Genomic DNA, 144,179 nt, shown 5'->3' with positions numbered 1-144,179 from the left:
ACGGACCGCGAGATCGTGACCTGGCTGAAGTCGGACGCTTAACCGACTGCGCCACCCAGGCGCCCCTCTAGTTTAGCAGTTTGTTTGTGCTTTGTGTTACCCTGCATTTATAGATTTTGCTCCCTGACCTGCATATAACAAATACTGAATGACCCAAACACATTCTCTCTTATTGATCAAGAGTGACATACTTAAAAAAAAAAAAAAAAAAAAAAAAGAACGAGTTACTCAGTACTGACTCCTAGAAGAATCCTGTTTTCTTTGAATGGGATAAAAAATATTTTTCTTCTTCTGGCCTCTGAAATGGTGAGGGCTCACATGAGAGAACCCTTCCCTTACAACCTTCCAAAGTCCTATAGTTCTTCGTGTCCAACTTGCTCATTCAGGTTTTCAGTCACATTTTGTATTTGTGCTTTGTTTTCCAAGATTAATCCAGTGTCAACCCTTCCTCCCAGGGAACACACTGATAATTCAAAAGAAGATAAAACCCACTTCTCAGGATCAGGCTAATAATCCTTCCAGCCTTGGGTTTATTTAGGATGGTAACACTAGGAGAATTTTGTTAGAAACCATGGTATCAATCTCAAAAAGATTGAGCAAAACACATGGATATTAGGGTTCATCTGGTCTAATGCCCTCATTTTACAAACAAGTGGCAAGGAGCACAGGAAAAGTATGGGACCTGCCTCCAGCCAGTCAGTAGACCCTGTAACCTAAATCTTCAGATGATGTTTTGTCCCCTGATTCTATTTGCAGTTCTCCTGATAACCTGTGTGTCTATCACCCAGGAATTTATCTAGACTCTTCTCAAATGCATTCATAGTTTTACATTTCGGCCATGCTGCATTATCAAGATGTATATTTACAACCACGGTAAAAAACTATCTTTAGCCAAAATGGCACCAATATAAATTCTGTTAGTTGCTTTGGCCTATGACCTGCATGAATTTTTTAAATTTTAAAATAGAAATAACCTTACATACTTATAATTATATGATAAAAAGTTGGTTACTATATGGTTATATTAAAAAATCATTCTTGGGATGCCCGGCTGACTCAGCCAGTAGAGCATGTGACTCTTTTTTTTTTTTTTTTAACTTTAAAAAAAGTTGTGTGTGTGGTTTTTTTTTAACGCTTATTTATTTCTGAGAGACAGAGTGTGAACAGGGGAGGGGCAGAGAGAGAGGGAGATACAGAATCTGAAGCAGGCCCCAGGCTTCAGGCTCTGAGCTATCAGCACAGAGCCCGAGGAGGACTCGAACTCACAAACTGTGAGATCATGACCTGAGCCGAAGTTGGCCGCTTAACCGACTGAGCCACCCAGGCGCCTCCCCCCACAAAAAAAAACCTTTTTAGGGGCGCCTGGCTGGCTCAGTTGGTTAAGCGGCCAACTTCTGCACAGGTCATGATCTCACAGTTGGTGGGTTCGAGCCCCTTGTGGGGCTCTATGCTGACAGCTAGGAGCCTGGAGCCTGGAGCCTGCTTCAGATTCTGTGTCTCCCTCTCTCTCTGCCCCTCCACAGCTTATGTTTGCTCTCTTTCTCTCTCAAAAATAAATAAACAGTACAAAAAAATTTTTTTTAAGCTTTTAATTTATTTTTGAGAGACAAAGCACGTGTGCGCAGGACAGAGGCAGGGGTGGGGTGGGGGGAAATTGGGGGTGAAGGATCAGAGGATCTGAAGCAGGCTCTGCACTGACAGCACAGAGCCTGATGTGAGGCTCAGACTCAGGAACCCATGAGATCATGACCTGAGCCAAAGTCAAATGCCTAACCAAATGAGCCACCCAGGTACCCCAAGCAGGTGACTCCTAATCTCAGGGTTGTGAGTTCAAGCCCCACGTTGGGAATAGAGCCCACTTTAAAAAATATGAAAATTTTTAAATACTAAAACTTTAGGGAGTGTCTGGCTGGCTCAGTCGGTGGAGCATGCAACTCCTGATCTCGGGGTTGTAAGTTTGACTCATGTTGGGTGTAGAGATTACTTAAAAATAAAGTCTTAAAAAAAGTCTTATTCCTACTAACCACTACTAAAATATGAGTATATCCTTCCAGACATTTTGAAGTACAAAAATTGACACATATTATGTCCTCCAAAATTCAAATATCACGAATATGTATGAAGCACAAAATGAAAATACTCCTCCTTTACCTCCACCCCTGAGGAGGGCAAGTCTTAGACAACCTCAAGATTTCCTGTCTCCTTGATATATATTCATGTTCTTGGTGTGCAGGGATACTGAATATGAAGGCTAGTCAATGTCAGCATAAATCATTTGAGTTTAACCTAATCACATGAGTCATTTAAAAGCAAGGTTTTCTCTGGCTGTGGCAGAAGAGGAAGTGGTAAGTTTGAAGTATGAGAAAGATTAGCAGACCTGAAGATAGAAAGGATCACCTGACGAAGAATGTGGACAGCTTCAGGGAGCTAAGAGCAAGCAGCCCTCTCTACTGGCAGCAAGGAAACGGAAACTCAGTTTTACAACTAAAGGAACAGAATTCTGCTAGTAATGATTTTGTTTGCCAATTCCCATGTGGGAGGGGGTGGGGTGTAGCTTCCCCACATCACCAAGCAATTCTCAGGCATGAGCTGGGGGATCTACAATTCAACTCCATTTTTTTTTTTTTAAGATTTTTGGTTTTTTTTTTTCTTTTTAAAGTAATCTATACACCCAATGTTGGGCTCTAACTCACAACCCAGAGATCAAGAGTTGCATGCTCCACAGACAGAGCCATCCAGGCATGCCACTCTCCTCCTTGTTTTTTGAGGTAAGCTCTATATATGCCCAATGTGGGGCTTGAACTCACCACCCTGAGATCAAGAGTCACATGCTGTACCAACCGAGCCAGCCAGGCATCCCTCAACTCGATTTTGACATAATATGCCCTGAAGTAGCATCAGATCCCACAGGTTAGGGGCTCATTCCTATAAGACTATACACCCCCTATCCCCTACTTACCCCCCAACTTGAGACACCAGTCCCAAGCCCAGGTTACCACCTCTGCTTCTGACCCAGTGGCTAAAAATTGGAGGTTCCAACAGCCCCCACTCGCTCCTTGTGTTCAACCAATTTGCTAGGGTGGCTCACAAAACTCAGAGAAACATTTTATTTAAACGATTACCAGTTTATTTTAAAAGGATATAACTCAATAACAGCTAGATGAAAGAGATACCCGGGGCAAGGTACAGGGAAAGGATGCAGAGCTTCTATACTCTCCCCAGGTGCGCCACTCTCCCCAAGTTTACACACCCTGGGAAACTCTGAAACTTGTCCTTCTAGGTCTTTCATGGAAGACTCACTGCACAGGTACGATTGATTAAATCTTTGGCCTTTGGTGGTCGATTCAACCTCCAGCCCCTCTCCCTTCCTGGAAGATTAGTGGGGGTGAGACTGAAAGTAACAACCTTCTAAACACAAGGTTGGTTCTCCTGGCAACCAGCCCCTATCCAGAGGTGGGGTCCAAAAGTCACCTTGTTAACATAACAAAAGATGCTCCTTATGTTCTCACTTAGGAAACTCCAAGGGTTTTAGGAGCTCTATGTTAGAAATACAATGGAGACCAAATATATACTTCTTGCTATAAATCATAGTATCACAGCCAGCAACTTGAATGACTTTGGAAGTGAAGGCCACATGAGAACTCCACCTGGCTAATAATTCTTTTTAATGTTTACTTATTTTTTGAGAGAAAGAGAGAGAGAAAGAAGAGAGAGAATGAGGGGGGGAAGGGCAGAGAGAGAGAGAGAGAGACAGAATCTGAAGCAGGTTGCAGGCTCCATGCTGGACATGAGCCTTGAACTCACAAACTGTGAGATCATGACCTGAGCCAAAGTCGGAGGCATAAATGACTGAGCCACCCAGGCCCCCCATCTGGCTAATAATTTGATTTCAGCCTTGTGATTCCCCACACAGAGAACCCAGACACACTGTGCCTGACTTCTAACTTTTTTTTTCTTTCCTTTTTTGAGGGAGAGACAGAGAGAGAGAAAGCACGAACAGGGGAGAGGGGAAGAGGGAGAGAGAATCCTAAGCAGGTTCCAAGCTCAGTGCAGAGCCCAACTCGTGGCTACATCTCACAGCATTGAAATCATGACCTGAGCTGAAATCAAGAGTTGAACGTTTAACCAACTGAGCCACCCAGGTGCCCCCTTGACTTCTAACCTATAGAAACCATAAGGTAATCCACTAGGTGTTACTTTAAGTCTCTGAGTTTGGTAATTTGTTATGCAGTAATAGAAAACTAATAAAACCCCAATCCTACTTCTTTTTTTTTAAAATTTTTTTTTTCAACGTTTATTTATTTTTGGGACAGAGAGAGACAGAGCATGAACGGGGGAGGGGCAGAGAGAGAGGGAGACACAGAATCAGAAACAGGCTCCAGGCTCTGAGCCATCAGCCCAGAGCCTGACGCGGGGCTCGAACTCACGGACCGCGAGATCGTGACCTGGTGAAGTCGGACGCTTAACCGACTGCGCCACCCAGGCGCCCCATCCCAATCCTACTTCTTAGGAGGTAATCACTTAACACACTGTGGAGAGTCCCCTTCTGGATATTTCAATTCTTAGACAAGTCTATATTTAAAGGGGATCACTGCTATTATTTGCAAATTGTTTTCTTCATTTAACATATTGTCAGCATCTTTCAATGTGGCACTTGTGTATTTTTTATAAGACAAATCTGTAGAAGCTTTGTCAAAGAATATGCTACTTAAAATTTTAGAAGTCTTTCAAATTACCTTCAAAAAAAGCGGGGGGGGGTGGGGCACCTGGGTGGCTCAGTCGGTTAAGCATCCAACTTCGGTTCAGGTCATGATCTTGTGGCTCGTGAGTTCAAGCCCCGTGTCGGACTCTGTGCTGACACTCAGACCCTGGAGCCTGCTTCAGATTCTCTGTCTCCCTCTCTCTGCCCCTGCTCATACTCTGTCTCCATCTCTCTCAAAAAAAATAAAACATTAAAAAAAAAAAAAAAAAAAAAAAGATTCCATTGATTCCCAGTCCCACCAAAAGTATATGAGTCCCTACCTCCCCATATTTCTCCTGGACCAGATATTCTTACTCTTTGAATAACTTTCCTTGTCCATTGGTATTTCTTTTATACGCAACAAATTTAGAGTCAAGTAACAACCTACCACTGTAGTCTCCTTTTGTTTATTAAGCATTATCAAAACAGCCTAGGAATGTCACTTAATACAGATATTTGTACTTAAACACACAAAAACTAAAGCAAAATTACTGAAATTTGGCTTACTTGTTGATTAAGCAAGTGTTGTTTCTAGATATAAATATCTATTTTGGAAGAGTCTCAAAATTCTCTTGAGTTTTGGCAGAATATCTTTTCAAATCCACTTGTATTAACTTTTATTTTTTACCCCAGAGACTCAAAATATTTTTTTTTAAATCTCCAATATTGCTTCCTTGAATTACTTATTTGTTAGTCCAAAAAAAGCATGGTCCGCCAAAACTTGGAAACAACCAAGATGTCCTTCGGACAGTGAATGGATAAACTGTAGTACATCCAGACAATGAAATATAATTTCCCTAAAAAGAAATGAGCTATCAAGCCTTGAAAGAACATGGAAGGGGGGCATCTGGGTGGCTCAGTCAGTTAAGCGTCCGACTTTGGCTCAGGTCATGATCTCACAGTTCATGGGTTGGAGCCCCACATGGGGCTCTGTGCTGACAGCTCAAAACCTGGAGCCTACCTCGGATTCTGTGTCTCCCTTTCTCTTACTGCCCCTCCTCCGCTTGCACACACACTCTGTCTCACTCTCTGTCTCACAAATAAATAAACATTAAAAAAAAATTTTTTTAAATAGATAGAATGTGGAAGAAACTTAAATTTATATTATGAAGGGAAAGAAGCCAATCTGAAAAGGCTACATACTGTATGATTTCAACTATATGACATTCTAGAAAAGGCAAAACTACGGAAATCATTAAAAACAAAACAAACAAGCAAACAAACAAAAACAGAGGTTGCCGGGGTTGAGAGGAAGGTGGAATGAATAGGCAAAGCAGAGAGGATTTTTAGGGCGGGGAAACTACTCTATATGATACCATCATGGCAGATATATGTCATTTACATTTGTCTAAACCCATGGAATGTGCAACACTAAGAGTCCTAAGTAAACTGTGGACTTTGCGTGATAATGTCAGTTCATCAGTTATAACAAATGTACCACTCTGGTGGGGGGTGTTCATATTGGGGGAAGCTGTGCATATGGGGGCAATGGGAGGCACATCTGGGAAATCTCCATACTTCGGCTCAATGTTACCATGACCCTTAAAAAAAAAAAAACCCACTTGAAAAAAAAGTCTTGAAAAAAAAAAAGCACGGTCACATCACTAATCAAAGATGACATACATGTCAAGGTGAACTATGTGGGAACCTTAATATAGTCCAGTAGGGGGTCCAAATTTGTAAACCCTATATTGTAGGACATAGGTCCTTCCTGGGCCTGTTGGCCAATGCTGGGTAAGAGAGCCAAGGACAGAAAGCATTCATAAAAAAGAAAATCCTTTTGTAACGGGAGAGCCCGGCTCTAAAAATAGCCACCCATAAGCTAATTATGGTACCTCTACAGTAAAAGAAACCCTGGGTCCATGAGGATGGTGTGAGCACTTTTCCATTCCCTGGAGGCCCCACTTCCTCCAGTCTCAGACGATCACCAGGTGTTGATTTGCTTCTAGCATTAAAGCAGCCTACTGTAATAAAAGTATTGTTTTTGATCTATGCAGTGTCAAGTGCTTTCATTTGCTCTCACCGAGATCTTAAACAGTACTCAGGGTCACTTACAAATCCCAAAAAGATAACATAGGAGTAACAGTAAGCCAGAATAAAGCAACCCATTTGTGTTGAGATCAGATATTCCATGCAGACATTTGCATTTCCGTAATCTGTGCTTTACATAGTATTGTGACAAAACCATGTTCTGATTCTCCACCAATCAGCTATGCATTCTACCTGATGGAAAAATTTCCCCTTAACTTCTAGTTGGGCATTATAGAAGAAAAACTCTGTGGCTTTAAGAGTTTAACCTTGGACTTCAAAAAAATTTTTTAACAAATTAAGGCAAAAAAACTGCCTTTAGGTAGAAATTAGTAACTATAATTTAGTAGTGTTTTACAATCTCTAATCCTGTCCTTTGGAACCTCTTAAATGATATAACCACAGTATGATACAGTGCTTTTGTACCCTGTTTGCAATTTTCAGCTCAACTTTGTGTACCTTTTCTACACTAATGTGTGTATATTTTGGTTGTTTTTCAACTCAGTAATTTATCCTTTTACTTCTAAAAGGAGCCCCCTGCACTTAACCTCAAAGGTCCAATTCCATGCTTACTTAGTTAACTGCAAAAGATAATTTAAGACCAGCTAAATGTGCAAGGACTTGTTTTTTTTAATAGACTATTTTTTAGAGCAGCAAAATTGAGCAGAAGGTACAGAGATTTTCTGTATATCCTTTGTCCCTACACATGTGCAGCCCTCCGCAATAGTAACATTCCCCACCAGAGCAGTACATTTGTTACAATTGATGAACCTATATTGACACATCATTATCACTCAAAGTCTGTAATTTACATTAGGGTTCACTCTTGGTGTTGTACATTGTGTGGGTTTGGACAAATGTATAATGACACATATCCACCAGTATGGTACCATACAGAGTAGTCTCCCTGCCCTAAAAATCCTCTCTGTTCTACCAATCGTTTCTCCCCCACACCAACTTATGGCAACCACTGATATTTTTATGGCCTCCATGGTTTTGCCTTTTCTAGAGCATCATATAGTTGGAATCATACAGTATGTAGCCTTTCCAGATTGGCTTCTTTCACTTAGTAATATGCATTTAAGTTTTCTCCATGTCTTTTCATGGCCACGTAGCTCATTTCTTTTCAGCGCTGAATAATATTCCATTGTCTGATTGTACCACAGTTTATCCACTCACTGTCTGAAGAACATTTTGGTTGCTTCTGAATTTTGGCTGTAGAGGCACCTGAGTGGCTCAGTCAGTTGAACGTCTGACTCTTGATTTCAGCTCAGGTCATGGTTCCAGGGTTGTGGAATCCAGCCCAAGTCGGGCTGGGGCTGAGCATGGAGCCTGCTTGGGATTCTCTCTCTCTTTCCCTCTTTCTGTCCCTCCTCTGTGCTCTCTTTCTCTCTCAAAATAAATAAATGTTTTAAAAAATGATTTTCAGTTTTCTCATTTATAAGCTGGGTATAGTAACAGTACAAACCCTTAGGGCAACTATATGGATTAAATTAACATGCATAAAACACTTAGAACAGTTCTGGTATAGGTTCTGGTATAAATACTATAATTACTGAATGAAGGGATGATTGATGAATGGATTGGGTGGGTAAATGAAGAAATAGGGACACATCTTTGTTCTCAATGAGCTCCCTCAGGCTTCATCACCCTCTACTTGTTTCTAAGCCAATCTCAGTTATGAGTATAATCAACTCCTTTTTTTTAAGTCATATGGAAATATCATTCTCTATTTGCTAAGCTGACATCAGGATAGTGATGTCTAGAAATGTCCCCTGCCCTCACCAGGCCTGGGGTGAACCTGTCACTCCTAGCAAACCTAAAAAAATCAAACAAGAAGGGGGTGCCTGGGTGGCTCAGTCGGTTGAGCGTCCGACTTCGGCTCAGGTCATGATCTCACGGTCCATGAGTTCGAGCCCTGCGTTGGGCTCTGTGCTGACGGCTCAGAGCCTGGAGCCTACTTCCGATTCTGTGTCTCCCTCTCTCTCTGCCCCCCCCCCCCACCCCCTGCTCATGCTCTGTCTTTCTCTGTCTCAAAAATAAATAAAACATTAAAAAAAAAATCAAACAAGAGGGGTACCTGCCTGGTTCAATGCCTGGTAGAGCATGTGACTCTTGATCTCAGGGTTGTGAGTTCAAGCTCCATCATGGGCATGGAGCTTACTTAAAAAGAAAAAAAAAAAATCAAACTAGAAATCATTGTACAAGTCCAAGCTCAAAAAAGAAAAAGACCAGGGCACGTTAGGAGGGCTACGAGAAAACAAAAATTTGGGAATGATTTGTAATACCAAAGAAAGGTTTTTATGATTGCTTGGTTGATTCTCAAACTGGAGATAGCATGCACGTGTCAAGGAAGAAGTTTACTTGAGGAGAAGCAGATTGCAGTTCCAAATTGCTTATTCATTCATTCATTCAACAAATGTTTATTGACCATCTACTATGTGTCAGGCAGCAGATACCAAGGTAAAAAAAAAAGTAAGAAAATATTTTTGTTTTCATGAAAATAGTAGCCAAATGAATAAGATAATTACATGTTGCAATAAGCTTTAAGAAGGAAACAATGAAGGGACAATAAAAGGGAACCTTTTTGGATGTGATAGGATCCCTCTGAGAATGCAAGGTATGAAATGAAACCTGAGAACGGAGGTGAGCCAACCATGCTTGTGTCCTCTCCTTTGCTCATTTTAGGAATTCTTGTAACCATTGTGCCGTAAAAAAAGTCATGTAAGCAAAATATTCCTGTACTATTGCTTCATTTTATGATGATTAAACAAGATAAAATGCATTTTTTTTTCAGTTTCATAGACTCCTGTCTTCTAATTCCAATTAAGCATTCTGACACTAAAGGTTCCCAGGTTCCATTCTGTAGCTGCATACTTTTTTATGTTCTCCCACACTCCTGTCACACAATGGACATGTGCACATCTGAAGAGGGTTTCTGCAGACAACTTTTGCTTCGGGTTAGGAATCTAATAATAGACTCCTTCTGCCGGCTGGCTCTCATTTGCTTCATTTGATTACTAAAGTTTGGTGTCAGAATAAAATGTTTTCAACCATAGGAAGACTTTGATAGAAGCCATTTAATTTAGTAGGAGACATTACTTTTTTTCTTTGTTGAATATTTACAGGCCTAAGGGATTGTCATAGAGTGAGGTATTTTTTGCTTGCTTTGCATTGTTGTGAAGATTTTTGCACTTTTCTTTTCATTAAAATACAGTGTTAGTTCCGGGCGCCTGGGTGGCTTGGTCGGTTAAGCGTCCGACTTTGGCTCAGGTCATGATCTCACGGTCCGTGAGTTCAAGCCCCGCGTTGGGCTCTGTGCTGACAGCTCAGAGCCTGGAGCCTGTTTCAGATTCTGTGTCTCCCTCTCTCTCTGCCCCTCCCCTGTTCATGCTCTGTCTCTCTCTGTCTCAAAAATAAATAAACGTTAAAAAAAATTTTAAAAAAATACAGTGTTAGTTATAAATCTATTGAAAGCAGCAACAGGAGTAAAAACTTCATAAAATCTTTTCTCATCAGTTGTGTTTTTTTTAATGTTTATTTATTTTTGACAGAGGGTAAGGGTGGGGGAGGGGCAGAGAGAGAAGGAGACAGAATCCCAAGCAGACTCTTCAAGGTTGGCATGGAGCCCAAGGTGCGCCTTGAACTCACAAACTGTGAGATCATGACCTTAGCTGAAATCAAGAGTTGGATGCCTGACTGAGACGCCCAGGCGACCCTCATCAGTTTTTTTATATAATGTTTTTTTTAATAATTTTTTTAAGTGTTTATTTGGGGGCGGGGGCGGGAGAGAGAAAGAGACAGAGCTCAAGTGGGAGAGGAGCAGAGAGAGAAGGAGACACAAAATCTGAAGCAAGCTCCAGACTCTGAGGTGTCAGCACAGAGCCTGACACGGGGTTCGAATTCACGGACCGTGAGACCATGATCCGAGCTGAAGTCAGATGCTTAACCAACTGAGCCACCCGGACACTCCATTTTTATATAATGTTTTTAAGAAGATATGTGAATTTACTCTTATCATCATTGATGTTGATGATGATGGTAACTACCATTTTGTATTCCATGAAGTATTATATTGATGAAGGAACTAAAGATGAAGGATGAAAGAACAAAGCTCAATAAATAAAGTTAAGAAATTTGCCTGAGGACACATAGTCAATGTCAAATCCTAGAGTAAGTCAGGGATATTTGACTCTAAAACCATGATTTCAATTATTCTATATAGTAAAAATATAGTGTAAAACAGGAGTAAAACAAATGTTTACATTAAACATTGATGAGCTTGTACAGAGTGAAACAATGGAAAGCTATAATAAAGTAAATATATATTATGTAATTATTATAAGCAAATGATAATGCCACCAAATAGTACATATTTCCCAAGTCCATTATAACCATTTAATAATTATTTTTAACCACTACAATTTTGGACAGTATAATTCTTTCCCATCTTATTATAAGATACCTTATAGAAATAATAGTGATTGAGATAGGCAAAGTTTAAAAGCCACTTCTAGGTACGCCTGGGTGGCTCAGTCAGTTAAGTGTTAAATTCTTGATTTCAGCTCAGCTTGTGAGTTTGCTGTGACTTCGAGCCCTGTGTCGGGCTCTGCTCTGGTAGTGTGGAGCCTGCTTAGGATTCTCTCCCTCTCTCTGTGCCCCCTCCCCTCTAAAATGAGTAAATAAATATTTGAAACATAAAAATAAATTAAAAAATAAATTCCATTTCCAATGTGTCCAAATAAGTAAAACCTATTCACACAATCATTTAACAGCTTTTTAAATATGTATTAAAAAAAAATTTTTTTTTTTTTTTTTGAGACAGAGAGAGATAGAGCATGAACAGGGGAGGGGCAGAGAGAGAGGGAGGCATGGAATCAGAAGCAGGCTCCAAGCTCTGAGCTGTCAGCACAGAGCCCGATGCGGGCTTGAACTCATGGACCGTGAGACCATGACCTGACCTGAAGTTGGACGCTTAACCAACTGAGCCACCCAGGCACCCCGTCTTTTTTAATATTTAATATGTGTCTCTTGTAGACAGCATATAGTTGGGTCTTGGTGATTTTTTTTAATCCATTTTGACAAATTCTGCTTATTAATTGGAGTGTCTACTCCATTAATATTTGTTGCAATTATAGAAATAGTTAGATTTAGGTCTATCATTTTACTGTTTGTGTAATTTGTCCCATCTGCTTTTGTTCCTTTCCTTCTTTGGATTGTTTAAAAATTCTTTTAGAATTTCACTTTATCAAATGACTTTTTAGCTCTGTCTCTTTGCATTATGTTTTTAGTATTTGCTTCAGGGGTTACAATAGTCATACTCAACTTTTCAGTTATTAGAGTTAATATTAGCTTTTTGTACAATGTAGAAGTCTTGTATACCATAGGCCCATTCACCCCCAAATCTGCCCTTTAAGATACAATTGTTATATGCATTCAATCCACATGTGTTATGAACCCTGCAAATGAATGTTAAAAAATTTTTGCTTTAAGTAGTTTTATATATTTTAAAGAAATTAGGAGAAAAGGTAGTCTTTAATATTAACCTAGATATGTATCATTTCCATTTTATTTTTTCCTGAAGATTTGAGCTTCCATTTGGTATTATTTCTCTTCAGCCTGAAGAATATCCCATAGTATTTCTTATAGTAAAAATCTGCTGACAACAAATTCTCTTAGTTTTTATATATATTAGGGTATATTTTATATATTGGATATAGATATATATATATATATCCAAAAACTTATTTTGCTTTCATTCCTTTTTGTTGTTTTTTTTTTCCCATTTTTCTTAATTTTATTGAGGTATTATTGTCATCTGATACATTTAGTATATTTAAAGTATACAATTTGATTTTTCATATATACCAAAAGCAGATGGTAGTAAATTGGTGCAGCTACCATGGAAAACAATATGAAGGTGGCTCAAAAAATTAAAAATAGAACTACCCTATGATTCAGTAATTGCACTACTGGTATTAACCGCCTCCCAAACCCAAAAACACTAATTTCAATAGATACACGCAGCCCTATGTTTATTGCAGCGTTATTTACAATAGCCAAACTATTGAAGCAGCCCAAGTGTCCATCAACTGATGCATGGATAAAGAAGATGTGGTATATATATATATTTATGTATGTGTGTGTGTGTTTGTGTGTGTGTGTGTGTGTGGAGTAGTACTCAGCCATAAAAAAGAATGACATCTTGCCATTTGCAACAACATGGATAGAGCTAGAGACTATAATGCTAAGTGAAATAAGTCAGTCAGAGAAAGACAAATACCACATAATTTCACTCGTATGTGGAATTTAAGAAAGAAAACAAAGGAGCAAAGGAAAAAGAGAGAGAGAGACAAACCAAGAAACAGACTCCCAACCATTGAGAACATACTGTTACCAGAGGGGAGATGGGTGATGGGATGGGAGAAATAAGGGAGAGGGGTTAAAAGGGTACACTTACCATGATAAAATAAAAATAAAATAAAATAATTAAAAAAAAATTAAAAAGCAACAACAACAACAAAAGCAGATGGTACTAAAAACAGATAACAGCAATAATTTAAAAGATACTATACTAATTTTTTTAATTAATTTATCTTTTAGAGAAAGAGACAGAGTGTGAGTGGGGAGGAGCAGAGAGAGAGGGAGACACAGACTCTGAAGCAGGCTTCAGGCTCTGAGTTGTCAGCATAGAGCCTGACACAGGGCTCTAACTCACAGACCATGAGATCATGACCTGAGCCGAAGTCAACCGCTTAACCGAGACACCCAGGCGCCCCTATACTAATTTTTTAAAAAGGATGCAGGACATTTAAATTTAGAAAGTACAAGAATGTGACAGGGCTTTAGAATTAGGGGTGATGCTTAATGCTGCCTTTAATTAAAAAAAAAATCCTAGTTAAAAAAAAAACTTTCCTTTAACATTTCTAACTTCATGATTATTCAAAACATGGCATCTTTAAGATTCTGAAAAAGGGGCTATGAGACAGGTGTCTTGGTCACTCGGTTGGTTAAGTGTCCAGCTCCTTTTTTTCTTTTTTAGTTTATTTACTTATTTTGAGAAAGAATGCAAGCCGGGGAACGGCAGAGAGAGAGAGAGTGCAGGGCTCAATGTGGGGCTCGAACCCATGAACCATAAGATCATGACCTGAGGTGAAATCAAGAGTCAGATGCTTAACTGACTGGGCCCATCCAGGTGCCCTGAGTGTCTGACTCTTGATTTCAGCTCAGGTCATGATCTCAGGGTTCAGATCGTGAGTTAGAGTCCCATGGTAGTCTCTGAGCTGACAGCAGGGAGCCTGCTTGGGATTCTCTCTCTCTTCCCCTCTCTCTTTGCCCCTCCCCAGCTCACATGCTCTCTCTCTCTCTCTCAAAATACACAAACTCTTTTTTAAGGGGGGGGGGCTATGAGAAAAATTAATAATTAGCTAAAATGCAGGGATGTTAAACACAGAGCATACATCAAGGTAGTTTTGCATTTGTTTTGGAAAAGAAACTTCATTCTGTGACAAGATTCCGGTTAATGAGGACCCTCCAATAAGAAAAAGGAAAATAATAAGCAACAATTCAGATTTACTGAAGGCTTCCCAGGTGCCAAGGCACTGGGTTAAGTACTTTACATCGACTTATTTAAGCTTTACCACAATCCCCTGGGGTAGATATTATTTATTATCGTTTGCACTTTATAGATATGAAATCTGAGGCTTAGAGAGGTTAGATCTCTTGCCAAACATCCCCTCCCTAGTGGTGGGAGAGCCAACAGGGATTTGAGTGAAGGCTTTCTGATTTCAGAGATGCCTCACTCTGAAAATGCTATACATTACAGACAGTGCGTAAGAAACAAACAAAAAGGAAAAAACAAACAGCTCCCTGACAATTACTGTTCTAACTTGGTGAAAAAAAATTTCTTATCTAATTTTCATAACAGTCTTATAGGTTAGGTATTATCATCTTCTTTTTTTTTTTTAATTTTTTTTTTAACGTTTTATTTATTCTTGAGACAGAGAGAGACAGAGCACGAACGGGGGAGGGGCAGAGAGAGAGGGAGACACAGAATCGGAAGCAGGCTCCAGGCTCCGAGCCATCAGCCCAGAGCCCGACGCGGGGCTCGAACTCACGGACCGCGAGATCATGACCTGGCTGAAGTCGGACGCTTAACCGACTGAGCCACCCAGGCGCCCCTATCATCTTCTTTTTACAGATGGGAGAGCTGAAGCTTAAAAAAACATATAATTTGCCCAGAGCCACACAGTCAGTAAGTGATGGATGCAAGACTCAAACCCGTATCTGTCTGTCTCTGAAGCCCCAGTGTTCTACATATGTTCCTCAGGGGCCTCAGTGAATGCCAAATAGTTTTATCTTTTTTTTTTAATGTTTATTTTCTGAGACCGAGAGAGAGAGAGAGAGAGCGTGCACGAGCAGGGGAGGTAGAAAGAGAGAGAGACAGAGAGGGAGACAGAATCCAAGGCAGGCTCCAGGCTCTGAGCTGTCAGCACAGAGCCCAGTGTGGGGCTCTAACTCAAAAGCTGTGAGATCATGACCTGAGCCGAAGTCAGGGGCTTAACCAACTGAGCCACCCAGGTGCCCCTATCTTCTTCTTCTTCTTTATTTTTTTTTATTTTAAATCCAAGTAGTTAACATATAGTGTAATAATGATTTCAGGAATAGGGTTTAATGATTCATCACTTACATATAACACCCAGTACTCATCCCAACAAGTGCCCCTCTTAATGCCTATGGTCCATTTAGTCCATCCCCCCACCCAACACCCCGCCAGCAACCCTCAGTTTTTTCTCTGTTTTCAAGAGTCTCTTATGGTTTGTCTCCCTCTCTGTTTTTCTTATTTTTCCTTCCATTCCCCTATGTTCATCCCAAACAGTTTCATCTTGTTCTCTGCTCCTCTCTGCAGAAGAGCAAACTCTTCCTCCCACCTAGTTTTCTAAGGCAGTCACCCCAAACCTACCCCCCTCCATGGCTTTCTTCCACTGGCTGACTCCAGCAGTTCCAGACCAACCAAGGTGAGACTCTCTCTACTTCCCCTGCTGCTGTCCTCTCCCCCCCGCCCAAGCCCCCCACAATCTGAGTCCCTCAAGAATGCTCAGAAACACGCTAGGTTTTCCTGGTTCCAGCATTCATGCTCCCCTAGAGTCACCTGTTTACTGTTAGTAACTGTTCCCTCTCCCTAAGTGTCTAGAACTCTGCCACACACACTATCCAACCATGATTGTTTATCTCCTCAGTGTCTAGCTAAGCTCCTGGCACACTGTTTATGTTCAGTGAATGTTTTATGGATGCATGAGTAAAAACTGACTTCTGAAGTCCTCTACCATTACCAACATATACTGAATGCCATAATTCAAAAGTCCTTGCCACTTACAGAACACACCCAGTGTGTGCCATATGTATTGGTGAATGTGTAGAGTTCTAATACTTAAATGAAATGGACAGACAGTACTCATTAGGATAAGTAATGACATGGGCAAATTTCTCTATATTTTGAACAGATTTTTCTTGTTTTTTGAAAGAGTTAATGGCTATTTTCTAATTATAATGAGCATTAGCATTTGTCAAAATAGTACGCATCTTTAGATACATTATCTCATTTAAGCCTTATGATCAGTTCTGTGAAATAGATGTTATTAGATACTGCATAGTGTTTTGCAGCAATATGGATGGAACTGGAGGGTATTGTGCTAAGTGAAATAAGTCAGGCAGAGAAAGACAGATACCAAATGTTTTCATTCTTATGTGGATCCTGAGAAACTTAACAGAAACCCATGGGGGAGGGAAGGGGGGGAGTTACAGACAGGGAGGGAGGCAAACCATAAGAGACTCTTGGATACTGAGAACAAACTGAGATTGATGGGGGGGTGGGGGAGAGGGAAAATGGGTCATGGGCATTGAGGAGGGCACCTGTTGGGATGAGCACTGGGTGTTGTATGGAAACCAATTTGACAATAAACTATATTTAATATAAAAAAAAGATATTGTATAGTGGCATAATGAGCTCAAGGGTGATGTATTCAAGGTCATATAACTAATCAATCAAATTGACAGGAATAGACTCCAGCTCTTTAGTTCAGTGTTCTTTCCACTATGTTACCTATGAAGACATAGAAATACTGAAAGTGAGGGATACCTGGGTGGCTCAGTCGGTTAAGCGTCTGACTTCAGCTCATATTCTCACAGTTCATGGTTCGAGCCCCATGTCAGGCTCTGTGCTGACAGCTCAGAGCCTGGAGCCTGCCTCCGATTCTGTGCCTCCCTCTCTCTCTGGCCCTCCCCTGCTCATGCTCTTTCTCTCTCTCTCAAAAATAAATAAACATTAAAAAAATTTTTTAAAGAAATACTGAAAGTGAATATTGCCTATAAAATGCAGATTCACAAAAACTAGTGAGTAAGGGAATATTATCCTCTCTTCCATACTAAATGAGAGAAAATTTATTCTAGTAGACACCGGTCTTAGAATCATGAGAGCAGTAGTAGAACTATCTTTAGTTAATTTTCCTGGCATAGTCTTCAGACTGTCTCTAAACAATAAAAAAAAGAGAGTAATATTTCACTGAATAACATCTGTACAATGTTTTACTATGTACATGTATTAGCTATTTCCAAATTTTTACAAATTAAGAGATTCTGATGAATTTATTTTCTTTGCCGAGTCAAGTTAGTGTCATCATGTATACCTGAGGGCAGATGTTCTCCAAAAAGCCTGTGGAAACACCATCTTTACTAGATAATTGAGTGCCCCATGTCTTTTCATGTTGTTTCATGGTAGAATTGTGAGGTAGGTACTAAATACGAAGAAAGAACAGACCCATGTTACAGATGCACTGAGAAACCAAGAATTGCTGGCCATCACACACCTGTAAGCAGCGGATCAAGGACTGAATCCCAGATTTTCTGACTCCAATGCCACTGCAATTTTCATTTTCCAGGCTGTCTAGTCCTGCAGATAAAAGTTATAGCTAGCACTCAGGTCAGATTACCTGGATTCCAATGTTGCTTTGCAGGGCCCTAAAGTACTTATAAGATCTGCAAGATGTATTAAGAAGCAATGTGATATATTGTATTTTACCATTTTGTGCAAAAAAGGGAAACTTTTTAAAGAGAATGTATGTCTGCATTTGCTTATTATGCATAAACTATCAGTCGCCTACAGGTTCTCCATCTGTAAAATGTGGGTGATGGGATTTCATTCAATAATGCAAATATTAGAACAGTGCATACTGAAGTACCATTTTATTTGGATTCTGAATCTAAATGATTCCTTGGCTTAATCATATTTTAAAACACCCCTTTAAAGATAATTTTCAATTGCATAGGCAAGATGAAAACGTGGAAAGCCACTGCAAAATGTAATTACTTAAAGCTGCTTTAAATTAGGCCCAAAGCAGAGTGATTAGCCAATACTGAAAGATGTGGATGAACCACATCTTTTCAGCCAATACTGAAAATTGTGGATGAACCACAATTATAGATCTCAAAGAACTATTGCTGTTCACCCTTTTACTAAACTTAATAACTAAAATCCTTTTTTTTCCTAAATGGGGTCATGTAGATGTTTACTACAATGTATCTTGACAGTTTGCTACTCTAAATGGTATGAACAAGTTTAAAGAAAAATCTTAAACAAAATATGACCTTAGATTACAACCTAAAAATATATTTACAAGTCTCAACGATGTTACTGTTGCCATTTTAACTTTAGTAGAAGACATACTTTAATCTGCCGTAAAATCCTGGAGAAAAAAACTACACTAGGATTATGTTCAAAACACAGGGTTTAGGGAAATGGGCTTAAAACATTTTTTTTAATGTTTATTATTTTTGAGAGAGAGAGAGAGAAAGAGAGAGAGAGAGAGAGAGAGAGAGAGAGAACCAGCGGGGGAGGGGCAGAGAGCGAGGGAGACCCAGAAACAGAAGCGGGCTCCAGGCTGTGAGCTGTCAGCTCAGAGCCTGACCTGGGGCTCGAACCCACAAACTGCAAGATCATGACCTGAGCTGAAGTGGCAGACTTAACTGACTGAGCCAGATGCCCCAAAAGGGCTTTTTAAAAAAATATTTGCTTCAGCCTTTTAGAGGCCAGACAAGGTGACAAAAATAGACCCCCACCCAGAGCCGTATGGGGTTTTCTGTCTCCTCCCGAGCATTTTCTTGCTTTCTTCCGCAGTCAGAGGACCAAAGAAAGTGACCTCCAGGTGGGGCGTCTCCAGGGGCGGGCCAGAGTGGCCTCTGTGCTTCGAAGACCCGAGTCCGCAGACCAGCCGCCGACAGGTGTCCCAGCGCACCCACTAGCGCGGGTCGCGCGGCCCCGGGAGCAGCCGCGGGGAAAAGGCAGCCAGGTGTCCGCCTTGCCGCCGGGGACCGCAGCATACCGTCGGCGCCGCCCCAGTCCCCCTTCCTCGGAACCTGGGTGCACCCCCGAGCCGCGCGTGACTTCCTCGGGACTCGCGTTCTCGTCGCGTTCCAGCCCCAACCGAGAGCAGAATGTGACCTCTGTCCTGAGAAAAGGCTGTGGCTAGTGTCTAACCCTGACTCACAGTATGGCTCGAGATACCTCCCACCCCTCAAAAGTCTGGGTCATTATTGCAACAGAAATAAGAGCACCTAGTCAGTGATGCCCAGTAGGTTACTTAGATATAAATCAAGGACTTAGGTGTAATTTTGCCTTTCCTTAGGTTCTATTTTTAAAATGGATTCTCTGTAAGGTATGTAAAAAGTATCCAGTCATCTGCAATCATAGGACCTTGGGAAAGACTTGCCTATAATCTGGGATGGCTTTGGAGTCATACTTCTTTAATTTTCCTTTCTTTCCTGGGCATAATAGTGAAAGTTTTGTGGTCTTTCTTTGCTCCTGGAACATTCTTGGACCATTCTGTTACTTTATTTGGAATGTTGGATTATTTTTTTCACCCTCCAAAAGAGCTGTAATGGTGAAATACTAGAAAAATGAAAAGGTGAGATTTGAATCAGGAGCTATAGTTTTATAAGCTTCTGTCGAAATGTTTGTGGGCATCTACCGAAGAATTCTAGTGTTCATTGTAGTGCTGAATACACATACATATCTATAAAAATTACTTTTTAAATTGTTGTGGGTCCATATTTTCAGACAGAATAATTCAATTGAAAGTACACATATTTCCAATCATTACAGTTTTAGGATTATATAAAAGTACTTAAGTGTGCAATGTCACATTTTAATGAACTGTGCAGATTTCACAGATGTCACTTTTCTCACTTTTATTTTACTAACTGGAAATTATCTTTAATACTTTTCCCTCTTACCAACATCCACTTTCATTTGACTTTTCGTAGATTAGATGTTAACTGCAATTTTGGATTCCATGTAAAACTTTCAAATACTCAACTTTTAGTCTTTAGTCTTTGCTTCCTTCCCTCATATCACTAACCATTTCTTTACATTTTCAAAAATTTGTCATTCCTGTTAAAATATTTATATGACCTAGTATTATCTCCAATAATGTTCAAACCTAAACCATTTGAAGTTTACTCAAGAAGGCATGGAAAATAAATCTAGGGTGGCACCCTAATCTTAATCTTACATAACACAGTGTGCAGTTAATATTACTATGATGTACAATTATGACTGATTGTGGGAATCATTCCAAAGAAAATTCTCATTAATTAATATTTCCAAGGAATTAAACAAGAGCAGAGCTATTTGCATTGTTCTATTGGTAGTGACTGCTTTCAATTGGTATTTCTTACATTTTAATCTCATTACAAACACTGATTAGCATATCAAGATAATTTTATACCACTTGTATATGATTGGGTAAGGGCACTAGGAAAATGCAGTGTGAAGAAAGAATTTATGAAAGGAAAGAAGCTAGAAATATCGACTTAGAAAAGGGTTTTGTTGCTAGAAAAGGATTAATGAGCCTCTAGGGAAACTTCATATGGCCTGGTTTCTTTCATGAAAATTCTCTCAAAAAGAGAAGGCTATGAACCTCCTAATGAAGAAATTAAAGACACACACACACCACATTTTTAGAAGTTTCTACCTACAAAGAGTGGTAAAACAAGAAGACACAGGGAGGCTATTCCAGAAGACTTCTTTCATTAAAAAAAAAAAAAAAAAAAAAAAAAAAAAAGGTATTTGGGTTGTGAGAAGTAACTGCAAGCTAGGACTAGAACTACAACTACATCCTACAGGGGCGCCTGGGTGGGGCAGTCGGTTAAGCGTCCGACTTCAGCCAGGCCACGATCTCGCGGTCCCTGAGTTCGAGCCCCGCGTCAGGCTCTGGGCTGATGGTTCAGAGCCTGGAGCCTGTTTCCGATTCTGTGTCTCCCTCTCTCTCTGCCCCTCCCCCGTTCGTGCTCTGTCTGTCTCTCTCTGTCCCCCCCCAAAAAAAAATAAATAAAAAAAAACGTAGAACTACATCCTACAATGAAATAGAAAGTAAGTAAGCCCCATACAAGTTTGCCTTTAACTGTTTCCCCATTGTTTTATATATTCCTTTTCCTCTTCCAATTTGATTGTGGGATCCTCTCCAAAAGGAAGTATTTTTTTTGCACAAGCCACAGAACTTCGTTTAGCACTGGACACACAGTAGGTTTCAAACATTTAATAGATGGGCTCTAGGAGTTGCAGTGATGTTCCACACGTGGAAGAGATATACTGATGTAGTAACTAGCTCATTAAAAATAAAAGTTCTTTCCTGAAAGGAGCATTTCTCGGAGCTGCCCTGATTGCCAACCAAAAAGGCCTCATCTGGGTTTGCCCTAGATTTATGCTAACATTTAGTTAAAATCAATAGGACAAAAAATTAATCCATTTATTTAAATGGGATAGGCCACTTGAGAAGCAGTGATTTCACAAGTATCAGGGATAGGAAATTGTGTGGATAAACTTGCTAATGCTGTTGATCAGTTTCTATACGAGATCAAGTGGAAAGACTGAATTTGAAAAGTTCTTCTTAGGTTTCTCATGCTAGCAATCAAATCTGTGTACACTGAAAAAAAAATGTACCACGAGAGCAGACACACACAGGTCTCTTTATAGCGTAATAGAATTAGAATTAAAAGGCAAACTGTGGGATTGAAATCTATTCTAAACTGAAAAACTAGACGTCTGGAGTGCCATATGGGGTGAACGTGTGATATGGGCTTCGATAAAAGCAGCTGGCTTTGAATGGAACAAGCCAAGAGGCCAGCCCCAAAAGCATATTCGTTCGGGTCCCGGCCACCGAGTTGAAACCCTCGCTGATTCACCGGCTGTGAAGGCAGCCCCTTGGGTCTTCCGCCCCTCGCTGCCCTGGGTGCCTGGGCCTTGTACTCATCTGCAGCGGGGCGGTGATCCGAAGGCAGGGGCGGGGGAGGAGCCAGCCCCGGGCGGACAGGCGACTAGCGGTGGAAGTGGCTCAAAGGGGTTGTCCCGGACCTTCGAGAGGACCAGGCTAAAGCCTGGAGGTTTACTGCCGAGGGAAGGCATACTCCAATGTCTACATCACCTTTACAATTTAAACCAGGAACGGCAGAAGGAATATTCCGCACATCCCGGCCCGGCCGCCTTCTGGCCGCCCCACCCCCCAGCTGGAGCCGAAAGTAATTCATACAAAGAAGGACTCGCCTCAGCCTTGGGGAATCCCAGGGACCGTCGTTAAACTCTCGATAACCTAGAACCGAAGGCTCGCTCGACCCCACCTCCCCACCCACTCTCTCTTGTCATCATTTGGGTCAAAAGGAGCATGCGCGAGGCGAAGTGTGCTCTTCAGTGGGATGAGCGCACATCGCCCACGGTCCCCGAGAAGTAGGGGGGAAGGGACGGCGATTGAACGGGTGCCTGGTAGAGTTGGCGCGGGGTAAACTGGGAAAGTGGTGTCGTGTGCTGGCTCCGCCCTCTTCCCCGAGGGTGGGGGAGGATCGTATATAAGTGCCGTAGCCGCCTTGAACGTTCTTTTTCGCAACGGGTTTGCCGCCAGAACACAGGTGAGTACCGGGTGTGGTTTCCGCGGGCCTGGCCTCTTGGAGCCGGCTGCGGCCCTCGCGTGCCTGTTACAACTGCCGCGCCATCCAGGCACTTTACGAGGTTCTTGACCCCGGATTTCGGGTTGTGAGTGGGTGGGAAGGTTCGCGGCCTTGCGTTTTTTCAGGATTCCCCCCCCCCCCCCACCTTCGCCTCGTGCTTGGGTTGAGGCCTGGCTTGGGCGCTGTGGCCGTCGCGTGCGAATTCCCCGCACCTTCTCGCCTGCCTTGTCACAATCTTTTTAAGTCTCGAGCAAATTAACCGGTCCAGAAAAAGCTGCTATGCTTGTCCGCGTCAAGATAGTTTAGCGGAGGTTGGTCAGGATCTCAGCAGGGTGGGCTTTTTCGCGGTCGTCGTGTTTTTGGGGTTGTGGGGCCGCCGCGAGGCGCGGAGGGCGGTGGCGAGGCCGGCTCGTCCCGGCGCACATGTCCGGCGAGGCGGGGCCCACAAGTGGTGGCCACCGAGTCGGGCGCGGGAGGGCACCGTGGAGTGGGACGGGCGGCTCTGGGGGCCAGCCTCGTGCCGTCCACCTCGGCCGGCCAGGCCGGCCCGCTCGGCACCAGTTGTGTGCGCGGAAAGATGGCCGCTCTCCGGCCCTGCTGCAGGGAGCTCAAAATGGAGGACGCGGCGGCCCGGGAGAGCGGGCGGGTGAGTCACCCACACAAAGGAAAAGGGCCTTTCCCTCTCCGGCCGCCGCTTCCTGTGACCCTACGGTGTACCCGGCGCCGTCTTGGCACCTCGATTTCTTCTCAACGACTTGGAAGCAGGCCTTCCTCGAGGGGGAGGGGATTTTGTGCGGTGGAGTTAACCCCACGCTTGGTGGGTGGAGACTAGAGTTGGGCCAGCCTGGCACTGGTTGTAATTCTCCTTGGAATTTGCCCTTTAAGAGTTTGGATCGTGGCTTATTCTCAAGTCTTTGGGACAGTAGTTTTAAGGGTATTTTTCTTCCAATTTAGGTGTCGTGAAAACCACCGCTAAACCTAAACCAAAATGGGAAAGGAAAAGACTCATATCAACATCGTCGTCATTGGACACGTAGATTCGGGCAAGTCTACCACTACTGGTCATCTGATCTACAAATGTGGTGGGATCGACAAAAGAACTATCGAAAAATTTGAGAAGGAGGCTGCTGAGGTAGGTGCAGCAACATAATGAGGAAGGTAGTTGGAAGTAAGTTGGTTAGCAGGTGTTAGGTGGTAACTCAAAACTAGTCAGTAGTGGGTCTGAATGTCCTACTTAAAGGTGGAATAAACTAGTGTTTGCTGTTAAACTTCTTACGTATGTTAATGTGAGTCATCTAACAGTTGTTGAACTGAAACTTCACGTTTCTGCTGAAGTGGGAGTAAGGGATTTCCAAGTTGAAGATGGATCATGTTTTAGTTCCCAAGTAACCCATTTTCAATTCTTACAGATGGGAAAGGGCTCCTTCAAGTATGCCTGGGTCTTGGATAAACTGAAAGCCGAACGTGAACGTGGTATCACCATTGATATCTCCCTGTGGAAATTCGAGACCAGCAAGTACTATGTGACCATCATTGATGCCCCAGGACACAGAGACTTTATCAAAAATATGATTACGGGCACATCTCAGGTTGGTATGATTAATAGTAACTTGAAAATAATGAGATTTGCCTTGTGCAATGGAAAAAGGGGGAGTTCATCCTTTTGAAGAAGCTGTAACCGGATATGGTCTTGTTTTCTTTTCAAAGGCTGACTGTGCTGTCCTGATCGTTGCTGCTGGTGTTGGCGAATTTGAAGCAGGTATCTCCAAGAATGGGCAGACCCGTGAGCATGCCCTTCTGGCTTACACACTGGGTGTAAAACAACTTATTGTCGGTGTTAACAAAATGGATTCCACTGAGCCACCCTACAGCCAGAAGAGATACGAGGAAATCGTTAAGGAAGTCAGCACCTACATTAAGAAAATTGGCTACAACCCCGACACCGTAGCATTTGTGCCAATTTCTGGTTGGAATGGTGACAACATGCTGGAGCCAAGTGCTAATGTAAGTGACTTTCAAGACTTGGAGGAAGTGATGGAAGGGGACAGATGTTGAGACTAATTGACAACCATTTGGGGGATGCTAATTGACAATCTTGTTTTAGATGCCTTGGTTCAAGGGATGGAAAGTCACCCGTAAAGATGGCAATGCCAGTGGAACCACACTGCTTGAAGCTCTGGATTGCATTCTGCCACCTACTCGTCCAACTGACAAGCCCTTGCGTCTGCCCCTCCAGGATGTCTACAAAATTGGTGGTAAGTTGAACATCACTATCAGGACATAACTTGTGCTGGTTGCTGCACTTTTTTCATGTAAGGTATTTGACACCATGCTGTAAATATTTCAGGTATTGGTACTGTCCCTGTGGGTCGAGTGGAGACCGGTGTTCTTAAGCCAGGCATGGTGGTCACTTTTGCTCCAGTCAATGTTACAACTGAAGTAAAGTCTGTTGAAATGCACCATGAAGCTTTGAGTGAGGCTCTACCTGGGGACAACGTGGGCTTCAATGTCAAGAACGTATCTGTCAAAGATGTTCGTCGTGGCAATGTGGCTGGTGATAGCAAAAATGACCCACCAATGGAAGCAGCTGGCTTCACAGCTCAGGTAACACTGGAAAGTGGCAATGTTCTCACTTAACTGCCAGACTTGGTGTTTTGAGGCTCATTAAGTGCAACTCTTTTTCAGGTGATTATCCTGAACCACCCAGGCCAAATCAGTGCCGGATATGCACCTGTGCTGGACTGTCACACAGCTCACATCGCCTGCAAGTTTGCTGAGCTGAAGGAGAAGATTGATCGTCGTTCTGGAAAAAAGCTGGAAGATGGTCCCAAGTTCTTAAAATCTGGTGATGCTGCCATCGTTGATATGGTTCCTGGCAAGCCCATGTGTGTTGAGAGCTTCTCTGACTATCCTCCTCTGGGTAAGGATAACTTGAGTGTAATTAGAAACTTTACTGAAGATGGGAAATAACCAGAACAAAGTTTCTGATGACAATCTAAAATTTGTTTTAATAGGCCGTTTTGCTGTTCGTGACATGAGACAGACGGTTGCTGTGGGTGTCATCAAAGCAGTGGACAAGAAGGCAGCTGGAGCTGGCAAGGTCACCAAGTCTGCCCAGAAAGCTCAGAAGGCTAAATGAATATTATCCCCAATACCTGCCACCCCAGTCTTAATCAGTGGTGGAAGAACGGTCTCAGAACTGTTGGTGTCAATTGGCCATTTAAGTTTAATAGTAAAAGACTGGTTAATGATAACAATGCATCGTAAAACCTTCAGAAGGAAAGGAGAATGTTTTGTGGACCATTTGTTTTTTTTGTGTGTGGCAGTTTTAAGTTATTAGTTTTTAAAATCAGTACTTTTTAATGGAAACAACTTTGACCAAAAATCTGTCACAGAATTTTGAGACCCATTAAAACAAAAGTTTAATGAGAAACCCGTGTCTTCTTTTGGTCAACACTATAAGCTTGTACTATTCAGGTAAAAAGATTAAGAGTTGCCCATAACCTATTCCTGGTGTTAACATCTGGTGAAACTGAGAATTGGGTTAAGGGTTTTTCCCCCCTGGGCTGGGAAACATTTTTACCACCTCAGTCAGGGAAAAGAAACAAGTACATAGAGGTATGGGAAAAGGGGATCTGCAACACAGTTTAGAACAGTAACACCATTAAGGTAGGTTATAAAAAGTTAAATTTTGTAAATCAAAGTCAACGTGTAAAATTTATATACTATCACTATTGAGTAGACTTGATACATTGTCACAATTGAGTTTCCCACTTATTGGAATGCTTTGTCACATTTATAAATTTTGTAGTTTAAAGTATCCTGAAAGGTGAGGCATTCAATAACGTTACTGTATTTAATGGTAGAGTTCATTGTGTCCAAACTGTAGGAGAACAAAGTATATACTGGAATTTTAATGTCACTTGAGAACTAGAAATCCACCTCCAGTAGGAATTTTCATCTAAGCCAAGCTTGAGTGAAGAAGGGACATTGCTGCACTGGAGATTTAAAACCCAAAGTGGCAGTACTCAGCCTAAATGAGGACCTGTTTTGGACTGTAGGGTAAGCTTTGTTTTTAGTTGAATATGTTTTGAGATTTTGCTAAAAGTGTCCTTCCAAAATTGTTACCTAACAAGAAGCAATAAAAGAATGACCATTTGAAGTTAATTTGATGGATGAGATGGAAAGTGAAGAGCTCGTTAAACCCCACTGTGGTAATTTTGTAATTTACATAAACTGTATGTAGACTGGTAAATTAACAGTACTTTGGTTGACAACAACGTGGTCTTTTAAGTTCTTGCCTTTGGATAGCTGGCAAATCTCTTAACACTGGTGCATTTGATAGAACATTCCATGGATCCTGGCTAATTTATTTGGACGTTAATTTCATAAGACCCTATTTGATCCGTAAATTTTAAGTTGCTTTGAAATAGGCAAAATCACAGGACACCTTGTATTTTATAATGCATTTACTAAGTAGAATGTATATAAGAACTTAGTGGCCATAATGAGAACTGCAATTAAAATACTTTTTTTTTTCTAAACTAGGTAAAATGCTTGGTCTCTGGGCAGTATTACCAGAGGCATTGTAAATTAAAAGTTAATAAGACTTTGTCTCCACAGCTCCAAAACACCCATTATTTTTTCCTCTTACTTGTAAAAATATGTTGATTGCTATTGGTTTAAGATAAGGAGTGGAGATAGGTAAGATTCTTAAACAGCATGTTGGTAAATGGTAGCCAGCATAAGAAATCTTGTGTACTAGGAGGGATTTATTGTTCACCCCTCCCACACCCCCACCCCCCAAAAAATCACTTAGCTTCAGAAAATGGCTACCACTAAATGGAGAAAGGGAAGTGGAAATAGTGTCCAGAAAAGCTGGGCCAGTTGGGATACTTAACTCCATAGAACCCAATGCAATATAACCTTGTGAAGGCAGTCATCTGTTTGGAGCACCATCTACTGGTAGTCCTGCAAATAATTTACAAACTGGTTTCAAAAATGAGTCTGTAAATTGAGAACATAGAAGTTTACTTTAGCTCTGTTGAACTTTATGTACTAATTGCATTGTTCGGATTGATTAAAATTAAGAGTGGTTTCATAAAACTAGAATGCCTCAAACTAGTGTTTGACCTTCAACCATGTTTAAAATTGGTCAGCTGTTGAATTACCCATGTTCGTGATCTTGAAATTTGTCCTGGGAATTCTGGTGTGATTTCAGAATATGGGGGAAATCATTCTCTCTTTTTTAATGTTTAGTTTTGACATGGAGCATGAGTGGGGGAGGGGCAGAGAGAGGGAGACAAGCTGGTTTCAGGCTCCTGACCTGTCAGCACAGAGCCCGACTTGGGGCTTGAACTCATAAACAGATCATGACCTGAGCCAAAGTCGCTCAACCAACTGAGCCACCCAGGTGCCCCTAGGAGGAAAGCATTCTGATTCAGGACTTAAAACATCCTCAGTAAGGCATATTTGATTTTTAAAAAATTATTCTGTTAGTGTCCTTACTGCCAGAATAGATAATCAAATCTGGTTTTGGCCAAATCAGCTCTAATTTATGTGTTTATCCCTTAATCTTCTAGCCTCTTAAGAGCATGAGAATTCATTTGGTTGCTAAAGTTTGGGTTCAGCCCGACATAAAGGCTACTGGCTGCACAAGTGGTGCAAGCCCCTTGATTTTAAGTAGTTTTCAGTATGGAGTGTAAGAATCCTGGTGAATGTTACTGGGCTTGCATTTCATGTCTCAATTGGTTTTCTGCTAAGTTAAGCCCCAAGCTCTCCACCTAAAACATTTCTTGGCCATAAGTGTTCACAAATTCTAAAATGGCCAACTCTCAAGGGTAACAGTTTGTTGGGTGTTAATGTGACTTTACATAGGCTTTAGATTGGTAGTAGAATATATTCATTTTGTTACCATGAAATGCAGGAATACTCAATTTAAGATTTCATTCTGGTACCTGGTGCCTTGGAGTGAACCACCTTCCAGGTCCTGCAAAAGAAGAGTGAGTTGAGTGCAAGCTGTTTCAGCTGAGAGGAACAAAACAGGTTTTCCCCTTTTGATTACCTTCTTGAAGTTTTCTTTATTCTATTTTATAATGTCTTTCACTTCCAAACCCATAGGTTTTCTCATCCAGTTGGTAAGTCTGTGGGAATTTCCATGACTTAAAATTGAAACTTAATGATGTCTAGGAGACTGCCACATGGTTCCTGAAAGGTAGTTGATCCCTGGAAATCATTGAGAAGGATCATGATTTTGTCCTTTTCCTAAATAGAGAAATAGGAACTAAGTGTCCTGTCCATCAATCACTGGCAGAAATGAGTGAAATAAGGAAAACAGTCATTCACCTTGGACTACCCTTAAGGGGCCCATAGGTCTCAAGAGTTTAGAGCTCTGGTTTTTGTGGGAGACTACATAACAAAGATAATGCTAAGTTAATGTTAACAATTACTTCCTGAGTAAGCAAAAAGTATTAACACTTGGGCAATTGAAAGTTTGTTAATGTTTTTGCATACATTGAAAAATCACCTTTTTAAGAAAAGTTTTACAAGTTTGTTTCATATCTAATTTTTTTCATGGACAGTTTGTCCATTTGGTGGTTTTCCAGTATGGGAAGTTTATGAATTGGACTGTTCACCTGTAGGTTTGTGACTATAGGTTGTCTGTGTAAATACTTAGTGGGATCACTGGATTGTATGGCAAGTGTACGTATACCTTTTGTAGGAAACTCCCAAACTAGTAATCGATTTTTAAGCTGCACTATTCCTAGGCATTGGAGATAGAATTGCATACAAAATGGACAGGTCTTGCCACTTGAGTTTATAGTCCAGTGGGGGAGTACCTTAAATGAGCAGGTAATTCTGAATTGTGATGATGCTATGAAGAAAAATGCCTTGTCAGGCATAACTTGAGATCTGAAGGACAAGTAGGAGTTGCTGGAGAATATGAAAACATTAGACATCCAAATATCTAGTGAAAAAAGTAACAAGGACACACAAATTGAAAGAATCTAAGTCTTTTGTAAATCTAACTTCAAATCAACTGAGTATATTCATTGAAGTCTGCTTGAATACCTCATCAATGTATATGTCACTCATTGGAGGGCAGAGACCTTAGGGCAAGTATTAATAACCTCATTACAGATGACAGACTGAGGTAGAGTAGCTCCTAAGTCATCTATTGCTGGATGAGCTTTTTGTCTCCATTCTATTTGCTTGCTAGTGACATAAAACTTAAGTTCTTTTGTAAGGTAATTGAACTATTTTACTTCATTTTACAAGAATAATTTACTTGATCCCAATTATATCTTTTTGAAAGAAAATCTTTGATCTCTCTACCCAAAGTGGGGCTTGAACTCATGACCCTGAGATCAAAAGTTGCATGTTCCCTCAACTGAACCAGCCAGGCACCCCCAATTAATACCCTTTGGTCACATCTACACTAAACCGTTCTTAAGCTGTTTCTGAACCTTAGGTCACAGGGTTTCTAGATTCTTCCTATGCTGTTCCCTTTCCAGTGTATAGCTTTTTAAACTTTTTATCAAAATTAAATCTGTGGATGTACAAGTGTGTAGTCTCTTCCATTGACCCAGGAGTCTGCCTGACTTGGACTTGAAAAGCTGTCCCTTTAATCTGTGCATAACTGTTCATCTCAAGATTGTTCTGAGGATGAAATGAGTTAGTTGGTGTGGACTCTAGCCCAGTACCTGGCCTGTTGTAAAAGGCCAGTAATAAAAGGTAGCTTTTATTGCAGTTGTTGGAAGATCCGTTGCTTCTTTAAAAGTTTTTTTTTTCTAACGTTTTTTTTTTTTTAAACGTTTATTTATTTTTGAGACAGAGATGAACCAGGGAAGGGTCAGAGAGAGGGAGACACAGAATCTGAAACAGGCTCCAGGCTGTCAGCACAGAACCCGATGCGGGGTTTGAATTCATGGACCGCGAGATCATGACCTGAGCTGAAGTCGGCCGCTCATCTGACTGAGCCACCCAGGCGCCCCTCTAATGTTTTATTTTTGAGACCAAGACAAAGCATGAACGGGGGAGGGTCAGAGAGAAAGGGAAAAGTTTTTTAAATGTTTATTCTAAGAGTGAGTGTAAGAGAAGCAGAAGGGTAGAGAGAAAATCCCAAGCAGGCTCCACACTCTGCAGACCCTGACATGGGGCTCAAACTCCTGAACCCTGCAGTCGACCTGAGCCAAAAGCAAGGGTCATTTGCTCAGTGGACTGAGCCACCCAGGTGCCCTAAGGAGGTTATAACACAGATTATGATCAAATATCATCTGACTTTTTAAATGCAAATTACATTTTAGGTCTTTAATTGCATTGTCAAGTTTTTTAAATTTTTTTTTTTTTCAACGTTTATTTATTTTTGGGACAGAGAGAGACAGAGCATGAACGGGGGAGGGGCAGAGAGAGAAGGAGACACAGAATCGGAAACAGGCTCCAGGCTCTGAGCCATCATCCCAGAGCCTGACGCGGGGCTCGAACTCACAGACCGCGAGATCGTGACCTGGCTGAAGTCGGACGCTTAACCGACTGCGCCACCCAGGCGCCCCTGTCAAGTTTTTTAAATAAAACTTTGCTAGTCACTAGGTTCATAGAAAAGTTGGGAAGATAGGATAAGAGTTTCAGTATACCCCTCACCTAGTTTGTTTCCCGTTAACGTCTTCCACTCCCATAGTATAGTACATTTGTCAAAACCAAGAAACCATTGTTACCTTACTATTTCCAGGCTTTATTCACATTTCAACAAGTATCCAATCTGACACTCATTTTATTTTTGAGAGTAAGGGACAGCATGAGTGGGGGAGGGGCAGGAAGCAAGGGAGACACAGAATCCGAAGAAGGCCCCAAAGCCCTGAGCTGTCTGGCACAGGAGCCCTATGGGGGCTCTAACTCAAACCAGAAACTGAGACCTGAGCGGAACTCAACTGAGACACCCAGGCACTCCTGTCTTGGTTACTTTTAAAAACTGAGACGTGCCTGGGTGGCTCAGTTAAGTGTCCTCACAATTCAGGAGTTCCGAGCCCCACATCGGGCTCTGCTGACAGCCTGGAGCCTGCTTCAGATCCTGTGTCTCCCTGTTTCTCTCCCTCCCTCCGTCTGTCTCAAAAATACTTTTTTTTAAAACCTCAAATATTGAAGCATCTGGGTGGCTCATTGGGTTAAGCATCTGACTTCAGCTCAGATCACCATCTCGACATCACAGTTCCAAGCCCCACATGAGGCTCTCTGCTGTAGGCACGAAGCTTACTTCAGGTCCACTGACCCTCTCTCTGTCCCTCCCCCACCCCTGTGCGCACCTGTGTGCTCTCTCAAAAATACTTTAACATCAAATGTTGGGAGTTTACATTTATCCCTGCTATATCTCATCTTGTTGGGGTAATATTGAATCTGGAACCTGCTATGTAAGCATGTTAAATAAAAATGTGGACTTTGTTTATATATCTAATACTTATATTTCTGTAGTTTTATTTAAATTATTACTAGGTACTAAATAAGGTCCAAAAACAGACCTGAGCTGTTGCGCTTGGAGAACTATTCTTTGATTATGATGGTCCAGCCACCTGCAAATTCACCTAATATTAAAATCTGGGTCCTATTTTGTTTGCCATTTTGATCACAATCATGAAAATTTTAGCAAATGAGTAAAAGTGAGGTGAAGTAGGTAATAGCTTTAAGTTTCCTGTTTTTGGCAGATAAAAATTATTTGCTGTGCCACTTAAGATGAAGATGTGAGTAAAATCTGTACTAGGATTTAAATATTCTGTCTTATTAACCAATCATTCACAACCTCAAAGAGTTTGAGTTATTTTAGCTTTTTTGTCAAAATTTACATCCAAAAGTGATCAAAGCAGCAACATATGCAGTCCGGGTATTCCCTTTAACATGATTTCTTCTAAGGCGTGATCTAAAATGTAGATTACTGCTTATGTAAAGCAGAATAGGTTTGAAAATAGACATAAGTCAAAGGTAGGTAGGATATCCTACTGAGAGTAACTGGCAGCAAAGACCGTGTGGTCTCCCTGCAAACGTGATTCCCAGAGATTAAGTGACTTGGTTAAATTTTCAGTAAAATCGTGATTAGGAGAATATTCTAGTTGGTGGTGTGACAAACAGTAGGGTTTCCACATAAGTCATTTGAGTTTGGAGTTCCAGGGCTATTTGGAGCCACCCAAACTAAGGAAGTGGTTCTCTCAGACTTCTGATGAGGGCATCTGCCAGGCCTCCTGGGCCTGGGTTGTAACCATTGAAGTAGAAGGGATGCTGCTGTATCAACAAAGGAAGGGCCTTACCCAGCCTTGACCTGCAGCCCCTCTCTTTAGCTGTTATCACACCTTGATTGATCATTTGGACATCTCTGCTGAGCCTCCTACAAGATTCTGTGTTGAGCTGCAAACTCAGTAAATGTCTACCAAGAGATAAGATGATTTTTACTCAGTTAGGGTTGGGTGGAGGGAACATTTTCTTGTAGCTAAATCTTTATATTGAGGTTAGGGAATACATCTCTTGGAACTCAGTTTCTCATATTTTATGTAACTTTATGAATGTTTTTCTTCAAAGCTCTGGTATCTGTCATTGAAGTTTGTTAAACTGTCCCCCCCCCCCCCCCCCGGCCCCGCTTTAGGTTGTTCTGTATGAATTGGAACTACAGAAAATTCAGTAAGTTTCCTTTTCATTGCTTGAAACATGTCATGTGTGCTGGTCTTCTGTGATACACAGTTTAGAATAATGTTTTTTTCTAAATTTAGGTAGTCTATTTTTTTATGTATCTTAACATGCAGACTTAAATTTTGATTGTCATGTTTTAAATAGTGTAGACCAAATCTGAAACAGAATTCAAAGAGCAACCAACATAAAGACTAAATTTGAATGAAGCACTGTTTGAAAAATAGTTGTTTAGCCTAGCAAACGCTAGAAAAGTACTACTGTCTTCCAAGTATATGACGAGTATTTTAAATCTGCAGAGAATGCTGCTCAAAGTGAAATTCACATTTTAAATTCCCCTACAGTCTCTAAACTCTGGAATAACCCTTAGATTGAGTGCTATAATGGTTCATTAAGCATGGCAACTCTGTAAATGCTTAACATGAAATAGGCTACAAAAGGTGGGAGTGGGAAATTGAAGGTTAAGCCAAGAGAAAGAGACATCGATTGCTTAGGACAGCCAGAGAAACTTTTCATACAATGGAGGACTTCTGGTCCTTAGGAGGAAACAAATCATTGAAAATGGCAGAAAAGGTATTGTGAAATCAGAATACCTGAGATCCATGCTCAACAGCAACTTGCAATTATACTTTAATCACATGACTTAACCAGGCTACAGCATAGAAAGAGTTCAATAAGTTTTTAAGTTTTTTTTAAAAAATTCTTTGAGAAATACACAGATGTTAAAGAATTGGGGGTTTTGCCCTAAGGAAGTAGTGCTATTTCTTCAAACAGATTAGTCTTATTTCTTACTGTGGATCCTAGTAAAGAAAAAAATTTTCTATTGCAACACAGTATAAACAGTATTTCATTGCATCAAGGATGATTACCTATGACTATGACACAGATTTCATGACTTGCTAATGAATTGCAGCCAGCAGTTTGAGAATGTTGATTTAGAAGTCTGTTGACAGGCACACCTGAGTGGCTCAGTTGGTTAAGTGACTTTGGCTCAAGCCATGATCTTATGGTTCATGGGTTCGAGCCCTGTGTTGGGCTCTGTGCTGACAGCTCAGAGCCTGGAGCCTGCTTCAGATTCTGTGTCTCTCTCTGCCCCTCCTCTGTACATTTTCTCTCTCTCTCTCTCAAAAATAAACATTAAAAAAAATTTTTTAGAAGTCAGTTGACAGTCAAAATGAGGTTCTAAATCAAAATAAATGCATCCTTTCTGTAGGGTATAAGAGCTGAGGTTGTCAACCTATACTTGTCCAGACAGGCATTCAAGTATGCCCAAAGCTTACATTTGAAAAAAATGTGGTCTTGCCCACAAATATAACCCACTACCCATTGGAAGGTGGAATGGCTTTCTTTTGGACTTGAATTTCTGTAACAGGGCATGAGTTTTCTGCACAACCAACTTCAATCAGCAGTACAGATTATTTGGATTATACATTCCTGAGGCAGTAAAATTAATTGCAATCTAGTTTCTGCCAAAAGCAGCTGAGACAATGGATATTTATGGAGGCAAGCTAGTGGTTCTCACAGTTGGCTGGGCATTGAAATAACCTATGGAGTTTGTTAAACATGGATATCCATACCTTTCCAGGCCAGCTGAATCAATTGCTTATGATAAGGCATTGCCCCCTACTTTTACAAGCTCTGTTAGGAATTCTGAGGTGAGGTTTAAGAATCCTTGGTCAAGGGCTTGCCAGTCATACATTTCTTTACAGGTTTTTGTTTTGTTTAAAAAACAGCTCTATTGACACAAGTCATACACTGTAAAATTTACCCTTAAAAAAAATTTTTTTTAATGTTTATTTATTTTTGAGACAGAGCATGAACGGGGGAGGGTCAGAGAGAGGGGGAGGCACAGAATCCGAAGCAGGCTTCAGGCTCTGAGGGGTCAGCACAGAGCCCGATGCGGGGCTCGAACTCACGGACTGTGAGATCATGACCTGAGCCGAAGTCAGACACTCAACCGACTGAGCCACCCAGGCGCCCCAAAATTTACCCTTTTAAAGTGTACAATTCAGTGGTCTTCAGTATCTTCATAGAGTTGTGCAACCATCGTCACAGTCTAATTTCAGAACATTTTCATCACCTTATAGAAGAGGTACGCTTTTTAAGGGCAAAGAAGCCACCCCAGGAGTCTCCTTTTACCATTTGTTGGGTCAGTTTGCACACAAGCCTCAGGCCTAGACCAAACACTGGGGGGGACTGCAATGACCGAGACGGGCTTAAATTAATGAAGATTTAGCTCCTGGAACTGTGAAGGAAAGAGCAAACCATGGTTTTTTCGAAAGGACAATGGGCAGATGTGATTATTAGGAAGACGGCCCAGCAGTGTTTATCATAGGCAAATTAATTATCTCCAAGTCTTGTTTCCCTTGTCTCCAGAACAAGGACAACTTTATCATGGGGTTAAGTGCAACAGTGCACTCCCTATCTGATACATAGGGAACATTATTAGGTAGTAGCTACTTTTATAAGATCACTAGCAAAGGCACTGTTTTCCCTAAGAGGTTATGTGATAAGTTTCTCTTAGATTTTCATAATAGGAAAAAGTTTTCTCTTGGTCCCCTTGATGACACAAAACCGTATCACTGACAGGAAGCTCAGCTAGAATTTTAACATTAAAGTGGGATCTGCCTTTTCCTCAGCTGATCCTTAATTTTCTTCTCTTTAAAATGTCTCAAGTATATTTTTAGAAATAAGCAGGGGATAAATTATCAGTAAGTAAATAGGTTTTAGAGCTGAGCTACATACACATTGAGGTTTTTTAAAAAATTGTAAGATATACACAACATAAAATTCACTTTCTTAACCATTTTTAAGTGTTTGGTGGCATTAGGTACATTCAAATTGTTGTGCAATCATCACCACCGTACTCCAGAACTCATCTTGCAAAAACAAACTCTGTACCCATTAAACAATAACTCCACATTCTTCTCTAGCCCCAACCACCATTCTGCTTTGTCTCTAGGCTAATCTGACTACTCTAGGTACCACATATAAGTGGAATCATAGAATATTGTTCTTTTTTGACTGTTTCTTTCACTTAGCATAATGTCCTCTAAACTCATCCATGTTGTAATGTGTGTCAGAATTTCCTTTCAAGGTTGGAAAGTATTTCACTGTTACTCATATACATTTTGTTTACCCCATTCATCTGTTGATGGACGCTTAGGTTGCGTCCACCTTTTAGCTGTTGTGAATAATGCTACTATGAACATGACCCTTGAACAGGGTCTTTTCAATTCTTCTGGGTATATACTCAGGAATGGAATTGCTGTGTCATACAGTAATTCTTTTAATTTTGGCAGGGGGAGCAGCTACACCAATTTACTTTTCCACCAACAGTGCATAAGGGTTTAAATTTCTCCACAGGCTTGCCAAGGCTTGTTTTCTGTTTATCTGGTAATAGCCAGCCTGTTAGGTGCAAGATGGCATCTCACTGTGAACTTCATTTGCATTTTCTTGATGACTAGTAATGCCGTGCAACATCTTTTCACATGGCTATTGGCCATTTATATATATTTTGGGGAGAAATATTCAAGCCCTTTGCCCATTTTTTAATTGGGTTATTTGGGGGTTTTGCTGTTGAGCTGTAGTTGTCTTTTAAATATTCTGAATATTAACCCGTTATTAGATATAGTATTCTTCCATTCTGTCGGTTGCCTTTTCACTCTGTTGTGTCCCTCGCCTCTTACATTAGGAAGTACTAAATATCTGCTTCATAAATAAAATGAGTATCATAAAAATAAATCTCACTTTCATATTAGGAGCAGGGAAACACAGTACAGGAAGGTAGGGAGGAAATGAAGCTGAAGAGAATGTGAAGACAGGAGTTACGGAGACAGGCAAACATAAAAGTATATAGTTCTTAATATTTATGTCATAAATATTTTTATCCCATTATTCACTTTAAGTTTTAGTTTTGTCACCCACTGCCTTTAGTAATATTCATTCATTCATTCATTCAAAAAAGCATGTATGTCCTGAGTGTCTACAACTATGGCATTGCAAGCATTCAAGAGGTTTATATTTTAAGAGGGTAAGCCAGATATTGCAAATTAAGGTGGAATTAAATAAATGCAATAATAAAAGTGTTGTGAAGAGGGAGCCTAAGAGGAACGGGTGATTTTCACTATGTGCCCTCCAGCATAAGCACCTCTGCCAGCTCAGGATGATCTAATCTCTGTCGGCTTAACCGACTGGGCCACCCAGGCACCCCAAGTGAGGTAATTTTGTAAAAGTTAACACATTTTAAATTACAGATTTAAAGAGGTTTCACATCCTAAACCAAATGGCAGAACCTAAAACAAATGTCAGGGGCACCTGGGTGGCTCAGTCACTTAACCATCCAACTTCAGCCTGGGTCATGATCTCATGGTTTGTGAGTTTGACCCCCACATTGAGCTCTGTGCTGACAGCTCAGAGCCTAGAGACTGCTTCAGATTCTGTGTCTCTCTCTCTCAAAAATAAACATTAAAAAAAAAAAAAAGGTTTTCTGCCAAACATTTTTTCAGTGAGAGTCACTATTGTGATGGATTTGCATTATAAAAAACTTGAATTTCCTAGTATGTGTAGTGTCACTAGGCCCAAATTACAGCTATCAAGAACCTTCCACAGCATTTAAGAACTATTTCCTCAAGATAAATTTTTGTTATATTCCATTCATTAGGCACCCCATTTACTGCTTTTACTCTTGTCTTTAACCAGAAAAAAGTTTTAAAACAGCATGTTCCCTTCTAGTGCTAAACAGGTAGTGTAAGATGCCTTCTTTTTCTTAATGTTTATTTTTTTTGAGAGAGGGAGAGAGACAGAGCATGAGCGGGGGAGGGGCAGAGAGAGGTAGACACAAAATCTGAAGGAGGCTCCAGGCTCTGAGCTGTCAGCACAAGGCCCAACACGGCTCAAACTTGTGAACCACGAGATCCTGACCTGAGGTGAAATCGGCCACTTAACTGCCTGAGCCACCCAGATGCCCCTACCTTCTTTTTAAAATATAATATTATGAACAGTGTTGCCTCTGTAAGAATTATGCCCAGGAATAACCATAACTAAAGTAAAAGTTAACCACTTTTTGAAATTACTAAATCAAATATCAAAAAGAATTTATCATTGCTAAATGATCATTACAAATACTTTTCACCTGCTACTGATATTGACTACTTTAATGGAAAAACTAAAATTAGATGAAACGGGCGCCTGGGTGGCTCAGTCGGTTGAGCATCCAATCTCGGCTTGGGTCATGATCTCGCGGTTTGTGAGTTCGAGCCCCACGTCGGTCTCTGTGCTGACCGCTCAGAGCCTGGAGCCTGCTTCAGATTCTGTGTCTCCTCTCTCTGCCCATCCCCCGCTTGTGCTGTCTCTGTCTCTCAAAAATAAATAAATACATGTAAAAAAAAATTAAAAAATAAAATTAGATGAAACAAATCCATGAAAACTGAGCTATATCTGAGCAGCTATATAGCATTATAGCAACAAAATATTTGGCTGCCTCACACTCAGGCTTAACAAATAGATCTGTTGTTAACAACTCAGGCAACAACAGATGTTGGCGAGGATGTGGAGAAAGAGGATCTCTTTTGCACTGCTGGTGGGAATGCAAACTGGTACAGCCCCTCTGGAAAATAGTGTGGAGGTTCCTCAAAAGGTTAAAAATAGAACTACCCTACGACCCAGCAACTGCACTACTAAGTATTTATCTGAGGGATGTAGGTATGCTGTTTCGAAGAGGTACATGCACCCCAATGTTTATAGCAGCACTATTGCCAATAGCCAAAGTATGGAAAGAGCCCAAATGTCCATCGATGGACGAATGGATAAAGAAGATGTGGTATATATATACAATGGAGTATTGCTCAGCAATCAAAAAGACTGAAATCTTGCCATTTGCAACTACATGGATGGAAGTGAAATTAGAGAAAGACAAATATATGACTTCACTCATATGAGGACTTTAAGACAGAACAAATGAACACAAGGGAAGGGAAGCAAAAATAATATAAAAACAGGGAGGGGGACAAAACATGAGACTCTTAAATACGGAGAACAAACAGGGTTACTGGAGAGGTTGTGGGGGGGGGGGGGGGGGCTAAATGGGTAAGGGGCATTACGGAATCTACTCCTGAAATCACTGTTGCACTATATGCTAACTTGGATGTAAATTAAAAAAAAAAAAATACATAAATAAATAAACACACACACACACACACACACACAAACCCCACAAAAAAACAAATAGATCTGTAGCCAGAGTGACTTCAGGGCCCTTGATACTGTCTTAAGTATCTTCTTTGGCCTGAAGCTGACATGGGAGCTTCTCTCTTGATTGATACCAGAGATGTGAGTTAGCATTTCCAGGGACAAGCAAGGCTCTCTGGCCCACTTGTCTGCATTCATCTTCTAGTCTACCTAGAAGGGTCGAGGTGTCTGAGTCAGCCAGCCAAAGGGCCCAGGTGGTCCTCCCACCCTAAACCCTATTACAACACAGAATTGAAGTACTGAAGAGGAAGAAGAGTGCCAGCACCATTCCAGTTTTTCTGTCAATTCTGACTTAAAAACAGGGAAACACTAGTCACGAGTTACTATGGATTATGTCTTCAGTGTTAAGAAATCATGCCATAACAGTTTCATAAGAAAATACTGTATGATATGAAGTAACTACCTTTATTTTCCCTTTAACCAGGTTGCCAAAAACTTTTCCATATTGTGGATCAAAGGAAACTATGATCATTTCTGATCTAGTTTACAGGATATTCATTGATGTTCAAAGATAATTACTGGTGAGGATTTCCTGGAGAAGTGTAGGAATCTTAGAAGTCAACTTTCACCCTACATACTACATTTTTAAATGTTGGAAATCAACTGGCTAATTCTAGATGATTTTGTATAGTTTCAAATTTGAAGCCCTAAGAATTTGAGGGCTTTGAAATCGCCTGCTTATCCAAGCAAAAGACTACTAACTTTCAAAACAGGTTGAAACATAAGACTTTTACTTTGGTAACATTTAATGGACAAAGTCTTTATGAGTAAGCAAATCTGCAAGCTGAAGTTTTTTTTTTTTCTGGCTTAGTTGTGGATCCACTGTGATCTCTGTTTGATGAATACTCCCGTTACATCAATATGCTCACTGTATTAGAGCACCTAAGATGAAGAGTATAAATGAAGACTTTATAACTTTCTCAGATAAAGAAGCACAGTTATTATAATCTTTGCCCTCTTCATAAATTAATCACAAATCCATAATAACCTAAGGTTATTTTAACAGGTGCTAAAACCAAAATACAGTACTTATCTCCTCTCTCTGCTCGTACTATTTAAAAGTCTTCTATGAATACAAAGCTATAACTGTCTTTCTTCCAGTTTGTCTGTCTCGCAGAAGTATTGGTCAGTGTTGGGCAATTCATCCATAGCCACCTGTCTCTGCTGAGTGGTCTTCACAAATCGGAGCAGATTGATGATGGCAGCAGGTGTCACTCCAGGTATACGACTAGCAGCCCCAATCTAAGAATTAAAACCATAAGAGATATATGTAAGTGCTGAATCACTAAATTCTACTCCTGAAACTACTACTACACTGCATGTTAACTAACTTAAATTTAAATAAAAACTTGGAAGAAAAAAAATAATAAAACCATAAGATAAATCTAAGTGAGCTATGTCAAAATCAAATTTGTTTTGCTCCTAATAATAATCTGTATATTATAGTTTATAAAATATTTTAAAAACTATTATCTTAATGTATCTTCAAAATAACTATAAAGTAGGTAAAGGGAATGTGATTATTATTAATACCTTCATTTTACAGATTAGGGAAAATGAGGCTCAGAGAAGTTCAAGTGACTTGTCTAAGAGCACATGAGTAATAGATGGTTAGACTACCTACATTTTATTTTCATTAAACTAATGTAACCTCCTCAGCCATGTGTTGGACAGCACCCTATAATCTCATCAATATTTCTGTGGTATATTTTTATAGTGAAATGTATGAATATTCACTTGAAGTGGTATAAAGACTAATCTCATGTCAGTTCAGGTCAAGTTTGATACCAGGTTTGTCTATAACAAACACTTGTCAGAGCTTTTTGTATCCTAGAATTGCGGATAAGGGATGTGAACTCCAATGACCTGTTCTGTCCAATTGAACTTTCTGTGATATGGAAATTTTCCATAACATTTGCACTGTAACAATGTACTGTCCAATACGGTAGCCACTAGCCATACGTGGCTACTGAGCACCTGAAACATGGTTAGTATGACTAAAGAGTTGAATTCTGAGTTTTATTTCATTTTAATTAATGTAAATGGTCACATTTAGCTAGTGGCTATCATATTGGGCAGTGCAGCCTATGACTACCCATAAAAACCCAAGATGAATAGGATATACAGAGTTATAAAATTTAAGGCCTATTTGCTTGGTTTCCATGATGACTATTGCTAAGAATACCATGTTTATATTGACAGAATCACTCCTCCCTTTAAAAATATTTCTTTTTAAAATTGTTTTACAGGTCATATTTTTCTTAAATGCCTTTTACTTTATGAATCACCACTAAAAAGAGCCACCGCCTATTAAACTACGATACACCATCCATTTTTAAGATACAACTCAGTTTCAGAAATGTTAAATGTGCATCTCAGAATCAATAAATATAGCACTGTCAGTGTAGACCCTGACGCGGGGCTCAAACTCACCAACTGTGAGATCATGACCTGCGCCAAAATCAAGAGTCAGACACTTAACAGACTGAGCCACCCAGGCACCTCCTAAATATTTGTCATTAGAAGTCTAATACTGTATAGTATACAATAAAGTTTTTAATTTGTTCACAGATGTTTACACACACACACACACACGCACACACACACACACTTAGGCTGAAGCATGGGGTGAGGGACCTCTTTGGCTTCCCTCTAACCTCCTAGTAAGCCAACACTATGGATCTCCTAGGGAGGATTCTGAGCGGTGATTTGAAAACCATTCACATGTATTATATTTTAACCTAATGTGGTTTCTTCTATGTCATGAGTTATGGGTTAGCACATGTTTGGGACTAGAGAATAATTTTAATCAACCTAATTCTTCTAGTTATTTATTTAAGACTGTTTTTTCATCTCTCAAAAACATACCAACATCTGTCATACAAAGAAATGTCCTAAGAGGTTAGATTTTTTAACGATGAAATAAAGTATTAATTATGTGTATTAATTATGTGATCACTGTAAATCCAGGTTTAAAAAAAATTAAAGCACTAGTTCTTTATCCTATCCACTGCCTGGTTTCTTACCGTCTCTGGGCGACTGAAATGTAGCTTCTCTCGAACTTCATAAGACAAAGACACATCTCTGAGAGTCAAATAATCTAAGTCTTTTGGCAGTTGGAGAGCTTCTTCTTGCTGAACTTCCTTTATTTGTTGTTGCTGATGGAACAACACTGATTCATAAATGGCTGGTAAACAGAATTAATTATGTTATGATTTATGATACTCCTATTAACAACTTAGGTTTTTAATGTTTATTTATTTATTTTTTTTTTAAATTTTTTTTTTTAACGTTTATTTATTTTTGAGACAGAGAGAGACAGAGCATGAACGGGGGAGGGTCAGAGAGAGGGAGACACAGATTCTGAAACAGGCTGCAGGCTCTGAGCTGTCAGCACTGAGCCCGACGCAGGGCTCGAACTCACAAACCGCGAGATCATGACCTGAGCCGAAGTCGGCCGCTTAACCGACTGAGCCACCCAGGCGCCCCTAATGTTTATTTATTTTTGAGAGAGAGAGAGAGTGTATGAGTGGGGAAAGGGTGGAGAGAGAGGGAGACACAGAATCCAAAGCAGGCTCCAGGCTCTGAGCTGTCAGCACAGAGCCCAATGTGGGGCTCAAACACAAGGACCACGAGATCATGACCTGAGCTGAAGTCGGATGCTTAACCGACTGGGCCACCCAGGAGCCCCGAAATAATTTTCTTGTTTTTAAAAAATTAATGTTTATTTATTTTTGAGAGAAAGGGAGAGACAGAGTGTGAGCTAGGAAGGGGCAGAGAGAGAGAGAGAGAGAGAGAGGGAAGGAGGCACAGAATCCAAAGCAGGCTCCAGGCTCTGAGCTGTCAGCAGAGCCTGACTTGGGGCTTGAACTCATGAACCGTGAGATCATGACCTGAGCTGAGGTCGGACGCTCAACTGACTGAGCCACCAAGGTGCCCCAACAACTGTGTTTTTATAGCTTTTTACAATTTACAAAAAAAACTTCTGAATCTCTCATTCAACACTTTTTCCAACACCACAAGGTAAGTGGGGTAAGCGTACCCTTTTCCAGATGAGGAAATTGAGGATAAATCAGAGGGAGTATCTTGCATAGCAACTACAACATTCTGTCTGGTAGTTTATTGCATGCCCTTTCATCTCAAAAATTTGGAAAATTAAGGGGCACCTACGTATCTCAGTCAGTAGAACATGTGACTCTTTTTTTTTTAGAGAGAGAGAGAGACTGGGAGAATCTTAAGCAGGCTCCACACCCAGCACAGAGTCCAACACAGGGCTCAATCTCACAACCTTGAAATCATGACCTGAGCCAAAATCAAGAGTCAGATGCTTAACTGAGCCACCCAGGTGTCCTGAGCATGTGACTCTTGATCTCAGGGTTGTGAGTTCAAGCCCCATGTTGGGTATAGAGATAACTTAAACATTAAAAGCAAAATCTGGAAAATTAAAAATAGAAGATACTGCTTTTCCACTCAGTGCAAATTTTCCCTCTCAGTGCAAATCCTCAATGGACTATGGCTTTGAATTTTGAGCCCTAAAGACAACCTGTTTCCCTAAGAAAATGGTTTTCAGAATTATGTCCATATCAAGCTGTAATTTTTAAAAGTGGGGTTTTTTACATGTAAAACAATTTAAGGTTTTTATTAAGAAATGAAGTTGGATAATTTAGCAATTATTTTGTGAAGCATTCTGTTCTTAGAAAAATAAACTCAAAACTTGTTTCAAAATCTAAATTGAGGTAGTCATTCTATCCTGTAAGAAAGCTGGCTTTCCCTAAGATGTTTTGATAATATCTGCTTCTATCACTTGATTAGCAGTCAGAAAAATCTCAGCTATGAGCCTGGCTCTATCAATGAACCTGACTATGGGTACATCATTATCCTTCTGGGCCTTAGCTTCTTTATCCACAAATTATAAGGGCTGACCCAGATGCTTTGCCACTCACCAACTGTGTGATCTTAGGCAGGTTACCACTTATTTGTAAAATTAAGACAATAATGCTAATACCTATCCTTCACAGGACAATTCTTTTTCTTTCTTTCTTTTTTTTAATGTTTATTTTTGAGAGAGAGAGAGAGAGAGAGAGCGAGCGAGCATGAGTGGGGGGAGGTGCAGAGAGGGAGGGAGACACAGAATCTGAAGCAGGCTCCAGGCTTTGAGCTGTAAGCACAGAGCCCGACATGGGCTTGCAACCACAAGCTATGAGATCATAGACCTGAGCCAAAGGTGGATGCTTAACCCACTGAGCCACCCAGGCGCCCCCACAGGACAATTCTAAATACCAAACAAAATACTGCATGTAAAGGGCTTAATACAACATCGTAATATGACAAATTAGCACAAAAAACTGTCATACAAATATATTACTCATAAATAGACCTTACAGAGGATCATGGGATATAAGTGAGGGAATGTATATGTTAAAGGTATATTTACTTAAACTTTCAAATCTATATATAATAAAACATGAGAAAGAATACAAAGAAGAATCTGAAACTGATTTCTGCCATTACGAAACTTGCTATCTGGTACAGAGGGTCCATGTAGTGATTTGAGAACCACTGATATATCTTATATTTTAACCTAATGTTTCTATTGAGCCATGGATATAGAGTCTTTATATGTGCCAGAGTCTTTAAGAAACAAGGCAAAACAGTAGCTACTTCATGGCTGAAGTCAGAGTTTTCTATGAACAAGTTAACGATAATTATTCTGGATTATTCTAACTCAAACCTGATGATTTATGGAACAAAGTAAAGTTGCAAACCAAGTTTAAAATACAGAATTTAATCACCTGTCCCCAGGTGATAACATCCTGAATGTTCAATTAAGTAATTTTTACTTCATAGAGAAATCATGAAGTTGAAATAAAAGTACATTATTTTCACACATCAGTGTACTACTAGTGTCTTGTCATTTGCAGTTTTGGTGAGTTTCCCACTGTTGCCAGACTTTGGTTAACTTGCATGGTGGGATGGTAGGTAGCACTTGGGTCATCCTATATGCACAGCCAAAACATAGCAAAGTGGTAGATCTCTCTGGAACTAAAAGAAAATGCCATCGATACAAGGAATGCAGCATTCTTACCACCTTGGCTGGTCCGCAAAGAATTTAAAGTGCTTTCCTATTTGAACAGTATGTCATTATCCACCTTTTCCTACCCTTCTCCCTATCTCTTTCACTTCCCTGCCTTTTTCTCCACATAATTTTCCACCCCAGGGAAAAACATCTATCAAAACGCAGAAGCTGATGTTCTCAGTATTTTTATGTTTGAAATTTTTCATAATGTAAAACTTAAAAAAATACAGTGCAACTACCAAGTTATCTGTAGCTTTGATGGTCAGTATGAGAGCACGATATGTGTCATAATGTACAGAGGCAGGCTCTGATTTCTTTGCCTGATACAAAATAAGTATTTGTTAATGGTAGAGTATTCCAGTATATTATCAAAGCCAAAGACACTATTATTTTTCTCATTATTAGAATATCAGAGGGGAAAAATGTAAAAAGGAAGTTTAAGGGACACTTGAAATGTACTCACAAACTACCTAGGGATACTGTTAAAATGCAGATGTGCTGGGCGCCTCCGTGGCTCAGTCAGTTAAGCGTCTGACTCGGTTTCACCTCAGGTCATGATCTCATGGTCATGAGTTTGAGCCCAGAGAATCCCTGCTTAGGATTCTCTCTTTCCCTCTCTCTCTGCCCCTCCCCTGCTCACTCTTTGTCTCTCTCTCAAAATAAATAAACTTAAAAAAAAATGCAAATGTGTTTACTCAATTAGGTCCTAGGTAGAGTGTGAGATTCTGTATTCCTAACAAGCTCCCCTGTGTTGCAATGCTGCTAGGCTGGGAACGCCACTTTGACTAGCAGAGAGCCTAAGACTATGCTGGTTCTATGGTAACAATGCCTCCTCTTAGAGCTGTTTCTTAATGGAGCTGATTTCCATAAGTTGCACAAATGGAAAAGAGAACACATAGGCATGTTAAGTAAAAAATTATTTTCTACCTTCTATTTTCAGTCTTTCAGCTAGTTCTCTACATGTAATGTACTTCTTCAAGGGCGCTGGAACAGCTGTGGCTAATAACTTCATGTCAACTTCCTCATACTTCAGAACATCTAGAGCTCTGCAAATACACAAAAGTTTCATTAAGATAGGAGTCCCCACCCCCCAAAAAATAGGGGTCCATATCATGTAAGCCAGATTAAGAACAAGATTCCTTGGAAATAATGCCAAATCTCTGAATTAATACTACTTTCAAAAGATACTCTGGGGTGCCTGGGTGGCTTAGTGGGTAAGCGTTGACTTTGGCTCAGGTCATGATCTCACAGCTTGTGGGTTTGAGCCCCACATCAGGCTCTGTGCTGACAGCTCAGAGCCTGAAGCCCACTTTCAATTCTGTGTCTCCCTCTTATATGCCCCTCCCTGCTCATGTTCTGTCTCTGTCTCTCAAAAATAAACATTAAAAAAAATTTAATAGTAAAAAAGAGATACTCCTAATTCTTTCCAAGTACAGTCACCAAATGCAGTGACATCTGCAACACAGTAGAACCTCAGTAAGACTAGTGTGCATTCTCCCGTTCTCTTCTTTATCATGAGAAATAAGTTGTTGGTAAAGATTGCAATCCTATCATCCATTTGTCCTCCCTTTCTTGTAAAGACAAAATATCCTCTGATAGCAAGGATTTGACTGAATTCTCTAAGAATTTGTGTCCTGTGAGTCATCATCTTGCATGCCCGAAATCAGCTGAAGACCTCTTTCTTGCTTTTGCAGAACTCTCCAAGTAAGAACAAAAGGCCCTGTGTGTATGTTTTAGTCTCTCCAAATAAACTGATGACAAAATGATGGTCAAGGGCTTTTCTAATAAATAAGGGTTCCTAAGTATTCTTCCAGTTGGGTATATTCTAATTTTGTATAATCTCCATTTCAATTTCTACTGATTAAGAACTTTAGGCAGCTAATTCTCAGTTCTACTTTCACTATGAGCTCTGGATAGACTAAGTCCTCCTGGGCCAAAGCAAGGGGAGAGGAGAGTGATATATGCAGCTAACAGAGATGACTACTAAAGTTCCCAGGCATCTTTCATAGCTCACCAAGAGAACATGCCTAAGGATAAATGCTGACAGGTACTTCAGGTGAGATTTGCAATAACTTCATTCATCAATACTTATTAAGATACAACTAGAGAGAGAAACTTCAGGTATGTTTCATCTCCAGAAGTTCTGGTGTTCCTTAGGCCAATTTAATCCCTTTTATACTGATCTCAGATTCCTTCTTGGTATCACCCACCCCCATCTCCTTGCCCTCCCTTAACGTGGTGTGAACTAGACCAATTGTTGCTCTGTTAATTATTACTAACTTCATTTACATGTGGCTTTTTGGTTATAATTCATTTAAATGGTTATTGCCAGGGCAACTAAAAGCAGTACATAATGAGTTCCATTGTTGCCAAGACCTTAGTTCTGCTTGGTTGAACTATGACACTGCCCTAGGCTCACCTCATTCCTGTGCTCCCAAGACTGCAAAATTTTCTGCAGTTTACTTCTCATTTTGTTTGGTTCTCACAAGATTCACCGATCTGTACAATTTCCCTACATTTACTGTCTTAACTCATTTTGCTTCTATTTACTAATTTTGATCTTCCCTCCAATAGATTGCGTCTTTGATAAATTCTGTCCATCTCAAACCAATTAAATTATCAAGTCAACAAAAAGTCAGATCTGTCCATCCAAGGGTCCCAAGTCTTCCGAGGCCTCCCAGCCAACCTTCTTTACTGTTTATTCTATTGCCACAGTCATGCATTATCACCCTTTGCGGATGGATGCTTGACTCATTTCTTCCTCAGATGGCCTGCTCTAGGAATGTCCAGAAATTCTGGGCAGCTCTGCTGTGCTCCCAGAGACAAATTAGGTCAATTAATTACAAAGGCTTCATCTCATAAGCTACCATGAAACCATAAAACCCTAAGCTCCCAAAGGAAAATGGCTGAATTGTCTTTTAAACTACAGAACATACTGGAACACACCTAATGACTAACCAAAAAAAGCATTATCTTGGAATCTAGCAGGATGGTGATCTCAAAGAATAGCCCTTGACTGTCCAACTTAATATTTTTTCAAAAAATAATTTATTTACAAGCCTTGGAGCTGTTCTCAGGTCCAACCTTTAAGACCTGCTTTGAATCAAACATAAGCCTCAAGAGTTCAGAGCTCTGACACAGAAAGGACAAGTTATCACACCTCAACAGAACATAAGAGACACTCTGACACATCGGTGTATTTCCCTATAATCCTGGCAGGAAATGTGTGTGTAGTTATTTGTGTATCTCTTCAAAGTCTGGTTCAACTTGTGTTTAGCACAGAGCCTAGCATGTATACAGTAAATGCAGTAAGTGTATTTTGACCAATTTTCTATCTCTCTAGCTTTATATATCTAGGCATTGATAAACTGAGTTCATTTAGGGAGGCTGAATGCTAGACTAAATATTCTGCTGAAATCAAATGGTGGGGGGCCGGGGACGCCTGGGTAGCTCAGTTGGTTAAGGGTCCGACTTTGGCTCAGGTCATGATCTCACAGTTTGTGGTCCGAGCCCCATGTCAGGCTCTGTGCTGACAGCTCAGATTCTGTGTCTCCCTCTGTCTCTGCCCCTCCTCCACTGACACTCTGTCTCTGAAAAATAAATAAGCATTAAAAAAAATTAAAACAAAAAGCAAATGTGGGGACTGAGACCCTAGTTTCTCCTGAAGGGAAAGATAACCTGAATTAAAAAGAAAAGCATTTGGCTAAATTATTGGCTTTTTAATCACCTTAATAAAATGGCTACTCTTGGGATTAGTTTGGTGAAGATGTAAAATTGATAGCCTTTTCATTCATATTTTTATTCATCGATTAGCATTTTAGACTGTGTTAGAAACACTCTGCTTGCAATGTTACCTCAATACACATTGGTCACGTTTAATGCAAATTCTAATTATATAAATTTGAAATAGTGCAACATTTGTCAAAAAAAAGCATGATGTTATATATTTGTTGCACAAAATCTAAAATAGTATGAACCTTCCTAAATTTAAACAAACACCTGAAATACCAAGTGGATTATAAACGATGTTTATACAACTGCCATCTCCCAGTGCCACTTAGCTGGTAAATAAATCTATCCACCATCCTCATTTGTCAATCAGGCTGTCGTTCCTGTGACTAAGATTCCCTAGTTTGGGTGACTACTATGCAGGTTCTTTAATACTTATCATCACTATAATTAAAAATCTGCTTAATATCCTCTATTATCCACCAGTGCTCTGGGAAATTCCTGTGAAAATGAAAACCGGGGAACAGAAGTTATAAATGATAAGACACCATGATGAGATGAAAGCCAAACACGGACACGTTATGCCAGGCTGTTAATCAACGTGAGAGCACTAGAAGATTAGAGATAATAAAAAGCAGCATTAAAATAGGTATACCTTTAAGTTCACAAAATCCCTCACAAGGAAAACAAACTTAAAAAAAAACAAACAAAAGGAAAAGTATATTGGACTCATAGCTGCAAGATAATGCCACCATATTTGCTTCTGAGCTACAATGATTTTACATTTCTGCCTTCTGGGAACCTCCCCACCTGAATTAGCATACATTTTTTTTTTTTTTTTTACTAAAAAAAGGTTTTTTTAATGTTTATTTTTGAGAGAGAGAGAGCGCGAGCGGAAGAAGGGCAGAGAGAGAGGGAGACACAGGATCTGAAACAGGCTCCCGGCTCTGAGCTGTCAGCATAGAGTCCAATGTGGGGCTCAAACCCACAGACTGTGAGATCATGACCTGAGCCGAAGTTGGACACCTAACCAACTCAGCCACCCAGGCGCCCTAGCATACATTTTTTTTTTAATGGAAAAATGAGTGGTGAAATATGCAGATTTTGAACTGTGTAAGGTCCTTAGGAATATATCTATGAAGCAAAAGCTTTATATTAATGTCCTTTAGACTCAGAGTCCATATAACCAAAATGATGAAAGGACAAAAAAAATCCCCCTAAAATGTAGCATGGGATTGTTCAAGTGAGTCTACAGAATTTAAAATACTCCACTTGGAATGCAAGCTGGTGCAGCCACCCTGGAAAACAGTATGGAGGTTCCTCAAAAAACTAAAAATAGAAGTACCCTACGACCCAGCAATTGCACTACTAGGCATTTATCCATGGGATACAGGTGTGCTGTTTCGAAGGGACACATGCACCCCCATGTTTATAACAGCACTATCAACAATAGCCAAAGTAGTGGAAAGAGCCCAAATGTCCATCGATGGATGAATGGATAAAGAAGATGTGGTATATATATACAATGGAGTATCACTCGGCAATCAAAAAGAATGAAATCTTGCCATTTGCAACTATGTGGATGGAACTGGAGGGTATTATGCTAAGTGAAATTAGTCAGAGAAAGACAAAAATCATATGACTTCACTCATATGAGGACTTTAAGAGACAAAACAGATGAACATAAGGGAAGGGAAACAAAAATAATATAAAAACAGGGAGGGGGACAAAATAGAAGAGACTCATAAATATGGAGAATAAACTGAGGGTTCCTGGAGGGGTTGTGGGAGGGGGGATGGGCTAAATGGGTAAGGGGCACTAAGGAATCTACTCCTGAAATCATTGTTGCACTATATGCTAACTAATTTGGATGTAAATTTAAAAAAATAAAAAATAAAATTAAAAAAAAATAATAAAATACTCTGCTTAATCAGAGGTTTCTAATTGTTCCATACTTATAGCAGGATGCAGATTAACTATATTTCTTGGTGTGTACCCTCTAAATCTTAGGAAAGCCAGAACTCAATGGGAACCACAGAAATATTATATTAAAAATGAAAAAAATAATTTAGAATCATACATATTTTTAATGCTGAATAAAGAGATAAGTTACATCTAAATGATTCTGAGAAGAAGCCATGTTCATTAAAATGTTCATTTAAAATAGGGAACCCACAGGTAATGTTTCTCTGAAACAATCTCACTTTTCTGTAAAAAGTAAGAAAAGTCTATATTAAAAGTGCATACCTGAGAGGCAGACTTTTACCAATACTTATAGAAGCCTCTGGAATTAACTTTTTCCATTTAGAACTTGAAAACTCAATGGATTTTAGCACAGAAATGCCTTCTTCCAAAGAAGACTTCATCCAAGAAGCTCTTTCATATCGTTGTTGGGACACACAGCCAACTTCTTTATACCCTAAAAAGAAGGGGAAAGAATATAATGAGAGAGGTTTTACAGAAGAGTAAATATGGTTGCAGGACTCAAGGAAGAGATACCTCGGAACGTGAGCCTGCTGTCGGCGTTATCAGGGCGCAGTGACAAACGGAACTCTGCTCGGCTCGTGAACATGCGGTATGGTTCGTTGGTACCCATTGTGGTGAGGTCATCAATCAAGACTCCTATGTAGCCTTCTGTTCGGCTAACGACAAAAGGAGGCTTGCGTTTGACCCGAAGACTTGCATTGATTCCAGCTATCACACCCTACAAGAGGACTGAAATGTTTAAAAGGCCATTATGAACCGAACAACGAGCTACCCTATTCAGAACACTATCTGGAAAAAACAGCACGGGATAGTAAGAAAGCAAGCACTGCCCTGAAGCGATAGAATAGAGAAAGAAAATGTGATCCTTATTCAAAACCAGAATACAGGTAATGTACCACTTTAGAATGCTATATTTCATTGTTTTCAAAAATATTTAACATTCCTGATAAGCCTCAGGTGGGCTAATATATTGTTTTAAATCCACCCATAAAGCTCTTCTAGCCTTTTCCCACTTACAAATAAAAAAAACATAACTTCTCACTTAAAAGGAGTATGTTAATTTTCAATAATGTTATGTAAGAAGAACTAAATTTTGTTTATAAAAAAATTTCAGGGGCGGCTGCCTGGCTCAGTCAGTACAGCGTGCGACTCTTGATCTCAGGGATGTAAGTTCAAGCCCCAGGTTGTAGAGATTAGTCAAAAACAAAATCTTTAAAAACAAAGTCAGAAAAAATCTAATCAAATATGGTATCAGACCTAGGAGCTCAAAATGAGAATTAAAACCAAAAGTGTTTGGCACAGCATAAGGAATACAGTCAATGATATTGTAACAGCTATGTAATGGGACAGCTGGTAGCTACATTTGTGGTGAACACAGCATAACGTATATACCTATCAAATCATTCAGTTGTACATTTGAACTAATGTAACATTTGTGTCAACCGTACTCAAATAAAAAATTAAACAAAAACAAAAAACAAAACCCACAAGTGTTTTCAAAATAGTAGCCATCCCTGTATACCCTGAAACAGAAATAAGTCTTCAACTACAATGCATGAGTTGTATAAGATCTATATAGTTATCATAACAGACGTTTAAAGGAGAAACACCAGTTAAATAGTCCTTTTGTGTTTATAACAATATTTGAACAAGGTCTTACTTGAGCTGCAGCTTCCTCATAACCAGTAGTGCCATTTATCTGGCCAGCAAAGAAGAGCCGTTGCACCAAATGAGTCTCAAGAGAAGGAGTGATCTGACGGGGGTCTAAATAATCATACTGAACACCATAACCTGACCAAAGAATAAATGATATAAAATAAGTAAAAACAGAGCTGGATTTGCCTCAAAGTAGAGATGCAAAGATGATCACTAAATGCTCTTGAAAAACAAAGAATATATTTTAAATGCATAGGTGTTGGGCTTTGTCTTCTGAGGCTCTTAGCAACCATGACTATAACTAAGACCTCTTCACTATCTACTAATGCGATGCTGAGTTGATACTGAAGGGCAGCTGTGATTCTCTTTACCTGGCTGAATCATTTTAGCTCTCTCCAAGCCTTTGATGCATGTGATCATTTTCTCCTGTAATTCAGCTGGTAGCGTCACAGATAACCCTTGGGGGTAGATGAGGTCAGAATCCATTCCTTCAGGTTCCAACCAAACCTGATGAAGACGGTTTGGAAAACGCAAAACCTTTGATTCAATGGATGGACAGTATCTAGAACAAGACAATGAAATTCAAAAATTTAATGAAGCAAACAAAAGAAGGTTGATGTCACTCCTTAAAGTAATGTTCTGTCCTTACCGGGGTCCTCTTGTAGTTTCCTTAATGTGACTATTAAGGTGAAGGTTCTCAAGGACAATCTCATCCACTTTAGGGTTGGTGTGAGTCAAGTAACATGGCAGCTGATCTTCTGGCTAAAATATAGGAAGTACTTAAAACACTGTTTTGCTTCTTTACGAGTTTATCTTTTCCTTAAATAAATTACACACATGATATGCACTTAATTTTACAAACATTAAACCTATGCATAATGCTGAGCACTACTTAGGGAGTATTCTTGCCAAAAAAACCCCAAAAGGTGAACCTAAATTTAAACAAGCCTCCAAATCTACCAGTTTACAGGAAATATAGAAGACAGAAGAACCTATTTAAGGTACCAGAAGGATGAAATCAGAGAAATCCAGAATGTGGGAAATTCTAGAGAACAGATGGCTCAGTTTCTTCCACATATAAATGTGAAGAAGAAAAAAAAAACTGGGGGAAACTCTTATAAGGCATATCATCCAACTCAGTGTATGGTCCTTATTTGGTCCTTGTTTGATAGGTATGATAATGGTATTGTGGTTGGTTTTTACAAAGTTCTCATCTGTTAAAAACATATACCAAGGTATTTATAAGTGATATCTGGTACCAAAGCTTTAAAACCTAGTAAGAAGAAAAGTGTTAAAGAAAGATGAAACAAGAATGCCAGAAAATGTTACTTGTTGAAGCTGACTGATGGACACAGAAATTATACTGTTTTTTTTTACTTTCTATAAACTTGAAAATTTATAATAAACAGATTAAGTGTGTGTGTATATATATATATATATATATATATATATATATATTTATACTAAGAAAGTTGCATCACAATTTACATTTTACCAAAGCAAAAATGTAAGTGACTTGCTCAAGACAGTGGAATATTTGGAGCCACTTATTAATAAAACACTTACCAGAAACTAGGACCATCAATTATTAGTCCTCAATTCTAAATAATGTTTTTTTAATTCCAAAGATAGGCAAAAAGTATCCTGTACTCTTCAAAAATACCAGTATCATGAAAAACTGAGGAACTGTTCCAGATAAAGAGAAATGACAATTAAATGTAATACGTGATCCTGGATTGCAAAAAAAGGGTTGCTATAAAGAAGAATATTGGGATAATCAGCAAAATCTGACTATGAACTTTATATTAGATAACAGCAATGTATCAATGTTAAGTTCCCCAAATTTCATTACTACAATGAGGTTATATAAGAGCATGTAATTGTGCTTAGTTGAAATACATACTGAAGTATTTAGAAGTAAAGAGTCATGATCTCTGCAACTCACCCTCAAATGTTTTGGGGAAAAAAAAGAATAAGAATAAATGTGTGTAAGGTACCTGGGTGGCTTAGTCAGTTAAGCATTTGACTCTTGGTTTTGGCTCAGGTCATGATCTCATGGTTTGTGAGTTCGAGGCCTGCATCGGGCTCCGCACAGAGAGCAGAGAGCTTACTTGGGATTTCTCTCTCTCTCTTCCTCTCTCTGCCCCTCCCTGCATGTGCGCACATGCACTCTCTCTCTCTCTCAAAATAAATAAAATTTTAAAAAAGAATAAATGTGTATATTACTGTTTTATAGATTAAATATATGTATCTATATATTTCTGTATATAGAAAGATAAATATGGTAAAATATTAACAATGGGTGAATTTCAGTGGTTTACAGGAGTTTGTTTTAATGGTCTTGCAATTTTTACAAAGGTCTGAAAGTGTTTCAAAAAATTTTAAATAGGCAAAATTATTGAAGAGATGAAACTTAACAACTTATTGGGAAACACCCAGTTAGCCAAATTAGCTAATCCTTTTAAAGATCATTATTTTGCACCCTAAGTAATAGTGATATAAAGTGAATTGTGAAGAGTAGAAAGAAGGAAGGGAAGAAGAGAGAAAGAAGGAGGGAGGGATGGAAGGAAGGAAGGGAGGGAGGGAGGAAGGGAGGGACAGAGGGAAGAGGGAAGAAAGAAAGGAAGGCAGGGAAGGGAAGTGAGGAAGGGAGGGAGGGAGGAGGGAAGGTGGAAGAAAGGGAAGAAGGAAGGAAGGAAGGGTTATATCCTGCTGTGAATGGCCACTGTCAGCTGTAAAGTTAGATTTTCTTAAATTATCTTACCTTAATCCACACTGTCTCACTGATAAAACTGAATGGTATGGATGGATTATCTGGTGTCTGCTTGTTTAGAATGCTGAAATTAATGGACTCTTTGGCAATTCGGGGTGGAGTCCCAGTCTTCAGTCTTCCCACCACAAACCCCAACTTCTCCAGAGTGTGAGCCAACCCTACGGAAGGCTGATCCCCTAAACGTCCTGCTGGATGCATTTCTAATCCAATTACAATCACGCCTCTCAAGAACGTCCCAGTAGTCAGAACCACACTCTCTGCATGTACTGTGCTTCCATCCGCTAAAGGTTAAGAAAGAGTAAAAAGTGTGCCCTGTTATCAAGGATCAAATTGAAACGTGACTATTTTAAATTAGAATTACAGGGAGGGGCTCCTGGGTGGCTCATAGGTTAAGTGTCAGACTCTTGATTTCCACTCAGGTCATGCATGATCTCATGGCATGGGATCTTGGGGATCGAGACCCTCAAGGGGCTCAATGCTGAGCCCAGAGTCCTCCCTCTCTGCTCCTCCCCCACTCATGAACACACTCATGCACACACTCGTGCGAGCATGTGCATGCTGTCTCTCTCTCAAAATAAACAAACATAAAAAAAAAAGAACTACAGGGACTCCTGGGTGGATCAGTTGGTTGAGTATCCAACTCTTGGTTTTGGCTCAGGTCACAATCTTGCAGTTTGTGGGTTTGAACCCCACATAGGGTTTCCAGCTGATGGTGTGGAGCCTGCTTGGGGCTCTTTCACCTCTCTCTGTCCCTCCCCCACTCATGGGACTGAAGTCCCAAGGAACATGGGATGATGTAACACAGCAAAGTAGTAAAAAGAAGGCTCAAAATGACATTTGTGCAGAAGGCCCAGAGAGCAATTGCCCTGATTATAGCAGATGGGTTGTAGGGGGCTGGGGAAGTTGATGTCTCTGGGAGGGAAGAATCAAAGAAAAAACAGAATTGATAGATTACCTGATGATTGAGAAATGACAGTTTTTTCCTAATGAAAAAGCTGAACAAGTACACAATTAAAATAAGCAAACAAAAAATAAAGCAAATATTAATCCAAAGCAAAGCAAAGAGGTATATGAAAGGAAACAAACATAATATACTACTTAGCTCTACAATGAATATTTAAAAAATCATAACAATATAAACATAGTATCAACCAAAATTTATGGCATAACTAATTAGAAGGATTGAGGGAAGGAAAATAGGGGATTAAAGAGAACTGCTATAAAAAACGTTAATAGATAACATCTAATACTGATAATTTAGGGAGTACAAATATAAGAATACTATTTAGAAATATGTAAATACATAGAAACGAAACTGCAGTAGTTAATCTGTAAAGGGAGATAATTATAGAGATAATTGTTTTTCCATACAAACTTTTAAATTCAATTTGATTTTTGTAAAAATTATGTGCATGTATTATCTTAATGAAAAATTAATTTATAACTCCTGGGGCACCTGGGAGGCTCAGCTGGTTAAGCGTCTGACTTTGGCTTAGGTCATGATCTTGTGGTCTGTGGGTTTGAGCCCCATATTGGGCTCTGTGCTGACAGCTCAGAGCCTGGAGCCTGCTTCAGATTCTGTGTCTTCCTTCCTCTCTGCCCCTCCCCTGTTCACACTATCTCTCTCCCTCTCAAAAATAAATAAACATTAAAAAATATTTTAAAAAATTTGTAACGCCTTTAAATAAAAAACATAAGTATAGTAACATTGTAAAATACAAATTAAAAAAATTTAAAGCAAGAACTAGGAAAAATAGAGGCACTTGGCTGGCTCAGTTGATAAACGTGTGGCTCTTGATCTTGAGGTTGTGAGTTCGAGCCCCACGTTCGAGCCCCATATAGAGATTACTTAAAAATAAAATCGTTAAAAAGAAAAAAAAAAAGAACTAGGAAAAATAAAAATTACAACAGAAGGACCAGGAGAAAAACACATGTATGTAGGCTATAAAGTCTTACTAAGATGGTATAAATGAGCCCAGAATTTGACTAAGCTTCATGAAGGTCAAGATGAAAGGAGGAATATAATTTTTTATACAGTTTTCCTCTAGAAAAATATAATAATTTCCTAGAATAAGCAAAACATCTCCATGCTCTGCTCTAAAATTGTTTTTTCACATGGAGTTTGACATTGTTATTATCATCTATCACCAGTACAAACCTAAAACCACGCCACTGACACGGCATTTCCCAGTGTACTCAGGCTCTGGTTCTGTAAGAATAAGATCTTCTACAGCTCCCTCCTGAACAGTAAGCAGTGGTGTATTTAGGATTTCTTTCTGCCAAAAGAGAATGCAAGTTGAAGCATAACAGTTAAATAATCACTACAGTCTCTCCTGTTTTGATGCCCCATTCTCACCTGCATGTTCTGCTTATAGAGTTTCCTATCAATTTGAGCTCTCAAACCCCAAACAGCCGGTCCCTTACGCCGGTTTAATACTTTGTAATGTACACCAGACTGGTCACAGATTCGAGAACAAAGCCCATCCAAGGCATCAACTTCCCTCATTAAGTGCCCTTTGCCAATGCCACCAAAGGAAGGATTACAGGACATCTGACCTAAAGAGAACAGACCAAATAAATATATGAACATGTGTACATAGTGAGTTTAATAGAGAAATGTCTGTACAAGTGACTAGAATCATCTCATATGATAGATTAAAAAAAAACCAACAACCCTGAAACAAACACTAGAAAGGAACTTAGAAAATCCCAATGGGATGCAAAAGTTATTCAGGGCATCCTGGAAGACAAACCATTGACTATAGTTTCTTTTAAATCTTTTCCTTGACACATTTTTACTAGTTCATTAGGTTGCCTTTTCCTTTAAAATGTGGTTTTGAAATCCTCACTTCATGAAACCTTCCCAAATCCAGCATACTTTTAAGAAGTCCCTTGGCACTAATTCCCTGTTATAATGAATTATGTCTTCCATAAATGCCATCTGCTGTTTCCTTTTTGCTTATTTTGCAGAAATGATTAAATTATATGAGCTTCCTGAAAGTAGAAACCATACTTTAATCCTTCCCCTTAAATCCCCCTAGTCTGATTTTCAAGTCTAAACTCATAAGGTTTCCTCAAAGGTTTTTAGGGGAGGTGGAGGAGTAGGGAAGTGATCTCAACATCTGTAGGTCTATTGCAGCCACCACCAAGCCGTCTACAAGTTTTTATAGTCTCCATAAGCAGGCTGAATAGCGCTGTGATTAGGAGTTTGGGTCAGGAATGAGTGAAAGGGATCTGGCTCAGTTCCTAGATCTACCACTTATAAGCTCTGTCATTTTGGGGGCGCCTGAGTGGTTCAGTTGGTTAAGTGTCCAACTTCGGCCCAGGTCATGATCTTGCAGTCTGTGAGTTTGAGCCCGACATTGGGCTCTGTGCCAATTTTTGGATTCTGTCTCCCTCTGTCTCTGCCTCTCTCCCTCTCACAGTCTGTTATCTCTCTCTCTCAAAAATAAATAAATAAACACTATAAGCTCTGTCATTTTGGCAAGTTATCTAATTTTCTCTACCTCAGTTCCCTCCTGTAAAAAACAGAGATGATAGCTACAGTAGATTATTTCCCCCCCTTCGATTCACAATTTTATTTAGGTAAACACTCTGCTATGAGGCTTTGTGCTCAGGGAGTGTGACCTAAACTCAGTAGGAATAAATCTTTAATGATCTAAGTAATCCTGTTTCTACTTGCCAGTGTTTGGGTTAAGAGTGGGAAATAAGTCACAAGGGATGAACTATTGGGGATGAAGTCTCTAGAAATGGGATTTATTTTCCTCTTTAAAGAGATACAGGAGTAGCGGAGGGTGCCTGAGTGACTCAGCTGGTTGAGCGTCCCACTCTTGATTTTGGCTCAGGTCACGATCCCAGGGACATGGGATCAAGGCCCGTGTTGGGCTCCACACTGAGTGTGGAGTCTGCTTGAGATTTTGATTTAAAGACAGATTTGCGATCCACTAAGCTCATCTATAAGAATTATTATCTTTGAAATGTATTTATTTAAAAAGAAAACGGATTGTATTGTATTGGTAAAATAATATGAATATGGGTTTGGATAAGAATCCCTTTATCCCTCACAGAACTACATTACTCATATTTCATGGTCATCTTAGTTCAATAATACTTTTCATTAGAGTTTTGAATTATTATTGAAAGGCAGTATCCAGTCTTTATTTTTTTTTAATGTAAACAACACTGAAATATATCATAAGCAACGCATAATCTTTTGGGTAATCTTATCAACCCTCTCTAAAAGAATCACTGTTAACAGTGTATGTTTCTCCCCACTCACCAGCTGAATGGTAATTTTTAAAAAGTACTTCAGTATACAAATATGTGATTTATTCACAATTTTTGCAAAACACAGTTAATATTTCAAGTACTGTTCACTCTTAAGCAAAATGCAGGAGGTAAAAATAGGCATGCATAATTTACAGAATGATGTTTTAGCTAGCATCTATTATGGCGCTCGAGAGAGGTCTTGCTTTAAATTATAGCTGTCCACCCATTGCCTGTTAAGTGTGAAAAAAGCACTGCCAGTTCCTGAGCACAAAATTAGAGGACCAACGCCTAGCAGAGATATAGAATGCAATAAAAAGTATCATCCTTCTTCAAAAGGGCCTCACAAAATCTCGGGAAAAACACAACTGTCGTTTAATAAGTAATTCCTAATAAATGTTAATTCACTCTTTTCCCAAAGCCACAAGCTAGCAAAAGGTAAATGGCAAAAAGGAAATAGGAAGCTATCAGCTTGTATTCTTAAATTTCCCCCCTTTCCCAAGGCACGGCCCCCAACTCCACCTCCACCAACTAACTACTTCGGTGAGCAGCAGCGCAATCCGTGGTCCAAAGAACAGCCCAGTCCAGGGTTCTGGGAAACTCAAATCAGGATAAAACCACAGATACTAGGATTCTCGCTAGCTCTGAGAGAGGGAAGAGTCTGCCCATCCGGGAAAGGGTGAAGGGGCATATTGGAAGCTTGCGTCCTGGGCCAACCTCCACTCTACCCGCGCTCCTCACCGATCGTGTCCACGCGGTGGGTGAGTAGCAGGGTCCGGGAGCCGCAACGAGCAGCAGCGGCGGCTGCCTCGGTCCCGGCATGTCCTCCGCCGATGACTATCACGTCAAACTTCGTAGGCAAGGGCGCCGCGCTGTCACCGCTGAACCGGGCCAACGTAAGACGCTTTTTGGTGAGGGAAGCCGCGACCCAGAGACCGCAATTTCGGAGAGAAAACATGGCTGGAGAAAGGCCGAGTGTGACTCTAAACCTGACACGAGCTAGGCGCAAAAATTTAGGGTACGAGGGAAAGTCTGCAGGACGCAGCCATCTTTGTTCTGATGTCAGAGCGTCGCAGTCCACGTTCAGCGTCTGCGCTGATTGGGGCTTTGGCGGGACTTTAAAGGCGAAGGGAGACGGGGTTAACAGTGCAGGTGGCACGACCAGTGTGAACCTGGTTTCGTGGTCCATGCAGGCTTTTAATCACCAATGGCTGTGAATTGGTGGTTCCTACGTGGTCGTTTTTGTCTTTTCTGGAGAGTGGCAGCTCTAATCGCCAGGTGGTCACCTACAGTGATTTTGATCAGTTTGCCTTATCAGATTCTTTGAATTTTCTGATATACTATCACCTGGACTTCTGTTTGATATTATAGAGTAGTCTCTGATAAGAGTAGACTCGAAAGCAGTTAAAATATATTTGTGGATGAAAGATTCATTATGGCTAAATAGGGGAATGGAATGGTTGAAGGTTAAATGGCCAGCCTTTTGGAAACACATTTTTAAAGCCTTCCTTAGAAAGGAAATCTTCAACTGGTTAGTGAAACAACCCATGTGGCAGTTTTATTGTTCTAGTTATTAAAATATATCGAATACATAATTTTGTTGTCTTAACTACGTTAACAATAGCATTCGTTATATACAATTTAAACCTTACAGAAATAAAACTTTGTTAAAAAAAGCAAACTGAAAAATAATATAATCATAGTATTATATGTGCAAAATAATAGTAGCATTAGTATTTGTATTTTAAAAAGCTAGGAGGCATTGGCAACAAAATGCTGACAATGATCACAGAGGTGGGGATTAGAAGAGCTGACGGCAGTTATGGGTTCTTTAACTCTCAATGTATTCTGGACTCCATGCCATGGATATATAAATCTATCACATTTTAACCATAATTTATGTAATTAACTCCAATTACTGGGCGTTCGGATTGTTGATAATTTTTAAAAAATTTTTAATGTTTATTTATTGTTGAGAGAGACAGAGAGAGAGTGGGGGAAGGGCAGAGAGACAGGGAGACAGAGAATCCCAAGCAGACTCTGTGCTGTCAGTACAGAGCCTGATGTGGGGCTCAAACTCACAAGTTGTGAGATCATGCCAGAGCCAAAACCAAGAGTTAGATGCTTAACTGACTAAGCCACCTAGGTGCCCCGGACTGTTTACAATTTTTAATGTTATGAATATTGTTGTACATACATCTCTTTAATTTTATGGGACTCTTTCTATAATGAAGATACTGGGTAAAAGGATTCCTCAATGTTTAAATTATTGATGATGGCTAAATTAGCCTTCTGAAAGCTTTTGGTCAGGTGCATTAACAGTGTAAGAGTATTTCATTAATACTGTAGCCAGGACTGGATTTTAATTAAGTTTTAAGTGTAAATAGGCAAGAAGATGGATATTGTATGTGTGTCCTTCATAGTCATATCTTGACACATTTTTTTTTTTTGTATTCTAAGACATTAAGCTATTCTGATTTTCCTCCTATTTTTCTGGCTACTCCTTCTCAGTATATTTTTCTGGTTCCTCCTCCTTGAGCACTGTGCTCAAGCCTAAGGGCACAACCAAACCAATCTCTAAACCCCAACTTTAGGGCTCTATCTCCTGAGCCCATCCCCAATACTAACTCTGTAGCACTCTGGGGTCCAATCTGGAGACAAAAATCACACAGTAGGTATTTAATATAAGAAAAATTGACTATACTGGGATGCCTGACTGGCTCAGTTGGTAGAGTATGCAACTTTTGATCTTGGAGTTGTGAATAAATAAATAAATAAATAAATACTCTTTAAAAAAAAAGAGCAAAATAAAAGAATATAAGATATAAGGAAACTCTATATAGTACTCTAGGGCTGAGGGAGAGTACCCAAGTAAGAATAAATTCAAAAGGGGTTCAGACCTCAATTGCAGAAGGCCTTCAGAGAATACGGGCTACATAACACAGGGGGCTTGCAGAGGGAGCAACAGCACTATGTGGACCTCCTGGCCACAGGCTGACTGCACACAAGGCTTGAGGAAGGATCAACTTCTTGGTGTGTGACCTTCTGGACCACAGGCAACTTATGCACACAGGTTGAGGAAGGATCAACTTCTTGGTGTGTGACCTTCTGGACCACAGGCAACTTATGCAGGCCAGGCAGGGATCTTGGTTCCCCTGTCCAGTAACTTGTAGACAGGTTATGGCCAGGCCAAGGTTGCAAGGTCCTAGAGGGATCACTTTCTGGGTCTATGGCTGGAGTAGGCTCTACCAGATGTTCTCACACTCACTAGTCTGTCCTTTCCTTGCAACCCCCTTCCACTCCTCCACTATGCTGGAAAGTGTCTTACAGTGTCCTCCTGCAACCTCTCCTGAGAAAGGTTAACATAGTGGACACTTGAAAAGAGAAATGCTGAAAGGAATTCTGTCACTTATTGGATAGCATATCTCGAAGGGTATATTAAGCCCTTGTCTGAAAAGCAATAAGTTGATAACTGACACAATATCTTAAGCTTCACCAGTTCTTGCCACACTTGCTGCTGTTTGAACAACTAGGCATAGTCTCCCCTTAGGTGCTTTGCATTAACTTTTTCTTCTGCCTGGAACATTCTTCTGGGTATCCCCTCCTTGAAATCTTTGCTCAAATGTCACTCTCCCAGTATCTTGGTATTGTACCATTCCTCATTCCTGATCCCTCTTGCACTGGTTTTTTTTTTTTTTCTTTTTAAATTTATTTTTTTGAGAGAGAGAGAAAGAGAGAGAGAGAGAGCAAGTGCAGGAGGGGCAGAGAGAGAATCCCAAGCAGGCTCCACACTGCACATAGACCGGTGTGGAACTTGAACTCACCAACCGTGAGTTCAAATTTCTTGGCTTTTCCTATGAGATAATGTCCAAGATCCATATCAAGACCCAACTAAAAAGTCATTCCCTCTATGATCCAGACACTGCTGCAGTAAGATTAAGCAAGGATCAAAACTTTCTCCTGTGACAGGTCAGTAGCAAAGATATGTGATTCTGGCCTGGTGGATTGTTGCTTACACATTTTTGGTTAAGCAAACATGAGTGGACTTTCGAAGATTTGGAAATAGCTGGAGGACAGCATTAAGCTAACTGTAGAGTCATTTACAGGATTCCATGATAAGCAGCTGGAGCCCCTGGAGGAGAAAAATAGAATCATAGAGCAGAGGTCTTCAGAATGAGGTCAGTATACCCCTGGCATCCTGGAAGACTGCCCAAGTGCACTTGCAGTTTTAAGGAAATGGATTTCCATATTTCAACTACCATTTTACTTTTCCCTGAAAGTGGTCTGCTTGAGAACAAGCCTGACTACACAATAGTCCTCCTTCCATTTTATAAAAGAAAAAAAACACGTTTCTCACGTCACAATTCAAACTAGGGCTCATTGCCCTAGAGCAAAAAAACATAAACAAAAGCAAAAAATGTCTTTGTATCAAAGAGGATCTATCAAAATACTGATTTCAGGAAAACCTTTTCACAGAGTCATCAAGGCATTTTTGTCCATTGATAGATGAATGGATAAACAAAATGTGGTATATACGTACAGTAGAAATGGAGCCAGATTCATAGAGACAGAAAGTAGAAGGGTGGTTGCATGGCTAGGGAGAGGGCAGGAATCAGGAGTTATTGTTTAATGGGAAGAGTTTCAATTTTATAAGATGAAGAGTTGGGGAAATGGATGGTGGTGATGATTGCACAACAATGTTAATGTGTTTAATGTCACTGCATTGTACACCTAAAAATAGGATGGTTTTTAAAAAATCAATCAAAGCACTCTAAACCCAGGGGGTTCCTGTCTAATATTTATTTATGCAAAGGGCTTGCATATTTGAAAGCCTGTACGGAGAACTCTGGAATCACAATGGCCAAAGCAGCATGGATTATTTAAAATGTAAGTGTCATTTTTTAAAAATGTTAATTTATTTATTTTAGAAAGAGAGAAAGACAGAGAAAACAAGTGGAGGAGGGACAGAGAGAGAGGGAGACACAGAATCAGAAGCAGCATCCAGTCCTGAGCTATTAGTGCACAGCCCGAAGTGAGGCTTGAACTCATGAACCATGAGATCCTGACCTAAACAGAAGTCAGAGGCTTAACCAACTGAGCCACCTAGGCACCCCTAAGTGCCATTAAAAAGAGAGAGAGAGAGAGAGAGAGAGAGAAAGGAAGGAAGAGAAAGAAAGAAAGAAAGAAAGAAAGAAAGAAAGAAAGAAAGAAAGAAAGTCTATTTATTGAGAGAGAGAGAAATAGCAGAGAAGGGGCAAAGAGAGAGGAAGAGAATTCCAAGGAGGCTCAGAGCCCACTGCAGGGCTGGATCTCACAAAGTCTGAGATCATGATCTGAGTGGAATACTGTATCCATCAAGACTCAGATGCTTAACGGACTGTGCCATCCAGGCGCAAGTGCCAATTTTTGATGGGATTTGAGAACCAATGGGTAAAATTCACGGATAAGAACTACACAATTTAAGACTGTGTGAGCTTTCAAAAAGTCAAATAAAATGAAATATTTATTCCAATTGCAGTTCTCAATTCATTCCCACCTTGTAAAAGTTGAACATTTCCTATTTCTCGTTACTAAAAAAGAACCCTCACTTAAACTTACATTTATAAAGTTTCTCGGTCGGGGCGCCTAGGTGGTGGCTCAGCCGGTTAAACGGCTGACTTTGGCTCAGGTCATGATATCACCGTTTGTGAATTCAGATCCCTCCCCTTCTCTCTGCCCCTCCCCTGCTGGTTCTCCATCTCTCTCAAAAATAAAATTTAAAAATTTTATTAATAAAAAAATAAAAATGAAAAGTTTCTCTGCCAACTTCAATGTGCAAGAAGGTCTGTAGTTCTCCAAAATCCTTTGAGGCAGGAAGCGAGCAAATCCGTCAAACTTTGTTTCAAAGCTCCGGAAAGTGTTTTCTGCTTCCCTCCGCTTTAGCGTGCTTTCCCGCCCAGCCACGTCGCTTGTACTGCCGGGTGAGAAAGTTAGCATCTTTCGCACCACCGTGGGCGGGGCGTAGCTCCCAGGGAACTCCCAGCGTTCACCCAGGGTGCGTGCTCCCCGCCCTGTTTCCTGCGTTCCCGCCAGATTTTTAAGTTTCATTTCTCGCTCTGACTGCTGGCTTCTCCTCCCTCGGCCTTTTCGCGAAGCCGAGTCTCCCGGCTTTCGGGGAGCAGAGAGCGCCAGACATGGATCACCGGGGCGGAAAGGCCACGAGGACAGCTTCAAAGGCCGCGACCGCTACCTCCAAGATTTCGGCTCAGGGAGTGAAGAGTCTCCGGGAGGAGCCCATCGAATCTCCGTCCGCCCCTGGGGCTACCCGACCCAACTCACGGAAGTGCGGCGCAGTCGGGGCATCGGGATCCCTGCAGAGGAGGAGCACCCCCGGCTCCCCGGAGAGACCCCAGGTACGCGCGCGGGGTGCCCGCGCCAAAAAGGCGCTTCTGGACGCTGAGGACGCGGTGGAGGGGCAGGCGGTTCCGGCGGCGAAGCTGGGGCCTCCGGCGGCGGGGCCGCCCCTTTCCAGGGCTAGTTCTCGCCGCAGGGGCAGCGCGCGCGCCGCTGGGGAGCAGAGACCCCCGCCAGAGCCCACGGAGTTTCCCAGCCCTGGCCCGCTAGTTTCAGCTTCGGGGGCGGCGCCCGGCGGCTGGAATCCCCGGGCGGTGCTAGACAAATTGAGGCTGAGGCGCCAGGAAATCTCATTGGCGGCTGAGACTGTGAACAAGGTTGTGGACCACCTGCTGCGGGGCTTGAAGAGCTGTGATTCCGAATTCAAAGACGTCGGGCTGCTGCGCACCGGAAGCTACTACGAGCATGTGAAGGTGAGCAGTCCAGCGCCTCCCCTCCGGTTCCCGTGGCTAGCTGGGCCCATTTTTCCTCGTCCCTCTCCCCAGCCTGTCGGATAGTCCCAACTCCCACGTTCCCTCACTTCCCTTCGAAAGTAACTCAGACTCTTGTTCTCTTGTGGCCTGTGACATAGTTGTACCCCAAAAGGGGAACAGTTGCTCGTTTCTCCATCTATACATCCCACGAGTATATAGCTAGCTTGGTTGCCAGCTCTTGTCAAGACCCTGCTGTTGGGGGGATTCAAATATATGGATTCATTCATGCAAGCAGCTTTGTACTGAGTTTCTGTAACAGTGCTATACTTGGTGTTCCCTAGTCAAATTCTGAGTTGGATAATTAGGAGTGGTCTGTGAAAAATTCCACAAAATTAGTATATCTAAGAACATTTTCCTATGGGAAAAACTGCATAGGAAAAACATCTTCCAGCTGCTCCCAGCTTCCTCTCTCCCCAATTTCTTATACAGATGTCATAGGAAGCTCACAGTGAGTGATGTTCCTTATTTTTTATTTACTTTTTTAAACGTTCATTCAGTTATTAGACAGAGTGTGAGCAGGGGAGGGGCAGAGAGAGAGGGAGAGGCTGAATCCGAAGCAGGCTTCATGAAGGCTCTGAGCTGTCAGCACAGAGCCCGATGCGGAGCTCAAACTCACAAACTGTGAGATCATGACCTGAGCTGAAGTCCAAGGCTTAATCGACTGAGCCACCCAGGCACCCCGTTGAGTGATGTTCTTTAAAAATTAAGAGAAAATCTAGGGGCGCCTGGGTGGCGCAGTCGGTTAAGCGTCCGACTTCAGCCAGGTCACGATCTCGCGGTCCGTGAGTTCGAGCCCCGCGTCAGGCTCTGGGCTGATGGCTCGGAGCCTGGAGCCTGTTTCCGATTCTGTGTCTCCCTCTCTCTCTGCCCCTCCCCCGTTCATGCTCTGTCTCTCTCTGTCCCAAAAATAAATAAACGTTGAAAAAAAATTTTTTTTTTTAAAAATTAAGAGAAAATCTATAGATACTAAAAAAGTGTACTCCCTAAATACAAATCCAATGTGATTGTTTTTAAGTATGTATTCCACATCCCATTTGTGTGTGGCTGAATTATCTTCATTCCAGTATGAATTGAAGATTTAGGAACAGGTTCCTGACTGGAGTTTGTTTCCTGACTGGTGACAGATTTCTAGTTGTGTTTTGGCTTAAGCTGTCAGATTTTTCAGGGCTGGACCGTGCACCTCTGTTAGATCTGTATAAGATCTTAGGAGTAGCATGAACAGAAACTGAGGCTGAGAATATTTCCTTATTAGGTAATTGTAATTTATTTTAGAGTTACATATTGGCTTTATTCAGTTAACTGCTCTCCAGAAGTAGATGATTATTAAACTCTAGATTTAGGATTTAGGATTATAAACTCTTAAGATAGCAAGCCAAATATTATGCATCTTTGTATCTCTAAGCCTTAACACATAGCAAGCATTCAAGCAAATGAATGAATGAATGTGCTCAAGAAGAAAAGATGGATGGTCTCTCCTAACACCTCTGCCTTCTCAGGGTAGCAGATTCAGATTTCATTCCCATTATAAGCATTTAACCTGATAGCTTTCAGTGAAATTAAACCTTTCATATATTTTTTGTTTTGACTGCCACCTAGATTTTAAACTCCATTGTCACAGAACGTTTTATATAAATTGTAGCTTAAACAGCTGTTCATTTCATTGGTGTGGACTCAGTGATGTTTTTGTTTATTGTCAAAAAGACAGTGTATGTATCAGTTTTTGAATCTTAAACTCTTTTAGCACTGAAGACTTTAAATTTTTTTTTTTAACGTTTTATTTATTTTTGAGACAGAGAGAGACAGAGCATGAACGGGGGAGGGGCAGAGAGAGAGGGAGACACAGAATCGGAAACAGGCTCCAGGCTCTGAGCCATCAGCCCAGAGCCCGACGCGGGGCTCGAACTCACGGACCGCGAGATCGTGACCTGGCTGAAGTCGGACGCTTAACCGACTGCGCCACCCAGGCGCCCCAACACTGAAGACTTTATAATTCCATCTAAAAGTTTTTTGAAAGCCAAGTGAGCAAAACTTTCATTAGATTGTCTTAAGTATGATTCTTCAAGAGAGAGAGCGAGAGAGCGAGCGTGTGTGCACAAGAGAAAGAGAGCAGGGAGAAACAGAGAATCTCAAGCAGGCTCTGCACTGTCAGCCTGGAGCTGGTCTCAGGGCTTGAACTCCAGAACCATGAGGTCATCACCTGAGCCAAAATCAAGAGTCAGTCGCTTAATGGGCTGAGCCACCCAGGTGGCCCATTAAGTGTAATTCTTATTGTATAAGTATCAATCTGTTCAATTATATGGATGGGATAATAAGACTTAAAAAGAATGATTATTTTTAGAGAACATGCACACATGGGGGACGGGCAGAGAGAGAGGGAGACAGGATCTGAAGCAGGCTATGTATGCATTGACACCAGAGAGCCTGATGTGGAGCTCAAACCCATGAATTGTGAGAACATGACCTGAGCTGCAGTTGGATGTTTGACTGAACCACCCAGGCAGAATAAGATGTTTAAAGAACAGTTTCCAATCAGGGGTGCCTGGGTGGCTCAGTCAGTTAAGCGTCCAACTTCGGCTCAGGTCATAATCTCGCAGTTCATGAGTTCAAGCCCCACGTTGGGCTCTGTGCTGACAGCTCAGAACCTGGATCCTGTTTCAGATTCTGTGTCTCCCTCTCTCTCTCTGACCCTCCCCCCGTTCATGCTCTGTCTCAAAAATAAATAAACGTTAAAAAAAAATTTTTTTTTAAAAAGAACAGTTTCCAATCAGAGCCAGTCTCCTTTTTTTTTTTTTTTTTTTTTTTAAAGTAAGCGCTATAACCCCATGGGGCTTAAACTCAGGACCCTGAGATCAAGAGTCCAACACCCAACCAACTGAGCCACCCAGGTGCCCCAATGTTTTTTTTTTAAGTTTTATTTAAGTAATCCCTACACCCAGCATGGGGCTTGAAGTTACAACCTCAGATCAAGAGTCATATGCTCTTATGACTGAGCCAGCCAGGTGCCCTGTCTTTTTATTTATTTTTATTTTTTTATTTAAAAAAGTTTTAATTTTTTTGATGTTTATTTTTTAGAGAGAGAGAGCGCGAGCACAAGTGGGGAAGGGCAGAGAGAGAGGGGGACACAGAATCCAAAGCAGGCTCCAGGCTCTGAGGTGTCAGCACAGCGCCTGATGTGGGGCTCGAACCCACAAACTGTGAGATCATGACCTGAGCCGAAGTCGGCCGCTTAACCGACTCAGCCACCCACGTGCCCTGCCCCTCCTTTTTAAAATCATGCACTGATGGAAGAAATGGAATGAAGTTTGTTTTATCTAAAACATGTATTGATTTTTAAAAACTGATTATAATATATATATATATATATATATATATATATATATATATATATATATTCATTGTAGAGTTGATTCAGTGCCTGGCTCTAGCAGTTAATCCTCTAGCAGGCTCCCATGGCTATTCCCACCTACATACCATTTTTCTCAGCCTTTTCCATATTCACCCCTCTTCCATGTTGATGTCCTTGGGAAATTAGGAAAAGGATAAAGCAGAGCAATATTATTCCTGTTTATTTTATTCACTGTTATCATTTTGGTATATTTTCTTCTGCTATGCATACACTTGGATTTCAAAATTGGATTCCACACTCTTTCTAATTGTTAAAAGGACAGATACAAAATATACCTCTCAGTAATTTATTTACTTGGTTCCATATTGACACATTTTTATTCATATATATTATTGTAATATTGTCAAGTTCTAGATGAAATTTGGAAGATTTCTTGTAGAAATTCTCTGTGTAATTGCCATTCTATAATATTCTCTTTGCCTCTTTGCATTTTACTAATCATATAGTTTGGGCTGAGTGAAAGGTTATATAGAAATCAAGTAATTGTAGTGGTTTTAGCCAGTGGTACATTAACCAGTAAAGAAATAAACTTCAACCACATGCAACAACATGAATGAATCTTACAAACATAATGTTGAACAAGAAAAGAGGAAATAAAGGAATACATAGAGCTCATGTAACAAAGCAGGAAAAAGAAAAGATGCTTAAGATCAGAAAAGAAGTAATAAAACTTACTTATGCAGATGACTTTATTGAATTTTTGTACAAACTATTAGAAATACCGTTGATCCTTGAACGACACAGGGGCTAGGGGCACCAACCCTTCCCCACCCATGCAGTTAAAAATCTGCGTATAACTTTTGAGTCCCCAAAAACTTAAATACTAAGAGTCTACTGTGGACTGGAAGCCTTTTTGATGAACAGTATGAATAATACATACTTCGTATGTTACATGTATTATATACTGTATTTTACAATAAAGTAAGGAAAGAAATGTTAAGAAAGTCATGAGGAAGACACACTTCATTTACAATACTGTACTATTTTTAAAAAAAAGCAACAAAAACATGTATAAGTGGACCTACCCAGTTCAAATCTGTGTTACTCAACTGTTATCAGTGAATTTATCAGGGTTACTGGATACAAAGTCAGTAAACAGAAATCAAAGTACTTCAATATTCTAACAACAAAAGTGCAAATGAAATGTAAAAATACCATTTAAATAGCATCAAGAACATCAAATATTTTAGGAATAACTTGCTAAAGATGATAAAAATTTCAAAACATTGCTGAGTAAATTTGAAAACGGACTAAATTAATGGAAATCTATATCATGTTCAGTTTTCCTCAAGTTGATCTGTATAGATTCAATGCAGTTCAGTCAAAATCCCATCAATTTTTTTGTTTAAATTGACAAGCTAATTATACAATTTATGTGGAAATGCAAAGGACCTAGAATAGCCAAGACAGTTCTAAAGGAGAAAATGTTGGAGGATTTCCCTACCAAGGAGCAAGACTTACTATAAAACTACCCTAATTAAGCAGTTATTATTGGTGCAATGATAGATAAATAGGCCAGTTGAGTAGAAAGTCCTGAAACAGACCTGCATATATAATTCAATTCAATACAAAATATATGCAGTAGTGTAATTCAGTGGGAGAAAGGATGACTTTTTTCAGTAATCAGTATTGGTCAGTTGTATATACTTGACACCCACCTACTACACATGATACACAAAAATTAATTCAAGATGTATAATAGGGCACCCGGGTGGCTCAGTCAGTTAAGCATCCTACTTTGGCTCAGGTCATGATCTCACTGTTCGTGAGTTCGAGCCCTGCATTGGGCTCTGTGCTGACAGCTCAGAGCCTGGAGCCTGCATCAGATTCTGTGTTTCTTTTGTCTACCCCTCCGCTGCTCATTCTCTCTGTCTCTCTCTCTCTCTCTCTCTCAAAAATGAAGAAACATTAAAAAACAATTTTATTTTTTTTTATTATTCTTTTTTTTTTTAATATGAAATTTATTGACAAATTGGTTTCCATACAACACCCAGTGCTCATCCCAAAAGGTGCCCTCCTCAATACCCATCACCCACCCTCCCCTCCCTCCCACCCCCCATCAACCCTCAGTTTGTTCTCAGTTTTTAACAGTCTCTTATGCTTTGGCTCTCTCCCACTCTAACCTCCTTTTTTTTTTTTTTTTTTTCCTTCCCCTCCCCCATGGGTTCCTGTTAAGTTTCTCAGGATCCACATAAAAAAAAAAAAAAAAAAAAAAACAATTTTAAAGATATATAAATATATAATAAACCTAAAGATGAAAGGCAAAACAACAAAGTTTCTAGAAAAAACATTGAAGAATGTCTTCATAATAATAGGATGTACAAATATTTCTTAAACAGATACTCTCTGTACAAAAACAGATACTTAAACATATACTCTCAATATGTACATATGACATCTTTAGTTTGTACAAAAACAGATGCTTAAACATATACTCTCAATATGTACATATGACAAAGGACTAGTACAAATCAGTAAGAAAAAGATAGACAAACCAATTTAAAATTGAGCAAAAGACTTGAATAGATGCTTTAGTATATAATCCAAATAGCAACAAACACAAAAGATGTTCAACATCATTAATCATCAGGAAAATGTAAATTAAAACCATGATGTGATTCTACTACACATGTATCCACTAGAATGGCTAAAATTTTTAGACTTGACAATTCCATCTTGGAGAAGATGTGGAGCAACTGAAACTCCCTTACCTTGATAAAGGGAGGATACATTGGTACAACCCTTTTAGAAAATTGACACTTTCTTCTAAAGTTAAAGACATGCTTATCCTGTGGTCCAGCAGTTCTGCTAGGCATATACACAATAGAAATGAGTGCTCATGTCCACCAAAAGGCATATATAAGAATGCTCAGAACAGCTTTGTAATAGTTAAAAACTGGAAATGGCCCAAATACTCACAACAGAATAAGTAAGTGTATTGTGATAAATTGCATTAATTCAATGGAATGTTTCATAAGATGAAAAAGAACAAACTACCAATACATGTAACAAGTAAATCTCATAAAACATGTTAAGCGAAAGAAGTCACATGTAATAGAGTACATTTTATATGATTCAGTTTATATGGTGTTTCCAAACAGGTGAACCTCATCTATGTTGTTAGAATAGTAGCTACTTCTTGGTGGAGGGTTTCTGAGAGTGAATGGGAATAAGAGAACTTTCTGTGCTCTGTGGATGAGAACAGGGTAGTGCCCACAAAGTTCACAGTTCCTTTTGGGATTCAGCCATTTTTCTTGAATAAAGCCTCCCTGGATTGTTGCAAGCCTTTGGTTAATTTACAGACCTGAAAAATTGAATTGACCATTTCTGCCCATGTTCTTGTTGTTTTTATGGAAGAGTGGATTTTCAGAGGCTCTTAATTCATTCCCACTGATGTCACTTCCAAGTGTTTGACCCTCATATTATACCCTAGTCAGCTTAGGCTGCCATAACAAAAATACTTTAAACTGAGTGGCTTAAACAACACAAATTTCTTAGAGTTCTAGAGGCTGGAAGTCCAAGATCAGAGTGCTAGCATGGTTAGGTTTTGGTGGGGACTCTTCCTGGCTTACAGACAGCCACCTTGTCCCTGGGTCCTCATTCTGTTCTTTATGTGTGGGCAGTGAGAAAGGGATCTCCCTCCTTCTCCTCCTCTTCCTCCTCCTCTGAAGGCCACCAATCCTATTAGATTAGAACCCTACCCTCATGATCTCATTTAACCTTAATTAACTCCCAAAAGCCCTGTCTCCAAGTACAGTCACATTTGGGGCTAGGGCTTCAATATATTAATTTTTGGAGGACACAATTTGGTATATGGGACAGTACATCTCAATTTGGACTAGCCATGTTTCACATGGTCACTAGACATATAGGTACCTTCTTGAACAGTACAGTCCAATAGCTGTACTTGAAGCATGCTCCTGACTAATGAAAGATTTGTGGCTTTTTAAATTTTATTTATTTATTTTTTAAATGTGTATTTATTTTGGGAGAGAGAGAGAATACGCACATGTGTGCACATGGGAGGGGCAGAGAGAAAGGGGGAGAGAGAGTATCCCAAGCAGGCTCCGAGCTGTTAGTAAAGAGGCCAACATGGGGCTCAATCCCACAAACCATGAGATCATGACCTGAGATGAAATCAAGAGCCTGACGCTTAACCGACTGAGCCACCCAGTCTCCCCCTGTGGCTTTTTAAATATTTTATTTTATTTTATTTTATTTTATTTTATTTTATTTTATTTTATGTTATGTTATGTTATGTTATTTTGTGTTATTTTATGTTATTTTATGTTATTTTATGTTATTTTAGAGAGAGAACATGAGTCAGGGAGAGGGGCAGAGGGAGAAAGAGAATCTTAACGTGGGGCTCAATCCCATGACCCTGGGATCATGACCTAAGCTGAAATCAACAGTCAGATGCTCAGCCAACTGAGCCACCCACATGTCCCTTTGTGGCATTTTTAATATAAGAAAAATGATCATTTATTATAATTGCTGATTCATTTATTATTGTGAGGATGAAAAAGATTCTTTGATGCTCCTAAAATGCTGTGGTTAAAGACACTATGAGTTGGAACTAACACTCACTTGGGTGACCAGAAACTATAATGAGAAGGCCTTTGCTCAACTAGCCAGCACATGGCTACACACATTTTTTTAGACCACTGTGACAAGAGGGTGGCTGGAGTGTGTGTCTTGTCACATAAAAAATAGCACTTAAAGGTTTTTAATTTTATTATTCTGTAATTTCAGAAAAAAACTGGTACAGATATTTAAAGCCTGTGCTCGCTTCGGCAGCACATATACTAAAGCTTGCATGATATCATTTAAAATTATTCTAAATTATAAAAATAATGCATACTCTTGGTTTTATTTTTTTATTTTTTAAAAATTTTTTCTTAACGTTTATTTATTTTTGAGACAGAGAGAGACAGAGCATGAACAGGGGAGGGGCAGAAAGAGAGGGAGACACAGAATCTGAAACAGGCTCCAGGCTCTGAGCTGTCAGCACAGAGCCCGACGCAGGGCTCAAACTCACAGACCGTGAGATCATGACCTGAGCCGAAGTTGGATGCTTAACCCACCGAGCCACCCAGGCGCCTCGCATACTCTTGGTTTTAAAAAAAGGGTATGGAACCTACCAACCAAAGCAACAATGCTCTCTTCGCTCCACCAGTCCCACTCCCCGAGGGTATAAATATTAGGGATCTTGCTTTTCAGAGTGGGGGTTTTAAGCAGAAATTTCAAGAAAAAAATTGTGTTGCTTGGAAAATATTCACAAGCGAGTATTTTTTACTATTTCTTAGATTTCTGCTCCTAATGAATTTGATATTATGTTCAAACTGGAGGTCTCCAGAATTCAGCTAGAAGAGTATCGCAACAGTGGTGCATATTACTTTGTGAAGTTCAAAAGAAATCCTAAAGGAAATCCTCTGAGTCCGTTTTTAGAAGGGGAAATATTATCAGCTTCTAAGATGCTGTTGAAGTTTAGGAAAATCATTAAGAAAGAAATTGAAAACATTGAAGGTAAGAATTTTGACTTTTGATTCTTTTTTGAAAACTTTATTTATTTTGAGAGGGGGAGAGAAAGAGACAGAGAGAGAGGATGCTCATGTGTGTGCTCAGGGGAGGGACAGAGAGAAAGAGAGAGAATCCCAGGCTTCAAGTTGTCAGTATGGAGCCTGACTCAGGGCTTGATCTCAAGAACTGTGAGATCATGACCTGAGCTGAAACCAAGAGTTGGACACTCAACTGACTGAGCCACCCAGGTGCTCCTTGGCTTTTGATTCTTAAAGGTCTAATTATACCTACTAATTGCCAATGTACACTCCTCTCATGATCTTTTTTTTCTCCCCACATCAGAGAGGTAAAGTGCCTACTTCATAACAGGGCTTGAGTGAGGCACATGTCTGTCACACAGCAGCTTGGACACCCAGTCATCACACTAATGAACTACAAAAGGATCCTTTCCTGATCTTTCTTAACCTCCTTGTTGACCACTTCTTCTTAGAAACAACTCTTTGCTCTTGATTTTAGTTACTACATTTTCTTGGTGTTCTTCCTAAAGGTTGATTTGTTCAGTTTGGTTTTCATTGGATATTCACTGAATGGCTGCCTGTGCCACTGGTTACATGTGATTGCATGAAATCCCCTCTTGAAGCTTGTAAACACAAATTACATTAAGTGCTCTGAAGGGAATGAACTGGGAGAAGTAGTAGCAACTGGGATGGAGTAAGACCCCAAGGCTGAAGAGAGCTTGGCAAGTTAAAGGAACAAAAAGAGGCCTATGTGGACAAGGGGAAGAGTGACATAAATGCAGTTGAAGAGGTGGCCAGGGACCATACTGCAAGGACTTGTAGATCCTGGAAATGAATTCAGATTGATACCATGTTCATTGAGAAATCAAGTTTTAATTAGGGAGTGATGATTTGCTTTGTATTTTTAAAAGTTTACTCTGGCTTCTCTGGAGAAGATATTATAAAAAGGCAAATAAAAAAAAGGAAAGAAAAAGGAAGACATTGAAGTAATTCAGGTGAAAGATAGTGGTGGCTTCGATGGAGGTGGGAATGGAGAGAAGCAGACACATCCAAGCTGTAGCAATGCTTACTTCTGGATTAAGTGTTGGGGGTTCAAGAGGATTGAATTAAAGAAGGCCTCCAGGTTTCTGATTGAGCACCTGTGTGGATTGATTGTGCCCTTTTCTAATGGGAAGGACTGAGGAGGAATGTATTTTAGGGTATGGATTAGGAGTTTTTGGCTTTGGAGATTTTAAGTTAGAGATTCCTGTGATACGTTGAAGTGAGTGTATCAAGTATGTAATTGGATATGGGTTTGAAGTTCAGAGGATATGTTTGGGCTATATGTAAACACATAAATGGCATTGGCAGTGGATGAGACCACATAGGCAGAGAGCATTGATTAATTTATTCATGAATCAGTATTCATTGATCATCGAATGTGCCAGATGTTCTAGGTGTTTGGGATATAGTAATGAACAAATAAATGAAGATCCTCACCCTTCTGTACCTTAGTTATGTAGGGACAGACATATAATTCATAACAAATGGAAAACATAATTATCTTCACTACTAGAAAGTAGTAAGTCCTGTGGTGAAAAGTGTTGGCAATAGGATGGGGGAGGGGGAGTTGCAGTGTTAAGCAGAGTGGCAAGAAGAGGATCCCATTAGAGGTTGAGAAGAGAAGGAGCAAAAGGAGACTAAGTGCAGAATGAGTGGTCAGTGTGTAGAGTGCTACTGACATTCGGAAAACCACTGGATTTAGTCTTCAGTTTTGTGGGAGTTGGTAACTTGGACTTAGCAGTTTCACTAGGGTGTGTGTAGGCATATCTTTACAAAGTTTCAGCTGTAAAGGACATAGAAAGGTGAGTAAGCATGGGGAAGAGGTAGGTTGGGTCAAGAGAGGCATATTTTATTTTTTTTTTTAATTTTTTTTTTTCAACGTTTATTTATTTTTGGGACAGTGAGAGACAGAGCATGAACGGGGGAGGGGCAGAGAGAGAGGGAGACACAGAATCGGAAACAGGCTCCAGGCTCTGAGCCATCAGCCCAGAGCCCGACGCGGGGCTCGAACTCATGGACCGCGAGATCGTGACCTGGCTGAAGTCGGACGCTTAACCGACTGCGCCACCCAGGCGAAGAGAGGCATATTTTAGAATGAGAGATACTGGAATCCTTTGTATAAAGACAGGAATGATCCAGTAGGGAGGGGGCACCCACTGATGGAGGAGAGAGGGAACAGTTGAAAAAACAAGGTAGTTAAGAAGGTAAGAAAGAAGGAATCCAGACACCATGTGCAGGGGTAGCCTTTGAAAGGGGGGTGTATGCTTCCTCAGTAGTAATAGGAGGGTAGAAGGATATAATGGGTAAAAAGTGGGTAGTTTTACAGATTTAGTGATAGCAAAATGAGGGCATTCTCCAGGATTTTCTCCTTGGTCCTCTTTCTTCTCTCTCATTATGGTCCCTTCCAGAAGTCTTACCTGGGAGTAGTCTCTAACTATTGCTTGTATACCTCCCAATCCCAAAGCCAGTATCTCATCTAGAGATACTGAATTTCTGACCACCAAAGCCACCGGCCCAGTAGCCATCTCCTGTTGGGTGTTCTCCAAACACCTAGAGCTCAGTGTGTCTAAAATGAAATACATCTCAGCCCAATCTTTCTTCCTTTTGATTATTCCATATTGAAGAATCAAATCGACATCATTCATTTCTCAGGCCAAAATCCTGGGATGGCATTCCGGACTTCTACCTTCTTCCTTACAGATTTAGTCCATCTACTAGTTCTGTTTATTTGAACCTCTTTAATTCCTCTCACTTCTGCTACTTGTGTCTTTAAAAAAAAAAAATACAATCTCTATATACTGTTGATTTTTGAACAACAGGACAGTTAGGGGCACCACCCCACATAGTCGAAAATCTGTGTATAATACACATAATAATCTATGTATAACTTAACAAAAAATACACATAATGATCTGTGTATAAGTTAACAAAACTTATCTACCAAGAGCTTACTGTTGATTGGAAGCCCTACTAATAACATAAACAGTTGATTAGCACACATTTTGTATATGTATCATATACTATGTTCTTACAGTAAAGTAAGCGAGAGAAAAGAAAATGTTAAAGAAAATCAAAGGGGATTGCTGCATCTAAATAAAAAAGTTTCTGCACGGTAAAGGAAACAATCAACAGAACTAAAAGGCAACCTACAGAATGGGAGAAGATAGTTACAAATGACATATCTGATAAAGGGTTAGTATCCAAAATATATAAAGTAATAATCCAATTAAAAAATGGACAGAAGACATGAACAGACATTTCTCCTAAGAAGACATGCAGATGGCCAACAGACACATCAAAAGATGCTCATTATCACTTACCATCAGGGACATGCAAATCAAAACTACAATGAGGTATCACTTCACCTATCAGAATGGCTAAAATCAAAAACACAAGAAACAACGGTTGTTGGCGAGGATGTGGAGAAAAAGGAACTCTTGTGTACTGTTGATGGGAATGCAAACTGATGCAGCCACTCTGGAACAGTAGAGAGGTTCCTCAAAAAGTTAAAAATAGAACTACCATATACTCCAGCAATTGCAATACTGGGTATTTACTCAATACAAAAACACTAATTCAAAGGGATACATGCGCCCCTATGTTTATAGCAACATTATTTATATTAGCCAAGATATGGAAGCAGCCCAAGTGTCCATTGATTGATGAATAGATAAAGAAGATGTAAAAAAAAAAAAAAAGATGTGTTATATATACACAATGGAATATTATTCAGCCATAAAAAATGAAATCTTGCCATTTGTGATGACATGATGGAGCTACAGAGTATTATGCTGAGTGAAATAAGTCAGTCAGAGAAAGACAAATACAATATGATTTCACTCATGTGTAATTTAAGAAATAAAACAAAGGAGCAGAGTGACACAACACAGAGTACTAATCACTATACAATCATGGCCAAGGAGCAAAGTGACAAAAAGAGAAAGGCAGACCAAGAAACAGACTTTTTTTTTTCTATTTTAAAAATATTTATTTATTGAGAGAGCACGCACATGAGGGAGAAAGAATCCCAAGGAGGCTCCACACTCAGGATAGAGCAGGATGCGGGGCTCAATCCCATGACCATGAGATCATGACCTGAGCCAAAATCAAGAGTTGAATGCCTAACGGACTGAGCCACCCACGCGCCCCCCAAGAAACAGACTCTTAACTATAGAGAACAAATTAACAGTTACCAGAAGGGAGGTGGGTGGGGGAATGGGTTAAATAGGTGATGGGGTTAAGGAGTGCACTTCTTGTGATGAGCTCTGGATGTGGTAAGGAAGTGTTGAATCACTATAGTGTATATATGAAACTAATATTAGACTGTATGTTAACTAACAGGAATTTAAAAACTTAAAAAAAAAAGAAAATCATAAGGAAGAAAAAATACATTTGCAGTGCTATACTAAAAAAAATGCATGTAAGTGGACCTGCACAGTTCAGACCTGTGTTGTTCAAAAGTCGACTGTATTTAAGGTGTACAACATGATGTTTTAATACACATATACATGGTGAAATGATTTCAGCAGTCATGCCAATTAACTTATCTTCTCACATAGTTGCCTTTTCTGTGTGTGGTGAGAGTACCTGAAATCTACTTTCTTAGCTCATTTCTAGTAAACAGTGTAGTAGTGTTAACAATGGTCATCATGATGTACTTTAGATCTCTGTACATACTTGCCCTACATAACTGTAACTCTGTACCCTTTGACTAACATCTCCCCATTTCCCCCCACTCTCTAACCCCTGGTAACCCCCTGGTAACCACCATCCTACCCTCTGCTTCTATGTATTCTACTTTTTTAGATTCCACATATAAGTGAGGTCATACAGTATTTGCCTTTCTGTGTCTGGCTTATTTGACCTTGTGTAATGCCCTCCAAGTTCATCCATGTTGTCACAAATGGCAAGATATTCTTTGCTAGGGCTGAATGATACTCCATGGTATGTATGTACCAGAATTTCTATATCCATTCATCCATCCATGGACACCTAAGTTGTTCCATGTCTTGGCTGTTGTGAATAATGCTGTAGTAACATGGATCACTCCCTGTGTCTTCATGCCTACTGCCTCTGTGATGCTGCAGGCATACAACTTCTGTGTTGGACTGTTGCTGTGGTCTTCTCGATTGCCTGTCTCCTCCCTGCCATTCATCTGGTCTCTTCTCCAGGCTTCCCTCCAAAATGCCATCCATAAATTTAAGTGAAAAGTTAATCACAGCATTCCCAAAGCCCACGGTCTTCATGGGCTCCTCATCATTTATACCAGACAGAATCTTGACAATGCTTCCCCATGGTAGGTATTGATAAATATTGGTGAAATGAGGAAAACACTTTGCTTTGTGGGGTCAGCTTCGCTTTAGAACTAATTTGCACCTTACACTTAGCACTTTATAGATCTCCAATTACAGATATATTATCTTCCCTGTATTTTCAAAGAAAATTGGATTGATAAATGCTGTCTTCCCTTTTATGTGTTTAAACAGATGTCATTGTCCAGAGGAAGAAGAGAGGGAGTCCTGCTGTAACACTTCTTATTAGAAAACCTAAAGAAATATCTGTGGATATAACCCTGGCTTTGGAGTTAAACACCAGCTGGCCTGCTAGCACCAAGAATGGCCTGCCAGTCACGGACTGGCTTGGAACAAAAGTTAGAAGCAGTCTAAGACAGCAGCCATTTTACCTGGTCCCCAAGCATGCAAAGGAAGGAAATGGTTTTCAAGGTATCTTGAATATGAAGATTAACTTAAAAACATATAAAAGAGTTGTCTGTGTTTTTTTTCTTTTTTCTTTTTTTTTACGTAAGCTCTATGCCCAGTTCATAGGGCTTGAACTTCCTACCCCATGATCAAGAGTCACATGCTCTAATGACTGAGCCAGCCAGGCGACCCAAGGGCTCTTAATGTTATAATACTAGGGCAGTGTAAATAGTGCGGTTGGCATTTCAAGAGCCATAAGGCTAAATAGACTACAAGATGAGAGTTTGGTGAGAAAGGAAATTGAAAAGGGCATAGTTGTAGTAGTAATATCAAATACTTGGTTTTAAAATATCATCTCACCCACATTTCAAGTTTATTTTTAGTTTGTTTTCAATAGAGAAAGGCAGTACTGGCCTTGGAGTCAGACTGCCCTGGATCTGAATCCTGAGTCTTCTTCTCTTACTAGGTGTGTGATCTTGGGCTAGTTAACCAAGTCTCTCAAAGCTACTTGAAAGTTTACGGGGCGCCTGGGTGGCTCAGTCAGTTGAGCGTCCGACTTCGGCTTAGGTCATGATCTTGCAGTTCGTGAGTTTGAGCCCCGTGTCGGGCTCTGTGCTGACAGCTTGGAGCCTGGAGCCGCTTTGGATTCTGCGTCTCCCTCTCTCTCTGCCCCTTCCCTGCTCATGCTCTGTCTCTCAAAAAGGAATAAATGTTAAAAAAAAAAAAATTTAAAAAAAAAGCTACTTGAAAATTTCTGGGAAGAGAAAAAATGAGACAGTTTATGTAAAATCCCAGTTCATGGGACACCTGGGTGGCTCAGTCGGTTGAGCGTCCGACCTTGGCTCAGGTCATGATCTCACGGTTCTTTTTGTGAGTTCAAGCTCCACATGGGCTCGCTTCGCTAAAGTCAGAGCTTGCTTTGGATCCTCTATCCCCCTTTCTCTACCCCTCCCCCTGTTTATTTATTTAATAAATAAATATTAAAAAATAAAATCCCTAGTTCAGCACAAGCAGTTATATGTTATTAATTTATCAGAGTCTAGACTCTCATTCCCAGCCATACTTCTTTTCTTCTGTCTTCTTCCCCTTCCACTGCTCCTCATGCAGCTAGCAGACCTTTGCATCCTCAGCTACAGTTGGTCTTCTCACCTGTGTACTCTGGCCTCACAGGTAAGAACAGGTTTTTCAGATGGTGCTCTTGGGTAACATTCAGGTTCTGAGTTAGTCTACAGCTAAAACATTCAAGGCTGAGTTAGTCTACCTAAAATCAGGTTAGCTCATTATTTTATTTTTGTCTTATAAATTAAGAACTTTTGGTACCTAGTGCACCTGGATTCCAGGGATATGGAAAAGATCATGAAACGTATGAACCACGTTACAAATTAGTATTCTGAACAAATCTTGGAATTCATTGATCATGCTTAGTTTGATGGCTTATGTTTTGTGAACTCATGATAACTTTTTATATCGCGCATATATAGGAGTCCTTTTCTGCAAGAAAAGTTGTTTTGTAAGAGGATATTACATATATCATTATTCATAATTTTGTAAAAGGAACATAGCTTTCTGTAAAGAGGGGTTGCACCCCTGGATAATTTCTAGAATAGCCCCAAGAAACCCTCACTGTATGTGATACAGAAATCTTAACAGGACCCATACCACCCTCTTAGTGGTCTGCTACTGACTGCCGTGGGCAAGACTGGGAGACAAATCGAATTAGGGATGAGAGAGTCCTTCAGTGGCCCTGTGGGTAGTTCGTCACATCCTTGCATTGAGATGAAAGTGGATGCTTGTGATGGTTGCTCAGCTGACCTTTGCTCTCCATTACCTTTGGTTGTTTTCCTCCTATCATTGCAGATGATCTGTGTTCAGGCAGGTATGCCCCTCAACCCCCATCTCTATCTGAAAGACTGAACAGAGGGGCATGTTAGCAGTGAAAATATTCATACTAGATTGCAGACATGTATATCACCTGTTTTAGTTTTTCTCTTTCCAAACATTTTACTTTAAATGTTCTGGTCTTATAAGCTATATTTTTTAAAATATGATTTGTTTGGTTTTTACTTATAAATTTTTAAGAATTTTAAAAATCTTTCCACCTGTTTCAAAATAATACCAGCATTGTTATCAAGAGTATAATTGAAAAAAAAAACACTTTAAGATTTTTTGTAGTTCTTTTGTTCTTAAGATAAAAGGACAGTCAAAATACCAAGCTTAAATCCACTTGAAAGAATTTCTCCAGGTGGTTAAGCTACCCAACTCAAAATAGTTAGGTTTGTTTGTTTCATTATGGTTTTAAATTTTGCATGCTAGATTTTCAATTTTGACTTAATTTTGTCTCATAAATGTATAAGGCATTCACATGGTTCCAAAGTCAAAGCTACAGAAAAAGGAATTTCTAGAGGACCACAGCTTCCATTCATGTTTGCTCTACACTGTTCTCTCCTTTCCTGACTGGAAACCCTCTTTATTGTTTTTCGTTTGGTCGTGTAACTAAATATATACTTTTATCTTTTTTTTTTTTTTTTTTTTTTTTTTTTTTAGCATTTATGTGTTTTTTGAGAAACAGAGTATGAGCGGTAGAAGGGCAGAAAGAGAGGGAGTCACAGATTCGGAAGCAAGCTCCAGGCTCTGAGCATCAGCACAGAGCCCGATGCGGGGCTCGAACTCTTGAAACGCAAGATCATGACCTGAGCCGAAGTCGGATGCTTAACCAACTGAGCCATCCAGACACCCCGTATACCTTTATCTTTTAAGATAAAAAGTACACCTCCCTTTTTTCAGTTAGTGAGATATTTTGAAGATAGAGTTTTGGCTTTATATAAAGGTAGCACTCATTTCTTTTCTCAGTCTGTTTTTACAGCTGATCAAGGAGTAAATCCATATATAAATCTGCTGGACATTGCCAGATCACCCCCATAGGGACTGCCCAATTTGCATTCCCACAGCCGTGTATGAGAGTACCTATTTCACTCTCAGCCTTAGCAACCAAACTCCTTAAACTTTGGAATTTTCGCGAATAATTCAAAAAGTAAGAAGTGAAATCTCAATGTTAAAAATAAACTTTTAACTTTCAAATAGTTTTAGATTTGCAGGAAAATTGAAAAGATAGTAGAGTTCCTATATACTCCATACCTGTTTCCTTATCTTTAACATCTTACATCAATATGCTACATTGTCATAATTAATGAACAAATATCGATTGTTAACTAAAGCCCATACTTAATTCTGATATTCTTAGTTTTTACCTAATCTCCCTTTTCCTGTTCCAGGATCCTATGTAGGGTACCACATTACATTTAGTCATCATGTCATCTTAGGCTCCTCTTAACTGTAACAGTTTCTCAGTCTTTCCTTATTTTTGGTGCCCTTGATAGTTTTGAGGAGCACCAGTCAGGTCTTTTGGAGAATGTCCCTCATTGATAGGTGTCTGATGTCTTCTTGTGATTAAACTGGAGTTCTGGGTTTTGGGCGGAAGAAAACAGAGGTAATGCCTTTCTCATCATATCCTATCAAAGGCACATGCCACGAACATGACTTAGCATGGTTGTCGTTGAACCAGGCTGAGGTAAGCCATTTGTCAGGTTTCTCCACTGTTACTTTTTCCCCTTTTTCATACTATTCTATTTGGAAGTCACTGTGCACAATTCACACATAAGAATTGGGGAGTTGGGGTGCCTGGGTGGCTCAGTAAGTAAGCATCTGTCTTCCTCTCAAATCATCATCTCTTGGTTCGAGGGTTCAAGCCCTACATCAGGCTCTGCGCTGATATCCTGCTTTGGATTCTCTGTATCTCTCTCTGTCTGCCCCTCCCCCCGTCTTCCCCCCACCAAAAATAAATAAACATTAAAAAAAAAGAATGGGGGAGTTATGCTCCACCTTTTTAGAGCACAGTATTTACATAAATTATTTGGAATTCTTCCTCATGGGAGATTTGTCTCCTTTTCCCCATTTATTTATTTACTTAAGCAGTCATATTAGTAAGCACTCATGGGTATTTTTTTTTTTTTTATCTTGAGCTATAATCCAGTACCACTTAATTTTATTGTTTAAATTGTTTCAGCTTTTGCCTTTGAGAGCTCTTCCAGTTGATTGCTGTATCCCTTGACATACTCCCCCATAGTTGGGGGTGGAGTTTGTTTTATTTTGTTTTTAGTACTAACTCACTTTCTGGTAACTACAAGAGGCTCCAGGCTCATCTTGTGTATTTCCTGCTTCAGTCCTAGAATCAGCCATTTCTCCAAGTAGCCCTGGATCCTTTTATTGGGAAATGTACTAGAAACCAAGATCAGGGTGCTATGCGTGCTCTGCTACCAGGGTGTCATCACTCTCAGATAAAAGAGCAAGGAAATATATATACATATAGTGACCCCAGTGTATACAGATACCTAACATTTCTATGTGTAACCGCCTGTATTTATATTAAGTTATCAACTGGAATACAGAGCTTATGTACAGTTTCTGTTGCCTTCAGTCTCAGAGACAACATTTCCAAAGTAACTTTCTTTGCTTCTACCCCCCTCCTTCAGGGAGGTTTTTTTGTTTCTACACCAGCCCCCTTCAAGGAGGTTGTTTCATACATTTGTAATATAGTTAGAGTCCCTTCTGCTGGTCTGCGTTATTTCCTGGGCTTACTTGACCTCTTAAATGACTTTTTAAAGTTGTCATACTTCAAGGTTCACTGTGCTATAGAGTTGTTCTGATTTTGACAAATGCATTGTATCATGTATCTACCTTTACATAATAGCTTCACTACCTTAAAGAGCCCCCCATGCTTCATTTATTCAACCCTCTGGCAACCACTGATCTGTTTACTATCTCTATAGATTTGCCTTTTCCAGAATGGTATAAGTGGATTTCATAAATGGATTTATACAGTAATGAGCACCCCTAGCCCAGTGCCTTTTCCATATATTTATTGTCTATATATTGTGTAGCTATTACTAAAGTCTTTATTCTGTCCAATTAAAACCTCTGTCTGCCCTTGTGCTATACCATAGTATCATACATAATGTAGCTTTAGAAATCTTGATATCTGGTAGAGCAAACTCTCCCACTTTGTCCTTCTTCAAGAGTGTTTTAGATATTCTTGAGCCTTTGTGTTTTCATTAAAATTTTGGTATCCTCTTGTCAAGTTCCACAAAAACATTTTTTTTTTGGAATTTTGATTGAGGGTACATTGAATCTATAGATAAATTTGGGGAGACTTGATATATTTATAATAATGAGTCTTCCAATCCATGTACAGGGTGCACATCTCTATTTATTTAGATTTCCTCTAATACTTCTCAGTGAAGTTTTAGAATTTCCTTTTTTTTATCTATTTATTTATTTTTAAATTTACCTCCAAGTTAGTTAGAATAGTGCAACAATGATTTCAGAGGTAGATTCCTTGATGCCCCTTACCCATTTAGCCCATCCTCCCTCCCACAACCCCTCTAGTAATCCTCTGTTTGTTCTCTGTATTTAAGTCTCTTATGTTTTGTCCCCCTCCCTGTTTTTATATTTCTGCTTCCCTTCCCTATGTTCAACTGTTTTGTCTCTTAAAGTCCTCATGATTGAAGTCCTATATTTCTCTTTCTGTGACTTACTAATTTCACTTAGTATAATACCCTCTAGTTCTATCCATGTAGTTGCAAATGGCAAGATTTCATTCTTTTTGATTGCTGAGTAATACTCATTGTGTGTGTGTGTGTGTGTGTGTGTGTGTGTGTGTATCCATCTTGTTTATCCATTCATCCATTGATGGACATTTGGGTTCTTTCCATACTTTGGCTATTGTTGATAGTGCTGCTATAAACATGGGGATGCATGTGCCCCTTCACAACAGCATACCAGTATCCCTTGGATAAATACCTAGTAGGGCAATTGCTAGGTCATAGGGTAGTTCTATTTTTAATTTTTTGAGGAACCTCCATACTGTTTTCCAGAGTGGCTGCACCAGTTTGCATTCCCACCAACAATGCAAAAGATATCCTCTTTCTCTGCATCCTTGCCAACATCTGTTGTTGCCTGGGTTGTTAATGTTAGCCATTCTGACAGGTGTGAGGTGGTATTTCATTGTGGTTTTGATTTATTTCCCTGATGATGAGTGATGTTGAACATTTATTATGGGTCAGTTGGCCATCTGGATGTCTTCTTTGGAGAAGTGTCTATTCATGTCTTTTGCCCATTTCTTCATTGGATTATTTGTTTTTTGGGTGTTGAATTTGATAAGTTCTTTATAGATTTTGGATACTAACCCTTTATCTGACATGCCATTTGCAAATATCATCTCCCATTCAATCGGTTGACTTTTAGTTTTGCTGATTGTTTCCTTCACTGTGCAGCAGCTTTATATTTTGATGAGGTCCCAATAGTTCATTTTTGCTTTTGTTTCCCTTGCCTCTGGAGACATGTTGAATAAGAAGTTGCTGTGGCCAAGGTCAAAGAGGTTTTTGCCTGCTTTCTCCTTGAGGATTTTAATGGCTTCCTGTCTTACATTTAGGTCTTTCATCCATTTTGAGTTTATTTTTGTGTGTGGTGTAAGAAAGTGGTCCAGGTTCCTTCTTCTGCATGTCGCTGTCCAGTTTTCCCAGCACCACTTGCTGAATAGACTGTCTTTATTCCATTGGATATTCTTTCCTGCTTTGTCAAAGATTAGCTTGCCATACGTTTGTGGGTCCATTTCTGGGTTCTCTATTCTGTTCCATTGATCTCAGTGTTATTGTGCCAAAGTTTTAAAGTTTTCTATTTAAGTTTTGTATATATTTTGTTAGATTTACTCATAGGAAGTTGTAACTTTTTATTATGAAAAGTTTGAAACCAATAGAAAAGTAGACTGAAGAACATACACGTACCTGTCACCCAGCTTCTTTTGTATTTTCTATGTATACAATTTTATCATCTTTCAATAATAATAGCTTTATTTCTCCCTTTCCAGTGCTATGTCCCTGTTTTTCCTTCCCTCACTGTGCTTGTTAGGATAGCCAGTGCAGAAATGAGGATAACCAACATCCTGTCTTCCTAATTTCAAAGGGAAAACCTCAACTTTTTGCCTTATATTATCATAGCTAGGTTTTTTAAAATCTACCTTTGCTAAGAGATGTTTTTTGTTTAAATTATATATATTAAATTTTATTAGCTGCATTTTCTGCTTCTATTGAGATGACCATATGTTTTTCCTTTATTCTGTTAATGAGACAGTATATTGATTAATTTTTAAATTACAAACCAATCCTATATTTCTGGTATAAAAACAACTAGATAATAGGATAGTCAGACGAATGTAAAAGAGACGAATGTAAAAGGCCATGGTAAAACTCTAGAAGTAGCGGGGGGGGGGGTGGGGGGGAATCATTTTATTCTTATATAAACTCTCCCAAGGAGTAGAAAAAAAGGAAATGTTCCCTAGCTCATTTTACATGAATACCAAAACTTGCAAGGATGGTATAAAAAAATAAAAAATTTTGAGTCAGTTGATTCAGATTATTTTTGAAACAAAATATTAAACTGAATTTAGCAATATATAAAAGGTGATACATTCATCTTATCATGCTAACTATATTATGCTCCTGATGCTCCCCTCCATTTTTCCTATTTCAACCCAATATTTGCTTCAGATCACTTGTTTTAATATGTAATTACATTATGTGTTCATTTCTTTTGGTCTGTCTCCCTTTAGAAATCTTCCAGAGTGATATTTTAATGAAATAATTTCAGTATTGTGTTGTTTATATATGGATGCTTTTGATAAAGTACTTTTTTTTTTTTTTGGAAATTAAGAAGAAACGTGGCGGCTATCTTTCTCTCACATTGAAAAGGACATTTTGAAAAGTCATGGACAATCTAAAACATGCTGTGAAATTAATGGGATGAAGTGTTGCAGGTAACTTCATTATTTTGTTAAGTGGCAAATTACCAATGGAATGGTTAATTCTTTGTTGATTTCATAGCTCCAATCTGAAGATGATCATTGTTGAGTTGAGTCCTGGGGGCAGCGCATGGCTGGATCGACCCTGGAGTATTATCTAGAGTGTGAGCATGAAACCAGGGAAGCCAGATCCAAGGGACCAAGGAAATAGTGTTAGAAGGCAAGGCCAGGGAGCATAGTAAGTCCTGAACCTGGATCAGATAGTTGTATGAAGTAGGACAGAGTGAGAGGATATGAACACTCGCCATGGCTAGCCACGACAATTGGATGTGTCTTAGTCGTCTGGTTGCTTTAAGGTAATGAGCATTAATGTCACATAATGGGAGGAGACTAAAAGATTACTCTTATTGGATACTGGTGCCTGCTTTGAGATGGTTTGTTCGTGGTGAAGGCCAGGGACTGATTAGCTCTACTTGGAACAACACTAAGAGGTAATTATTTTTCTTGTTAACATATGCACTGTAAAGAGCTGAGATTGAAAAGAGTTTTCAAACTCATCATTCGAGTTTCTAAAGTTGTCTAGTAGAAGGGTCACAAAAGTTAAAAGGTCAAAACAAGAATGCCCCACATGCAGGCACGGGAGATTAAGGCTTCATATGTAGGCTTTGAAACAGGCACTAAGAAAAATATATTTCCTGGGGCGCCTGGGTGGCTCAATTGATGAAGCATCTAACTTCAGCTCAGGTCATGATCTCACGGTTCGTGGGTTCAAGCCCCACATTGGTCTCTGTGCTGACAGCTTAGAGCCTGAAGTCTGCTTTGGATTCTATCTGTGTGTGTGTGTGTGTGTGTGTGTGTGTGTCTGCCCCTCCCCTGCTCTCTCTCAAAAAAAAAAACCATAAAAAATTTTAAGTTAAAAAACGAAAAATATCTTTTTTATTTTTTAAATTTAAAAAATTGTTTCAAGTTTATTTATTTTGAGAGAGAGAGTGGGGGAGTGGCACAGAGAGGGAGAGAGAGAATCCCAGGCAGGCATCACACCATCCACATGGAGCCCAACGTAGGGTTCAAACCCACAAATACAAGATCATGATCTGTGCCAAAATCACGAGTTGGGTGCTTAACCAACTGACCCACTCACCCAGGGACCCCCTCCCCTTTTAAAGTTTTATTTAAGTAATTTCTATACCCATGTGGGGCTTGAACTCATGATCCCAAGATTAAGAACTGTACCCTCCTCCCAGCCAGCCAGCCAGGCACCCCCCAAAAAATATATTTCTTTTTTTTTTTAATTTTCTTTTTTTAGCATTTATTTATTTTTTGAGAGGCAGAGAGAGACAGTATGAATGGGGAAAGGACAGAGAGAGAGGGAGACACAGAATCCGAAGCATGCTCCAGGTTCTGAGCTGTCAGCACAGAGCCTGACCTGGGGCTCAAACTCACAGTGAAATCATGACCTGAGCCGAAGTCATACACTCAACAGACTGAGCCACCGAGGTGCCCCTATATTTCTAATAAGCCTTAATAGTTTTATAAACATTAAATTTTGTTAACTACTAAATAACGGGATGAGTAATTAAATATTTGCAGCTTAGTAAGACAAAATCATTTTGTAAAAATCATTTATTTATTTTATTATCTTTTTAAGTAGGCTATATGCCCAACATGAGGCTTGAACTCATGACCCTGAGATCAAGAGTCACATGTTCTACAGACTGAGCCAGTCATCTGCCCCCATTTTGTAAAAATTAAAATGAGATTTTTCTAGGTACTAAATGACTGGATGAATAAATATCTGCCAGTTTCATATAGTTGAATCTATCCTGATAGAATAAAATATTTAAGCTAAAAATAAGAGGGGAGAATAAAATGTGTTTGAAACTTGAAAGCATATATTTGAAAACAGGTTCTAGAATGGCCCTATAATTATATATCTTTATTTTTAATTTTTTATATATTATAATGTCTGTATTGTTTATTGTATCTTTTTTTTTGTATCTTTTTTTTAATGTTTACGTATTTTAGAGAGCAAGCAGGGGAGGGGCAGAGAGAGAGGGAGAGGGTCCAAAGCAGGCTCTGTGCTGACAGCAGAGAGCTTGACGTGGGGCTTGAACTCACAAACTGTGAGATCATGACTTGAGCAGAGTTGGACACTTAAACCGGCTGAGCCATCCAGGCGCCCCTGTTTATTGTATCTTTGTATTTTCCTGTAACATGCCTAAAGCTTTTTGTGGAATGAAGCAGGTTGTCAATAAATAAAAATAAGTGATTTTCTTTTTTATTCAACAGGAAAGATTGTCTAAAACTAATGAAATATCTTTTAGAACAATTGAAAATAAAGTTTGAAAACCGAAAGGAACTGGATAAGTTCTCCTCTTACCATGTGAAAACTGCCTTCTTTCATGTATGTACCCAGGAGTCACAAGACAGTCACTGGCACACTAGAGACCTGGAGCTCTGTTTTGATAACTGTGTGGCATACTTTCTTCAGTGCCTCAAGATAGAACATCTTGAGCATTATTTTATTCCTGGATTCAATCTATTCTCTCGGGACCAAATTGACAAAATAAGTAAAGAATTTCTGTCACAGGAAATTGAATATGAGAGAAACAATGGATTTCCAGTTTTTCATAAACTTTGAAATTATATTTTTAAAAAGAATCAAGAATTAGAGTGACTTTATAATATTGCAGTGTTTGAAATTTGTCACATTAATGATTAACTAAAATGAATGTAAATCATTTAACTCTTTTGTCTTAATGAACTATACTCAGTATAAACAGATTGATTATCCTAGGAAAGAGATTAGTCAAGGAATAAAGAAGCAAAAGGAGTATTTACAATATAAAAGCTTTACTAGACTGGAATGAAAAGGACAAAATACTTACCACCTGAATTAAATTCATCAAGCACTTAGTAAACACCACTTCTCACCTAGCACAAATGTGTAGAAATTTGCAAGAGACGTTAGAAATGATCATTGCCTCCATAAAAATGGCAGACTTTGTTCAATGCTCAAACATATTTGGAAGCAATGTCTTGTCACATATGCCAGAATCAGTAAGAAGGAAATGAAAAGTCTACATCATCTCTACATGTCTCAGGAAATCCATGTCATAGCAAAATATAGAATAATGCACATGGATAAATATAAAACATACAACTTACTTTTATTATATTTAGTAACACTTTTATATATATTTCTGAAAAGGCAATACATGCATATGGTACAACACTCAAAGAAACAGGTACTTCCATACCTGCTATTTCCAAATGTTACCCTTTCTCCTCTGTGCTCAGGCAGCATTCAACTTAGAAGCAGCTGCTGTTTGTTAACTTTTTCCCATTCATGCATTTTGCACATTTTCTTATTGGCTATTTTACTGCTTTCTCATTTTTTGTAGTTCTTTATATATTTTGGATACTTACGCTTTGTTGGTTGTCTGTGTAACAAATAACTTCTCTCATTGTGTGGACTGTCTTTACCATTTTTGGTGTTTTAGTAAACAAGGTTTTAAAATTTTAATGTAGTTGAATGTATCAGTTTTCTCCTTTATAGTCTGTGCATTTTATATATCCTGTTTAACATACTAAGAGAAAAATTAGACATTTGGAGGAAAGTTTTGGGGACAGTAAATCCTAAATAAATAGAAAACTAGACAAACAAAAATCAAAACTACTTTTAATTCCAGGAAGCAAATGTGTGCAAGAAAAGTCTGATTTGATAATATTGCTCAGCTGTAATTGTATGTGAAGGCAAAGTAATATAACCATTGACTATCAGTGTCATCAAAATTATGATTAAGGAGGATAAAGGAATAGACTGAGTGCTTATATGGTGATAGTGAGGTAGAGGGGTTGGATTCTGTAGTTTCCTATTGCTCCATAACAAGTTACCACAAATTTGGTGGCTTAAAATAACACACATTTATTTCAGTGTTTGTTGATCAAGATTCTGAGCATGGCTCAGCACAGGGTCTCACAAGGCCACAATAAAGGTGTCAGCTGGGGCTGCTGTTTCATCTGGGACCAGACCGAGAAGGATCCACATTTGTTGGCAGTATTTATGTATTTACATTGCTAAGGCTGAGGACTTCACTTTCTTTCTATCAGCCAGAGGTTGCCCTTAGCTGCTAGGAACTGCCTACAGTTCCTCACCATGTGAGTCTCCCAGCATTGGCGGCCCACACAACATGGCAATTCACTTCAAAGCTCAAGGGAGGGACAGACTCCAGCAAGAGGCTGTGCTACTGTCTTATTTAACGTAATTCCATACATATAATCATGTACACTCCATCTCCTTTACCATTCCACTTGGTTGGAAGCAAGTCACAGGTCCCACGCATACTCAAGGGGAGGGGAATCTCTCAAGAGTGCTGTGTCAGTTTAGCCAGCTATACAGGTAGGAGACAACAGTCCCCACAAGACTAGCCTTACCTCTGACACCAGTTGCGGTTTCAGGAGATTCCCAAAAGCATTCTTAGGATTGATAATTCACTGAAAAGACTCAGAAAACTCACTGAAGCAGCTACACTCGTGGTTACTGGTTGCAATTTATTACAGGGTATAAAGATACAGGTTAAAATTAGTCAAGGGAAAAGCACTCAGCAGCGTCCAGGCGGATACCAAACACAGAACTTCTATTCTTTCCCTGTGGAGTAGTGGATGCATTATTCTCTTGGCATCCATATATATAATACACATGAAATATGGCCAACCAGGGAAGCTCACCTGGGCCAGAGTGTACAGAGTTTTTATTGAAACTCCGTGGTCAACTCCCTACATGTCTAACCTCAGAGTCCAACCACTGTGGAGGTCAAGCATCATGATCCAAAGGCCCACCATAAATCACTTTGTTAGACTTTCTGGGCTGTTCCAAGGTCTTACTGATTACCTTCCAGAAGTCAATGGAAAAGGCAAGACCTCTGAGTTAGGTTTTTAACTTGAGTTAGGGCCATATCTTTATTACCTAGATATAAAGCCCAGGAGGGTGAGGGTCATGGAGCCACCCTAAGAGTATAACCAAGGCTGAATTATTTCTTACAATGGAAAATCAGTAAATATCAAATTTGAAAAACCTAGAAAATGCAATATAAGTATGTTATTTAGAAACGGCTAAAAGATGAAGTGGTTACATCTTGGTAATGGAAAAACGGGGGAAGGTGTGGGGACTTCTTTTTAAAAATTAAGCCATGCCCTTTGTAGCAACATGGATGGAACTGGAGAGTGTTATGCTAAGTGCAATAAGCCATACAGAGAAAGACAGATACCATATGGTTTCACTCTTATGTGGATCCTGAGAAACTTAACAGAAACCCATGGGGGAGGGGAAGGGAAAAAAAAAAAAAGAGGTTAGAGTGGAAGAGAGCCAAAGCATAAGTGACTCTTAAAAACTGAGAACAAACTGAGGGTTGATGAGGGGTGGGAGGGTGGGTGTTGGGTATTGAGGGCACCTTTTGGGATGAGCACTGGGTGTTGTATGGAAACCAATTGACAATAAACTTCATATGTTGAAAAAAAAAATAATAAAAATTAAGCCATGTAGGGTCTCCATCAAGCTTCCCTGTTGGCACCAGCATCAGTGGTGATCAAGACCAAAGCTAATTATGTCAGAGGCAAACATCATCCGGAGGGGCTGCCCAGCATTCCCAGGGCCCTGTCACCTACTCAGTCTCTGAGGTCCCACCAGAAATCAGGCCCTGATCTCCAGAACACCCTCCCTGAAATCTGGCCCAATGGACGCCATGTGGCTCCAGTCCAAAAACCCCATCATAATTTCTTGTTTTAAGTTTGAGAGAGAAAATGAGCTGGGGAGGGGCAGAGAGGACAGAAGATCTGAAGCAGACTCTATGTTGACAGCAGAGCGCCTGATGTGGGCCCGAAACTCATGAACCGTGAGATCATGACCTGAGCTGAAGTCAAACACTTAACCGACTGAGACACCGAGGTGCAGGAAACCCATCATTTTAAAGATCATGGCCCATACTGTAGTGATCCCATCCATCCACATTACTTGAAGGAGCCGAGCCCAAGGATTGCTTTTTTTTCTTGGAGGAAAACAAACCCTCCAGCAAGAAGCCTGCTAGGGAGGACCTCTTTAAGACATGTAGCATCCCAGGCACTCCCACTGCCACTCCTGTGCTATACCCCCTGAATGTTGAGTCCAACTCCAGGAAAGAAAGATCTGGATGCCAGAAACTTGGAAATGTCTAATAAAGGCAATCCTCCAGCCAGCTGGAGACCCTTGGCTCTACCTCCACCTCCACCACAGGCCATTGGTCTGTATTGCCTTGGCTTTGAGGGGCTGCTGAGGTCAGGAGACTTGGTCAGTCTCATCTGTGCTGTGTCCAAAGTTAATCGAAGTCCTCAGGGTCCCTGTGAAGCTCTGGGCCCCAGATACAACTCCTTTCCAAATCTCCTGCCAGCCGTGAAAGAGGAACAACTTTGTCTTTCTGTGCTGCAATCTGGATTCTGACTTACAGGTTCACTTAGTCTAATGAGTCGACTCTGGTAAACTTTTTTTGACTACTTTTATTATGAAAATATTCAAATATACACAGAAGTAGAAAGGGTAATATATTATCATATGTCTACCACCTGGCTCCAACAATATCATTTTAGTTTTCTGGTTTCACTTGTGGTCATTTAATTTGAAATTATACACTTTTTATTTCTATGTTTTATCTGGTTCTTATTCTCTTATGCTATGGCACATTTTTAACGTTTATTTTTTGAGAGAGAACATGCAGAAGCAGGGGAGGGGCAGAGAGAGGCCTGAAGTAGGCTCCAGGCTGAGCTGTCAGCACAGAGCCCAATACAGGCTCGGGAGCTGTGAGATCTCGACCTCAGCTGAAGTCAGATGCTTAACCAACTGAGCCACCCAGGCATCCCAAGAAACTACTTTTGTATGAATTTGTAGTAATGTAAGAGGAGGTAAAGCCCTAACCAATTATACACAAAGTGTTAATATAACTATCATGTACAGAACAGAAGACTATTCAAAACTATAAAGAGAAGTTGGGGAATGAGATTAGTCTAAGAATCTTTCATGGAAACGAAATTTTATTTTTCCTAGGATTTATTTTAGCCTATAGGCTGAAACTTAAGCACTGTTGCATATCCTAGTCTCATGAAACCCTTTTACTCTTTCATTTAGAAGTAGGTGAAGTATAATTATTTAGACAAGCACTCCCAAATAAAGTTCTATTTAACAAAATTAAAGGGCTATTCAGGGTAAGAGATCACCTTATCTTTTTATCATAGAAAAAAATTGTCAACAGTATCTTTTTCACTGCCATGACATCTGCACAGGCTTTAAACTCTTTAAAGACTGACATTAATAGAGCAACATTTTAGGAGATAAAATGTGCTTTTATTTTCAAATAAAGATAATAAAATTGGAAAATTAACTCAAGTTTAAATGTTTGATTTTATTAAAGAAGGTATAAAATAGTGAATTCCACCTTTTTAAACACTATTTTAGAATCAGTCATCTCTTCATACAGCCAGCATGTTTGCAATGTTTCCACATATCCTAAATAGTATCTCTAAAGTCTCGAAATCTGAAAAATAAGTAGAGGAAAACATAAATTGCTATTCCCAAGCCTTTAAATTTTAAACTGTGATAAAATTCATGTAACAAAATCTGCCACAGTGACCATTTTAAATATAGTTCAGTGTTATGTATCTTCATTTTTATACAGCCACTCTCTAAACTTTTTTATCTTGCAAAACTGAAAATCTATGCCCATTAAACACCTCCCATTTTCCCCCTTTGGCTCCTGAAAACCACTCTACTTTCTCTAGAAGCTGACTACTCTACCTACCTACGTTGTTAGGTGGAATTACACAGTATTTGTCCTTGACTGGCTTATTTCATTCAGCATAATATACTCAAGGTTCACCCATGTTGTACCATCCTGTCAGAATTTCCCTTTACACACCAATTAGTTTCTCTGTTTATGCCTGGGTTGCCTTCATCTTTTGGCTATTAAGAAAGCTATGAACTTGGGTGGACAAACTTCTTAGGGACCCTGCTTTTAATTCTCTTGGATATTAACCCAGAAATGAAATTGCTGGGTTATTTGATTTTTTTGAGGAACTGCTTTATTTTGCAGTGATACACACCTTACATTCCCACCAATAGTGCACAAAAGTTCTAATTTTACCCCTCCTCGCCAAAACTCAGTTTATTTGATAGTAGATATTCTATAATAGCCATCTGAATGTGTGTGAGACAATGTCATTACAGGTTTTATTTGCATTTCCCCAGTGATTAGTGAGGCTGAGCATCTTTCAGTGTTTGTTGTCCATTTGTGTATCTTTGGAGAAAGGTATATGGAAGTCATTTGCCCATTTTTTAATCAGGTTTTCATTCAGTTTTGAGTTCTCTATAAGTACTAATTCCTTCAGATATGGTTCACAAAAAAAAAAATAGAGGTATCATGCTAAGCAAAAGTCAGAGAAAGACATACTATGATTTTACTCGTGTAATTTAAGAAAACACAAGCAAAGGAAAAAGAGACAAACCAAGAAACAGATTCTTAACTAGAGTACAAACTGCTAGTTATCTGAGGGGAGGTGATTGGGAGATAAGTGAAATAGGAGAAGGGGATCAAGAAGGGCACTTGTGATGAGCACTGGGTGGCTGTCAGTGTTAAAAAAATCCTCTGGAATTTATTCATATAGCCCCCTACTGGACAATTAATTAGGTTAGTCTTTTCCTACTACAAATATTGGAATAATGAATCTTTACTTACATATGCAGACATATTTATAGAATACATTCCTAAAGTTAATAGCTGAAAAGGTTATGTATTTGTAATCGATACATTATCAAATTGCACAGAGCTTCTACCAATTTATACCTCAGCCAACTCAGTTACTCTTAATGAGATTTCTATACAACTTAAAATTTTCAACTCTAATACTTGCAACTCTAAATGAGATATATTAACTGGAACTTATATAAAAGTTAAATAACCCCTAATAATGTGTTAATGACTCTTAGAGATAGTGCTGATTGCAACAAACATAGTAACAGTATAGTTAAGGAAAACAGGCTGTTGGAAATCCAAAATTTGAAAGTGTTAAATTTTACCTCCTGTAAGTAGACTGGTACCACTTTTCAACAAGGACATTAGTAATAACATTTCTTAGGTTTTCCTTGGGGTTTTCCCAATTTTTCCATTTCTCTTCTCAGTTTATTTGCCTTGTATCTCTCGGCCATTGCCATAAGTTCATCTGGGACATTCTGAAACATTAAATGTTTATTACTAGGAATGAGATTTTCTTGCAGAGTGAAAGCTTTTCTTGGCAGTTTTAAAAATTTTTTCGGGGCGCCTGGGTGGCGCAGTCGGTTAAGCGTCCGACTTCAGCCAGGTCACGATCTCGCGGTCCGTGAGTTCGAGCCCCGCGTCAGGCTCTGGGCTGATGGCTCGGAGCCTGGAGCCTGTTTCCGATTCTGTGTCTCCCTCTCTCTCTGCCCCTCCCCCGTTCATGCTCTGTCTCTCTCTGTCCCAAAAAAATAAAAATAAACGTTGAAAAAAAAAAATATTTCGGGGCGCCTGGGTGGCGCAGTCGGTTAAGCGTCCGACTTCAGCCAGGTCACGATCTCGCGGTCCGTGAGTTCGAGCCCCGCGTCAGGCTCTGGGCTGACGGCTCAGAGCCTGGAGCCTGTCTCCGATTCTGTGTCTCCCTCTCTCTCTGCCCCTCCCCCGTTCATGCTCTGTCTCTCTCTGTCCCAAAAATAAATAAACGTTGAAAAAAAAAAAATTTAAAAATTTTTTCTATTGTTTATTTGAGAGAGAGACAAAGAGCAAGAGTGGGGGAAGGGTAGAGAGAGGGAGACAGAATTTGAAGCAAACTCCAGGCTCTGAGCCGTCAGCACAGAACCTGCTCCCAATCCCGTCCCCTTCTCTCTGCCCCTCCCCTCTCAGAAATAATTAAAAAACTATTTCAAAAAATAAATGAATAAAACAAGACTGATCTTTAAAAACTTCCATGACTATGCTACCACTCCCTGCTTGCATGGCCCTTTACAGTTGCTTGCCAGTCCCCTTAACTACTGTAACTGGTGCCACTTTCTGTATGTTCTTTCTTACCACTGGGCCTGAATGTTCGCCTGCTAGAACATGTATCCCTTTCTTGTACAGTTCTTCCAAACTCCGCCCCATTGGCTTCTTCCTCAGTATAATTTCCATTGAAGCTCACTACCATTAGATCAGGTTCCCCAATTATATACCATAGCTGCTTGTCTTTGCCATGCTATAGCACTCATAACATGTTTAATGTTTTTTCCTGACAAGTTTTTTCCTGACAAGCGCTAAGCCCCGGTATTTGGAATAAATGAAATTATTTGAACATTAGAAAAGTGATACAAAGTAGAGTTCTGAGTTGTTTATTCTCACCTGATGTGTTCTTTCCAGAATGTTAATTAACTCACCAGCGATCCTCCAGTCATTTCTAGTGATGAGGGTAACAGACATTCCAGTCTTCCTATAAAAGGGGAAGAGTGCATGTAATTCAATTTTATAATCTGTACTCACGATTCAGTTAGCAAAACAATAAAAATAGCAAAACCTCAACTTTTTCACAAGCCCAAATACGTTATTAAAAGTTAGCATTACTCTAACAGCAATTTGGAATCTCAATAATCTGGAGCTGTTCTATTTTTATTTTAGAGAGAAAGAGTGTGCATGCAAGTGGGGGAGAGGCAGAGGAGGAGAGAGAATCCCAGGCAGGCTTGATGCTCAGTGTGACCCTGGGATCATGACCTGAGCTGAAACCCAGCATTGGATGCTCAACTGACTGAGCCACCCAGGCACCACTGTTTCAACTGCGTATTCCCAAGGGATTTCCTAGTAGTCCTCTTACACAGGAACAGTAGAGTATCCACTGTGGATAGCTCAGTGTGACACTGTAGATATAAAGCAAAGAGTAGAATAACAAACAGCTGCAACTAATCAGAGAGGCATCTCGTTGAATCTGGAACAGGCCGATTGGACAGGGATAAAGTAGCAAAGCAAGTGGCACAGACAATTTACAGGCAAGACCAAAAAACACTTTTCTAGCTAAGAATCATTTGTGAACGGAGTAATGGTGGTTGGCTGCTTTCATAGGTAGACTGTGCTTACTTACCCTGCCCTTCCTGTGCGGCCTACTCTATGTACATATTCTTCAATGTTCCGGGGGAAATCATAATTATAAACATGTGTGATGTCGTGGACATCAAGACCTCGAGATCCTAAGTCTGTGGCAATCAGTATTCTTATTTTACCTAAAGAATAAAACCAAAAGAATATACATTCTGGCATAAACCAACCCAAGACATATCAGAAAAGTATATTCTCCCCTAATATCTAATTGGGTGAACCATTATTACTTTTAATATTAAAATACTTATGACAGTGAAAATTAGAAAGGGATATTTGTATATATATTTATATATAATACAATATAACATAATATTTATATATATTTATATTTCTTTTAAACTGCTGGCAAGTTATAATACAATATACATCATGGTTCAGCAGATAGTCCCTGCATCACCTGAACCATGTCAAAGATATACAACTTTCAGGTAAATTAATGGCAGTACCCCACATTGCAAATTACCTTGATATGCAGGTTTAAATATTAGTTCTTGGGAGTTTGGATAGCTAAATATATTTAATATATGACTAAAACGTATTCTTAATTTGAGAGTGTGCACCCAAGCAGGGGAGAGGGTCAGAGGGAGAAAGAATCTGAACCCACGCTCAGCACTGAGCCTAACGTGGGGCTTGATTCCATGACAGTGGGATAAAGACCTGAGCTGAAATCAAGAGTCAGATGCTGAACTGACTGATCCACCCAGACGCCTGTGAAAATCTGAGTATTCAGAGCTCTAGCAAGTAGTTTTGGGATCTGCAAACTGAGGACAGATCTTAGAAATGGGTTCCATGAAAAGGTGCTGTCACTCAGCCAGGTGCAGGCATTATACACTTAAACTGGATCAAATACTAATTGTGTAATGTACCTGTTTTTTTTTTTTTTTAATATACCTGTTTTAAAGTTTTCTAATGCTTTCTCTCGGTCTTTCTGTTCTCTGTTGCCGTGAAGGGACTCCACTGATATATGTTGCAGGATCAGGTCACTTGATAAGTGATCGGCACTGAAGCAAAAGATGAAGTCAGTGATCTTAAGTGCTTATTCTAATACCACTATCAATTTATTAGTTTTACTTCTATTAGCAAGGACTATTCCATTCTATTTACTTCTGTTAGCAGAAGACTGAAACATACTGAAAGATATATATACACTGTTTGAAATTAATATACAAATAGAGCTAATGCTAAACACATCAGTTTGATGATTTAATGATGTAAAAGAAAAAATACTCACACAGCTTTTCTACTAACAAACACGATGACTTTGTCTTTGGGAGACATGTTTTCTAGAAAAGTTTGGATATGAGATCGCTTCTCTTCTTCTGTGGTGACAATTATGTTTTGTTTCACCGTACTTACTGCCTAAAGGAGTCAAAAGATCAGTACATCAAAATTGATAGGCAAACAATATACACTGGCTCAAAATGTATCTATCGCTATCACTGGTTAAGTATTAATAAACTGCCAAGGGGAAAAAGGCAGATCATCTCAAAAGGACCTGTTTCTACTCAAAGATTTATCATTCAGCCTCTTGCTTCTTACTTATTCACCCAAGCTGAGTTGGAAACTTGAGTACTTGGCAAGTTAGTTGAAAGTAATTGGTTACCATTGTTGGGAAAGATGACCAGAGTGAGGCCAAACTGCCATGAATTTGGGTACAGTTCTTATAATGAAGGAGGATGATCAGCTTGGGACAAGAGTTTCCATTCAGTGAGTATTCTGACACTTTAATGCAAAATTTTAAAATATCATTGATACAATTTAACCCAGAGATAAAATGGGTTTTAATAGCATTTAATGAAAGGAATGCCATATCTAGCCAAACTTTTCATGCAATCTAATGAAATGAGCCTAGGCAATGACCTATCACTATTACTTGTGATTAAAAGATCAATTTTTCAATAATGATTAATCGAACATTCAATTTCGATCAAGTGGAAGGCCAGGGAACTTTCAAAGGAGGAGATACATAATGGAGATCTTTATGGATTGTATAATTACTGATATCTGAACCCACTGATCCATCGTAATTTCACCAAAACACCAGACTTACACACATGCACTTGTTGACCTTGTTCAGAACCTGATTAACAGGATTAAATAAAAATGATATATCAGGAAAATAGGAAAAAGGACTGGATAGGAGGGTATTGAGGGATTATTAAAATTTTAGATGTGAAATAACTACCATAATTGTTAAAATTAGTCTTGGATGTATACTGAAGTTTTTATCAATGAATCATACGTATCTAAGATTTTCTCTATAACTAGGGAGTGGACAGAGTTGTCATGTCAAAACAAAGTAATTACAATTCTCATAAGAAATATTTTTGGTAATAGTAATAAAAAACAAGCTTACAATTAGGTCCAAAGTACCAACGTATACAATCATGGGCTCTTTTAAATAAGACTGTGCAAGTCGACGGACAGCATATGGCCACGTTGCACTAGAAATAAAGCATGATACAAACATTAAAATTTTATCATAAAAAATTACCATTTCCCTAAGAATGCTATGAATCAGATTACCCATAGAAGACAAATTTAGTACTTTTAAATAAGGAGGACTTTTACAGAATGTGTACTTCACAAAGAATTGCTGGACTAGAGTGAGGCTACTAGATGATACCTTTAAATAAGCTGAATTAAAAAGTTTATAAACCAAGGTGAAGGAGATCTATGCCTTAAATTCTAATCAAAAATGAATTCAAGATTTAGATTAGTTTTCCCCTGGCCTTTATAAAACAATATTGTCAGCATACATTGTCAGAAAAACCAAGTGCTTATGCAAAATAAAAGCATTTTAAGTGTACTGAAAGGACATGTAAATTCAAATGTTTCTTCATCCATACAAAGTAATCTTACCTTTTGTACTTTCACTGTAGTTATAACAATGGAACTATTAGTAACAAATGAGGACATACTTCCAATTATACACTATTCTTTTTAATGTTAATGGCACAAAGGTTATAAGCCACAGAGAAAAGTGTATAGATCACTCTGCATTTATTTTTATTTAATGTTTTTATTTTATTTGAGAGAGACAGTGTGAGCGGGGAACAGAGAGGAAGACAGAATCTGAATCAGGCTCCAGGTTCTGAGCTATTGGCAGAGCCTGACTGAGGGCTCGAACTCAAACCGGAAGATTATGACCTGAGCCAAAGTTGGATGCTAAACTGAGCCACCCAGGCTCATTTAAATAACATTGTTTCTCAGTTTTATCATGGGCAAAAAACTATTCAGTATCAAAGGTTTGTCTCTAAGAACAGGTGCATGTTTTCAAATGTGAGGCCCCCACTTCTGAAACAATCTCCCCTCCATGAGTTCCCTGTGTGTTTTCACAGAAATGTCTACCTATAACTTAGGAAATCCAAATCATTATTATACTGCTACACTGAATTGCTGTACTAAGTGATGACATAATGTCTTTCACCGAAGCATCTCAAGATACCTTCAATACTCTAACATCCTGTAGGGGAATTAAGAATGGAATCTAGTCCAGTGATTTCTATTTTGTAGACTAGCAATTAGGCATATTACCTACCTTGTCATAATTGTCTGCCTGTCAGGGCGCACATCTAATAAAATCTTCATTATCTGGGGTTCAAATCCCATGTCTAGCATCTTGTCAGCTTCATCTAATACCTGCATTAAAATGATTGTGGCTACATTAGATATGGGAGGTAACTAATATGCTGTTAACATACTATAATAAGGTAATTCTCTCATTTCCCCTATTACTTAAGCCAGTATTTTATTTATTTTAGAAGAATACCTTTTGAGAAAGATAGGAGTTGGGGAGAGTCCCAACCAGGCTCCCTCACACCTGGTGAGGTGAGATCATGACCTTAGCCAAATTCCAGAAGAGTCTAATGCTTAACTGACTGAGCCACCCAGGTACCCCTTAAGCCACTATTTTAATTTCTTCAGAACAAATAAGGGCGGATCTAGTTGTAACACAGATTGATTTAAGCTGGCTTACAGTTTCTAGATCTAATGAAAAACATGTTAATGTCGGGGCACCTGGGTGGCTCAGTCGGTTGAGTGCCCGACTTTGGCTCAGGTCATGATCTCACAGTTTGTGAGTTCAAGCCCCGCGTCGGGCTCTGTGCTGACAGCTCAGAGCCTGGAGCCTGCTTCGGATTCTGCGTCTCCCTCTCTCTCTGCCCCTTCCCTGCTCATGCTCTGTCTCTGTCTCTCAAAAATGAACATTAAAAAAAATTTTTTTTAAATGTTAATGTCTAAAATATCTACATGGATTTTAATTTTTTACTTATCTACATTTTCTAATATTTATAAAAATTGAAATAGAATGCAAAGCATAGACCTTTGGTTTTGGCTCAAATCATGATCTTGGGGCTTTAAGCCCTGCATCGGGCTCTGTGTGGGCTCTATGCCAGCAGCATTCTCTCTGCCCCTCCCCCACTCGTGTTCTCTACTTCTCAAACTTAAAAAAATAAAACTATTACAACATGGATAGTATTCTAAGACTGTTTTAATAAGAATTCTATCCTTCCTCCTAGTATCCCAAACCCTCACTCCATGATTACCAAGTAAGTTATGCTTCTGAGGTCGACAAAGTTATTCATTTGTAGATCATTCAGTCTTCCAGGAGTTGCAATAATAATATCTACTCCTTTTTTCAGTTCTTGTATCTGACCATTTCTATCTCCTCCACCATATATACAAACACTTAAAAAAAAGAGGTACATGTTCAGGCAAGGAATGTCCCATTACAACGCAAAATCCCAACCAAAGCATTTTGGGTACAAAAAAAGGTATGTAAATCAGAAAGTATCAGATACCCTCTGGGTAGTTTTTGTCCCTTTGTAAGAACTATCCACACCCATCAACCCTCAGTGATGTGTTCTAAAGAGCCATATTTGCATCACTGTTACTTGATGTCACTGACCTGGCTACCTTTGATTTAGAGTGGGGTAATGCCTGACTCATGCTGAGCCAATCACATTCTCTAAATGTATAAAAAATGGGGATAATGTATAAAGCTATGAATTATTAAAATGCCCTTACAAGAATGGACAATGAAATGACAACGTACCTTTTAAGGCCTTTATATGAATACTTAGAACATTCCGCTTGTACTTGAAGAGCTAATTCCCTAGTGGGTATAAGGACTAACATTCCGGGTCCGTTCCTTTTTTCTCTAATTCTTTGGAGAGAAAACAATTATTAAAGCACCTGTCTCAGGTACATATAGTACATTCATTCACCGCTTTCAGAATTTGTAGGAATGAATGTCAGAAGTCACATACATTCACCACAAAATGTGGAGTACAGAAAAACGGCACAACAAAACACCAACGGCCCAGATACCAGCCTTTTCATTTAACATGGCCAACGCTTTCCCTGTGTCAAACATTCCCACACAATTGTATTGGATGTAATTATTTAAACATTTCCAATATTTCACTATTAAGACTACCTATCACTTCCTAAAAATCCTTTTGTCAGCTTATACTCTGACCAGGCCAGTATAAGCTCATTTCCCTGAGGCTAGGCATACTTTTTGGCCAATGCAACAGATGAAAGAAACTTTAATTGCATCTTTGATAGCCACATCTATTAAGCCCCTATGAAGAGAACCCAGCTGTAGAAATTCTTACACAGGCTGTAAATCGAGATGGATGAATCCAGGCATTAGGTAGGACAATGTCTTCCCTGTTCCAGTTTGGGATACTCCTATAAGATCTATTCCTTGTAGGACTATTGGCCATGTCTGTGACTAAAACAGAAATATTAAAAGTGAATCTTTCAGTCAAATGCCCCTCCTCTCCCTGCCACAAACTTCTTTCAACATTTTTTTTTCATGCTAGGCCCTGCTGGTACAGGGGATGCTCACAAGGGATAGTTACTCCCTGGTGATTTAACTTCTAATAATCAGACATTGTTTGGGGGGAAAAAACTGTCAGTAAAACATCGGAATTAAAGAAACCATACCTGAATTGGTGTCGGCTTCCTGAAACCTGCCTTTTTAATGTTTTCCATAACCTCAGGGTAATGTTTAAAGGCGTCCTCAAAAGTACAGGTAGGATTTGGTATCTGACGCTTCTGACCATTTTTCAAGTCATCACACATTATATTATAATTTTCTTTCCTTTAAGGAAAAGAGTATTAGTGGCTTTGGTCACTTTATTCCCCAAGTAAGAAATGTTTCCCAGCATTAGTTCATCATATCTAGAAATTCAACTGCAACTGTCAAACTACAGAAAAATACAATAGAAGTGAGCCCATCTTTTTCTTATCAGAATAGTTAACAGAAAAGAAAAAAGATACATTGTATGAATGGGCCAATGAAATTTCATCGAAAGCTGAAGAATACAGCCTGAAAATCACATGCTTTATGATTTCTATCAGACTTGGCAAACACAAGGTTCTACAAATGTTCCACATACATTTACTGTCAACAATACTATCAAATGGAAATTTCTCATTTGACAAGTGATCACTTGTCCAAAGTCTGAGCCCTATTCCAATCCTAGAATAACTGTTCTGCTCTTCCATATTATCTTAGTTTTATAACAGACTGATAGAAAACACGTTGCTGTTAGGACCCTTAATTCCAGATAATAAGCACTGAAGAAGAGATGCTGATATTCATATCAACTTATGACTTAACAGTAGTAGAAATAATTCTCTAAAACTGCTGTCCAACACAGCAGGCACTGCACTAACCACAGTAGTCTTCCTGAGTTAAAAACTCAGCTCTTCAATTACACTAGCCACATTTTCAAAGTTCAATAGCTATCAATAGTGACTCCTCTATTGGACAAATACTATCCTTTTGCCATCTTTGCAGAAAGGTTTCTTGGATAGCAATGTTCTAAAATATTTCATGTAGGATGTAACCAAGTTCATGTGAATACCACAAATGTAGTCTTTGATTGCAGTAATTTTAAATGTTTGCCTGATGAGTTAATTTAATAATATAACAATACAAATACTTAAAACTACTCACCTCCAACTTTCTACTTGCTCTTGTGACATTGAACTTGTTGCTTCTGACTCCTTGTAAAAATTTTTCTTAATTGCAGGTAAGTCTGAAACAAAGATGAAAATTAAAACTTTTTGATAAGTCAATTTCATTGAAATTTATTCAATAACAGAAGTTAAACTAATCTATTTATTAAATTCACCTTACAGGTTTAGACAGTTCTTTGCCAGTCAGACTTATGCTAGTCTCTAAGAGATCTCCTGTTTTGGTTTCTTTCAATTACATTTTTCATCTGAGAAAGGGAGCCCTGATAATTAAGTTTAGTAAGAGAAAGAATACTTTACATAAGACAATCATCCCAATTGGTAAATCTTCTTCTCAAACACAGTAGACTGATTTTACCTTGTCTTTGAAGATCCATTTTATTTCTGTTTAGGTATAGAATATTTATTCTACTTTGAGGCTATTTTGTCTCCTTTCTTTTATATGGCTAGCATACTTCCTCCAAACTTAAATCTTTTCTGGGCCCCCTATCCTTGATCTCCCTACCACATACTGTTCAGGGCAGCACTGGTAACTTAACATGCAGATGAACTGAACACTTAAATGGTCATTGTTATATTTGTCACTATTAGTGCATTAGCTTTTTGCTTTTTAATTTAACTTTATTTTAGAGAGTTTGAGAGGGGGAGAGTGGGAAAGGGGGGAGAATGTTAAGCAGGCTCCACACTCAGTGCTGAGCCCATTGCAAATTTTTTTTTTTTAATTTATTTTTGGGACAGAGAGAGACAGGGCATGAACGGGGGAGGGGCAGAGAGAGAGGGAGACACAGAATCGGAAAGAGGCTCCAGGCTCAGAGCCATCAGCCCAGAGCCCGACATGGGGCTCGAACTCACGGACCGCGAGATCGTGACCTGGCTGAAGTCGGACGCTTAACCGACTGCGCCACCCAGGCACCCCCCATTGCAAATTTTAAATGACATTGTATTGCTGCCTTGTGATAGCCAAAATTAGTACCTGAATTTAGACTGAAGTTTAGTGGATGTGAAACATTACACTCCATAATTCCAAGTGAGAATCTCATTTAAGATTAATGCAAATGAAAAAAACCCTCATCTCTTATCAAAAACTGTTTTTCTTTCTTATTAATGTTTTTCCCTTATTTTGCCCTTGTCAGCAAGGACACTCCAGAATCAATTTCTCAACCACATCCAACAATGTTAACCACTTATGGTTGGCATGTTCATTGTCTTCATTTTCCCCTTGGGCCTGATTTTCTATATTTTATTAAACTCTTGCCATGAATTACCTCCAGTAAGACAAAAAAGTGTAATGTTTTTAAGTTTACTTTTTTTTGAAGAGAACTCAAATGGAGGAGGGGCAGACAGGAAGGCACAAAACCTGAAACAGGCTCCAGGCTGAGCTGTCCATGCAGAGCCAGATGTGGGGCTTGAACCAATGAGCTGTGAGATCATGACCTGAGCCAAAGCTGGATGCTTAACTGACTGATCCACACAGACTCCCCATAAGTTTAATATTTTAATTTCCCAATTATAACACTGATAACAGCATAGAAAACATAGAAACAAGTCTTGCCACAGGGACTAACTGCAGCATTTAATGTTTTATTAACATTTTTCATATTGATTTCATTACTAGAAATAAGATACATCTTAGAGGATAAAAACCTCAAGTAAAACCCACCCCCCCCCAAAAAATAAACCAAAAAAAAAACACCAAAAGTACACCAACACTAAATGTACATGTTAGGATACAGCACTAACCTTCCCACTTTTTCTTTTTCCATTTCAAAGCATCTTCTCGAATTTGATCCCAATCAATCAATGGCTGATTCTCTGTACTATTACCCTCTGTCCTTAAATCTCTTCCAACAGAAGGTTGGAATGCAACAATATCTGTTAAAATATTTTTTACCAAATTAGTTCAAAACAAATCCTAATTGTATAAATTACCCCATTTTACTGTTTTGTGTTTAAAAACCAGACAATAGGGGCACCTGGGTGGCTCAGTCTGCTTAGATCATGATCTCACGGTTGGTGAATTCAAGCTCCACCTCAGGCTCTGTGCTATCAGCTTGGAATTCTCTCTGCCCTTACCTGGCTCATGCACACTCTCTCAAAATACATACATACATACATACATACCAGAAAATAATGCTTAAAATATAAAGAGTAGGTTTTAGTACTATGATGCTATGACAATTTGTATAGTTTTTCAGTTACCAGAGTTACTGAAATAGAAATTTATTAAAGAAATGGAAATTAGTTTGAAAGCCTGGTGTTTGCTAATAAATCCCATATTAATCTTTACAACAATCCTGTGAGGCAGAGGTCAGGCCAGGTTAACAGATAAAGAATCTTAAAGGCCTCCCAGAGCTTCCTTCCTAAGAAACACTAAGAGGCAATGCTGCCATCAACTTTAAGATGCCGTTTCTTTGTTACTTTCATATTTCCGGAAATGGCTCAATAATGGCTTTTCCTCTAGTCCAAGATCTGAGATTTTTTTAAGTAAACTATGCCTAACAGGGGGCTTAAACTCATAACCGCAAGATCAAGAGTCACATGCTCTACCAACTGAGTCAGCCAGGTGACCCTGAGATTTTTTTAAATGCCAAACTAGGTAGTTTTCAAAGTTGGTCACATTCTAGGGAAGAGATAGAATCAGAAGGTCATGACTAATCCTTCTACCATTAATAGTGAATGCATTAAAAGGTTATTTTGTTTTTTCTCACTTACCTGTGGCTAAAAGTAAAACTGCAAGGCTTCACTCACCATAGAGATTAAGTGTTTTAATGTAAGAAAATGAGTATTCTGGCATTTCAAAGGAAAAAATGCATAACAGATAAGATTTAATGACAGCAATCTGAAGATGTTATCAGGAAAAGCATCAACTAAGCAATTTTTAAACAAAGCAATTTTTAAAATTTTAACAAGGCTGTGGTATACAAAAATTACTTACCAATTCTAGGCTTTAAACTGTAACTTTCTTGTTGTTTAACAACATTATCTATCGCTGTTTTGGCCTTGGCCTTCATGCCCTTGCTACCGAATATCCTGACCTGTGCATCAGGATAACCTTTTATTATCTAGAAGCAGGAGAAAAATAGGTGAGACTGAAGTCCTTTTACCACGCCCCCCTCCAAAAAAATCACTCAACTTCAAATAGCATAAAAATTTTAAGTAAATCTAGTATTGCTGTCAGTGTCTTTAAGTTCTAATTGGAGGGGATTCTTCATTCTACAAATCTATCCTGAGGTCTATCTCCTGGTTGGAAGAAAAGGAACAGGACAATCTAAATTTAAAAACTACCATGTCAGGGGCACCTGTGTGGCTCTGTCGGTTAAGGTCAGACTCTTGATTTCAGCTCATGATCTCATGGTTCATCAAGCCCCTCATTGAGCTCTGCTCTTGACAGCAAGAGCATGCTTGGAATTCTGTCTCAAAATAAACTTAAAAAAAACCTACAGTGACAGTTATGCAATACATTTAGCAACTAGTGTTAGAAGATTAAACTGTTAATCTGACCTCTTTTTAACTATGAAATTGTAATTTGGCAAATCATACAGAACTGTAGGGATGTGGCAGATTAACCTATGTGCTATATTAATAGCAGATTGAATGGTCAGGTTATTTATGTAAAATTTTAACTTGAGGGAAAGCAACCTTACTACAAGGCTGACATGACATTTGAAGACTCTTGAAGTCACATCCTTAACTATGCATAATCCCAGATAACCTCATTGATTCAATATCTGGAAATTGCTATACCAAATGCTATCTTAGGCTGGTGATTTCAAAAAAGCTTAACAATTTCCACTATTTACAGACAACTGTTCTTTTTATGTTTATTTTTGAGAGAGGGCATGTGTGGAGGGGAGAGGCAGAGAGAGGGAGATAAAGAACAGGCTCCTCATGTCAGTACAGAGCTGGATGCAGGGGTCAATCCCACAAACTGAGATCAAGACCAGAGTGAAAACCAAGAGTCAGATGGTTAGGGGCCCCTGGGTGGCTCAGTGTCCAACTTCAGCTCAGGTCATGATCTTGTGGTCAGTGAGTTCAAGGCCCGTGTTGGCACTGTGCTAACAGCTCAGAGCTGGGAGCCTGCTTTGGATTCTCTCTCTTCCCCTTCCCCACTCACAGTGTCTGCCTCTGAAAAATGAATAAAGCTTAAAAAACAAAAGTCAGATGGTTAACCTACTGAGCCACCCAGGCCCCCTGTATAAGTTCTTGAAATGAGGCTGAAATGAACACGGAGAGGATGGAAAGAATGGGGATGCAGGAGGTCTTAGGCCTCCCTGATGAGCAGGAGTTATATCAGCTAAGATAGGAGAGTGTCAGGAGCCCAGCTGTAAGCACTCAAGGAGTTCAGTGGAGGGAGTGAAGGCAAAAGAGGCTAGAGGTTAAAGGAGACAGATCAAGTGGACCATGCTAAGGAGTCTGGACTTCTTAAGAGCCTGAGATATTATGAAAAATTTTTATGCAGGAAAAGAAAACAAATTATGGGGGCGCCTGGGTGGCGCAGTCGGTTAAGCGTCCGACTTCAGCCAGGTCACGATCTCGCGGTCCGTGAGTTCGAGCCCCGCGTCGGGCTCTGGGCTGATGGCTCAGAGCCTGGAGCCTGTTTCCCATTCTGTGTCTCCCTCTCTCTCTGCCCCTCCCCCGTTCATGCTCTGTCTCTCTCTGTCCCAAAAATAAATAAAAAACGTTGAAAAAAAAAATTTAAAAAAAAAAAAAAGAAAGAAAACAAATTATGAAAACAATTTATATTTTAGAAATATTGCTAGTGAGAGGGGGATAAGACTAGAAGTGGGATGGAAGATTAGGGGAGAATGCCCCAAATGTGATTCCCCTTGAGAAATACAGGAAATATAAAGGAACGCAGTGACAGACTGGTTGCAGGATAAGGAGAGGGAAGTAATCTGAGATTTCTGGCTTGGGAACTGGGTGAATGATATAGCTGCTGAGACTGGGAACACAGGCGCAGGTCAGGGTTTGAGGGATGGGGTCCAAAAAGCACATGATGAATATTCAAGATCTCAATGTCAGTTGAGATTATCGCTAAAGATTTTTACCTCCAGGAGTCACAAAACCTAGACCTGGAAATGGACCACAATGTGGGACCATTCCTGAAAAAGAATGGCAGCCTGAAGAGTTTTGCCAATTCATTTAAATAACCAATAGTATGTTAATAACTAAAGAGAAATTATAGTTACAAATGAACTATGTTCTTTGAGGATTTAATACAGACCACTTACCTGTATTTTTGTGTTTGTTGTACTTTGTATGTCTTTTATTTTTGACCCACCACGACCTGTTTTTAATAAAATATTTAAGAGATTTAATCAAAGTCACAACTGGATATCACCTCACACCTATGAGAATGAGTATCAAAAATACAGGAGACAAGTGTTAATGAGGATGTGGAGAAAAGGGAAGCTTGTGTGCACTGTTGGTGGGAATGTAAATTGGTACAGGGACAGGTTAGTCAAAAACTAAAAATAGAACTACCCTATGATCCAGCAATTCCTCTTGTGGCTGTATATCCAAAGGAAACAAAACTGTTTCAAAGATATCTATCCTGTTCATTACAGCATTATTGTATTATTCACAATAGTTATGAAGTGGAAACAACCTAAATGACTATCAACAGACCCCTGAATGAAAAAAAATTTGGTATAGGGGCGCCTGGGTGGCTCAGTCAGTTGAGTATCCAACTTCGGCTCAGGTCCTGATCTCAAGGTATGTGGTTTGAGCCCACACTGGGCTGTGCTGACGACTGGGAGTCCCCAGCCTGCTTCAGATTCTGTCTTCCTTGCTATCTGCTCCTCCCCAGCTCATGCTGTCTCTCAAAAGTAAATAAACACTAAAAATTTTTTTAATATTTAAAAATTGAAAAACATGTTATAAACATGCTAAAAAAGCTTTCAGCCTTAAAGTATTCCTTTTTTGACAACATGATTGAAGCTTGGGAACATTATGCTAAATGAAATAAGCCAATCACAAAAAATAGAGCATGACTTTGAGATATCTAATGTAATCAGACATAGAAACAAAGATGATGGTATTTGCCAGCGATGGGAAAAGGGGAAAATGGTGAGTTGTTCAGTGGGTAGTTGTCATCCAAGATGAAAACATTCCAGAGATCTGTCACACAACATTGCTTTTATAGCTAACAGTACTGTATTGCACTTAAATTTAAGCTTAAATACATGTTTTTTTTTTTTACAAGAAAAAAAAAGTGGCTCCAGAACCAACATTAAGTGGGTGGTCTCTAGCACAGAGCCTGCACTATCACAGGTGCTCAGTAAGTGTTCACTGTGTGATTTATTGCAAATCTAGGGGCTTTCATTTATGGAGCATCACTCTTCAGATCTTTGAGCCTGAGCCTTCTTGAGGAAACAAATCTATACCTGGTCTATCAATCAACTCTATTTAACAGCAGCCTGCAAAATGCTGTCGTTTTTCAAAACAGGTTTAGAAAAGGGTAAAACAAAATATTAGCTCTCATACCTAATAGGCAAAGTGCTCAAATTTATCCTGTCTTAATGGCCACAAATGGGACAAATCTCCATTTCTACAGTTTCTAAGTGTCTTTCAAAAATGAATTTCTAAGACTCAGGTGTACTAAGAAAAAAAGATCCTGTTTTTCAGGAGGTAAATACCCAAGTAAAAGAAACAGTGCAAGATATTGCTACTGTTCTGAACAACCCTAATATCCTACACCTTCTTTAATGGCTCTAAATGGTGCTCAAAGAAACAGATTGGACTTGGACTTGTTCATTTTGGGTTAAGTCGTGAAAAGGCCTGACCTTTCACTCCAAAGATTTGATAAATCTAAGAGTTTGGTTTCCCAAAATATCAACTCCACAAAGTATCTAAAGTGACATCATTCTAGCATCAGATGGTATTAGAAATATCACAGTTAAAGGCCTTGATTTCATTAGATGGCTGCTGAATGGAGGCGAAGAGAGTGGGTGGGGAGGCCTTGGCCCCGCCCCGCCTATCCAACCTTGTTACACTTACCGATCACAGCGCCGACCCACATGTTCTTCAATCCAAAGCAGAGCGGCGGTTCGCGGGCACCAGGCGCCACAGGCTGCGGGAGACCAGACGAATTCCTCCAGCCGCCACCTCTGCCGCCCTTAGGGACCCCCTGACCTCTTCGATTTGAATCCTCCGTCGGCCTTTCTGGAGCCCGGGACACTGCCGAGCCTCGTCGGGTCGCAACGACCCACGAGGAGGCGTTGGCGTCTGCTTCTTGCCTCGACATGGTTCCTTGAAGAAGATCCGGCGCGTCCGACGTCGCTCCAGTAGGGATCTGCACCACACCCCCGTGCCGTCGTAGTCTTAAATAAGGCAGCCACGCAGCCGCTACTTAAGGAGCCCGCTCAAGGCTCGCCACGCCCTGGCCACGCACCCATTGGTGGACAAGATGTTGTGGGCGTGGTCCTCACTGTTTGACCAATCCACTTTTTCTATCATATGAGGGCTCCTCGAAAGAGTCAATGCGCAGGCTTTAGGTTCCTTTTCAGGTGTGGGACTTCCAAGGGTTCTCCTTTGTGCTTTGCTCTACGAAACTCCCAGCCCAACCACCCTCAACCTCAGTTGTTCAGAAACGTTTTTTAGCCGTGACTCGTAAACGTCAGCCATTTTTACAACATGACCCAGTACATACATAAAAATTTTGAAACAAAAGGTTAAAAAAACAGCACTTACCATTGTTCTAAGAGCAGCACTTTGATATATTTAATATTCATTTTTAAATCATTGGTTGTTATGCACAAAATTCAATGACCCACAGTTTAAAAACTAACTGGACTGAAAAATGCTGCTTTAACTCTTCACACACTTGACCTGAATGTTTGCTGTATGCGAGGTAATGAAATTTAATAAATGCCTGAAGCACTCCCGTCATTGTAGTGTGGCTCTGTGGCTGGATGTATTATTTCAGGAAGCAAGTCGGCTAGGCGTGCCCCTACTTTGATTAGGATCTTTGAATTGTCTAAACAAATCTCAGTTCACTCATCTATAAAACAAAGTAGTTCTTTATTATGCTAGGTTCTCTGGTCCATGCTCAGGAATGAAAAAAAGAAAAAAAAAGTACAAACGTGATCCATCCGGGTTGAATGGGTTAACTCACATGGAATTAACTGTAACTTTCTTCCTTTCTTTTTTCTTTCTTTCTTTCTTTCTTTCTTTCTTTCTTTCTTTCTTTCTCTTTCTTTTTTCTCTCTCTCTCTCTTTCTAAGTAGGCTCCTCAAGTAGGGTCGGATCCCAAGGTGGGGCTTGAACTCATCACCCTGAGATCCAGACCTGAGCTGAGATCAAAAGGCTGAGGCTTAACTGTCTAAACCACCCAGATGCCCCCAACTGTAACTCTTAATATAATCATGTCTGGAGAAATAGGATTACAGTGCTATTGAAGCCCCCAGGAAATATATAAAAGCATAAATGTGTCCTATACTTAATACCCATTCTCTAATCCTTATCTGAAATGGATAGTATTTTTATTGGATTAGATTTCTAATCCACTTTTATTTTTTTTTATTTTAACATTTATTTTTGAGACAGGGAGAGATAGCATGAACGGGGGAGGGTCATAGAGAGATGGAGACACAGAATCTGAAGCAGGCTCCAGGCTCTGAGCTGTCAGCACAGAGCCCTACGCGGGGCTCGAACTCACGGACTGTGAGATCATGACCTGAGCTGAAGTCGGCCCCTTAACCGACTGAGCCACCCAGGCGCCCCAAGATTTCTAATCCAATCCAATCTAGTTGAATCAAATCGAATCCTAATATTGTGTTGAGAATTTTTGCACATAGGTCTATGAGAAAGAGGTCTGTAGTTTTCTTGCAATGTCCTTGCTTTTGGTATTGGGTCAATGCTGGTCTCATAGAAAGAGTTAGAAAGTTTTCCTTTATCTTCTATTTTCCGCAAAAGATTGTAGAAAATTGGTGTAATTTCTTCCTTAAATGTTTTGTAGAATTCACTAGTGAAAACATCTGGACTTGGTGCTTTCTGTTTTGCAGTTGTTAAATGTTGGTTTAATTTCTTTAATAGATACAGATATAATAGAAGTAGTTTATTTCTTGTGTGAATTTTGGCAGATTGTGTCTTTCAAGGAAAAAATCCATTTCAATTAAATCATCAAATTTGTGGACATAGAGTTGTTCATAGTACTCTTTTTTAAGGTCCATGGGAGGGGTGTCTGGGTGGCTCAGGCAGTTGAGCATCAGACTCTTGATTTTGCTTAGGTCATGATCACAGGGTCATGGGATAGAGGACCGCATTGGAGAGCCTATTTGAGATTCTCCAAAAAAAGTTTTTTTTAAAATAAAGTCCATGGGATATACAGTGATGTCCCATTTTTTTATTTCCAATACTAGTAACTTGTGTCTTCTCTTTTTTTCCTTTGTTGGCCTGGCTAGAAGTTTATGATTTTATTGCTCTTTTCAAAGAACCAGCTTTTGTTTTTATCCATTTTCTCTGTTGATTTCCTGTTTTCAATTTCATTGATATCTGCTCTAATTTTTATTATTTCTTTTCTTCTGCTTACTTGTATTTAATTTGCTCTTCCTTTTTTATTTCCTAAGATGGAAACTTAGATAATTGATTTTAGATTTCTAAGTTTATTCATTTCGAGAGAAAGATCACAAGCATGTGAGTGAAACAGCAGGAGCGGGGGAGGGGCAGAAAGAGAAGGAGAGACAGAATCCAAGCAGAGAATCCATAGTGTCAGCGAGGAACTTGAGGCAGGGCTCCATCTCACGAACAATGAGATCATGACCTGAGCTGAAATCAAGAGTCGAAATCATGTGTCCGACCTTAAGCGACTGAGCCACCCAGTAGCCCCTAGATTTTTCTTCTTTTCTTATATGCATTCAAGTCTATAAGTTTCCCTCTAAACACTCTGGGTCTGTGGCTTGTCTTCTCGTTATCTAAACAGTGTCTTTCACACAGCAGAAGTTTTAAATTTTAAGTATTGTTCTATTTTCTTTGTTGGCTTTTTTTATTTCTATTTTTTTTTTAAAGTAATCTTTATGTGTACAGTGGGCCTTGAACTTACAACCCCCAAATCAAGAGTTGCATGCTCCATGGACTGAGCCAGCCAGGCACTCCCAGTATTTTTCTACTTTCTGAAGGGCTTCCTTCATTTTATCCTGCCACATAAAGGTGAATTCTACCAAATATAAGTAAGAAATTATACCAATTCTCTACAATCTCTTCCAGAAGGTAGAAGCAGAGGAAATACTTCCTAACTCATTGTATGAGGTCAAAATTACCCTAACACCAGTAGTGAACCCTAAAGTAAACTATGGATTTGAGTGATAGTGACTTGTCTATGTGGGATCATCAGAGCAAGGAATGTACCAGTATGGTGACAGATGTTGACGGTGAGGAAGGCTGTGTGATGGGGGTTGGAGGACAGGAGGTGGGAGGAGTATATAGGAAATCTGTGGACTTACAGCTCAACTTTGCTATGAACCTAAAACTGCTTTATGAAAATAAAGTCTATTTTTGAAAAGAGGAATTTTGTGTCAAGCTTTTCATTTTGATTTTGTTTTTAATTGGATCAGCTAATTTTTGCCCCTTGGCCAGTTGACTAGCAAATAACATTCTAATATTCTATTTTCTTACTTGGTGAGAGGTGCTAAATAAAGACATATCTAAAATGGTAATTACAGGCCCTTTTATGTATTTTAAATTATTCATAAAATAGAGCAAAATGCATCCCCTGTCGTTCAAGATCTATGACATTAAGCCTTTAGTGATTTAAAAAAAAAAAAAAAAGGTGAAATATTTTACTCTAGATCCCAACTAGAACTTAGAATATTCACTAAGCAAGTAGAAAATTGTGACCGTGGGGCTTTCAGGTCCGGTTTACCCTCTACTTCTCCCCACCGCCCCAGACACGAATAAAGGTAAAAACGCGGAATTTCAGCGCGATTTTTACCCGAGGGCCCCTCGAGCCTGCGCTTTCTTTTTGCAGACAGAAAGGCTTCCACTCGCTCACACCTTTACCTCCGGGAGGGGTCTGACCGCAAGCTCTGGAGACAGGGGCTGAATCAGCCCCACTCCGCAGCTCTAGCTCCCCTCCACCCACTTAACCTCGTAAGGCGCACCAGGGCCTTTCTCAGCTGGCAGCGGTTGCCGAAGATTCCCGAAGCTCCCGGGTCGGAAGCGGAGAAGGCGCTCGACGGCCCACCCTCTCCTAGGCGCCGCTTCCCCCGCACTGCGAGTCTCTAGAGGCCCCCGCCCAGGTCCTGGCCCGGCCCCAGCTTCCCCTTGAGTTTGCACAAGGGCGGGGTCACGGTGCGGCGCTCCCGCACTGGCTGTGGGGGTGGGATTAGGGGTCCCTGTATCCTCGGAGGAAAATATCATGGTCTCAACACCATCCCACAAGGGGGCAGCAAACACCTCCCTTGGCTCTGGAAGCAGCTAGATGAGCAATTTCAACTTGAAATTTAGGCACAAACCAGGGTGTGAATTCAGTAGGAACCCTAATTTTGGGAAATAGGCCCTATAGAGTTTAACTTGCCACCTGAATCAGGGAGGGTGGCATTATGTAGGACACCTACAATCAGCCAGGCTTGTCTTCTCATTTAATTCTTGGAAAACTCCTGTGAGGGGGGTCGTGGGTGTCCCCATTTCACAGATGAAGACACTGAGGTCAGGGAGCCACTGTGCTTGGGAACCCGAGTGGATGTGATGCCAAAGCCAAGCAATTTCTGTTCCACCAGTTTGCCTCTCAAGGACCCTTGGGCATACTTCCAGGAGGAAGGGGATTTCGGCTTTGAACTGTAATCCCTACCAAGAAAAAACTGTTTCCCTGCCAATGAGTATAGTTAACGTGAGCTGCAAGATGATTATAGAATTAATATGTGTTCACATGATTTTGAAAAATGAAAACGTAACCTAGAGATAAATTTATTCCTCCCATTTTTTTTTCCAGGCAAAATTCTGGGATCCTTATTGTTGAGTAGTCTTTTGCCCTATTTTATAAAAAACGCATTTCCCCCATGTTGTTAAACATTTTTTTCTTATTATTACAGTATGTTCTTCTCTATAATTTGTCTTTTCATTTCACACTGGGAAGGCAAGGTATAGGAGATAAGTTTTAATTCTAATTTGGCAAAAAACTATCATTGTTCTTTTATGGTGACAGCATTTGGAGCCATGATCTAGTTCTCTTTACCTTCAAATTACATAAACATCAATGTATATATTCTAATAGCACTGCCTTTTAAAAGATGCAAAATTTGGGGGGCACCTTGGTGGCTCGGCTCAGTCGGTTAGGCGTTGGACTTCAGCTCAGGTCATGATCTCATAGTTCATGAGTTCAAGCACCACATCAGGCTCTGCAGTGACAGTGCAGAGCCTGCCTAGGACTCTCTCTAGGCCTCTCTCTCTGTCCCTCCCCTACTCACACTTTCTCTCTGTCTCAAAATAAATAAACTTTAAAAAAATGCAAAATTTTTATTCTGTTTCTGGTAATTTTTTTATGTGTATGTCAGACAGCCATCCAAATTTATTTCCAAAATACCCAATGCCCCATCATTGTTTTGAAATAATTTTATTATATACCATACTATTTTGTATATATGTATATGTTTGTTTTGTGTGCTTGTTTCTGGACTTCCTCTTCTGTTCCACAAAGACAAGGAGACTGACATGACCTCAAATTTTCAAAGGATCACTCTGGCTGCTATAAGGAGAATAGACGTTAAAAGGGAAATATTTTGATCTCATGGAAAAGTTGTAACTTAAGCCGTTGTAAGACCATGGGGAAGCTATTACAGAGGCAAGGGATAATGATGGCTTAGACTGAACTAGTTTCTTAGGAGTGAAGGCCATGAGAAGATATATATAAACATATTTGAGATATATTTTGAAGGTAGAGCTGACAGAATTTGTTTATAGGTATAAAATGTGACACAAAGAGAGGAAATCAACCAGGTGAATAGTGGTGGTCTTTACTGAAAAGGAGAGTAGTAGGGAAGGGCAGATGTGGGGAGTAGGTTTAAATGAGATACCTATTATAGTGCAGGTGTCAGGTAGGGAGTCGAATATATCAAATAAACATTTTTCTTCTGATTCTTTGTAGTTTGATACAAAGTTGCAAAAGAAAAATGCAATCTCTAAAGAGAAGAAAGTTGTTATCCTTGTACTAGTGATTCTACAGCTGAGATTCTTTTTTAATGGAAATATTTGTAACATGAAACAACTTTCATGTATGCAGATACTAACAGCTGATATTTTTTGTTTCCTACTTGCTTGGCACAATTAAGGGCTTTACATGCATTAACTCATTTAAGCATCACAGTTCTAGGATCAAGGTACTATTTATTATCATCCCCGTTGTACAGATGGAAAACGAAGGACTAGGAGGTTAGCCACCTTGCCCAAGGTCACACACAACCAGTTAGTGGTGGTGGAGGGAGTGCAGAAAGAGGGAAAAAGAGGGGGTGAAGCAGGATCTAGAATTCAGAGCAATTAGTCATCGTTGACGGCAGAATGTCGACAGTCTAAACGTGCCAGTACATCGTGATGTATAATGTTAATTGTATTTATCGAAGTAGGAAAATACGAGGAGCCAGAAATTGTCCTGAGCTTCTTGCATGCATTCAATTAATTTAATCTCCTGAACAATACAACAAGCACTACTATTTTCATTGTTCACATTTTACAGATGAGGAAATCGAGGAACAAAGAAGTTTGATAAACTGCCCAGAGTCACAAATCCAGAAAGGTAGCAAAGCTGGAGCTGAAATCCATAGCTCTCTATTCCTTTCATAAACATTTTGTGCCAGGCGCAGTACGACCTGCTAAGAATAGCTAGAGAAAGGAAGACCTGCTCCCGGTTCTCAATGAATTCCAACCTATCTGAGCAAGCACACGCAGATTGGACCCTTCTTTCAACCACTTTGCCTTCGAAGGTCCAAAAATGAGACCGGGAGCCCTGACTTTGTCACGTTACTGGACATTGAAGGTGCCGTGTTCATGTGGCGCCTGCGGACTGAGGGGAAACCAGGAGTTCGAAAGCCGCCCCCAGCTTTCCAGTGCGCCGTATCCGGCAGCTCCGGTAGGTCCCCGCAGCCAGCTTCGGGGTTCCCGCGGCCGCCGCTCGGTTGGGCGCGCGGAGCTGCTTTCGGGGAAGCCTTAGGGCACACAGTGACCCGAGGCAGCGGCGCGCCTTCAGCAAATCCGAACCACCTGCGCACGCCGGTTTCTCGCCTGCAGCAACGGGCTGCGGGACTGGGCGGCTCCGGAGTACACCCTAGCCTACGGCGCCAAAACGCGCCTGCCGCACCGTGGGCTTCCCGGTTTCCCGCGGGCCGTGGTTTACAGCTTCCACCCGGAGCTGACGGTGGCCTCGCTCAGGAGGAGAGGGAGGATTTATCTGTAAGGCCCAAGACGCATCGATCTGCGAATTTTCCAGATTTCAAGAAGAGCACCTGCAACCCTAGAGGTGTTTGACCTACCTGTAATGCGCGCGTCAAAGATTTTTGGTGAGTGCTCGAACTGGGCCGCCCACCATGAGGCCTGTTTAGGCGCGCTCCTTCTCTGGCCACCCCTGGTACAATCGCTCGGCCACCTCAGGCCTATCCTCTCCGGTACCACCTCCTCGCCGCGCGCACAACCCAAGAACCAAATTACACACTTCTAGCAATGGACCAAGCTCCTGCTGTAAGTGCAAATTTTGGACCCCAGGGCGGCCAGGATCTCCATTTTCCCACTGTCATAGAAGGAAAAGGTTTAGTCCATTATCCTCTGCGGAAGAAGGCAGCTCCTAGTCCATGAGTCACCTGAGGCTAGGAAGGACCACTGCGGGCCCTGGGGTGGCTGGGCGAGTCTGAGAACTAAGGGCAGGGTTGGGATGAACCCAGGGACTGTCCTGAGTGGGGAGCGCTGTTCGCCTTTCTGCAAGGCCTCCCGAGCTTTCTGGAGGCCGCGTCCCGCCCACTCTGTTTGGGGAAACCGCAGTCTTCTGGGGTCCCTGAAGATTTAGCCGGGTGATGGCAGGGAAAGAATCGGCATGTCCCCCTGCATGCCCTCTACCCGCCTAACCTCAAAGGGTACCACCACATGCTCAATTTAGTCCCAAGGATAAAAAGCGGGGGCAGGCTTCCTCTGGTTTCACTTAACGATGGATGAGGGATTTTCAACAAGCAAGGTATTACGGGTGGCCCTGTGAACTACTGAAAGTCTTGTAGGTTTTTCCTTTCGGAGACAGAGAAGGAGAAGCTAATGGAAGCCATGATGATCGTCTATATTAGTTGTTGGTGAGAAAACTGGGATGCAGGGCCTTTCCTTATGCTCACCTCAACACAAAGAGAGTGGGTGGGCTGTGTGGGTGCACAGTGTGGGTATCAAGAGGCCCATCCATTTGGAGTTCTGTCACAGAATGTGCCTGTCCTGCTTTTGGGCGGGGAGGGGGGGGGAGGAAAAATTATTTGCGCTTTACTTTTCTGAGTTCTTGGCTGAAACCCCTGTAACAAAAGACATATTAACAAGAGAAAGATACGGGAAAAAATAAGCAACACTGCCTAACCCCTTAGGATTTAGGCTTAAATACCATTTTAATAGGAAAAGAGGAGGAATGTAAATCTCTTAGGGGAGAGGAAGTCATTTTTAGAAAGATAAATGGGCCCTTCGAAGAATAGGTGTGAGGTCTGAGGATTTGTGACAGTTTGCCTGGGTGTCATCCATTTTTATCAATCTTAGCCTCGTTTATGAGACTCTGGCCAGGAGGTGTTTATGCCAGTTGAGTTCCTTCTGGAGTATGTCTTTGGGCAGAAAAAGGGAGTTCAGAGAAAGCCTGTCCCTGCATTTGCTGTTTTTCAACCACCTACAGCCCAAAACAGTGTATCAAAGCAGCTTATTGGGGGTGGCATATCCTGAACTTCTACAGTCATTTTGGGGTGTCATTCTGTTACCTTTCATTTGCTATTTTTTTTTAATTTTTTTTAATGTTTATTTATTTTTGAGACAGAGAGAGACAGAGCATGAACGGGGGAGGGTCACAGAGAGAGGGAGACACAGAATCTGAAACAGGCTCCAGGCTCTGAGCTGTCAGCACAGAGCCCGACGCGGGGCTCGAACCCACCGACCGCGAGATCCTGACCTGAGCCGAAGTCGGACGCTTAACCGACCAAGCCACCCAGGCGCCCCTCATTTGCTATTAATAGAAACTTGTTTTAAAGATCACAAGTGGTTCTGTTAAAGAAATAAAATTTCAGTTCTTTAATACTGAGATGATGACTCTTGTTTTGCCAACATACTTAGCACAATTTTGGACTGCAATTTAGTATGGTGTACAATGTAGTAATTTTAGAAATCACTGCAATATAATTTTAGAACATTTCCATCACCCCTCAAAAAACTTTGTGCATCTGCAATCACTCCAGCCTCTAGCCACAGGCAATCTTTCTGTCTCTATAAAGGTTTACATAAACAGAATCCTAATAATATTTATCTTTTAGTGTCTGGCTTCTTTCAATTATTATGATGTTTTCAGTGTTCATCCTGCTATGCTATGACAAGCATCGGTATTTCCTTCCTTTCATTTATTTTTCTTTTAATTATTTTTAAAATTTACATCAAAGTTAGTTAGCATATAGTGCAATAATGATTTCAGGAGTAGAATCCAGTGATTCATTCCCTACGTATAACACCCAGTGCTCCTCCCAACAAGTGTCTTTCTTAATGCCCCTTGCCCATTTAGCCCATCCCCTCACACACAACCCCTCCTTTTATTTATTTTAAGTTTATTTTGAGAGGGGGAGGGACAGAGAGAGGGGAGAACAGAGGCTCTGAAGTGGGCTCTGTGCTGACAGCAGACATCCCAATTCAGGGCCTGAACTCACTGAAATCAAGACCTGAGCCAAAGTCAGACGCTTAATCCACCGAGCCACCCAGGTGCCCCAAGTATTTCCTTCCTTTTAGTTTCAACTAGTGTTCCATAAGATGGATATAGTACAAATTTTTTTTTAATTTTTTTTAACGTTTATTTATTTTTGAGACAGAGACAGAGCATGAACAGGGGAGGGTTAGAGAGAGAGGGAGACACAGAATCTGAAACAGGCTCTAGGCTCTCAACGGTCAGCACAGAGCCCGACGCGGGGCTCGACCTCATGGACTGTGAGATCATGACCTGAGCCGAAGTCAGACGCTTAACCGACTGAGCCACCCAGGTGCCCCACAAATTTTTTTATACATTAACCAATTAATGGATGTTTGGGTTGTTGTCATTTGGATGTCATGAAAAAAAAAATGCTATGAACATTTGCTTAGAAGACTTTGTTTTCTCTTGGGCAGATATCCAGGAATGCTCATGTAGAGACAGGCAAACTTTCCCAAGGTGGCTTTTGACATTCCCACCAGAAGTGTATGTGGGCTCTAGTTTCTCCACATCCTCAATACTTGTTACTGTCTTTTTGATTTTAGACATTTTGGGTGCTCTAGTGCTATTTTGTGCTTTTAATTTTCTTTTCCCTAATAACGTATGATATAGAAGATCTTTTATGTGCTATTGGCCTTTTGTATGGTGAAAGATACATTAATATCTTCTATCCATTTTTTTCTTTAGACCATTTCTAATTGGTTGTCTTAATAAGTTGTAAGATCTATATTTATCCTTTATATAATATAAAACTCTCAAGTAATTTCTCCTAGTGTGTGGTCAGTCTCTTCACTTTGTTGATGGTGTTTTTTTAAAGCACAAAGTTTAATTATGATGAACTCTAACTTACCAACATTTTTATCCCTTTTGCTTTTGGTATTTTATATATATATATATATATATATATATATATATATATATATATATTTTAAGCGCGTGCGCACAAGAGAGAGAAGGAGAACATGAGCTTGAGCGTGAGCAGGGGATGGGCAGAGAGAGAGGGAGACACAGAATCTGAGGCAGGCTCTAGGCACTAAGCTGTCAGCACAGAGCCTGATATGGGGCTCAAAGTTGTGAACGGCAAGAGCATGACCTGGGCCAAAGTTGGACGCGTAACCGACTGAGCCACCCTGGTTCCCCTCTTTTGGTATTATATCTAAAAACTCTTTGCCTAGGGTTACCTGGCTGGCTCAAGTCAGGAGAGCATGGGACTCTTGATCTCTCAGTGTCCTGAGTTCAAGCCCCACAATTGGGTACAAAGCTAACTCTAAAAAAAAAAAAAAAAAACAACAACAAAAAAAAACAACTTTGCCTAAACCAAGGTCATTAAAATTTCCTTTTTTGTTTTCTGGACACCAGTGGGGTGTAGAGCTTATTTAAAATCTTTGCCTCAGGGCATGTGGGTGGCTCAGTGGGTTAGCTGTCTGTTTCTGTTGGCTCAGCAACCCCCCCTCCCCCAGGCTCTGTGCTGATTGCATGCAGTCAGCTTGGGATTCTCTCCCTCTCTCTCTGCCCCTTCCTCATGTGCACTTTCTTTTTAAAAAATTTTAAAAACCCTTGCCTCATGGCGCCTGGATTTGCGTCCTACTTCAGCTCAAGTCTGTTCGTATGTTTGAGCCCTGCATCAGGCTCTGTGCTGACAGCTCAGATTTTGTGTCTCCCTCTGTAAGAGTTTCATAGTTTTAGCTTTTGCATTGTCTTTTTTTTTTCTAAACAATTTTTTATTAAATATAATTTATTGTCAAATTCGTTTCCATACAACACCTAGTGCTCATCCCAGCAGGTGCCCTCCTCAATGCCCATCACCCACTTTTCTAAAATTTTTTTAAAGTTTATTTATTTCTAAGGGACAGAGAGAGACAGAGTGCCAGCTGGGGAGGGGCACAGAGAGGGAGACACAGAATCCCAAGCAGGCTCCAGGCTCCGAGCTGTCAGCACAGAGCCAGATGCGGGGCTTAAACTCAGGAACAGTGAGATCATGACCTGAGCTGATGTCAGATGCTTAAGCTACCTGAGCTGAGGTCAGATGCTTAACCGACTGAGCCCCCCAGGCACCCCTGCATTAAGTGTCTTAATGCTCTTATGACTGGAATTTTCTTAATTTCATTTTTAGATTGTCCCTTGCTAGTATATAGAAATATAACTGATTTTAGTGTATATTGATCTTGCCCCCTGTAACCTTTCTGAACTCATTTTTAGAGTAATGTGTGTGTGTGCCTTAGGATTTCTTACAGACAAAATCTTTTTGTTGGTGGGTAAAGACAGTCTTACTTCTTTTCCAGTATGCATACCTTTTATTTCTTTTTGTTGCCTGATTGCACTGGCTAGAAACCTCCAATACAACGTTAAATAAAAGTCAGAGCAGGCATCATTACCTTGTTCTTGATTTTTGGGGAAAGAATTCAGTCTTTCACTATTAAGTATGATGTATGATGGTAGCTGTGTGTTTTTTGATAATGACCTTTATTAAGTTGAGGAAGTTGCCTTCTATTCCTAGTAGTGTTATCATTAATAGATGTTGGATTTTTGTCAAATACATTTGATGAGGGACCATAGGGCAAGCTGAGGGCCAAGCACAAGCTAGCACAACCTCTCCTCCCACCCCAGGGTGGGATATGTGTGATATTCCTCAGGCATTCCAGGCTGCCCAAGAATAAAGGAAAGGACAGAAAACAAATGGTTAAACTGATGGAGACTCCATCAGTTTACAATTATCTCATCAATAACCTAATCTCCAGGAACTCCCTACCATCTTAATGCTTTGCTAGAGGGAAAAACACCCTTAGCCTGATAATACCTAGGCCTCCAGTAATCTGTAAATCCTCTTTAGCATAAGAATATCCCTTTAAAAAACTTTCTCCTGACTTTACGCCCCCAACTCCAACAGTATATAAGCAGTCACTCAGCATAATCCCAGGGCACCTCTTCCTGCCACAGATCCTGTCCCCATGATTTAAAAAAAAAAAAAAAAAAAAAAATCACCTTTTTGCACCAAAGACGTTTTTAAGAATTCTTTCTTGGCTGTCGGCTCTGAATCGCACCATCACCCCAAAACACTATTCACATTGTCTGCATTTGTTAAGATGATCATATGTTCTTTATTAACGTTGTATATTACTATAATTGACTCTTTAAAGTTTGAATTATTTAAGTAATATCTACACTCAACGTGGGGCTCACATGCTTTAACGACTGAGCCAGCCAGGCACCCCAGCAGCTTGTATTTTTCTAGGAAGTTTTCCATTTCATCCAGGTAACTTAATTTGTTAGCATATGCTTGTTCATAGTATTCCCTTGTAATTCTTTTTATTTCTGTAAGGTCAGTGATTATATCCCTTCTTTCATTTCTGATTTCAGTAATTTAAATCCTTTTGTCAGTCGAGCTAAAGATTTGTCGAGTTTATCTTTTCAAAAGACCCACTTTTTACTTTGACTTGTTTTGTTTTCTACTGAGTAGATTTTTTCACTTTATTACTTCCTTCCTTCAGGTTGTGTTGCGTTTACTCTTCACATCCTTGTCATTTTCCTTGTTGGACCCTTTCACTGCCCACTAATAGGATCATGTCCTCCTGGCTCATACACAGTTTTGCAAACTACTTGATCAAGAAAATAGAGGCAGCTGGGTGCCTGGCTGTCTCAGTTGGAGGAGCATGTGACTCTTAATGTTTGTTTGTTTGTTTATTCAGAGATGGAGAGACCGAGTGCAAGCAAGGGAGGAGCAGAGAGAGGGAGACAGAATCTGAAGCAGGCTCCAGGCTCCGAGCTGTCAGCACAGGGCACCATGCAGGGCTCAAACTCACTCGCCATGAGATCCTGACCTGAGCCAAAGTTGGACCCTTAACCAACTGAGCCACCCAGGTACCCCAATTGGACCACTGCAGCCTTTGACAAAGTAAAAGTTCACTTTCTCAATCTTTCCTCCCTCCGCTATGATACATTTTCTTCAATGATTTTCAATGTTGGGATTTGCCAACAAGTAGCTTTGGGCTTCAGCGCTTTCCACTGGCTGTTTTACTCTACATATCTAAAGTGAAGCTCTCCAGTGCCTGAAGTCAGTGCCTGAAGGCCTGACTCAGAGACTGAAATCCAAAGGGATGTCCAAATCCTGTTTGTAAACCTGGGTCTACTTTTCTCCTTTTTTGATCACTATCTCTTGTGTTCTGGGCACTTACTCTGTTCTGTGGCCTCTGTGAAATAATTCCAAATTTATAGATAAATCAGAATTTATTAAGACTACATGCTAATTGTACTTGATCAGTAGATGTCTAAACTCTTTTTTTAAAATAATTTTAATTTATCTACTTACGTGTACAAATCATAAGGCTGAAGCTCAATGCGTCTTCAAGGAAGCTGTAAACACCCTCCAGATCAAATGAAAGAATATTACCAGCGTCCTTGGACCTTCCCTTCTCTTAGCATGTTTTTGAACTTGATATAAATGGAATCATACATTTGATGATTCTTTAGCTTACTCATGTGGTAGATTTAGGAGTAAAGTTATTGAACATAGGATGCAAGTATGTTCATAAAACAAGCAGGCATGTGGGTACTGTGAAGAAAAAATGTGTCAAAGAACTGGTATCAGTGTCACCACATCTAGCCTTTTTAGATGAAAGGGTCACCTACATGCCATCGTCTGCTCCTGCAGGATTATTGCTTTTTAAGTTACTTTTTTAATGTTTATTTATTTATTTTGAGTCAGAGAGAGTACACAAGCCCAAGTGGGGAAAGGGCAGAGAGAGAGGGGGAAAAAATATCCCAAGCAGGCTCCAGGCTCTCAACACAAAGCCAGATCAGCACAAAGCAGGCTCCATCCCAGGAATCATGAGGTCATGACCTGAGCCAAAATTAAGTGTCAGATGCTTAACCATCTGAGCCACCCAGGTGGCCAAAGATGATTTAAATTGTGAAGAGGATGTTGTAGAGATGCTTCTGGTACCAACTGAGTGTGACAGTATGTACTTGTAATATTTAGCTATGTTACCGTCAATATGTAATATTTAGCTAATGTTAGCCTAAATATGAGACATTGAGATAAGTAGAAGTATGTCCAGACATATGGGAAAGCCTGGTTATCAGTTCATAGGGAGAAAATAATGCACTCCTGAGGGAGTTGTCATTATCAGTAATGATTTATATCGAAGAAATTTAGAATTCTCTGAAAGTTTGGCTAACATAGGTGTTTGAATGTTCTGTTTATCCTTTCTATCATACCTGAAGAATGAAGGTGGGATGGACAGGGAGATCATGAGCAAGATGTAATATCTTACAAAGCTCCTTCATAATGGTTCTGGTGTCTCTATCACTGGAGGTAGAACTCAGAATTTCCTAGGCAGGAAACACAAAATCAAGCATCTCCACATGCCACCACCCCAACACTTTTTTGGGAAAAGCTTTGGTCTATCCTGAAAATAGACATGTAATGACTAAACATTAAATCCTGCTGCTGGGGGAAACACAATAAAAACTATTTGGAGGTGCTTAAAGGGGTCTTGAGGGTTTGGTTCCAGGTCCTGTTTCATCTTTACAGTTTTTAACGGATTATATTATCAGCAAAGAGGACTTCACTAGAAACTTTTTTGGATATGCCTTTAAATTTTTTCATCAGGGCTAGTTTAAGACTAATCAATTTATCTCTGCTAGGAGAATAAGGCTAAATATATCTGGAAAATGCGTTATGTTAATCAGCAATAGCAGAATGGAAGAAAATGGAATTCTAATGGTAAAACATAATCATAAGATTGTAGTCAAAGAACATATTATGAACAAAAAGGATATTGACAGACCTCCAGGACCTTTTGATTTATATCATAAAATATACTATGGTTGTTGCCGATGAACAAAGTACAACACAAAATTGGGCTTTTTCAATGATAACTTCATATGTATCTGAAGTTACTCACACTCTTCCTTTCTTTCCCTCTCTCTTGGGAAAATTTTAATTTGATCAGTTAGGAAGAAACTATATTGTCACTGCACTTACATGCTCCTGAGATGACTACCTCCTTAAATTCTGCATCCTAGGCATGTCACTTACCTCACTTGAGTCCTGGAATGGCCACCCCAACTGCTGGCTGAAGAAATGAGCATGCTTCTAGGAGGCAGAACACACACAGAGGCTCTTTCCCAAATGAATTTCTCATGCACAGACAAGACTGAAGAAATACAGACAAACAACATACAAGATGGTAGCAAAGCACATTGAGGGGAGATAAAGTTGAAAACCATATTTCACCAGAGCATGCCCCAAATCTCACTAGATAAATAAAAAATTTGATATCAAAGTGCCAAATAGGGGCACCTGGGTGGCTCAGTCGGTTGAGCATCTGACTTCAGCTCAGGTCATCTCACAATTTGTGAGTTCAAGCCCCGTGTTGGCCTCTGTGCTGACAACTCAGAGCCTGGAGCTGCTTCAGATTCTGTTTCCCTCTCTCTCTGCCCCTCCCCTGCTCGCTCTCTCTCTCTCTCTCTCAAAAATATATAAACGTTAAAAAAAAAAGTGCCAAATAGATAGATGATCAAGTCCAGAATCAGGAAGAAATGAAACAAACATACAGTTGGAGACAGAGTCCTCAGCGAGTAAAACACAGGGGCCTTGGTCTTGGAGGTATACATTATTACTGAGTGGAGGGGAGAGTTTGGTCTGTGGCAGTGAGGTTCACAAGAAAACCTCAGCAGACCCTCCTCCAAATTGTCCTAGCCCAAATACTAGTCAGTATAAGACTACTGGGGACAAGCCTGTAGTTTGACAAAGCCAGTTTTATGGACTCATTCTTTTTTAAAAAAAAATTTTTTTTTAATGTTTATTTATTTTTGAGACAGAGAGAGAGCATGAATGGGGGAGGGTCAGAGAGAGGGAGACACAGAATCTGAAACAGGCTCCAGGCTCTGAGCTGTCAGCACAGAGCCCGATGCGGGGCTCCAACTCACGGACTGTGAGATCATGACCTGAGCCGAAGTCGGCCGCTTCACTGACTGAGCCACCCAGGCGCCCCGATTTATGGACTCATTCTAATGAAGGACAATGCATAACAGAAAACTATGGAGCATCTCACCAACAAAAAACTTTTTTCTTTTTACAGGATTTGGGGAAGAATGAAGTGTAGGTAAACTTTACATAAATAAAAATGTTGCTTTGGATTGTGGGTGTAAAATGAACATCAGATCTTAACTGTGAAGTGGGGTCCTATTTCCTTGCAAACTGCAAAACTGAGATACATTTAGAATGCTGTATCCAGTAGCTGTTTCCATTTATTTTATTTATTTTTGATAGGCAGAGACAGAGCACAAGTAGGGGAGGGGCAGAGAGAGAAGGAGACACAGAATCCAAAGCAGGCTCCAGGCTCTGAGCCTGGACAGCACAAAGCTCAACTCGGGGCTCGAACTCACAAGCCGCGAGATCATGACCTAAGCCGAAGTCAGACACCTGACTGGGCCACCCAGGTGCCTCTCCAGTAGCCCTTTAACTGAAACTCTGCAACTGACTTGTAAATCAAGACTCCTTCTCTGTCAAAGTGGCTAGGTCCTCCAGGCAAAAGTGGAATGTTTCCTTGTTACTGATAGAATTTCAAACAGCAGTTTCTGATAGTCTATAATCTTGGAAAGCAAAGTTTCTCATTTAGTAAGAACACAGTAGTCATTCAAAGAAGGGAGGGGAGGGGCACCTGAATGGTTCAGTGGGTTAAGTGTCTGACTTGGGCTCAGGTCATGATCTCACAGCTTGTGAGTTTGAGCCCCGCGTCAGGCTCTCTGTTGACAGCTCAGAGCCTGGAGTCTGGTTCGGATTCTGTGTCTCCCCCTCTCTCTGCTCCTGCCCAGCTCACTCTCTGTCTCCCTCTCAAAAATAAATAAATATTTTTAAAAAATTCAAAGGAGGAAGGGGAAATCATTATTACAATTTATGAATTTATGGGTGCAACGTGTCTTTGGGAGAAACACTTTCTTGTTAACTTTGCAGCTGGCTTTATCAGTGCCTGTCCTCTTGGCCTTGTAATCAGCAGGGCAGACTTTTCTTCCTCACCCTGAGCTACTTTTTTCCTTTTTCCTTTCTCTCCTCTGTTACCTAAGAAAAGGTTAATTCTGGGGGCGCCTGGGTGGCGCAGTCGGTTAAGCGTCCGACTTCAGCCAGGTCACGATCTCACGGTCCGTGAGTTCGAGCCCCGCGTCAGGCTCTGGGCTGATGGCTCGGAGCCTGGAGCCTGTTTCCCATTCTGTGTCTCCCTCTCTCTCTGCCCCTCCCCCGTTCATGCTCTGTCTCTGTCTGTCCCAAAAATAAATAAAAACGTTGAAAAAAAAAATTTTAAAAGAAAAGGTTAATTCTGTCAGCAAAGAGGTAGCTTGAAGGGGACTGTAGGAAGGGTCATAGAGCTCACCTTTACCTTGACTTGCCCCAAGCCATTTCAAGTCAGTATGCCAGCAAGGAAAGTCCAATTTTAAAAAGAGAATTAAGTACAAGATAAGTTTCTTCTCCCTCATCAGTCAATCCAAAGGTTAAGAAATGCATTTTTTATAGTTCCAATAAAAACTCCAGACTATAATAACATAGGCAAATACAGAGGGAAGGGAAGGTGGAAAATGAGAACATGTTGGTCTTCAAATTCAGGGCTGGGAGCAGGCCTCTAATCTGAGCCTTCCTTGACACCTCAGCAACCATTAACTTTTGTAGCTTGCGGGATTTGGGTTGGCTTTAGGTCTTGCTCCATGAAGTGCAGCATAAAATGGAGTTCTAGATGCACATCTGAGTTGGGCCCCCAAAAGAGCCTTGCCACTGTCCTTTGGCCTCTGGGATTCCACATCACTAGATAAAAGCGTTATCACTTTCATGGGTCCTGAGCACTTATGCCTTCTTGGGCCCTAAAGGGCTCCATTAAAAAAGACTAAATAAATAAATATTTATTGTACTTTACCATGGCATTGACATAAAAACAAATATAATGAGACAGGGCTCATTATTATAATGTTCTTTTTTTCTGAATCAAATATTTTTTTAAGTTTATTTTATTTATTTTGAGAGAGGGAGAGAGAAAATCCTAAGCAGGCCCTGAGCTGTCAGGGTAGAGCCCTACTCGGGGCTCCATCTCAGGAACTGTGAGATTATGACCTGAGCTGAGATCAAGAGTCTGATGCTTAACCCAGTGAGCCTCCCAGGCACCCCACTGATTAAAATATTTTGGGGGAGGTTTCTTCTTATTTTGAGTAGGCTCCACATTCAGTGTGGGGCTTGAACTTTCCACCCTGAGATCGAGACCTGAGCTGAGATCAAGAATCTGATGCTCAACCAACTGAGCCATCCAAGTGCCACTGATTAAAATATTTTTTAATTAAAACATTGTCATGGGAGGGGCACCCTAGGTGGCTCAGTTGGTTAAGCGGAGACTCTTGATTTCAGCTCAGGTCATGATCTCAGGGTTTGTGGAATCAGAGAGCCCCTCGTGGGGCTCTGTGCTCATAGCATGGAGCCTGCTTGGGATTCTCTCTCTCTCTCTCTCTCTCTGCCCTGCCCCCCTCAAAATAAATAGAGAAATAAAAAAATAATGAAATATTGTCATGGGTCTCATGCACTGTGCCTACTGAACCTGTTGGAGAAGTGGGCCCTGGCTTAATCATTCTCCCCTCCCTGTCAGTACACAATTCAGCTTGAGGTGGTAAGGAAACAGCGCTCCACCCGAGCACCTCAGGAGCGCCATCCATCGGGGACTTGGTTCACCCATATGGCCCGGTCCCCAGCCCCCAGAGCAACAGCGATCCCTGGTCCGCAACCTCATCTGGGTCCAAGTGGGAATTTACACGCCTCAGCCCAGTTGCAGTCACTTCTCTCGATTGCCCGGACTTGCTGGGACTTGCTCAAAGTTAAGGCCTGTGTGAGGGAAGAACATTGGGGGTTGGGGGTGGGTGGTGCGGCTCAGTCGCTTTGGCTCAGGTGATTATCTCCGGGTTTGTGGTTTCCAGCCCTGCATTGGGCTCTGTGCTGACAGCTTCGAGCCTGGAGCCTGCTTGGATTCTGTGTCTCCCTCTGTCTGCTCCTCCCTCGCTCACGCTCTGTCAAAAATAAAGAAACATTAAAAATTTTTTGAGGGGCGCCTGGGTGGCGCAGTCGGTTAAGCGTCCGACTTCAGCCAGGTCACGATCTCGCGGTCCGTGAGTTCGAGCCCCGCGTCGGGCTCTGGGCTGATGGCTCAGAGCCTGGAGCCTGTTTCCGATTCTGTGTCTCCCTCTCTCTCTGCCCCTCGCCCGTTCATGCTCTGTCTCTCTCTGTCCCAAAAATAAATAAACGTTGAAAAAAAAAAATTAAAAAAAATTTTTTTTGAAAAAAAAAAAAAAAGAGAGAGAACATGGGTCCAAGGGTGGAAAGTTTCCGAAACTTGCTGGGCAGTTGGGGGAGCTTGGGGTGGAGGGGGGGCGGGGGGGGGGGAGGAGGAGCGGGCCTCGGACAGGTGTCCCGGGTGCTGGCGGGCCTGGGGAGGAGGAGGGACAGGGCCTCACGTGGGCATCACTTCTGTGCTCACTCACCAAAACACATTTTAGCCAGACTTGCTTCCAGGTGGAAGAGACCACCGCCGAACTTCCTAAGGTTCCCAGGTCCACTTGCAGTCGTGAATTAAAGTCAGATATAATCAGGCCACAAAGAGAAACCAAAGCTCAACTCACCTAGGGAGTGCACAGCCAAGACCAGAAAAATAGTGAGCGGCCAAATTTCGGAGGTGTCGCTGAGCCCCGCCCCCGGTCGCTCATTGGCCCGCAGGGCATGTGGGGCGGGGCCATCCAATCCTAGCAACTAGGGACCTCGCGACCCGCTGCTCTTTACGCGCTTGCTTCGTAGTCAGAAGGTAAGGAACAGTCGCATCCGCCGAGTGGGGAGGGACTTTCTCTGTCTCCTCTTTTTTTTTCTGGTTATGTTCTTTACTTTCAGTCCTAAGTAGACCCGGGTGGGTCGGTCTCTGAAGGCACAGAAGTGGCCGCTGTGAGACTTGGTCCTGTGCGCAGGTTGCCACTGCCCGCGGGGCCCCGGTGGATGGCGAGGGCTGGACGCGAGGCACCTAGTCTCCTGGACTTAGCACCTGCAACACCAGTCCTGGGATCGACTCGTCTCTTCACTCGCACCCTAGGCTTTGGCCCCACTGTCGCATGGCTGTCTGTGTCTGCAGCCTCAGCAGCTTTCCCTGTCTGGTACCAGAAGCACCAGCCACGGCTATTGAAGGCTTGATACAAAATTGAGGTCATACTGTTCGAATCTATAACTTGGTCTTTTTAGTCAACAGTACATCAAAGATATTCTGTTCATTCTTTCTAGTATGTGTGTGTGTGTATTAACGCTTGCAATGCACTGTATTACGTTTATGTGATTTAGATAATTGGTTCCCAAATTTTAATCATTTTTTTTTTTTGTTCAAAACTCTGGCACTATAGCAAACAATGCTGAAATGAAAAAAACTTTGTTCATGTTGCTTTATTTGTGAGTTATTGTAGGATGGAGTCCCAGACATTTAACTACTAAGTCAGAGGCTGAAAACTACATTTTTGTAGGTGACAAATTATATCTTTAAAAAGTATATCCTTTTTATTAGAAGTTAGTGAAGAGCACCCTCCCACAGAAGTTGTTAGGTCCCTCAGTATTCAACCAGGTATGTGGGATTGGTAAAAGGGAGTTGAAGAAGATGCTTCAGGGTTATTATGCTGGTCATCTGTTCTGGAAAGCAAGTTAAATGGAAAGAATGAGACACCGAGTTGAGATTGGAACCCGTAGAATTTCTGATATCTTGAGGACTTCATAGTTGGTGGATCTGGTAGCATCAGGAGAGAGGTTCTGGGTGGAGATCAGGGTTTAGAAACCTGGTCAAATTTGGGAATCAGTAAGAATTCTTAGGAAGCAAGTGTGAAGACAAGAATAGAACTAAAGGATGGGATCATCAGAACACCAAGCTTTATTTTTTTATTTTTTTAATGTTTATTTTTGAGAGCTCTCTCTCTCTCTCTCTCTCTCTCTCTCTCTCTCTCTCTCTCTCTCTCTCGCAAGTGGGGGGGGGGAGGGAGAGGGACTGAGGATCTGAAGAGGGCTCTGTGCTGACAACAGAGAACCAGATGCTGGGCTCAGACTCAGGAACCATGAGATCATGCTGGGCCGAAGTAGGACGCTTAACCAACTGAGACACCCAGGTGCTCCAGAACACTAAGTTTTAGAGGGAAGGTCATGGAGAAGTCAGGACTGGTGATAGAGGGTAGAGGAGAATCCATAACTTTAATGCCATCATCATGTTTAATAAAATTAACAGCAGCTTATTAATATATCCTGCCCAGATCCTGTTCAAGTTTTACAGTTACTTATTTGAATCCAGATGTTGGAAAGACTTTCCCATCACATTTGATTAATGTCTTTAAGTCTTTTTAAATTTTACATGTGTATGACCTAGAAAACCAGGTTATTTTTCCATGCTTCATTTGCTGATTGTATCTTCATTTCACCCATCTCCATGTTTCCTAAAAACTGGTAGTTAGAGCAAGAAGCTTGAATAGTTTCAGGTTCAATTTTATTTTTGGAAGGAAGACTTTATCTGCAGTGGTCTTTACTTCCTGTTGAATATCAGGAGGCATGTATACACTTCTAATACTGAAAACTAACCAGTGGGTTCAAGTGTTGTCATCCTGATTCACCTATTATGAATTTTTCCACCTGCCTTTCATCTAATAGTTTTTGTGTTCATTGATGATCATTTGCTTAGGTCTATTATCCCATCAGTGATTGCAGAATGGTAATATTTTAATTCCACCTTTTATTTTTTATTATCACTGGCTTGAGTTCTAAATAAGGTGCTTTCCTTATCTTGATTATTCCAAAAGAGTTTCTACGAGAAATGTGGTGTAAATACTTGGTTCTACCCACAATATATCAATTTCCAGCATAATGACTTAGTGCCTTGTCAGCTTCCAAAGTGACTAATCTGTTGGAATTTGGGATTTGGCTGTGGACAGTCATTAGGTTGATGAATGAATGGTATAGTCCTTTGTTTATTTAGGTCCTCTTTTATATCTTACAGTAAACTTTTATAGTTTTATTCTATTTGGTCTAGAAAACTTTTATAGTTTTATTCTATTTGGTCTATTACTTTGTGTTTTTTATTATTTGAGATTTTCTTTAAATTGTTTTCTGGGGGCGCCTGGGTGGCTCAGTCGGTTAAGCGTCCGACTTCGGCTCAGGTCATGATCTCGCGGTCCGTGGGTTCGAGCCCCGCGTCGGGCTCTGTGCTGACTGCTCAGAGCCTGGAGCCTGTTTCCAATTCTGTGTCTCCCTCTCTCTCTGACCCTCCCCCATTCTTGCTCTGTCTCTCTCTGTCTCAAAAATAAATAAACGTTAAAAAAAAAAAAAGGTATTAAATTGTTGTTTTCTGTTTATCATTGTCCGTTAGTATACTAGTGCACTATTGATTTTGGCATGTTCTTGTATCTGATAAACTTGCTCTCTCATTAGTACTAATAGTTTTATTTATTTCCCTCAACAATCATATCATCTGCTAGTAATGACAGATTTGTCCCTTCATTGTCAGGATTTGACCTGACATCATTGTGGAAGCTGGTTAGTCTTTGTAAGGTTGTTAGCTTTGCAGCAGTTGCTGCAACTTGAAGACCTCTGGGCAGACAGTTGGAAGGAAAGGGAAGATGATATAAAGCAGAGAGAGCAGGGACAAAGTAGAACCAATAAGCATGAGGTGGAAGCCACAAGGATGTGGACTAGAGCCTATGTCAGTCTTTCAGCACCAGTGACGAGGGTGTCCTGCAGGAGAAACCGGCACTCTTCTTCATGGAGTTAAACATGCACCCATGCCCTCAGAGCCATGGTTCTAAATTGTGGTTCCAACTACAGGACCTCTGGAGAAATTCCCTACTGAGGGAATTAGCCGTGTTAGTCCAGAGCCCCCAAGAGGTCTCAACATGAAGGTTCCACACTAAGGTCTTGTACCCCAGACACACCTCAGGGTACCTCAGGCGCCCACCAACTGCTGTGGGATGTTGTGAGGGGAGGTGAACATAGACTCATTCTGGGGCCAGGAGTGACACCCCCACCCCCAGCTACTTCAAGCCTGTGTTGAAAATCAGGAAGGCCCATGAAACCAGAGTCCTGGTGACTACAGGCCAACTCTACCATCTCTCTCACTCTTACTCTCAGCCTCTTGGGAAACCAAACACTTTCCCACAAGGCCATCAGCACAGAACTGTCTTTTTAAATTTTAACTCTTCAGATTAGTGGTGAGCTCTGAAATAAATCTATTTGCTCAAGAAACAAGAAAGCCAAAGCAAGGTGAGGATCTGAGTATACTTGTTTTTCTCCAATTTCCAGGGCCCAGCCCACCTCACAAGGTGGGGCCAATTGTCTTCATGGTGCATGGGCAATATGATTCAGTTCCTTCAAGAGCCATTCTCTGAGGGCTTCCTTGGCCTCCTTACGTCTGAGTTGCCCTACAGAGGAGGGAAGAGCAGTCACATTAGAATAAGAAACTTGTGGCATGAAATTTAAAATAGGCACGTGATTGGCATACAACTCAATTCCCCCAGGCACTTCCCACTTGCAGAACTCAGTTCTTAGTCCATACTCAGGATGTGCTGACTCTAACGATTCACCTAGAAATTTAGAAGCTCAGGAGTCAAGGTTGGGAGGCTTTGTGGAAGGGAGGGGAGGGGAGGAACAAATGGACTTACCTTTTTAAATATTTTTTTAATGTTTTATTATTTATTTTTGAGAGAGAGAGGCAGAGCATGAACAGGGAGGGGCAGAGAGAGAGACACACACAGAATCCAAAGCGGCTCCAGGCTCCGAGCTGTCAGCACAGAGCTCAGCGCGGGGCTCGAACTCACAAACTGCGAGATCATGACCTGAGCTGAAGTCAGACGCTTAACTGACTGAGCCACCCAGGTGCCCCTGGACTTATCTTTTTAAACAAACTTAACGGTGTGTCTGGGTGGCTCAGTCAGTTAAGTATCTGACTTTGACTTCAGCTCAGGTCATGATCTCAAGGTTGGTGAGTTCGGGGCTGTGCTGACAGCTCAGAACCTGGAGCCTGCTTCAGATTCTGTGTCTCCCTCTCTGCCCCTCGTCCACTCACACTGTCTCTCTCTCTCTCTCTCTCAAAAATAAATAAACAGTAAAAAAAAAAATAAAATGGGAACAGCCATATATAATGAGCAATGTTCCCAGAAAATCTCTAACATAAAAGAGGAAAAAGAAACCTGAAAACAGAAACAATGTAGTAAACAGAAGAAAACTTGAAAAGGCATTCGTATCTTCTGAAAGATAAGACATTAAATTCATGAAATAACAGATCATAAAAAGAATATCCAAAGAATAAAACAGGCTTATCAAATAGGAAAGAAAATACAAGAAAAATACAGGAAGAATCTAGATCGACCATAGAATGTGGCAATCAATTAACAGAGATTTCAGAAAATAATAGAGAAAATGTTGAGGAGCAAATTGCCAAAGAAATAGTTCAAAAAAGTTCCCAGAACTGTAAGAGCCTATGTTTTTCAGATGGAGAAGGCACACTGACTGATCAACGTAATGGGTAAAAGAAAATTACACAGGCACTTCATCAGGACACTGAAGGACAAAGAGAAGTTCCAAGACACAGACAGAGACGGAACAAGAAAATGACACACAAAAGGAAGGGGAACCTAGTCTAATATTGTGATGGTAGATATCATACATCTGTTAATACCCATAGGTTTACATTTTTTCAAAATAAAAAGTTGGTGGGAAAGGAGTACAATAAAATATATGTAATATTACAAAACAGTAAAAGCAAAAATTCCCAGATACTTGTATATACATTTGTTTCAATGGAAGGATAATCCAAAAATGAATGATAGTTAACTATATTGTGGAGGAGAAGACAGGATAAACAAGAGGGGATTAAAAATTAGAGGGGATTTAAAAATGTACATTTTCCATAATGTTTTAAAAATGTACTTTGTAAATTATCCTTATATTCTAAATAGCCCATCAGTGATGATTTTCATTTCTTACTTTGAGTATTATTTAGTAGTGTGGTATAATGTCTCTGTACTTATCCATTCATCCAACCATCCATCCAAGAGAACTAGTGTATAAATACTGTTTGTAAATGCTCTTAAACATTAGAAAAATGTCCTAAAAAAAAAAAAGAAAAATGTCCTATATTCACAACTATTAGGCCTTTTTATATTCCTTTTCTGCATGATTGCTCCTAGTCTGACTGATTTGTTGAGTATCATCTCCTTACTAGTTTATTTTCTTCATTTTAACCATTTTTCCTGTGACATACATTGTGATATTATTATTTGATGCAAAAAAATCAGTGTTACGTCATCATTAGGCTTTGTACCATTTTTCACTGTGTAGAGATTTCTTAAGACCTGAAAATTGCAAGAAGTGAGGTTATGAAGAACAAAGCTTCTCAATGAGAATTTACAAAATCAATTCACTCATATACTTATTGTCTGAACCCAAAGCTCTCCAGACTGGTTCCTCCAGCGCTAAGCTAGGAAAATGAAAGCATGCGATCTGCTGAAGTCTTCTTGGTGGGTTTTTTTTTTTTTGTCTTTTTTTTTTTTTTTTTTTTTTTTACTTTATGGGGTGGAGAGAGCTTAACTTGCATTCAGCCACAGAGCTAGAAAATGTTGGAGCAGTATTCAAATCATGACCCCTCGCACCAAAGTTAAATCAAGAAGCCTTGGAGATAATAGAATGATTCATATTGGCAGATTCTGCTAAATCCCAAAAAACTCTGTTTGACACTGGCATAAAGTCAGCAAATAAAACTCAAGACTTGCTAAATGTAGGAAACTTAATATGGAGTTTCTGCATAAAGCTAAGATCCCAAATGACTATACTTCCAAAATAAAACTAAATCAGAAGTAAACTTTGCTATCTAGATGTGGTTGGCAAAGGAACATGTCTAGACCTTGCCTTTCCTCAAGTATGTCTTGACCTAATAATTATCACAAACCAGCCTTGTGGCTAACTCACACTGTATGTAGGAGTCTCAAATTTTTCAAGGAGATCATTTGAAGTGGCCTCAAGTTGAATGTATCATTAAGACAATTGCTGAAGAAAAAAATGATCAATTTATGAAAAGATGAAATTACATCCCTTATGCCCAAGTTTAAAAAATTAACCCCAGATCATTCAAAGATTTACATGTTAAGATAGAAACTTTAGCATTCTTAGTAGAAAGTATATTGAGTATCTTTAGACCTTAGTGCAGGGAAGGATTTCTTAAGCAAGACATGGAATGCACTTACTATAAAGACTTACAAGTCTGACTATATTAGAATTAAAAATTTTACTCATCAAAAGACACCTTAACATGAAAAAACAATTAAAAAATTTTTTTTAATGTTTATTTATTTTTGAGAGAGAGACAGAGACAGAGACAGAATGAGAGAGGGAGACACAGAATCCAAAGCAGGATCCAGGCTCTGAGCTGTTAGCACAGAGCCCAACGTGGGGCTGGAACACACAGACCGTGAGATCATGACCGGAGCTGAAGTCGGACGCTTAACCAACTGAGCCACCCAGGTGCCCCAACATGAAAAAACAACTTAAACTAGAAGACATTCACAATACACACAACTGAAAAAAGATTAGTAAGAGATTGAGGGAGAATACTTGAAAGGGAGAACTTTAGGGGCGCCTGGGTGGCTCAGCCGGTTGAGCGTCCGACATTCGGCTCAGGTCATGATCTCACAGTTAGTGGGTTCGAGCCCCGCATCAGGCTCTGTGCTGACCTCTTGCCCGGAGCCTGGAGCCTGCTTCAGATTCTGTGTCTCCCTCTCTCTCTACCCCTCCCCTGCTTACGCTTTGTCTCACTCTGTTTCTAAAAAATAAATAAATGTAAAAACATTTAAAAAAAAAAAAAAAAAGAAAGGGAGAACTTTAGGGGTGCCTGGGTGGCTCAGTCGGTTAAGTGTCCAACTTCAGCTCAGGTCGTGATCTCATGGTCTGTGGGTTCAAGCCCTGCGTCCAGCTCTGTGCTGACAGCTCAGATCCTGGAGCCTGCTTTGGATTCTGTGTTTCCCTTGCTCTCTGCCCCTCCCCCACTCACACTCTGTCTCTCAAAAATAAATAAACATTAAAAAATTTTTTTGAAAGGGAGAACTTTCATATATTATTTTATATCCTTGAGAGGTTTTCTTTTACAATGTGCAAATACTATATTGATTTTTAAAATTAAATTGAAGAAATAAAAATATCCACTAAAGTTAGAGTCAATATCTCCTCTCATAGAGATTATCTGATAAGTGTTGTAGCCCAGATGATGTGGATGAGGGAATTCAGGACATTAAAACTATCACCCTTTTGTAAATTATCAAAATTTTCCATTAAAAAGATTTTTTAAAACAAACGCATCATAGCTGATTGTTAAGAACAAAACAGTTTGCACAATATGCTATCTATTCTAGAACAACTACCAAACAAGATTTCTAGAAATGCATTAGAAAAAGTATAAGAGGGGCGCCTGAGTGGCGCAGTCGGTTAAGCGTCCGACTTCAGCCAGGTCACGATCTCGCGGTCCGTGAGTTCGAGCCCCGCGTCGGGCTCTGGGCTGATGGCTCGGAGCCTGGAGCCTGTTTCCGATTCTGTGTCTCCCTCTCTCTCTGCCCCTCCCCCGTTCATGCTCTGTCTCTCTCTGTCCCAAAAATAAAATAAACGTTGAAAAAAAAAAAAGTTTAAAAAAAAGAAAAAGTATAAGAACATGCATGAGATATCAGCTTCAGAACAATGATTTCCTGTGGGAAGGGAAAGATGCTCTAAGTGATACCTATTTTATAACATTTTTTAATGTTTAAATTTTTTTGTAAATGTTTATTTATTTTTGAGAGAGAGAGAGACAGAGCATGAGTGGAACAGAGGCAGAGAGAGAAGGAAACACAGAATCCCAAGCAGGTTCCAGGCTCTGAGTTGTCAGCATGGAGCTTGAGGGCTCCAACTCCGTGAGGGCTCCAAAACCGTGAGATCCGACTGAGCCACCCAGGTATCCCTTTAATTTTTTTTTTTTAAGTTTATTTATTTTTAGAGAGAGAGAGAGAAAGAGAGGACCAGTGGGGGAAGGGCAAAGAGAGAAGGGGACAGATGATCCCAAATGGGCTCTGTGCTGACAGCAGAGAACCCCACATGGGGCTGGAACCCACGAACTTGGAGATCATGACCTGAGCCACCCAGGTGCCCCTAAGTGACATCTATTTTATTTTTTATTTTTTTTAAAATTTTTTTTTTCAACGTTTATTTATTTTTGGGACAGAGAGAGACAGAGCACGAATGGGGGAGGGGCAGAGAGAGAGGGAGACACAGAATCGGAAACAGGCTCCAGGCTCTGAGCCATCAGCCCAGAGCCCGACGCGGGGCTCGAACTCACGGACGGCGAGATCGTGACCTGGCTGAAGTCGGACGCTTAACCGACTGCGCCACCCAGGCGCCCCTGACATCTATTTTAAAGAAGAGAGGTGAGGCAAAAGTGGGAAGGTGTTAACATCTTGTTAAATGGGGGAGGTGGTGGGGGTTACATAGGTATTTGTTATACGACTTTTTGAATGTGTGAAATCTCTCGTAATTTAAATTTT

The 144,179-nt window shown here is 40.2% G+C and overlaps 4 protein-coding genes and 1 non-coding gene across 6 annotated transcripts; 2 read left to right on the top strand and 3 right to left on the bottom strand.

The window, feature by feature from the left end:
* The first annotated feature begins 22,655 nt into the window (after positions 1–22,655).
* On the top strand, positions 22,656–26,195 carry EEF1A1 (eukaryotic translation elongation factor 1 alpha 1). The gene is made up of 8 exons (XM_030315848.1): positions 22,656–22,723; positions 23,717–23,894; positions 24,172–24,351; positions 24,470–24,766; positions 24,867–25,017; positions 25,110–25,366; positions 25,448–25,682; positions 25,777–26,195. Exons 2-8 carry the CDS (start codon positions 23,751–23,753, stop codon positions 25,899–25,901), a joined length of 1,389 nt encoding a protein of 462 aa, XP_030171708.1. The 5' UTR covers positions 22,656–22,723; positions 23,717–23,750; the 3' UTR covers positions 25,902–26,195.
* Positions 26,196–40,062: 13,867 nt separating this feature from the next.
* On the bottom strand, positions 40,063–61,259 carry MTO1 (mitochondrial tRNA translation optimization 1). 2 transcript variants are annotated; one of them, XM_030315846.1, is made up of 12 exons: positions 60,904–61,255; positions 58,253–58,452; positions 58,055–58,172; positions 55,888–56,177; positions 53,773–53,885; positions 53,495–53,685; positions 53,128–53,258; positions 51,981–52,185; positions 51,729–51,900; positions 46,680–46,798; positions 42,703–42,863; positions 40,063–40,918 (listed from the first exon to the last, which is right to left on the bottom strand). In XM_030315846.1, exons 1-12 carry the CDS (start codon positions 61,118–61,120, stop codon positions 40,757–40,759), a joined length of 2,079 nt encoding a protein of 692 aa, XP_030171706.1. In that variant the 5' UTR covers positions 61,121–61,255; the 3' UTR covers positions 40,063–40,756. The 2 variants fall into 2 exon arrangements, with proteins under 2 accessions (XP_030171706.1, XP_030171707.1); XM_030315847.1 differs by having other exon boundaries at positions 40,831–40,918; positions 42,703–42,834; positions 60,904–61,259.
* Positions 61,260–66,248: 4,989 nt separating this feature from the next.
* CGAS (cyclic GMP-AMP synthase) lies at positions 66,249–94,783 on the top strand. Its single transcript, XM_030315844.1, has 5 exons — positions 66,249–66,968; positions 75,741–75,960; positions 81,500–81,736; positions 89,477–89,579; positions 91,854–94,783. Exons 1-5 carry the CDS (start codon positions 66,336–66,338, stop codon positions 92,203–92,205), a joined length of 1,545 nt encoding a protein of 514 aa, XP_030171704.1. The 5' UTR covers positions 66,249–66,335; the 3' UTR covers positions 92,206–94,783.
* Positions 76,291–76,398, bottom strand: LOC115515166. Its single transcript, XR_003969217.1, has one exon. It is a non-coding gene; the product is annotated as a small nucleolar RNA U13 (small nucleolar RNA).
* Positions 94,784–98,693: 3,910 nt separating the features above from the next.
* DDX43 (DEAD-box helicase 43) lies at positions 98,694–115,024 on the bottom strand. The gene is made up of 16 exons (XM_030314574.1): positions 114,713–115,024; positions 112,945–113,000; positions 110,649–110,775; positions 109,454–109,585; positions 107,694–107,775; positions 106,676–106,832; positions 106,342–106,460; positions 105,777–105,887; positions 105,268–105,409; positions 104,262–104,362; positions 103,077–103,164; positions 101,952–102,079; positions 101,612–101,721; positions 100,704–100,842; positions 99,974–100,061; positions 98,694–98,817 (listed from the first exon to the last, which is right to left on the bottom strand). Exons 1-16 carry the CDS (start codon positions 114,957–114,959, stop codon positions 98,704–98,706), a joined length of 1,941 nt encoding a protein of 646 aa, XP_030170434.1. The 5' UTR covers positions 114,960–115,024; the 3' UTR covers positions 98,694–98,703.
* Positions 115,025–144,179: the final 29,155 nt, after the last annotated feature.

Source organism: Lynx canadensis, chromosome B2 (assembly GCF_007474595.2).
Source record: "Lynx canadensis isolate LIC74 chromosome B2, mLynCan4.pri.v2, whole genome shotgun sequence".
NCBI lineage: Eukaryota > Metazoa > Chordata > Mammalia > Carnivora > Felidae > Lynx > Lynx canadensis.
The sequence above is the reverse complement of the archived record's forward strand: the minus strand, read 5'-3'. Positions and strand labels throughout refer to the sequence as shown.

Bases quoted from the DNA above. Each gene is read 5' to 3' on its own strand.
- EEF1A1 (XM_030315848.1), top strand. From the start codon at position 23,751: ATGGGAAAGGAAAAGACTCATATCAACATCGTCGTCATTGGACACGTA. The intron at 25,018-25,109 runs GTAAGTTGAACA...TAAATATTTCAG, and splicing joins GGATGTCTACAAAATTGGTG to GTATTGGTACTGTCCCTGTG. The intron at 25,367-25,447 runs GTAACACTGGAA...ACTCTTTTTCAG, and splicing joins CAGCTGGCTTCACAGCTCAG to GTGATTATCCTGAACCACCC.
- MTO1 (XM_030315846.1), bottom strand. From the start codon at position 61,120: ATGTTTTCTCTCCGAAATTGCGGTCTCTGGGTCGCGGCTTCCCTCACC. The intron at 58,453-60,903 runs GTGAGGAGCGCG...TGTTCTCTTTAG, and splicing joins CCACCGCGTGGACACGATCG to GTCAGATGTCCTGTAATCCT. The intron at 58,173-58,252 runs GTGAGAATGGGG...CTCTTTTGGCAG, and splicing joins TCTATAAGCAGAACATGCAG to AAAGAAATCCTAAATACACC.
- CGAS (XM_030315844.1), top strand. From the start codon at position 66,336: ATGGATCACCGGGGCGGAAAGGCCACGAGGACAGCTTCAAAGGCCGCG. The intron at 66,969-75,740 runs GTGAGCAGTCCA...ACTATTTCTTAG, and splicing joins GCTACTACGAGCATGTGAAG to ATTTCTGCTCCTAATGAATT. The intron at 75,961-81,499 runs GTAAGAATTTTG...GTGTTTAAACAG, and splicing joins AGAAATTGAAAACATTGAAG to ATGTCATTGTCCAGAGGAAG.
- DDX43 (XM_030314574.1), bottom strand. From the start codon at position 114,959: ATGTCGAGGCAAGAAGCAGACGCCAACGCCTCCTCGTGGGTCGTTGCG. The intron at 105,410-105,776 runs GTACGTTGTCAT...CTTTTTTTTAAG, and splicing joins TCATATAAAGGCCTTAAAAG to TGTTTGTATATATGGTGGAG. The intron at 103,165-104,261 runs GTAGGTAATATG...CTTTATTTCTAG, and splicing joins AGGCAGACAATTATGACAAG to TGCAACGTGGCCATATGCTG.